General features: G+C 38.0%; 3 protein-coding genes across 15 annotated transcripts; 1 reads left to right on the top strand and 2 right to left on the bottom strand.

The window, feature by feature from the left end:
- Nucleotides 1–6,236: 6,236 nt before the first annotated feature.
- On the bottom strand, nt 6,237–37,502 carry hdx (highly divergent homeobox). 10 transcript variants are annotated; one of them, XR_008909255.1, is made up of 13 exons: nt 37,268–37,501; nt 36,171–36,454; nt 35,867–36,013; nt 23,920–24,963; nt 12,365–12,418; nt 12,140–12,286; nt 10,554–10,746; nt 10,355–10,434; nt 10,179–10,262; nt 9,746–9,832; nt 9,120–9,536; nt 6,766–6,888; nt 6,674–6,689 (listed from the first exon to the last, which is right to left on the bottom strand). XR_008909255.1 is itself a non-coding variant. In XM_056769664.1 (11 exons), the coding sequence occupies exons 3-11, from the start codon at nt 29,627–29,629 to the stop codon at nt 6,549–6,551; spliced, it is 1,917 nt and encodes a 638-aa protein (XP_056625642.1). In that variant the 5' UTR covers nt 29,630–29,657; nt 36,171–36,454; nt 37,268–37,497; the 3' UTR covers nt 6,237–6,548. The 10 variants fall into 10 exon arrangements, 5 of the variants coding, with proteins under 5 accessions (XP_056625642.1, XP_056625641.1, XP_056625640.1 ...); XR_008909253.1 differs by lacking the exon at nt 9,746–9,832 and having other exon boundaries at nt 10,179–10,259; nt 37,268–37,502; XR_008909256.1 differs by having other exon boundaries at nt 9,120–9,832; nt 10,179–10,259; nt 37,268–37,502.
- Nucleotides 37,503–40,192: 2,690 nt separating this feature from the next.
- rps6kal (ribosomal protein S6 kinase a, like) lies at nt 40,193–95,634 on the bottom strand. Of its 3 annotated transcripts, XM_056769177.1 has the most exons (22): nt 95,400–95,634; nt 89,758–89,814; nt 73,543–73,659; nt 67,179–67,260; nt 67,014–67,094; nt 66,732–66,811; nt 65,100–65,206; nt 63,289–63,326; nt 61,788–61,930; nt 57,198–57,268; nt 55,214–55,302; nt 55,018–55,082; nt 53,052–53,154; nt 52,815–52,939; nt 52,566–52,688; nt 52,309–52,398; nt 50,764–50,922; nt 44,972–45,133; nt 44,794–44,870; nt 44,578–44,695; nt 41,613–41,753; nt 40,193–41,536 (listed from the first exon to the last, which is right to left on the bottom strand). In XM_056769177.1, the coding sequence occupies exons 1-22, from the start codon at nt 95,424–95,426 to the stop codon at nt 41,408–41,410; spliced, it is 2,184 nt and encodes a 727-aa protein (XP_056625155.1). In that variant the 5' UTR covers nt 95,427–95,634; the 3' UTR covers nt 40,193–41,407. The 3 variants fall into 3 exon arrangements, with proteins under 3 accessions (XP_056625155.1, XP_056625157.1, XP_056625158.1); XM_056769179.1 differs by lacking the exon at nt 73,543–73,659; XM_056769180.1 differs by lacking the exon at nt 52,566–52,688.
- Nucleotides 95,635–104,183: 8,549 nt separating this feature from the next.
- On the top strand, nt 104,184–110,631 carry asb12b (ankyrin repeat and SOCS box-containing 12b). 2 transcript variants are annotated; one of them, XM_056770095.1, is made up of 3 exons: nt 104,184–104,241; nt 108,075–108,905; nt 110,444–110,631. In XM_056770095.1, exons 2-3 carry the CDS (start codon nt 108,095–108,097, stop codon nt 110,575–110,577), a joined length of 945 nt encoding a protein of 314 aa, XP_056626073.1. In that variant the 5' UTR covers nt 104,184–104,241; nt 108,075–108,094; the 3' UTR covers nt 110,578–110,631. The 2 variants fall into 2 exon arrangements, with proteins under 2 accessions (XP_056626073.1, XP_056626074.1); XM_056770096.1 differs by having other exon boundaries at nt 108,080–108,905.
- Nucleotides 110,632–124,031: the final 13,400 nt, after the last annotated feature.

Here is a 124,031-nt window from a genome sequence, read left to right on the forward strand (position 1 = left end):
ACCAGAGATTTCAAGGTCAGAAACGGCAGTTTCTCCCTTCACAAGTCCAGTGGTTCAATTGTTTTAATTTTGTTTATTAGTTTATATTTATGCGGTTATTAGCCTATTTGCAAGAACTGCTTATGGTCACAGTTATTAGAAAAAACCTCTATATTACCTATTTTTATTCAGAGTTGTCTGTAGAAGAAAACACTATTTTCATAAAGTTGTTTATGTTGTAAAGGTATAGAAAATGTAACAACAACAGCTAATGTGGTGTTAAAAGATTATATCGGTTTCAGGCAGACTACCAATAACACAGTTACAGTAGACCAAGAGCAAAAATAATATTACCGACAGACATTCTTTAAAAACTATGAAAATATTACTTCTGCATTTCAAGCAGTAGCTGTAATGTTGACTCAGTACATGTACCTCTCAATGGAAGGATCTGTCGTCTCCGGGGCCGCATAAAGACTGTAAGGGGCCCCTGGGCTTTACCTTTTGAGGGGCCCTTCATCCACAGCCCATTGTTTTGCAGAAATAAATGGCATTAATAAAAAAATATCTAAACCTATAAGTCATGTTAAATATACATAAATATCAATGCATTAACTGTAAACATAGCCCTTTAATAATAAATAATTTGATTCACTTGTGTTTATTTAGAAGTTAAGTAAATTATCTGATTGTCAGATTTTTTTAATAGTTTTAAAATACTTATTACTCATATTATAGTGTTTTTTGGAAGCATGATTTAAAAAAAAGCAAAGAAAATATTAAAGATCTTAACCATTTAACTTCAGGTTCCATAATTAGTTATTGGCAGCGGCTATTTACACATTTTTTACACAGCATTTCTTAGCGATGTTGGGCTGAGATAAGCGAAGTCTGAAGCAAGAGAGAGAGAGAGATGGACGGAAGCGTTTAGGGTGAAGTGCAAATAACACACATGTCTCGATGCAGTGAGTGGCTTCGGGAGCCCGGAGAAAACCAGCCAAAAAGCGCAAATTCTGAGCCTCATGTGCGTATGCTGAACATTGTGAGAGAGCTACAACCGACTGTCTTTATTTTATGTTTGTGGAAGCGCAGTAACATGCGCAGGTTTTGTTTTGAACTTTGTTGGACAGTAAATAAACGTACAAGCCCCAGAAAATCAGAACCTGTCTTCCTTATTTGATATGCTTTACACTAAACAAAATAACTGTGTTTTCTTTGCATTAGTGTAAAAGTAGTTAGATGCTTTTCTGTTACAGTAATTGTCAAGAGTAAATGTTTAGCGTGTAGTTTGTCTCCCCCTAAAGGTTATTTTTGAGAATGCATAAGTGTTGAAATTATCGTGTGATTGATCAGATGACCAATAAGGAAATAAGTGCTTTTCTTTAATGAGCCATGAAATAGTTAATCAGCTCTGTGTAGCTTCGTCTGTTTGTGTATTGTTATTGTTCAGATGACCTTTAGCTGTGTTTGAGTATTTGTCTTTTTGTATTTGAATGAATCACAGCTATAGTATTTTGTCACTGGATCTTAACATGTCATTTGATTAATATAGTTGAAGCTATTGTACAGTTATTGTAAAAGTCCTTATTGTATGTACACACTGTAAAAGTGAAATCTCAATGTTTCCTTACCTTTTATTTCATAGTTTTACTCAACGTTGATTAAAGTATGGCAAAGGACGTATGCACAGGACATATACGGATATAGAGGAGTATACTGAGAACAGTATAGTCAAACAACAGCTCTGTCAGGCATGACATCACATTTGAAGACAATTCTGCACATAATCAAACAAATTAACCAAATAGCCCAAGTTCATTTTTAACCACTAAACTCATCAGTACTACACCCAGATTGCAATGCTTTTTCAGGGTTTGCAGACTACAGTCAGCCAAGGCAGATGGAGATCTGCCTGGACTTGCGGTACTTGAAACTGCTCATGGCGTGAATCCTTTAGTTGATAATCTTTTTTATAGCTTACAGGATAGGTGGGCATCGGTGGGTTCTGATTACAAACTGAAACACAATGCCCAATTTCCTCCCTTCTATGTGTTCGTTCAGTTCTTTAGTCAACAAGCAAGGATCCGAAATGACCCAAGTTTCAGTTTTACTTCTCAAGCAGATGCTCATACTAAGCTAACATCATGGAAACAGGTTAAACAGAAGGAGATTTCAGTCCACAAAACAGATGTGACACACACTGCCTCTTATAACAAAGATGCCTTCTAACAATGACTGTGACAAGTTATGTCAAATACACAAAAAGGCACATCTTCTTCATAAGTGTCGCGTCTTTTGAGATAAGTCTTTTGAAGAGCATAAAGCATTCCTAAACGAAAAAACCGGTCAAACAATAAAACCGGTCAATAAAACTTCCATATTTGATTGAGTATAATGAGATTCCTAATAACCAGTCAGAAATCCCCACACCTTCTGCAGCGCTTCACAATCCCCATCTCAAGTCAGTGGCTTAAATTCTTCTTGAACTTGATCCACAGGCACCTATCATACTTCTCCTTGGACGAGCTATACTCAGGGAACACAAGGTGCGTAAAACAGTCAATGGACCACATGACTTACCCGCGGGCCGGGTCAGGCCAATATTTCCAACCACTATCGGGCCTCGGGCCAAGCACTTGTCAAACTATTTGTATATTTTCTTTTATTTATTACTTTATTTGCCTATTATATATATTTTTTTAGCAAAGTCGGCAAAGTTACACAATGCAAAATGTGTCATGAACAGCAGCTGCGTCCCCTCCACTGGCACGCATTACACTGCGCCGGGCCTGCTTTGCTGTATTGTGTAGCCTAGTGAAAGTGCAACATGGAGCTTGAAGATCTACAGAAACAACTAAAAACAGGAGAATTAACTTTGAGCAAGTTTGGAGGAAAGTCGGAGGTATGGAATCATTTCAAACTAGTCGTGGGCAGTGACAACATTTGTGTTGGCTTTGTCGAATGCATTAAGTGCGGCACGCTGCTCGCCTATGACCGCAAACAAATGGGGACTTCGACGATGAACAGACACATGAAGAAGGCTTGCCATGGCAGAATGGAATCGGATGATAGTCAGCCTTCAATGTCGTCGTTTGTTACTTCTCCATGCATACCCCTGAGGGCAAGTCAAGCCCTCAAGAAGAAATGTGTTGAGTTTTGTTGACTGCAGGGACATAAGGCCGTTTTACATTGTAAGTGGCCAGGGCTTCCTGTGGTTAGCTCAAGAATTGGTCAATGTTGGTGCTACATATGGTCGTGTATCGGCCCAGTCCATCCTGATTCACCATGACACCAGTTCCAAGCTTGCCTAGAAAAGGCCAATGAGAGTAGGGCTAAGTTACATTAATGTGCCATTATATCACCGCTGACTATACATCATTTGGTAAAACTCTCACCACAGCCATCTTTCCCGTGGAGGATGCAAAAACGGGGAAAAGTATCAGATGCGAGATGTGCGCTGCTGTTCAACAAATTTGGCCTCGACCCTAGCTCCCTCAGCCGAATAATGTGGGCAACAGATAAAGGCAGCAACATAATCAAAGCCCTGGAACCATATAGGAGGCTTTCTTGTCACAATTACCTTATTAACACTGTCCTTCGGAATGGTCTGCATGCCGACACACTGGCCGACAATACGCCGGATAAAGGAGAGACCATATCTGCTGTTAACGGATTTGTGAGATATCTGAAAAAATCTGGCCTGGGTTGCGCAATTTTCGAAGACAGTGCTACAGATGTGGGAGACACGCTTTGGCACAGTTTACCTTACACTCAGGTCAGTGCAGGACATAAACCCAGAGCTATGGGAGAAGATGTAGACCCGCGGTGAACTTGAGTGCATCGAAAATATTGCACCTGACTAACTTTTTGGTCACCTTTTTGGAGCCATTCTATAATGCCCAAAGAGAGTTGGAGGGCGACAAATATGCAATCATAAACCTGGATGCCATAGATTATGACAGGGACCTACTGAAATGGTGGAAAGTCAGCGGATTGGTCTACCCGAAACTAGCCAGGCTGGCATAAGGAACGCTCTGAAACCTGCAACTGTGGGCGCAATCTTGTTCTTGAATCACAACATGTAGAACCATGTAAGTATGCTATTATGTTATGGTTACGTTTATGTAGCAGACAGCATATAGCCTTGGCCTAATCGACTCCCCACACTTCAACTACAGGCTCATACACAAGCAGGAGGCTCAGAATTGACGGGCCTGTCAAGTCAACCTGTAGTATTTGAACCTGCTCAGTTTAATAAGACATTTTCATTAATCTAATCCAACGCTACTTTGTTAATTTTGCATGTAAATTTTTTTTAGAATTGTAGTGTAAAATCATAAACCCATCCCCTTAATCCCTTGATGTGAATCCTAAAAAATTGGCTCGGACACAACTTGCATGGGGTTAGGGTTGGGTCGGGCTTGATTTTTTTTTTGGGCCCAAATCGAAGCTCAGCCCGTGGACCATAGTTTGCCCACCTCTGCTCTAGAGGATGACCATCAGGTGAAAGACAGATACAGTTGTTCTCATAGTCCATAGTGCAACAAAAAACACACTCACCACTTAGACCATTTGGGTGATACAGTGTTTCAATGTACAAAAGATGATGATAATGGAGCTCTGTCCATTCAAGATGACAACATTTTGGATATTATGGAACAAGGTTTTCAAAGGGTTGAAAACAACGGTTGAATAACACCGCTGCCATTTAAAAAACCCACTGACAATAAAACACAAGCGATGAAACGCCTCTCATTACTCTTGCGCATCTTTGAAGAACACTTTGTTCCCTTCATGGAAAGAATTTTTGAAAACGGAAATGCAGAGTTGGCCCCGCCTCTCAAGGGTGAAGAAGAGCGGTGGCATTTCCCCGTCTTTAGTGTATACCACCCAAAGAAACCTGGACAAATCCGTGTGGTATTCAATTCTAGTGCCCACTGTAATGGTGTCTCTCTCAATGAGGTGATGTTATCATGTGCCTGTTCTCAATAATTCACTCGTCGGTGTGCTTAATCGATTCCACAAAGAAGCAGTAACAATAACGGCAGACATAGAACAGATGTTTTACCTCTTTCTTGTTGAGAATAAGACAGGAACTTTCTGAGATTTCTATGGGTCCAAGATAAAGACCTCAGCAAAGACATTGTGGAGTATTGTATGAAGGTACACAGCCGGCACGTACACACATAACACTGCGCTGAAAATTTTTGCTTGTTAAGGCGCTCAGTGTTTACTGCATCAATGAATAAAATCATCTCATGAAGTCCTGAAACAAAGTTATTATTGTCAGATTAGAGCAGTGGATGGAGAGAGGTGAGTGAGGCCGTGAAGGTGCAGTTTGAAGCTGTGAACAGCGCTGCAGGAGACTGATGCACATTTACATTGATGTATTATTGTATGATCAACTTTATATAAACATGTTAATCTTCAAGTATCTCTGTTAAAAATGTATATTACAAATCAATCTGTTATTTTGAGTAATGATGCTGTTAAAAATATTTTTGTAGACATTTCAAATTTAGTTTTTCGATATTTTCTAATGGTCTGTTATTGTTGAAGGCCTCATGTTTTAGGTAAATTATTACACTGCATAAATAAATGTGTGTGATGAGGAAATATAATAAGCTGGATTTAGTAATAATGCTGTAGTTATTTCTATAGTCTTTATTTCTTTTGTGTAAAATTTCAACAAAATGTTTGAATTGAGGTTTGGACTTTTTTTCACTGAAATAATTCTTTTTTTATCACACAGACTGAAGTACCGAAAAAATGTGTAGTTTGGTACCAACCCTATACCCTATACTGTTTGTCCCTCAGTATCGTTGTGTATTAAGCATTATGCAAGAATAACAGAGTGTAAATAATTACATTGATTACAATTATTAAAATGATGCCCCACACCTACCCTTAACTTTATACAAAATTTGATGATCAAGCCACAGAGCCACTCCCCATTCACGCGAACGCGTTCCTGCGGTCCAGGAGATTCAAAGATTCAAAAACAACTGAAATAAGGGAGTTTTACAGGAGAAATAAGAAAACAGGAGTGGGTGATGGTTGTGAAAAACAGGAGACTCCCGGCAAAAACGGGAGGGTCGACAGGTATGGCTTGGTGAGTCTAAACATAGTTTTCTGCTGGCCGTGTCTTCTATTTGAGCACCTGAGGATTAAATTCATGTGTGTTTAATTTAAAGTATATTGTCCTTTTGTCTATGTAATGTGGTACATGCGTGACCAAAAGATGCAAAAAACATGTATTCTGGGAAAGAATCGCTTTAATTTAATGTGCCGCAATCCGCCACTGGAAAATAAATGCATCTTTTTGCAGTTTTTTGACCTTGGATGCATTTCACCATGTTGTTGGGGACTCCAGTACAATATATTATGACACTTATAAATATGCCCCATCACCTGCTCTTTAATTTACTGGACTAAACCAGAGTAATGGAGGAGTTGACATGTTTTCTCTCATGGAAATAAACCATGCTTTGAAACAAAAAAACATTGTTACTACACTTTTACCACAAAAAACATGGTTAATTTCCGTAAAACAAAGAGCAGCACTGCGCTCATAGTCTCACTGGCCCAGTGTTGTATTCCTCTGACATAGAAGAGTCCTTCTGGGTAGAAGTCGCCTCTATGCCGAACTCTATGTGGTTATCCATGCACAGGCCCAGCTCCTCTTTATGACGCAGACTGGCAAACAGGTCCTGTCATAGAAACATTAGAATGATTAACATTTATTATCATAATGTTTGTCTGCATATTTTTGTTCTGTTCCCTCACCTCCTGTTTCTTTTGGTCATTATTTTTCACAGCTATCAGCAGGGTTCTAGTAAAGCTCTGAAGCTTTGAGAACTTCCGCTTTTGGTTGTGCAGCTCCTCCTCAAGAAACTGTACTTCTTCATTCTGTAAGGGAACAATCACATTATTTTACACAATCCACATATGGACCTAAAAACCAGTATGTGGCCCCTATAAAAAATCTAAATATAGGGTTCTCTTCTACTATATTCAAAAGAAATTATAAATTTTTTAAGTGGCAGAGACATGACATGCAAATTTTAGTGTCCTTGGGAATCATTTCCTTTTATATAACACAATTCATTTATTAATCTTTATTCTGCAACTTAAATAATAAATACTTATTTTTGTTTTGGTATTTCAAACCCCTCATATGACTCGACCGACTGGGACACTAGTTAAAAAAAAAAGTAGTCTCTTTTTTCAATCAAATGTAATATGGCATTATTTCATGTTCTCAACATTTTTTAAACGGATTGTGTCAAAGCTGGGCCTTTTAATAAAAGGTAAAGGAGGTTATAACACCAAGCATGATATTACATCATCCAGAGGACCTCACATTTGTAAAAATACAGCCATAGTAACAACATAGGAAAAATATTTTAAGTAATAAGTAAGCTGGTACATGTTCCTCAGTAGGATAGCTAAGGTGATGGATGCACCTGACATTCGACGAGGAGATACAGCAGCCTTCGACAGGTTTGCACTGCAAATTAGTAGTAATCGTGGCAATATTAGTGCATTTCCATAATAGTACTACTAGCAATAGTAAATAAGAAGAGACCTCAGCTGCTTGATTATTGTGATGGTCAATCGTGTATATGACTGTTTATAAGAAGTAACTTAATAGTTATTTATGTAGAATCTGAATTAGTAGATAAATAATAGTAGTTCTTAAACAGGAATGAGAGAATTTAATTAATTGTTACATAACACAATTATAAAATGCTACTCCATAATAATTTGTTAACAAATCTTCCTTAGATATCAGTATTAATGAGGAATTAGATATTAGTTCTGCAGAAATTCCTTCTTAGTTAGACATTAAGTAAGATACATTATTCTAAAGTGTTACTGACAATTATCTTATCCTCTGCTGCCACTAAACTCGGAATCCATGGTACTTCGGATATTTTTACTCTGCGGACTATCCGCCAGGATTTGCAGACTGTCACTGGAGCCTTAGTTTCTTTCCAAATCTCCCCAGTGACTCAGCCAAAGGTCTTCAGAATCTCAGTTGCTTTCACTGCTGAACTTCTTGGCCTAGCTTAGCAATCCTACTCTTCGACTATTCTGGAGGAGTACACGCACCTCAAGGACCTCCCCTTGCAGCCCTTTGAGGAAGTGATTCCATTTCTGCTAATTGGAGCCAAAACATTGGCTCCAATTTGGGACCTGTTAATCTTCAGAAAGAACAGTTACCACAACTAAATTGTTTCTTTTTGTCCCTTAACCCGCCACAGTTAGAGTTGAAGAGGGATGTAGAGAGGTTTTGGCAGATTGATGTAATGCCTTATCGATGTGAGAAGCAAGTTACAAGGTCCAAGAAGGATCAGGAGGCCATCAGCCTCTTGTAGGCAAAGACTTCCCGTGTTGAGGTTGAAGAGATCCTACGTTATGCAACACCCTTTTTGGGCAGGAGGAATTTTCCTGCTCTCTGTGCAACAAAGGAGACTGTAATGCAGAGTCTCAGAGGAATGGAGCTTAGACTCGCAAGGACACCAGAGAAGGCAGAGGTGTACAAGTCTGAGGCGAAGAAGCTGGTATTAACTAGTGCGGCCATCACAATCATAGAATGAGGGACATACAACTACAGGGAAGAGCTGGTATGTTCCACACCCTCTGGTTTCTCACAATGGGAAATGTCGTCTAGTGTTTATTTTATTTTATAATTCTCTCTACTCTTTAAAAAAAAAATGAATGAATGAATGAATGGTTCTGTATACTGTGTTAGGTTACATGAGACCAGTCTTTTTTTTTGATTGCACTTATGCTTTTGTTGTACTTATGCTGTCCCAATTGCTTCCATTGCCTACCCCACCTGTAAGTCGCTTTGGATAAAAGCGTCTGCTAAATGACTAAATGTAAATGTAAAATGTTTAACTGTTCTTAAGTAGGGGTGTAACCTGGGCCTCTTTGAATCTGGAATGTGATTATACATAACTTTACTACTAAAATAAAAAGATAATTGTGCAATGTATGAAAGATGAATAATAGAGAGTATATTATTCATTGTTTATACATTACTACCATCTAATGTGTTAATCTTGTGAACTTAATGGCTCTGAAACCCACATATACTGTACAAACGACGAAGATAATTCAAACAGTCTTACAGGAACAGAAGGATGGCAGGAAGTTCAGAAGGCAGGCTAACGACCAGGAAGAGGAAAACCAACTAAATCCAGGGTGGTGTGGAGGAGTCAGAGAGAAACCTGGAGCAGAAGTACCGGAAGGAGAGGCAGGCCTCAGCCTTAGTGCATTCCTGTAGCTCAGTGGCTAGAGCATGGTGATAGCAATGCCAAGGTCATGAGTTCGATCCCAGGGATTGCACATACACAGAAACAAATATATAGTATAATGCAATGTAAGTCGCTTTGGATAAAATTGTCTGGCAAATGTATAAATGTAAATGTAAAGGATGAATCTACAGGACCTGGTGGTGCTGGCAACATGATCCGTGAAGTATGGCTGATCATCAATTACCACTCCCAGGTTTCTGGCCGTTCTAGAAGGTGTAATGGCTGATGAGCCTAGTTGAATGGAGAGGTTGTGATGAATCTTTGGGTCGGCCAAGATTACAAGCAGTTATGTTTTGCAAGGTTCAGCTGCATGTGATAGGAAAAGCCATGTTTCTGAATGACAGAAGCTAGGGATGTCATGTATATGGAAAAGAGCAGCGGTCCAAGCACTGAGCCCTGAGGCACCCCAGTATTGAAATGTTGGGACTCAGAGACCTCACCTCTCCAGGATACGCGATTCAATCTCGTAGTGGTTTTAGATCGAGCAGTACTTCCTACTGATCAAAGAGTCGTAGTTCACAGATGAGCTGTGCATAAAACACAGAATAAAAGCCTTTGCGATTTCAGAATCGACCTAGACAGGTATAATTAGTGGGGAAACTCGATATATATTGTTACAGCCCTACTGCGTGTACAGTATGTACACACTATTCTGATGATGAAATTTACATCACACAGACTGTGCATTAACCATCGGAGTGGCCTTGTCAAAGTCCTGTCCTGAACCAAATTAATTATTGTTCTACTTGAGAAAAAAATTCCCCTACATCTCGGATGCCCTGTGGGAGTGTAAATAAACAGCAAATAGGAGTTTTTGGCTGAACCATCCCTTTAAAAAAAAAGCACAGGGCAATTTCGATTTGTTTTTTTTACCTTGAACTCCAAGAATGTTTGCAGCTGTTCCATCTCTGCATTCAATATGTCACCATTGTCCTCTTCATCTGTGATTTCAATCTTCTAGTTAAAAGTTTCATGCATGTTCAGGTTAGACAGTTAACATTAAACCATGCACTGTATTCTCTTGAAAGTAAATAAACATGGACCCGTACCACATTTCCTCCAGCGCTGGACCTATCTGATTCATCATTTACATAATCATTTATTGTTTCATAGCAATCACTAGCTCCATCTTAAAAAAAAAGAAAATTTAAAATGAATACAGAAAATGTAAATGCATTAAATTATTAATAATATTTCAAGCTCACTACAAATCATATAATTTGCCAATAACATAAAAAATTCTCCCACCATCAGACAAACAGAGTGACACAATGCCATTGTCTTCACAGCCCTCAGCTAGTTTAGGAATTTCATCTTCATCTTCAAGGTTTTGAGGAGAATAGGCTTCAGTTTGATTGGAGAACATAGCTGGTCCACCCTTAGGTGGTGGAATTTCAATGCCCATCAAACGGTACTTTCTTCTGCGGTTACCAATCCATGTCTGTTAAATGTTAATGTTAGAAATAAAATAGAATTAAGCCTTGAATGCACAATGCTGTTTTACAACCACTGTTTTAAAAAACATATTACTATATTTTAGGAAAAAAGACGATGATGATTTCCTTTCTCTTACACCGTGTCCTAACCAAGCGTGATGCCACCCCACACGATAAAAGCTATCTATTCCATGTTAATTCGAAGTTTTGTCCTAATCATCCGCGACAACATTGCACAACAAGCGACAACCGTTTCTAATTTAGATTTTTTTTTAATGCAAAATCGCAACTGACAGGTCCAACCACACAGCGATCTCATTTTATCTAAGTTCTGCACCTCAAACATGTTTATCATCAAACATAGTTGATAACAGACTGATTATATCAGTTTGAAATCCAAAATATACCATAGCGTCCTGCCAGGCATCCGGGTTTCCATCAAAAGTTGCGAATTTAGCTTAAGCACAAAATTGGAATATCGCATAAAACATTTGCGAATAGCACCGTTTCCATCCAACTAGTCAACAGTCACTTCCTAATGAACTGCCATTAAATATCAGTAAGAATAGTTAAAGAACCGACTGAATATAATAATTTACATATATTAATACTTGGGCAAACACAATTAATGCTGTGCTTTTGTGGATGACTGCTGTTTTGGAAACACAGTCGTGGCAGTTCTAAGAGGCAATTTCAGAAAAACTTTGACGACTTTGCTCAGGCATTAAAGAATGACCATAACAACATTTCAGATGCTGTGTAATGAGTACTCTGGCTAGTCAGGTTGCGTAACTTCTTGGAGGAATTTATTCGGCAAATGCGTTTCGATCTTCCATTTTTCGCATTAAAGCGAGAGTAGAGTACTTTCCCAAAATTTTTTTTATGATAATTTACTCACCCCCATGTCACCCAAGATGTTTATATATTTGTTTCTTTAGTTGAAAAGAAATTATATATATATACTGCTTTCCTGCAGCTCAGTGGTAAGAGCATTGCTTTAACAACGCAAGGTTGTGGGTTTTGCACATACTTAGAAACAAATGTATAGGACAATGCAATGTAAGTCGCTGCCAAATGCGTTAATGTAAAATAATATTAAATATTAATATGATTAATAACTAAATGTGATAAATTATCACGTGGTTTATTTCACATATATGATTAAAAACGAATAGATATTTGTGTACCATTTCTTAATCATTTTAAAGACAAAATATTGTATGCCTTTTACTTTTGTTTTGTAGTTATAAATAATAAACAAAGTAAAAATCTACAAATATTTTAAGCATTATTCATTGTTGTAACTTACCCACTTTGCAACTTTGTGTACCTGTTTAGACCTACAATAATGAAAGTGGTGCAGAGAAAACTGAAGTGACTTATGTGCTCATTACAGACCTTGATGATTTCACTGTCCACATTGAGTTTATTTGCGGCAGCTGATATCTTTTCTTTGCACACAAGGCCCAGGCTGGTCATGCCGTTGTCCCAGTACCTCTTCAGTGCGTACACATCTTTGTCGCTAAACTGGGTCCTGTCTTGTAGCTGCGTCATTAAGTAAATATCCATTATCAAAAACTGACAGAACATCTATCATGTGTCACTGAATATTTGGGCACTCACCGTTCTTTTTCGGGAGTTGGTATGAAGCCATGGAGCTGATATATTTCTTGTTACCTGATGAGAAATAGACAAGCTCTTGTTGAAAAGCATTAGGGGCCTTGCACAATATTCACCATAAAACATCTCTGCCCAATTGTCGGCACTGACTAGTGGAAAATTATGCCGTTCAGATGTTGCCATCGTAATTCCATCCACCATACTATTTTTGCCTTGTAGGGGTAATATGGCGCGAATACGTGTTTTTCTGTGTCTTTGGTGTGTTATAAGTTGCCCATACATCTATTAGACACGTTAAATTGCAAAAATTAAAGTGTTAAAACAAAAGATGCATTCTATCTAAAAGCGAATGCTCACCCAGACCTGCCCGAAACGACTCGTGAAATCACAACCCCACAAATCTACGTCAGTTCCTGGTATGATTTGACTAAGACCGCCCAAATGTATACGCAAGTAAGGTGGGCGTACATGTCAGAACAATTGCTATGGAACCTGATGTTCCGAATATGCTAAGAGACGTTACATTTCCGTCACACGCTTGCAGTATTTGACCAATCACTATACGCTGGTTGACTGGCCAATCAGGGCACACCTCGCTTTTCAGAGCGATGAGCTTTGTTAAAAATCTGCACTTTTCAGAGAGGCGGGGCAAAGAGGAGATACAAACATGCACGGTATGTGGAAAATACAGCGTTTTTGAAACTTAAATTGTGTATACACATTGCATTATTAAAGTATTATTAAAGCAGTATTAAACAAACGTTACTATTCTTTTGAGACTTGTCAATTGACCCCTTTTTTATTTATAACCTGATATCAAAAGAAGTCGTACATATTTTAGGATGTGGCTAACCACCACCTTAATTCACCCAAACCCTAAAATCACAGCCGTGAGTTAAACAAGGTGGCAAAAAACGATAAATGGCTCCCCTAACCCCACAACATCACAGTTTTAGTCTCATTAAGGTGAAGAAAGGGACATCTAGCCCTTGACATCCGCTAAACGGGCAATCAGAGTATCCACACCATTATTATTAAATCCCAAGGACAGTTGAATCTTTAATAGCAAATACTATAGTACACTACACTACACTACACTACATTGGCACTGTTCAGTTTAACAGGCCTTTTATTTTGACGAGTTTTCGGGAAGACACTTGAGTTTTTGTGTTTTTGCAGATAGGTTCACCCAAAAAGTAAAACGCTCAGAATAAAAACTCTCAGAGTGACTCATGTGTTCATATCCTCATACAGTGCAGACACAGCTAAATCCCTGTTCCCCGCGATCCCATTTTTCAAGCTTAAGTTAGTGTGTAATGTTGCTGTTAGAGCATAAATAATACCTTCCTTAGAGGTCTTCCTTAGAGAAGAGGAAGAGACGTTTGAGAAGTGTTCGGTTATCAGAAATGGTAAACATTTGACTGAGCTAAGCACTAAATTACTTTCACTTTCATCACAGTCCTACAGCTGGTAATAAGAATTCAGCTGTTCTGTGTAATACACTGATATTGTGTGTGCGCTTACCTCTTTAACACTTCTATGAAATGTCCATTTGAGACCTGCTTGCAAATGTCTCCTGGCCAATATGCTTGTTTTATTATCCAATTTGGGTCCAATAAAAAAAAAACGAAACTGTTTTTCGGTCCGGTGTCATTTCCCGCGTTATAGCAGGGAAAAAAAACGCTATCTCTAACAAAGATTGACGTTTGCACATGCACTAATAGACCTCCGTTACACTTCGATCGATCTGCATGTTTTTAACTTATAAAGTGAAGTTGATGCCATTGTTACTGTTTATTGCTTAAAGCTTATGAATACACGTGAGCGGGGCACCGACCCTTCACAACAGCCTGAGAAGTGGAAGCCAATCACGATAGACCTGGTAAGCTTTACCAATAAGAGGGTTTCGGAAGTTGGGACTTTATATAGACCGGAAGAAATCCTGTCGTTTTTTCAGAACTGGGAAAGCGATGAACAATAGACTTGAAATATGTGAAATATTTATATATTTTTAAATTAGAAACGTGAACATCCATTGTTAAACACCCAAAAAACATAATCAAAGCCTCTGAAAACAGCCAAAGTTTGGGTCCTTTAAACTGTGTACATAACTCATGCAGAACAGCCAGATGAAATTTAAATAACAGGACTCCGCATTCCCATTTAGTTAAGGTACATGGACTCGGTGCGGTGCGCTATCGATTATTGTCACACACACACAAACAAGCACAACCACGACAAACGCACTTCACACAAACACGCAGCTCTGTCTAATGCACATATTCATATCACTCTACATTTATTACGCACTGTTGTTATGTTTTTCAAGTTACTTGTCCGGTCAGGCAAGTAAAATTCTCTCTTACTTGCCCATACAAACAATTCACTTGTCCCAGACAAGCGTTAATGTCGAGCCCTGGTTTATGGATGATGAAGAGCAATACAATTGTTTGATTTCATTATAATAAAATAGATGTCATTCATAAAATGTATTCATTATTATTCAGTCATATGCTCAGCAAATTGAGAAAAAGAGGCTTGGGAACAATACACATTGTGAAAAGCGCTATGTAAATACAATTTTATTGAATTGAGCTGAGTTTCTATGGCAGTAGAAGGGAAAACCAAGGGTGACGCCAAAGACTGTGTTATTGGAGAGAGGCAAGGTCTGGAGAAAGCATAACGGCTTGCAGAATCATGTGAGGCACCTCAGCCAATCATATAACAGCCTCTATTCTGCTTTCCGCAATTTTTGGCTAAAGGTTGCAGCCTTACCATCATTGTCTTTGACATAAAAGAGAGATTTGAAACTGGCCTATATTAGTCAGTACTGTCAGACCTAACGTAGGCTTTTTAAGAAGTGTCCGGACAATCCCATGCTTTATATCATCTGGAACTGTTGTCATTTCAAGGCAACTATTCATAATCTTAAAAACAGGAAAAAATTTCACATGAAAAATGTGTTTAAAAAAAACGTGGGAGAAGAATGTCATAGTGTGAACCAAAAGGTTTGAGCTGGCTCACAATGATTTCTAAATCACATATTCATCATGGTTGATGTTTAGGATTTTAAATCGGGGTGATGACGTTAGGTCATTCAGAATAGCAGATGAAAGACAAGACTGCAAGAGATAGTATATAGATACTAGTATATATATAGCAGAGATATGCTTGTTGAACTGTGACAAAAGAACATACCTCTATAATGCTTCCTTCAAGTTGTCACTTCGCAATGTCCACTGTATTCTGTATTTTACAAGGACATGAACACATGCTACTTCTTCACAACTTTGTTACAGAAACAAAACATCCCTGCATGACCACCAAATTGATACAAGGTCACAATACAGTACCACTAGATTTACTTATGTCTCATTAATAAAACAATATGATTACAACATTATGACGTTGTTTACATCAACTTACCGGTCCGATCACTAGAGAACCCTTGAGGGCTCACACTGGGATCTCCATAGAGCTGCCGCACAAGCTTGTTAAGTTTCCTTATATTTCACAACATAAATTTTTAGATCAACAGAAGAAAAACCTCACCAGTGTAACAAAGTTTATTTGGCCTGTTGTGTAAGATTTTTCTTTTACGGGTGCCTTGGACGTCTGGCCAACAAAAGGATCTTGGTCTCGACTCACCAAACTTATTAGTCCCTAAACACGCTAATGCATGTATATGGTCTCTTTCCTTTTTGTGTTGTGACACTACTGATCGACAAGGGTATGCTTCAGGTATGGTAAGATAACAGTGGCTTTCTGAAGTTAAATTGCATATATGAGACTCAGTCTAATAAGATCCTCCCTCACCGGATCTATTAAAGTAAGAAAGACTCCCCTACTCCCAGCAGCTTTCAACAAAAGATACACTGCAGGTTACAGCTAAATAAATTAAACAATATAATTATTCTTTTACATTCTTGTTTTATGACTTAACTCTTTTTGAAGAATCAATAGAATGAGAGTAGAAAAAAATCATTTACTGGGTTTGTGTTGTCTTTTAGATTCACACAGTTAACTTTACCTTCATTGCAAAAATTGAAAAAGTTCACTTACAATACAAAAAATCCCTTAGGAAACTTGAAAAAAATTGCATAGGGCATGTTACCGTGGTGTAGAATCTCCTCTTCTTTTCAAAACAGTTTGAAGTTGTCTGGGCATAGAGGTTGTGTTTTCCAGCGTCCGTCAATTCCAACAAGAATGAAAATTTAAACTCGTCTGACCATAGAACACCTTTTTACTTTGAACAGGCCATTTTAAATAAGCCTTGACCCAGAGGACACGAAGGCACTTATCACATATCTGCAGATGGCACGGCGGATTGTGTTTACTGACTGCTGTGTTTCTGAAAGCATTCCTAGTAATGTCAATTGCAGAATCATGCCGATGATCCAACAAAGATCCAAATTCTCAATATAAGATAATAAATATATATATATATATATATATATATATATAACTCTTTCTGTACAAAGCTTTTCTGTATTAATGCGCTGTATTTCCATGTTTTCCAAACAGATAAATGCATCTTGCAGTTTATGGTGAAGTCGGTTTGCAAATTACATAATTTAATGTTAAATTAATGTTAAAACAACAGATTAATCCAGACAGGAAAGAGTTCTAAAGCAGGCAGCTAGGGAGAGTAACTAAATCCAGGCAAGGTCACACACAGGCAAATAATTCAGAATTTAACAATAGAAATGCACAGAATTGCAGACAGGGCTAACAAGACTTTCCAAAGAAAGTCTGTGATAAGAGGGATTGTTACAACCCCCTGGCTCAAGATCAGGTAACATTACAAAGGGGAGGCCACACATGAGATTAAGTTTTAACAAATAAACATTTAATCAAGAAGAACACAAAATAACAATACATTTTTTTAAATAAAAATATAAAGAAGGAAAAATATAACAGCTCACTATCTAAGAAGCCTCTCTTTCTGAACCTAGCTTCTATGAATTATTTAAGGTTATTGGCTGCATATTTAGAAAATGGTATGAATGCAAGATGCAAGATGTTGCTCATGAGAATGGTTATGCCATATATATCTCAGCTCATTTAGATGAGTACATCAGGTGACTTTCTCTCATGATAGTGCATTAAGTTATGAGAAAAGCTGAAAATAACAAGATGGATGCTTGCAGTTCATTGGCATGAAGTTTAACTATGGGGGAAATATTTCATAATAAGAGACAGAGATACTTTTACTAATGTGTGGAAGGACCATTTTATCTGGACAAACCTTTCATGGGACATGGAGGTATGATTGCTTTGATTTAAAAAAGCACAACCGCTACCTACTGTATCTCTTATATGGTGCCCTTTATCAGGTGTTCACCATTTAATAGTGGTGTCTGAAACCTGAGGGAACTACTTCATTTCCCATGATACAACGTGAATCAACCACCTTATTAGAAACAGCTGGAGGAGACTGACTGTTAATGTTAAGAACGTATGAGCACAGAAATACTACGTAATACGCCCAACTCGTTTTTTGACAAGTTGACCATGTTAAGCATGAGAAGACAACACGTTTAACATTGTAAAAAAAACGTTGCACAGCTACTGTAAAGGGTGCTTCAATGGTGGCTGCGTCAGAAATCGTATACTCACTGAGTAGGTACTTAATTTCAGTCAGTACTTACTTAATGAGGGCTATTAAAAAATTAATACTTAATTATTATTATGTCTGTACTATTCTGCCTTTTGATGCATGTCTCTTATGTAGATACACCATGTTGCACTAATATGCATTCTATTGTATTATTAAAAAAAAAATCTTTGTTTGATTTGTATCTGCCAAGTCTACTTCACTCAACGCTCCCTCAGGTCTCCTCACCTGTTCTTTTCTTTCCTTGTTCATGAAACCACACAATATTTACATGTTTCATCATTTTTCCTGCAGATAAATAAACAATTTAATATTAGTGATGAAATGGTTTATGACTTATTATTTTTTTGTAATTATTTGTTTATGGAAAGTGAAGTATTAGAAAGTTGAATTGCACAAAAGTGTCTGTTTAAACCACCTGATTAAAATGAACTTTTGAATATTCCCCCTTTCATGTCTCATTTATCGGTCATTCTGCAAGTTTATGCAATATTTTATATAATATTATAAAGGGCAAATAAACATATAAAACAAAAATGTAAATAAACTGCTGAAAATCACTATGCACAATGTTAGTGTTACATTAGCTCTACAATAATAAATAACATGTTTAATTGTAAATGAAAGTCGGCTGTGACTGTTTTCCGCCTTTGTACAGTAATTCTGTCCTGTGGGCTCATAAGATAGAGAAGTACTCCAAGTATCTGTTGCTGAGTGCTTCTAAATATGGGCGTAACCGGCAGGCCATACAGGAATTTCTCGCCTACTCTTTTATAAATACTGACGATTCAGACATACTGCTCTGTTCACATACTGTATTCTCCTACTACATAGCAGGTGAGTAGATGTATTCTGACGCTACATTAGTTTACGCAAGTCAAAATCTCGCGAGAAATGGTCCACCACCCGGATATTTCTCACCTTTTTATGAATTCTGACAATTCAGACATACTATTTGTTCGCCTATTGCCTTCTGCCTTATATATAGTAAGGACATATAAACGAGTGAACGAATTCAGACACAGCTTCAGTAACAATATAATTATGTGCCTTTGATTCCCAGGGATTTTTTCAGCTGATGAATGTCCATTTTCACATGTACGCCATGAGTGATAACATCATTTGGAATGATGTCAACTCCCCTCTTTGACTGATAACTGAAGGAGAAGGTGTTCATCCAGAACTAGTGGACCAATGGTGATGCTAAAGCCCCCCCTAATGGTCTTTGTGCATAAGCGTAGTTAAGAACTTCCGATGTTGTCAGAGGTCAGGATAACATTTTAACCAGCTTAATTTCTGAAACAATTAACATTGATAATGTTAGTTCATGTCAATACAGTTATTCATGTAAGTTCACGATGCATTAACTAATGTTAAAAGTGACAACGTTTGATTTTAGCTTTCCTGTAGCTCAGTGGTAAGAGCATTGCGTTAACAACGCAAGGTTGTGGGTTCGATCCCAGGGGATTGTAAATACCTATGTAAAATGTATAGGATAAAGCAATGTAAGTCGCTTTGGATAAAAGTGTCTGCCAAATGTCTAAATGTAAATGTAATAATGTATTAGTAAATGCTAAAATTAACATTAATTAATATTAATGAATGCTGTAGAAGGATTGTTCATTGTTAGTTTATGTTAGCTAATGCATAAACTAATTGTTAACAAATATCACCTTATTTTAAAGTGTTTCCAATATTTTTTATCTCTAATACCAAACATCACCATGATCTCAGAAAAGTTTTATGTGTTCAGTTTGCACTGCCTTGAGCTGAGCCGTTTCCTCATAATGGACTTCTATGGAGGAGAAAACGTGAAACGGGAGATTATTCATCTAATCAGTGGATTAACAGCTCGTTTCTTACAACTAGTGTTTATTGCAAGTAAAATGTGACAGTAGTGTGAGTTTCTCCAGTCGTTGTTTAGGTACAGTATATTAAGTTGATTTAGAAATTAAACCGGAAGTTGATATCCTGCCCTCTGACAACATTGGCGATTCGTCCCTAGACTTGTGCACTTACATTAAGTTTCATGTCTATTTACATAAAACTCGAACTGCAACATTCGGAAAAGCAAGCACAGAACATTGAAAAACAAGCGTGGAGGACAAAAGCGTATGCTTACAAATAAATACACCGAAAATATCAAAGAGCACAAATGTTTTTAAAACAACCTCGGAAAACATTATTATGTGTGTGATTTGGATGACTTTGTATTTATGTTATAATTTTGTGCAATATAATTTAAAATTCTGTGGGTGTACCGTTTTAATCTTCCCTGCTGAAAAAATAGAACCCCTCCCAAAACACAACAGAAAATGTAATGGATTTAAGGTTTACAATGGGAATTGTATTGGTTTTAATGTAAACTAGTGGTGTCCACTGGAATATGATGGATTCTATTGGTGGGATGTAATCTGGCAGACACTTTAAAAAGGAATTTTGTAATGGTTTTAATGTGATGTTTTCTTTACGAGGTTAACAATACCCAAACTGTTCTGCACACTATTGAAAAAATTAAGCTGAAGCTTGACTTTGCAAAATGTAATCGCAAATAAAATCGTAATCGCAATATCTGTAAAAAAATAAAATTGCAATTAGATATTTTTTCTAAAATCGCACAGGCTTTGCAATTTACTTTGTAAAACAAAATGTATTACACTTCTGTCATCATTTACTAACCCTGTTGTCATTTTAAACCTATATAACTTTTTTCCCTGTGGAACACAACAGAAGATATTTTGAAGAAAGTTGGAAACCAAACAGCGGCGGCAAGCTTTCACTTCCATTGAATGGACACAAGACCAATGCAAGTGAATGAGTGCCAGTTGGCAACATTCTTGTGCCCACACTACCAAACACTTGAGGTGACGTGTGACCAAAACGCACAATTCCTTTAGTGTCCTGTGTGTAGCATGTTACACAATAGGTGCCCCTTGTAAAACTGACTACATCAGAATAATAACATCTCGGTTTTTAATGCTCATCAAACAACTGAGGAAAAAACACTCCAGTTTCCATTACCCTTCAAAATGCGCAAATTGAAAAAGCGCATTGAAAATACGCCCAATGGAAAGACGTAAATTTCTCAAAAACTTCCATGTATCACAAAAGAGTTCTCAGTTTTTTCAGGCAAGAGAATAAAGGCGTATTTTGCAAAACTGCAATGGATTTTGTCGTATTTACAAGTCACAAGGCGTACTAAAAAGTCACATGACCTTTCGTGGTATGGTATGTTTTGGCAGAACATTTGGAAAGAAAGGATGTAAGGAATTCACATTGAGTAATATCTTTTATGATGGCCCAAAAGCAGGAAAACAAGTGAGTGCAGTATGGAGATTTATTAGGAACAGTACGGTAGTATGAAAATACATAAGGAATTATAAACATTTCTCTTCACTCTTTCATCACAGTAGGTATCACTATACACTTAAGTTTGTTTGCAAGCTGTCATTCCCGCGATATTGTTTTAATCAAAATTTAGAAAACATCACGTAAATTTTGCGCAAATCTGTAATGTAAACCTGGCTACTGTTGTTTCATTAAAGCAGGTAAGACACTCCACATTCACTCTTCTTATGAGACCTACTTTCACGAGAATTCGGAGGACACATGAGGTGTATCATTTCGTTGCTAGAGATAACACACAATTCTTTGCGTTGGCCAACGTCTGATATTTGAACAAATGGCAGCAGCCGCACATTCAATCAAATTGTTTAAATGTTAAAAGTTTGCAATGTGTGTCACATTTATTTTAATCTAAGCAGGCATATGTAGTAAATGGTTTTAGGTGTTAAGTTATTTTTAAATGTTTTAAAACAGTGAGGCAAAAAATGGCACATGTGTTTAACTCTTTTGGGAAAAGTAATGAACTTCTTACCTCTTAAAGTCACAGTGAAATATAAAAATGAGCATTCTTATTTTTTCATTAAATATTTCAGTGTTTATAATAGATAGATAATAGATAAGCATAATTGAAGCCAAATATGTGGCACATGTAAACACCTTAATCGAATCCTGTTCCGCTCTTTCCAAAGTGTGTATGTTCTTGTAACATACACAGATGGCGTGTTACACAGTTGCATCAGAGCTTAATGCTAAGAAATTTGTTTCTTCTTAACTGGGTCAGCGATTCAAATTTTTACTTGCCCTTCCAAATTCCCACCACAAGAAAGTATTAAATAAATTATATCGTCTAGTTATTTGTTTTTAGTTTTTTTACCAATATAATCCAAATAAAAAAGTTATGATATCATAAAACTATTAGCTTTGCAGAAATGTCAAATATTGTCAAAAATAACTATTCACTCAGTGATAAAAAAGGACAAATTATCAAATCCAAGCAATGATAACGAGTAGGTTGGTAGTTAAGTAGCAGTTAAGGTTGGTAACAGTAGTTATCAAGTACAGAAATTAAATAAAGTATAATAATTACATTATTTATAGAAGGTAACATTAGATCATGAAAATCACATTTTATGCAGTGTGTTATGTTGCAGTGTTTGAAAGTAAGCAGTTTGCCAAGTTGTAAGTCTGAAGGTGAATGAATAACAAAGTTATTTGCTTGTAAAAAAGTGAGTCGACTTTGAATCACGCAAACAAAGGTGACCTAGTGCGAGTCTCTAACCGCCGCATATCTACGTCACTAGAAATAGTCCCTGCCTACGTATTTCTGGGACTGTTGCGAACTGCCGCGGACTTAACTCTCCTCCCCCAAACACAGTTGCTCGTTCGTGATGCATGTGTATCATGTCTAGAACCCTACATTGTGAAACTAAGTAAGGAAGAACTACCAAAGGAAGAACTTCTGAGGAAACAATGGTTACAATTTATTTTTCAAACGACACCAAAGGAGTATAACCCCAGGATTGTAGTGTGAGCGCGTCATTTCACTGAAGAATGCTTAAATAATCTTGGCATGTTCACTGCAGGATATGTTAAATGACTATCCTTGAAAGTGGGGGCAATATAAACGTTATTTGGACCTGTTAGTTCCACCAAATCACAACCTTTAAGTGTGACTATTCATTTTTGTCTGAACTTCAAGAAATATTTGTGTACTTTATGTCTGAGGTTAGCTAATGCATTTAATGCTAATGTTAACATGTGCCGTTATTTCTGGGGTATTACAGTTTGTTCATCTGGCTATGAACTCGGCTAATTTCAGTGTTCAATCTATTGTCGTCTATCTATTAACTTCTATCGTCTTCAGATGTTTCCTCGTCAGACTCGGGCTCAAACTGGTTAGGTAAATTCCCTGCCATCTCTATCTATACACTGTATATAATATCCGACCACCTGTAAACGGTAATCCAGTAATAATGGTAGGTGTTCCATTTGCGACACATGATGTACGCGTTTGACCAATCACAACAGATTACACCATCTGACCAATCACATGACACTAGGATAGCGGTTAGGAGGGGATTATACAGATGAATCGTGGAATGAATCATTTGAGAGTCAGACAAGAAGTATGGTAAGAATAACTGCCTATTATTGCAAGATTATAGTGTTTTTACACCTTGTATGTCCATAAACCAAAGTAGGACCTTAAAAATCCAATGTGACTTACTCTTTAAACTAAAGTATTACATCATGCTGATGTTTAATCGCAATATTTGCCTTAGTTGTTATTATAACCACATTAAGAGGGTGCATGTAAACAAAGCTTTAAATCCGCATTTAAATTATTTTGTTCTCCAAAGTTTAGCCACATGTTTCCAAATAAACATAATAGGGAGTCAGTTGTAGTTTTAATTCTGTCTCTAGAAGCCACTATTTTACTCCATAATGAGAGCAGAGCCTTCCCTGCTGCTTCTGCAATGATCGCAACCAAGAAGTACTTACAGTGTGATTTACAGCAGATTACTAATATACTAATATATGTGTGAGTGCTAGATATAGACTCTGTCTGTGCTGTAATCAAAAATAAGCAGCATACCTTGAAACTGGGTGTTCCAGAAGATGTCTGCGAGCGTGGTCTTAAAGAAAAGCTGCTGTGGGAGGATGTATCAGTCAAAGAGCTGTTGGTGTGATATCCTTTGTCCTCAAAGAGAGAATTGTCTGATTCATTAACAATGGTGGTTGATTGGGTCAACACACCGGAGCTACGCACACCATCTGCCTGGCAGACGCTGCCACTGTTGGCTTTACTCAACTGTATTTGCGGGCCCATATTTGCCAATTCCTCTTCTCTTAAGTACTCATCATCAGCATCGCCCGTTTCCATCGCAATAGAAAATATTGCTGACATGTCAGGCATCTGTTTTTTTATTGTTTCTTTGTCTTGACTGGTCTTTGAGAAAGGCAGGTGTGACGCCGCCCCTGATCCCGCCAGGGTGAAAACTTTCTGAATCGGAGTGCTGTTGTCTGTGGTAGACTGTGGAGGACTGCAACGTAACGCTACAGTTTGTCTAGGCAGCGATTGAGGCCATGTTTGTGACTCCAGTGTCTTGTGTTGCTTGGCCCTGTTTGGTGAAATTCCGTCTGTAGTTGTGATTTGTTTAAATAATCGGATACACTTTGGAGTGCTGGTGCTGACGGGGACTTTTCTTTGCATTCTTGCACTGATTGCATGATGCACAGCAGAGTCTGTGTGCAAAGCTGTGCAACCTTGGGCAGGCCGATCGATTGTGGTGTGCAAAGGCAACGTTTGTTTCCCAGTCCTGCTGAGAGTGGGAGCATCAAAGCGGTTAGTGCTTCGAGTCAAGGAGTAAATACCTGTCAAGATGATGTCACTGTTGGGTCCACTTCCAGTGCTGAGCGGGGAGGAAGACAATGGAGAAGAGGAGGATGAGGAGCATGAGGCCTGTGGAGGAAGCAGGTGGGTCACTGGTGGATTGCTCTCTGTGCCCACTATCTCTCCTGCTAACACGGGTGCCCAGGCATCTGCAGGCAGAGCATGATTTTTGGAAAGACTTTGACGGGCGACTCCATTTTGATCTGTTTTGGAAGCCAGCTTCCGTCTCTTGTTTCCTACCCAAGTCTGAAAAGACAAAACAAGATAATTACAAGAGTAATTGGCTGGGTTTGAGCAAAATTTCTCTAAAAACAAGTCCCCAAATAATATTTGCTCAGAGTCAGTGGGAACACTATTAATGCAAAAATGAAAGTGTTGAGACAAAAGATGCATTCTATATAAAAGCGTCTTTCGTTGCGAAAAGAAAGCCTCTATGTCTGACCTTCCAGTTTTGAAAATTTTAAAGAGCGAAAAAAAAGTTTATGAGAGGGAAAAAAGAGTTTCAAGGAGAGAAAAAAAAAAGACAGAAGGAGAGAGAAAGTCTCAGCAAAGTTTCATTTCTTCAGTGTTGTGACATGAAAAGATATAATAAAACATTTACTAAAATGGGAGGGGTGTACTCACTTCTGTGAGATACTGTACCCTGTCAAAAGTCATGTTATAGATGTGTCTACCAGCCTCCTGTGACTTCAACATCCACTCAGACTACTCACAGTCTGCCAGTTTCCATGATTTGCTCTCTTCTTTCGATCTCAAGCGAATTCCCACCCAAGTCAGTTAACCAGCTCAATCTTATTTACACACGCCTTTGCTCACCTCATCACACTCAGATAAGTTCTTTGGAAACCTCAGATCATTTCCTTATCACCCTCAACCTCACTATAGCTTCCTAACCACATCACATAATCCACCATGGGTAACATTTTGCCGTAATCCACTGCATGAAAAGACAGATTTTCGACCCTGTGGATGACTGAGGACACCTGTAATCACCAGCAATTATCAGCAGTTCACAGCCTGGGAAGTTTCCGTTCGTGGGAGACAGAAACAGTCGAAATCATACCATGGGAGTGTATGTGGGGTGTGTATCACACCTCCCTATTCCGACTGTTTCTATAAGTGCAAATGACTCTAATTAGCATATTAAAATTAAAGCATCTTGAATTTGCCTCAGTACCTATCGGATGAAACCAAAACTTTAAAAATAGTCAAAGCAGTTGTGATATACGAATATTAGATATTAGGGCTATTAGATTTGTTATTATTGCTCAGTCTGGGTAATTATAATGCCATTTAAAGTAAAACCCTCCCTTATTATTTAAAGATGTGATAAGACACACAGTTTCCGCCAATCTCATATTAATCTTGTTAATATTAATATTAATCATATTAATATTAATCTATAAAGTTGCTTGCATACGTCCATTATGTTTTAGCACTGGGACCAAATCCAGCATTACATCCCCCGTTTATATAACATCCATCACTGAAATGCCATGAACAAACAAACACACCTCAACCTCTCTCACTACCGCAAGAGTAACGAGCTACAGCTGCAGTCCCAATACACAGCCAATCTTTGTCGTCGGTTGGTGAGTGGGCGGACTATTTCTTTAGTCTTGCCGTGGGGTTGCATTTCCAGGAAAATTGCCCAATAAAAGGAATAAGATCCTTTTTTAGAAACAGGTAACCAAAAACTTTCGGAAACAAGTTAGAGATCTGGGGAAATGTATCAAGCACAGAAATACTAAGTCATACGTCCAACTTATTTTCTAACAAGTTGACATACATAAAACAACATAAAAAATAAACATAGAACCAGCTAGCCAGAGGCTAAGTTACAATCTTTTACGGCTATTGCATTTGGCTTCAGATGCATTTTAGCTGCCTCTGGGTCATAGTTTTGTGGTGCCATTCGGTCAGAGAGTGATCCACACTGCAGACGTCTGTTGTGTAGTGGTGTATACCTTTTACTGGTTTGAAGTCTCGCCTGCAGAGTGGGACACATGTTGCTAAGCTTCTGACTGCGAAATGACAGAGGTCTTACAATCCGTGTGCCATGGAGCATGCACCAGACCTGTCATCCATTCAGGTTCTTTCCCAACGAGATGCATGCACAATCATTTGATGACCTCGGACAGGTTGAATTAGAAATACATCTAATAAGCAGCAGTTCACACAATGGGAGGCACTACAGTTTATAACTCAGTTTATTATTAATATTTTAGTCTAATCGTGTTTGTTTCTCTGTGATCAACTTACTGCAAGCATTCTCCAAATGTTACCCTAATATTTTGTATGTATTGTTATCAGAGGTGATACTAACGAGTTACATTTACTTACGTTACTGTATTGAGTAGGTTTTTTGTGAAATTGTACTTTTTTAAGTAGCTTTTAAAATCTGCAATTTTACTTGTACTTAAGTATGATTTGTGTGATGTATGGTACTTCATTATATTTAAAATCACATCCATTACGGAGTAAAAAATTAAACGTTCCCGAATCGTAACCCGAAATTACTACAGTAAATGATGGGCGACAGACTTTTTATGTCAATACAAGAAGAGCGATGGAGACGGAGAAGTTAGACTTCAGTAGTGCACCTGTCCTAAAGGTGAAACCCCATTGAACTCTGATTGCTGAAGACAATGAAGTAAACCCCTATTTAAGCAACCGTTTCAGCTTCAAGACAGGAATATGGACGATGTGCAAACTAGCATCTTATTAAAATCCTTATGTGCAAGAATGTAATGGTAATGGTAAAGATAAATAATATTTGTATAAATATAATTATTGTACCGTTGTTGCATTGGAAACTACACTGTCCAAAAATATAAACGCAACCCTTTTGTTTTTTTCGCAACCCATTTTTCATGAGCTGAACTCAAAGATCTTAGACTTTTTCTAATTACACAAAAGCCCTTTTTCTCTCAAATATTGTTCACAAATCTGTCTAAATCTGTGTTAGGGAGCACTTCTCCTTTGCAGAGATAATCCATCCACCTCACAGGTGTGGCATATCAAGATGGTGATTAGACAGCATGATTATTGCACAGGTGTGACTTCGGCTGGCCACAATAAATGGCCACTCTAAAATGTGCAATAATGTGTGTATTTTGGGTCGGAAAACCGGTCAGTATCTGGTGTGACCACCATTTGCCTCACGCAGTGTAACACATCTCCTTTGCATGGAGTTGATCAGGTTGTTGATTGTGGCCTGTGGAATATTGGTCCAATCTTCTTCAATGTCTGTGCGAAGTTGCTGGATATTGGCAGTAACTGGAACATGCTGTCTTATATACCGATCCAGAGCATCCCAAACATGCTCAATGGGTGACATGTCTGGCGAGTATGCTGGCCGTGCAAGAACTGGGATGTTATCAGCTTCCAGGAATTGTGTGAAGATCCTTGCAACATGCGGCCGTGCATTATCATGCTGCAACATGAGGTGATGGTTGTGGATTAATGCCACAACAATGGGCCCTCAAGATCTCGTCACTATATCTCTTTTATACAATATTGTTCATATTTCTGCTATATGATTCTGTGATATTTCTGGAAAACAAGACACAAAATTCTTTATTTATTACAGTGCATTTGTAACCTGTTTTAATAAATAAAATTAGACACTATAATGACTATTGTTGGTGTGGCACAAAAAAGGAGCGGTCTCCCTGCGTTTAAAAAGTAACTTTTACTTTGACTAAATTAATTAATTTTTGAATTAATTGAGTACATTTTTTGATTGGTAATATTAGTAGTAGTACTTGTATTGGAGTATAATTTTTTTACTTTTTCCACAACTCATTTTTATATGTTGTATAGTTGAGGACGATGAAAGCATTTCTCTTTTACTTGATTCCAGTGATTCAGATGAAGAAGCGCATACATTTCTGGTAAGCATACAGTACAATAGAAATAGAGATATCCTCCTTAAACAGCGATTGCATGGGCAAAAGTATATCCACGTTACCATGCTCCTTTCCGTCGGTAAGCTGGTCCCCTTTATAGTTCAAAAACAGGGGTAGCTTCCAGCAACGGAAAAACGGGAAAGTCTCAAGAGAGCGAGAAACAGGTCAAACACATCATGAGGCAATCACAGATCATATGGGGACAATAAAAAGGAATCCCAATTAGTTAGCGTTTGTAACATACAGCAATTTATAAATGTCTTCCCATGTGTGGCCACGCCACAAGCTAAAATGACTTGTCAAGCAAAAATTTAAAGCAACATATTTCAATATATTATAGCCCTTTGAGTTTGTGGCTGAAGCAGAAGTACTTCCAGAGAAGCACAGTATGGCCTATCTGAACATGCCAGATGAAGAGGAAAATGGTATTGACCAGTCTGCAGAAAAGCCAGAAGCCTTGATGATGAAAATTTTGGCCATGATGATGTTGTTGTGGCAAGCTAGTTTCAAGATTTCAAACAATGCCATCAGATCACTTCTTTTGTGCATTAGACAGTTCATGTGGACAGCTGAAAATGCTCTTTGTGTTGCTTTCCTCATTGCCTTTGCAAGCAATATACCAAAGACTTTAATCTCTCTGCGGAAATGGACAGGAATTGTCTGTGATAATTTTGGACAATATGTGGTTTGTCCAAAATGTATGGTAATATACATGCAATCAGAAACCTATGAGGTCAAAAAAGATTTACAAAAGGTGTTTAAACCTTGTAGTACATCCAATTCTCCAGACACCCAGAGAACAACTCGAAATGTGAAGTTTTCAAGCGGGAAAGAGTTTGTCTATCCAATTTGGCCTTAGTGTTACAACAGTGTCAGGCAGTCTTTGCAAGAGCTTGTTTAAAGACCTGGACGTCCAGAAAAATGTGAACAATGGCAACTGCGGTAAATACCTGAGGTTGTGTTAGATGTATATGATGGACAAGCTGGAGAGTCACTTCCATCAAAGGGCTGGAAGTAGCAGACGGATACCTGCAGAGATTTTTAAAATGTGTTGACTTTCTGCACCCCCAACATGCAATTACATCTTCATTTGATTGATTCATGTTGGTTCAACATGTTCATTTGAGAATTTTCATGGAATACTGGGAAAGTTTAATAACAACAACAACAGGACAATTGAAGTTCAGATAATGAGGAAGTTTCAGCAGAGTCTGCAAACTTTGTCTGCCATGGACATATAAATATGGTGGTAAAATTGCCAATATCCTAGAAGGTAAATTGGTTGGGACCTAAATCCCAATTAATTAGCGTTTGTAAAATACAGCAATTTATAAATGTCTTCCCATGTGTTGGGAAGACATTTGGCTGTGTTACATCACTCTCCACCTCCAGTTTGATTTTTCTTTATTATGAAAAAACAGTAGCCATAAGGAGATACGTCAGTTTTCACCATGTGTCCTCTTATCACTTCCAACTGGCAAAATTCGTTTGTGCTCGATTTTTGCGGTTTAATACCTGAAAGAAACAACTGATTCCCATCTTCAGACATTAGCTTGCCTATTCTGGACTTCATGAAGCGTTGCACAGATAAATCGGTCAGGGCTGCATCGCAAATTAGTCCAACAAGTCTATATGTGTTTGGGTGGTGCTGGTTGTGCCGTACTTTTATCTTTTTGTTAAGAAATTTGGTGTCCAATACACATTGGAATAAAAATTTGAAATAGTTTTCTGTCCCCTTAAAAAGTTTATTTATTACTTTTTAAAATAAATATTTCAAAATCAAATAATGTACATAATCTGACAATTAACATGCTTATAATTAGAATTGGCTTTCTCGGCCATAACAGAACTGACGACATCTCTAAATATTTCTTTTAAGTTAGAACATTGTTTTTTTCTGAAATTACCTTTACCTACTGATTAGCCTAATAATGCTGAAAGTAGATACAAAAATAGTTGTGGAACTAGTTGTAAGGTTGTGCTTTATTTGTATGCTAGTTCCGACCCTTTATGATATTTACACGTGGATCTTACTTACCTGTGAATGTACCTGTGGATGTTATAGTTTTTACTCACCTGTGGATGTACCTGTGGATTATTACCTGTAGTTTGTTCATCTGTTCACCTCCATTAAACCATCAGTTCACTTCAGTTCCTTGTGTGGCATCGAACATCGTACAGACTGGTGAATTGGAGCGACCTCAAAATTGACCATTTATTTATGTCTGGACTGGATGATGAGCTACTCCCTGGCGGACTTTATTAACCGATTCCTTCAGGCGGTGGGCTGTGAATTCTGTGTCTGGGAAAGAGCGAGTACAGTAGTCATCCGGTCCCAGCCGAAAATTGCCGGGTTGTTACGGCACTATATGCAAAAAGTGAAAAACAACATTACTTTACTGTAGCGCCGGCCAGATGGCAACAGTGCAAAGAGGGAGTGAGCTGGGTGAGTGGTGTCCAAAATGATTTTCTTAGCCCTCTTTCTAGGGATGTAAAGATCTTGGAGGTTGGGCAGGGGGACACCAATAATCCCTCTATATGTCTCGTAATGTCTCATTTAGTAGCTGAACTAAACTAGACAGTTAAGCATGAGCACAGGACAGACTCGATGATGGCCGAGTAGAACTGTGTGAGCAGCTCCTGTGGCCTGTTGAATTTCCTCTCCTGGCGAAGGAAATACATCCTTTGCAGGGCTTTTTTAGCTATGTGAGTGCTATGTGAGTCTATGTGAGTGCCCAACTTCAGGTTCTGAGAGATGGTAGTGCCCAGGAACCTGAATGACTCTACTGCAGGTGACTGGAGGAAGTGCAGGGGGTTGTTCTCCTAAAGTCCACGATCATCTCCACTGTTTTCAGCTTGTTGAGCTCCAGGTTGTTGTGATCGCACCAGACAGCCAACTCTGCAACATCCTGTCTGAAAGCAGACTCGTCTCCATTGTGGATGAGGCCGATGATGGAATTGTAATCTGCAAATTTCAGGAGCTTGACAGAAGTGTCTTTTGCAGTGCAATTGTTTTTATACAGAAAGAAGAGCAGTGGGGATCCCTGAGGGCCACCAGTGCTGATTGTGAGTCCCGGATGTGAGTTTACCCAGCTTCACTAGTTGCTGCCTGTCTGTTAGGAAATTAGATTAGACAGATTGGGGTGGGCACAGAGCTGGGTCAGTTTGTCTGAGAGAAGGCCAGGCATGATGGTATTAAAGGCCAAACTGGTGTCCACAAATAAGATCCTTGCTTAGTTCCCAGGTCTATCAAGGTGTTGTAGAACATAATGCAGCCCCATGTTGATTGCTTCATCAACAGACCTGTTTGCTCTGTAGGCAAACTGAAGAGGATCCAGCAAGGGTCCAGTTCAGGTAGGCTAGGACCAATCTCTCAAACAACTTCATAACCACAGATGTGAGAGCGATAGGTCTGTGGTCGTTAAATCCAGGGATTTGGGATTTTTGCGGGACTGGAATGATAGTGGAGTGTTTGAAGCAGAGGGGAACTTCGCACAGCTCCAGAGATCTGTTGAAGATCTGTGTGAAGATGGGGGCCAGTTGGTTAACGCAGACTTTTAAACAGGCAGGTGAAATACTGTCTGGGCATGGAGCATTCTTGGTCTTCTGCTTCTTGAAGACCCAATTCACATCCTCTACACCAGCGGTTCATACAAAATATGCAGCGCCGGGTCCGCGAGGACCAGGATTGAGAACCGCTGCTCTACACATACCTCAAGTTCAGGTAAAATGGTAGGAGGCAGGAGGGGGGTGGCACATGTGGTAGTTGGCATGCCCTGCCCTAAATTTTCTCGAAAGGTCAACCAAAACACAAAATCAATTACTAACATGCGTGCCGAGAGTACATTATGTATCAGATTTTATTAAGTATTCCACTTGTAGGTCCATACAAAGTAAAGACACAGAACCCAAAATGCTTATGATCCAAAAAAATTATAAGGAATTTCATCAGTATTTGACAATAAAAAAAACATAGGCAAACATTAAATGCAGGGTTTTTCCTGAACTGAAGAAATGTGTTGCAATGCATGACAATTTCCATATTACTTTAAAGGTTTATCAGATTTTTTTTTGTGTGTGTGTGTGTGTGTTCAACTTTGGTTTATCCTGGTTTTCAGGTACAGCTGCTTTGTAATTTAATGTTATAGCGCATTTACAATTTGAATCATTGAATTGAATGACAGTGAGTTAATAAGACATAAAACATTAGATCGTGCAGGGTTCATGTTTGTGACCGATCCTATTTTAGACCACTAACATCTACAAGACAGCGATGCCATAGCACCAGAAATAGAAGAAATCACTACATTAACATATTTAGCAACTGGAAAAATGCAGCTACACAGCAGAGATGATTTGGTTTGGTCCAAAACTTCTAAAAATCTCACAAACAATTACAGCACTTAAAGAATTATAAAAATATATATAATAAATAATAATAATAATGTATGTGTGTGTGCGTACGTGCGTGAGTACGGTAAAACAGAAAACAATGACATGTGCAATTTCAACCTAATGACCCTATACTTAAAAACATTCAAACATATTTTTTCCTTCTTGGCCAACCAACCAATCACAGTCTTCAAAAGACACAGCAACGGGGTCAGCCCCGCCTCCTCACTTAGATAAAAGTTTTGTCTTTTCCTTGCAAAGTGTTGCTCTCAGATGGATTCTGAATCACTTTTAAGCTAGGACTCCTACATAAAAGTTTTTTTAGCTAAATTAAGAGCTTTCTTAGAGGAAGCTTTAAGAATGTGGGCCCAGATTTATAAACGCGATATCATCTGACAAAATCACCATAAAGTTACATTGAATAGCAGATATACACTCAACTAAAGGATTATTAGGAACACCATACTAATACTGTGTTTGACCCCCTTTCACCTTCAGAACTGCCTTAATTCTACGTGGCATTGATTCAACAAGGTGCTGAAAGCATTCTTTAGAAATGTTGGCCCATATTGATTGGATAGCATCTCGCAGTTGATGGAAATTTGTGGGATGCACGAAGCTCCCGTTCCACCACATCCCAAAGATGCTCTATTGGGTTGAGATCTGGTGACTGTGGGGGCCATTTTAGTACAGTGAACTCATTGTCATGTTCAAGAAACCAATTTGAAATGATTCGAGCTTTGTGAAGTAGCCATCAGAGGATGGGTACATGGTGGTCATAAAGGGATGGACATGGTCAGAAACAATGCTCAGTTAGGCCGTGGCATTTAGATGATGCCCAATTGGCACTAAGGGGCCTAAAGTGTGCCAAGAAAACATCCCCCACACCATTACACCACCACCATAATTGCATTAATGAGAAATTTAACAGGTGTTCCTAATAATCCTTTAGGTGAGTGTATGAGGTGATTTCAAGTAGTGATCGCTGGGAGGAGAAAACGTCACAAATTGCGAGTGGGAGGAGCTTAGGCCACAAGTATGCTGGGTTTACACGCAGTGATTGAGGATGACAGGAGCTAGAGACAGTACCCTAAAAAATGTATCGTAGTTTAAAGTTTTGTTTTATCACAATTTGTCAAAATGCATCAAATGAACATACAATAAAACGAAATCCAAAGTTTTTTTATGAGCAAAGCACAGTTTAGTCCACAGGAAGTTCAATGCAACATGATGTTACGGCCAGCATGGCATAATATAGGTTTCAACAAATAAACACTCAGCAACGTAAATGTCATAACATTGATATAAAAAATATAAGTACGCCCTTTCTTGTATTTTAATTGCAGAAACCATAATTTCTCTAAATCACTGTGAGCACTGCAGTTTCTATTGATGTTACCAATTATTAAAAATCACTGCCATTCACTGCTGTTCTGACATTTTGTGCTACCATCAGATTGTGCTACCCTCTCATGAGAGTTAGGTTCTGGGTTGGGGGAGGTGCTAGTTTTTTTTTATACAAAATTCAAAAACACAAAACATAATGGTTCATATTTAAATTAAATGAATTAAAATGATGCACAATATACAACACGCTAAATTTAAGAACAAAGCAAGGTCAGTGGTAATATTACATTAGCTTTCCAATAATTAAAGTCAAACATTCCAAACATTAAAGTCGGCGGAGACAGTTTTGCGGGCTGTGTGTGGTATTCTGTCCCATTGGCTCATGGGATATAGAAGTGTCTTAAGTATCCATCGCTGAGTGCTTCAGAATCTGGGTGTAACCAGTAATTTCTCGCCTACTCTTTTATGAACACTGAGGATTTGAACATACTATAGTGTTTTCTCTTACTACATAGTAGGTAAGTAGGCGTATTCGGATGCAACAATAGTATACGCAGGTCCAAATCTCACAAGAAATAGTCCTCCACCCTAGTATTTCTCACCTTCTGCTTTTTGCCTACTATATAGTAAGGAAGTATGCCATATCGGTTTCAGCCATTGAGATTTGTCCAGCAGGAGGCAGTAACGCATTGTGTATGGGGCATTGTATAGACTGGGAAGAAGCGCAGTGTATGCTTTTGTGTGCATGTACATTTAGCCATTTCTTCCCTGACGAGGATTCCACAAATGCAGCACACATAAAGAAAATAGTCCTATCCAGTGAACTTATCTTTTGTGATGTCCTAACAGCTAATGTCCAATTCGAAACATAATGACTCATTTGAACAGATTCATTGTGTGTTGAAACAACTTATATGACAAAACACTGAACTCACAAGACTCACTGTCTGAATCCATCAAATCAGTCACACAAAACACCTCAGAAAGTGTGCTGAGATCTTTGAACAAGAGTAATTAGTAAGATTTTGTATTTATATGTTTGTTATTTGACTGTATGGTAAAAATTGCATATATAATCGTTCGTTTAGAGTTGCGGTTAGCAAGCTAATTTAATTTAATTGTATGTGGGGAAAATAAAGATTGCTATTTTGTATGCCATATACAGATTATATATCAAAATAATTATCAGGTCTAAACAATGAAAATAAGTGGATAAAAGCTTTTTGCAAAGAGGGTAATAAATATAGCGTGTTCCTCTTTTGTGTCAGATCATTTCACAGCCAATCATAACTTGAAAGAGGTTATAAAACTAAATAACAATTGAAAAAAAAAATCTTTGCATTTAATTTGTATTCATTGGGCTCACAGTTCACGGGTTCTTTTAAGTGTGGATGACTTGTCAACACCCACCACCAAAGACCATTTTTGAGGCAGGAAAAACCCTGAAATAAATCAAAAGGTCTGAAAAGAAATATTGTACTGAATAAAAACAGGCTTACCCTAACCACACTAAAGTCAAGTTTGGTGTCTTGGGCACACTGCAGAATGAGCTGAAAGCAGTTCTTGCTCTGATTGGTCATGCCATTCTCGTAATAACGCTCCAGGATCCGCTGCTGCTCAGCAGTAAACACTGACCGCAAATTCATCTGTTATGTAATATATTGTATCAGCAGTTAATATTGGAAATAACTTGAAAGAACCCATTTTCTCACACAAGTGAACACATCAATACTTGAAAGAACTCTACTTTGTTTATTTCCAATGCAAGTCAAACTGAACTATAGCCTACTTCTTCATACTCACAGTGTGCATGCTCCTGTTCTCCTGCCATCTTTCCATCCCTCTGGTAGATGTGGTGAGACCCCCAAAATCACAAAAGGTCTGGCTACTGATTAGCTTTCAGCAAAAAGCAGATGAGCACTGTAGTGTCTAAAACAATTGACATTAATGATAAATATTTGACTGCTCTCATCTTCAGTCTTATATATATATATATATATATATATATATATATATATATATATATATAGGGTTTTGCTGGTTTATTAAGGATGTCTCTTAAGTAGTCACACTGACAGCTCCCAGATCTGAAACACAAAAACAGTTCAATATCATTGTCAGCTTCTGTCATTTGCAAGACCATTTGACAAAAGGTTCTAGTTAAACACTGCTCTCAAAACTATGGTGACTATGGTTAATGTCTGTAAATATGTCATAGTGTAGGCAGGATTACAAAACAAATGTTACTGCAAAGCTTTGTTTGATTTTTTGAAGAGACACGTGCAAAAGTACTGTACGAAGTGAACGAGTTAAGAAAATTGGATGTTATGTGTCAAATCTAAATTGCTCCAAAATCACAGTTCTTGTATATACAGTTGCACAGTTAAAATCGTGTTTACATGTAAACAAATAGTGTGACTGTGTCTATAGCTGTGTTTATGTTAACGGTGCTGGTTTAGCTGCAGTGTTGCAAACACGTTCAGTCTCAATCCAGCGCTAATATTATAACATATTTACAAACACTGCTGGTGGAGATAAACAGCGAGTTTATTTATCATAACTCCACATTACAATGTTTTAACATTTAATCAAGTAAAAGACCATTGAGTTGAAAACAACAACATCTACAATACAGTCCGCCCTCCGCTGCCCATCACAGCATCAAACTTGTCGAATGACTCAATTTAAACCAAGTAAAACGCACGTAAATGCGCGAGACAGGCCGAGGAGGCCACGCGCGCGAACCGAACCCACCTCGCGAAACTTTTGATTTTGCATCATTGGTGAAGCAACGATCTGATTTTATGTGATCTGATCATAATCAGAGAACTGCTGCTGCCGCCGCTGCTACTATTCTGTACACTACTGTCTACTGTACTACATGCAAACCGGATAGTTACCTTTGTGTGGAGAAATCAATACACCTCGGATTTCGATGATATCTAGGCTAGACAATGATATCAAAACGATCATCAAATCTGATCATCATCGTGATGTCAGCGGTGACAGGAGCCAACAGAGGAGCAGCGTCGTCGCTACGACACGGGCAGCCCCGCCCTCCAGTGGCCGTTGTTTTCATAGATATAAATAACTAGATGCCGCATCACCAAGACCTCGTCACATAAACAGAGCTTGGGAATCTCTGGCTGTGTCTCATTTCGTAAGGCTGCGTCCTCCAGAGGTCTCATTCGAAGGGTGCTACGTCATCGAGGCTGTCTCGTTTCATAAAATCAGGGAGGACCTTCTTTGACAGGAATTTGCAGTCTTCGTTGCTAGAGATAACCCACAATTCTTTGCGTCGGCCAACGTCCGTTATTTAAATAAACGGCAGCAGCTGCACAGTCAATCATATATGTGGTGTTTAAATGTGAACAATTTACAATTTGTGTCACTTTTTTATCTTAGCAGGCATATGTAGTAAATAGATTTTCAAGTGTTTAGTGTTTTTTTAACGTTTTAAGTAAGGCAAAAGGTGTGTATTTGTTGAACTCTTTTGGCATTGTTTCGGGTAGAAAGTAACCAACTTTTTACATCTTAAATCATGTAGAATTCATTTTACTTAATTTGACAGGTGTGCGAGTTAGTGCTGTAGTTCTCGAGTACGGTCTCGAGGCGTTTTTTTATGGTCTCCGACTTGATTTGGACTTGTTCATTGGTCTCGATTAATATCTAATAAATAATAAAATAAATAAATGCAGTCACCCGGTGAGCATGCCAACACTGCCCTGCTGTGGCAAGGAACCCAAACTCCAATGATTGATTAATGGAGAAAAAAACCTTAGGAGAAACCAGACGCAGCCGGGAGGGCCAGATCCCCTCTGACGCGTCAAAGCTGCACTAAGTGACCCCGACCAAAAGCCACGAGCAAACATCCACGAAGAAGAAGGAGAATCCACCACCTGCTATCCAGGAAGTCCCACTCGCCGAAACCCTGCAGGTCCAACCCGATCCCACTCTGTGATCGCCCCCCCCCCACTCCCCACAAACATCCACCCAGCAACCTCCAATCAGGGCCACTGGTCAGGCTAACATGTTGCATCCTTGCTTTGATCTTTAGCATGTCATTCAATCTTTTAATGTACATTACGACTTACTTTATCTTTTCTTTTGGCTGAACTGTTACTTTATGTTTCATTTTACATTATGCAGCAGCTCGCATTTGCAGATAAGTCGCGCGTGTACATAATAATGCTGACTTTGTGTGTTTGGAGATGAATTGTTGTGACAATTGCTGCAGAACATAATGGATTGGGAATGAATAAAAAATTGTGGTATATGCTGTCAATTGGGGTAGTAAAGGAAGAATGTGAATGAAAGGTTCTACCAAACATGACTTGTGTTTTTACCAGTCTCATGAGTCACGAGTCCAAGTAAAATCTAGAGTTTCCATCTCTGGTCCTGGTAGTAAGGAGGATACATCCGACTTCCCTGATGGAGAATAAAACATAGGCCAGCAACTGATCCCAGTTTTTTCCATCCTCTTCAATCATTTTGCCTCTGATTAAACCTCTCAACCAACCCATCTGTTTGTGGAAGGTAAACAGAAGTATGAATCTGACTCACCTTTAACAGCTCTTTCAGGACTTTGGACATGAAGCAGGTGTCCTGGTCTGTTAAAAGGTCCTCTAAAATGCCAACTGCTTTTGCTGCTCGTATGGGTATGGCCTCCATATATAGGTTTAGGCACCAGAAGCTTGATAGGTCATTTCACAAAGCCCCTCCAGTAATTGGTCATCAACCATTTTGATGCTTTTCCAGGCCTATTCAAGGTTGGGGTGTGCCAAAATACCCTAGATGGTGATGTTCCCCCATTTCTGATTGAGGGAACTCTGAGAAGACTTAGTGGAGGGATTCTCTTTAACATCTTCAGGACGGCCATTTATGTCTGCTGGCATAAGTGCCCTTATCATGTGATGATTCCACATCATCCTCTGGAGTCAGTTTAGTGAGAACCCTCCCTGGGTCTAGGGTATATCTGGTTATGGACATGAATTGACGCATGGTTGTAAGTGCCTCCCTAGGCGCTCAATTTTGGATTTTCACAGTGTGCACAGCAGAACTGCCTCTGACAGGACATTCCATCGTTTCTCAAAAGTACACAAACATGTTTAGAAACATTCAAATGATCAACAAAGTGTTTTCCAGGCACTTTATATAACAGTTATATAAAGCATAACATATATTGCGCATGATTTAAGACAGTTACAAAATAATAACAGAATCATACATTTGAATAAAAACACTTCTGATATACGATATTTTTACTTGTGTATTGTGATTGTTGTGATATGTTCAGGTTGCCGTGTTTACTCTTAAGTGCCACCAGTGCTGTGTTTAATACCTTAAAAATAATCATATTAAATGAAATAAAACTTGTAAGATATTCCAACTCCAAGTCTGTCATTCATGTGTCATTAAGAAAAATCTCAAAAATAGTTATTGGCAAATAAGAACAAGTTAAATGACTTGTACTGCATGTCCAACCAAAGAACTAACTGGTTATCAACACAAAACGTGTATCCACTACGTTGTCATGAAGTGTAAAGTGCAGGGAAATACACTGCAACGTATGTTTAGTCATTAGTTTACACTGACTTTACGTTACAGTAAGGAATTATGGCTAGCCGGGACAGTCGGTATGTTAAAAATGTCTAGACATTGTACACAGAGTTTGAGGCAATTCTTGCATGTTTGTGTTTGTGTAAAAAATCCTGTCTGACAAATTCAGAAGAATTGCAATCGCACATGAAATTCTATTGCTGCAATAACTTGGATACTTGATGGATACTTGACAAAAAGCACACAGAGAAAAAATCATGTCAATAATGTTCTTTAATGTCAGTAATATGTACATAACTAGAAAGAAAAATATTTTTAAAACAAATGAAATAAATACAATATAATACAATTTCCACAATGTCTTTAAATATTTTTATGGAATATTTCCCCATTTCTGGAGGAAAAAGATCTTCCCCGTCTAGCCCTATTTATGGTTTCAATCTTATGTACATTCATTCATCTCTTCAGAATATATAAATATAACTTTATTTCTTTACCTTTTACTCATGTACTTTCTACTCAACAAAAGTCAGAAAATGGTTTCAAGACAAGAGAATGAGACAGAGAAAGAGGAAACGTTTCACAGAAGCAACGACCTCAGTGCAAATGTGCTAATTGATCCACACAAACACAATAGAGGATTTATTTACATAAAGCTATAGAAACATGTACTGTAACACCAAGTACTTTTCTGAGTGACATGTTAGACATAAACCAGGTAACACTAGCATGACTCCTCTGACAGGACACTCACTGACTTGAACCAATAATGGGTGAATCTCCTGAAAACGATTATGAAATGTCCGGGTCACATCTTCCCCAAAATCAAAACTGGCACCATTACGATTTCTTGCATTGCAACATTAGTTTATTGACAGCTAGATGTCTTTCTTTTTCTTAGCAGTAGCCCACTGTAATACAACACAGTTGCATCGTCAAAATCAAATCAATGTAAAAAAAAAAAACATGTTCATAAAATACATCTACAACAATGCAACAAAGCATTCTCATTATTGTAATGCAACAACGTCATTTTTCACAGATATTTAGAAAATTTCAATTCAAGCTCAAATTTCAATAAATCCAACTCTATCTGACTTGTCAATACTGTAATACAATAATGAGTACAATACAGTAATACCATATGATAAGATAAAAAAAGTAATGAGAATGAGGGGGTGAATATACTTAACTGTACCTTGTTTAACATTTCTCTTTAACCAAGGCTAAAATATGACAAACACCTTGTAAGATTCACCCAAACATTCACACAGTTTTATTTAGTGAAGAGGGAAGAACATTCCAACATGCAAAACACTTTAGAGGGACAGAGCTGGTGCGTTTTTACTTTACCAGAGAGACAACAACAAATGTTTGAATTGTTTCCTTACTCCCTGAAGCATTGTGTATAAGGATTCGAGGAATATGGTGATAAATTAAGATGGATGAAGGGGGACACAGTGAGCTGGAAATAATTTTGTTCACGTCATATCTGTAGATGTCAGCTTTTTCATGTTTCTGCGCTGAGCAAGACTTGATGCGGCTACAGGTTCGAGAACTGGCTTACAGGATTTGTAATTCAGTGCAGAGTAAGTGGCCGCCATCGCTCCCTATAGAAGACAATCACACAATGATTATTCCTGTCAACTCAAAAATAAATCACGTGTGCTGTTATGTGTGATGTACCTTAACTAAATGAGGTGCTTCATGGCGTGTGAGCTGGAAGTGTGGGTTTTGTTCCCGGCAGGCAATCCACATGTGCTTTAGTACTTGTTCTGCTGAGTATCGCTGATGAGGGTCCACATGCAACATATGAGACAACAGATCCTGCAAACAAACCACATAGAGTTTTGTACAGTAGAAAGATGCTGAGCGCTCTGATAGAAAGCTACACCGAACAAGTGTATATGCAACTCGCTCTACAATGCGTATGTTTCAACAAGGTGTCATTTGCAGGCAAATGTGTACTTGGGGCCTGCTCACACGTCGTAATCGAACCGTGCCTGGGCTTTTGACACCTAAAGCCTGATTCAGTTGACTAGTGTGAACGCTCCCAACCCCGCCCTGGCCCAAAACGCAATGCGAGATCCAGTCTGGTGTACAGTCCTGGGCTAGAATCTGTCAGACAGCACACCCATATTAAGTTCTCTTTCGTGCATAAATAAAACCACACAAGAGACTGTTTAAGTGTTTGAGAACTTCAATTCAATTTCTGTAATCATCCTATCTGTCAGATTTTTCTTGTGTACTCGCACTTATACGAAACAAGTTTTTTGTGTTTTTTGTGACTGGAAGCACCGGCTCACACAGCCATGCGCTTTCTGCTAGAAAGGGGGAGAAGACCAGCAGCTCATTTGCATTTAAGGAGACACATACCGAAACAGCCCAAGTAACACAAAGTGATACTTGACTTTTGTGCGTTTATTTTCATCGCCCAGCTTTAAATCTGTTGTTCTCAAAATTCTGTATCTGAAAATCATAGCGATCAGCCGACTTCAAATAACCATCACCTTTGGAAAGGGCTTGAACCCAGTTATCATATGGTCTCAAAATCTGTAATGTGTTAAATTTCACCACATGTTGGGTTTTCCCAGATCACATCACATATTTTAAGTTACACCTGTAAGATCAGACTCTCTGTCGCCATCTCAGTTTGAAACATAAGTTAAATGCAGTAATTTTCTTTACATGGGTTATGCTCTGGCACTGCTTCTCTGTGTGGATGAATCCGAGCTCAGTATTCACAGCCGAAGAGCGTATCTGTACATCAACATGACTCAGTAACATATGACTGTTACCATACCAGACGTCACACTAAACGCAAAAACACACAAAAAACATTACTTATAATTAAATGTAGCTTTTTGGGTATCTTGTCACGCCTGGTGTAGCCAAAGATTGCTACATTCTACAAGTCATATAAAATGTCCCTTGAACACATTACTCCATCTGGCGCTTTTGTTCACTTTTGACTAAGGTCGCTTTCACATTTGAAGTGTAGTTCGGAAGGGGCGCGGTTCGCATGAAAGCTGTCATGTGAATCCAGGTGTCACCTGGCTACAGAACCCGAGACTACCTGAAGGAGGCGTTCTGAGTTCGGTGGCTCTCGAACTGTGGCGGGGTCTCATGAATACGAAAGCAACACGGACCCGGTTGCGCACTGGATGAGGAAGTAACGTGACCTGCGCATGCGTTTACGCCAATTACCATGTTTTTCCTTCAATAAAACACAGAGTGCAGACTGCATTGTATTTCAGCGTTGCGAGTGGAATCAGAGCGGCAGGTCAATCGTAATTCACGGTTTCCTCAAAATAGTCTGTTTGCAAGCAGCAGAAAGCCGTCTTCATGCAACGCCAAACAGTTAACCCAAATGTCATTTACTCTGCTGCGCATAAAAGCACCAATTTATAAAAACACAATATATTGATCTGTTTTCTTTCATGAGCAGTGCACATTTTTGATGATGTAATACGAACCGTCCACCGAAGCCCCAGGGCCACCGCAAGGCACCGCGAAGGAGAGTACTCCGGCTGGTTGAGGAACGAGCGGCAGCATGTCGGGGAACCGGACTTTAATTTTTTTTTCCTCGCTCCCCTCTCTCTTTCCGGTCGCTCCGAGGGCTCCCGTCTCCGTTGTCTCGTCTCGTCGCTGCATACCCCCCACCCCCCCGAAGGAGGGGGAGGGAGCTTGCACAGTCGCGGGGGTACCCCCTGGCCTGTGAGGGGTGATGGGGGTATGTAGTAGAGTAGGCAGGGCGAGACCGTGGTTCGAGTCCGGTGAGTAATTATGAATTAGCGCCAGCTGTGCGCACACCGGCCTCGAGTCACGTAGGAGATGGGAGCATATAAAAGGAACGAGCGACCGGACCGTCGAAGAGAGAGGACCGGGCCCGAACTTGTGTTATGTTTGTATTTATATTATGTTTTGTTCGCCGGCGGTCGTCCGTGAGGGGCCGCCGGCTGTTATATTACTTTATTAAATGTTTAAATGTTTGCCGGTTCCCGCCTCCTTCCTTCCCTTTTATGGAGAATTGTTACAAGAATCAAGTGGAGTCTGAAACTAAAACAACGCTGCGGGGGGCGCCGGGTACAATCGCACTTAAGCTCGGACCGCAGCAAACAAGACCAATCTGAAAACGCCCTAAATGTAAGGAAGACTTGTTGAGTGATGAAGTCTTATAAGAAAGTTGGTATCAAATGGACCTTTTAGATACCCCTGGAGAGATGTTGGTCAAAAACCTTTGGAGAAGTGCAAGGTAATAGACTCTAATGGAGCCAGCTCTTTGTGATCTGGTCTACCCCACAGAAGTTTGGAAATGGTAAAAGGCGATGTTTTAAAGCAAACATCAACATTTTATGAATTTGGTGCTATTTATTAATTTAGCTTTCCTGTAGCTCAGGTAGGTGGTGGGTTCGATCCCAGGGGATTTCACATACTTAGAAACAAATGTATAGGAAAATGCAATAAATAAAAGCGTCTGCCAAATGCATAAATGTAAATGTACACTACAACTAGGTCTGCCATCAGAAACAGAAACACCTATATACATATGATACATAAACCGTTCTGTGCAAGATTTTTGAGATGTCATCTTGAAATTACTTTATGACCAACAAGATCATGACGTAGCATAGCTCGGAGGTTCTGTTACCTTTGAGGAGTCTGAAACGGAATCCCAGTTTCCTCCAGCAAGGGAGAATTTTCCACTGCCTATGCGTAATAGGATCTCTTCCGGGGTGTCATTGGGTCCATTGGCAAAAGGGGTGTAACTATACGCAAGTTGAGTTAAGCAAAACATTTTTTACTCTCATTCAATCAACCAATCAACCAACCAATAAGCCTTAATTAGCATCAAGGTTACACTAACCCTGCCAGCATGGTGTACAGCAGAACCCCAAGACTCCAGATATCACAGGCAGCATCATACCCCTGACGCATCAGTACCTACAAAACAGCATAGACAACAAAGAATAGACAGTGAGTTCAACACTAATTAATTACATTCATATATGATGGGGTACAAATTAGGACAGTCGATTCCTTACCTCAGGAGCAACAAAGTTGGCAGTGTAACAGGGTGTCAGCAGCAGCCCATTGTCTCCTCTCAGCTGCTTGGCAAAGCCAAAGTCACAGATGCGTATAGAATCCGGATTGCCCGAATCGTCCATGTAGAGAATGTTGCTGGGCTTTAGATCTCTGTGCACCACCTGTATCAGGTCAGGTGTATCATTAAGGATCAATCAACACCCCAGCAATGCCCACCAAGACATCAACATATCGTGAACGACGACAGGGATGACGTTCGTGTTGCCTGCATCTGCTTTTTGAACTCTCAAAGAAATGGCACTTGAGGACATGCATTTATAAATCATCAAGGACCATGGTCTCAAATATTTTCTTTACCGTTCTACATTTTGGATGGCCTGAGAGTTAGTAAACTAATAGCAAATGTCATTCTTTAATGAGCTTACCCTTTAAACACTGCCATGTCCTGTTGTTCTTTTAAGTAAACTGTTCATTCATTGGACCAGAAAGATATTTGTAAATAGAAGCAATATTGCAATAAATCTTACATCAACTTATTATTCCTGACTTGGGTCATTTCAGCCAAGCACAACATTATAAAGAGGCAGTTTACACCTGTTTTCTCAGATCGGATAGCTAAATAGACCAGGTGTAAATGGCCTCCGAAACGCATTCGATACGGATTTAAATCCGATCGCTCAAACCACTTCAGGAGGTGGTCTGGGATGCATACCTGTCAAAACTCAACAAGTCTAAATGCATTTTGTTGTTGAAAACCACATAAGTCAACCCTTTACTCCTCCCAAACGGATGTACGTCACTCGCTTTACCTGGCGTGTTATACCCGCTACCGGTAGTGTGATACCACAGAGCCCCAGTGATGCACTTATCGACAGGTATAGGCTGACGCAGATGAGTTTGCCGCCTCGTTCATTTGTTTTGCAGGCTCACACACACAAAATCGAAGGTCGGTGCCCCACTTTGTAAACTGGATAGCCAGTCTTGTTCCGTAAAGGAAGCCAGCACTATATTTTCCCACCAGTGTCGACTACAAGCTTTCATCCAGGTCTCTCTCTGCGTTTTGAAATGTAGCACTGGCGACAATGAAAATGGGGCACAAATGAAATGCTGCTTTTTGTTGCGTAGGCATTGCAGCAAGCTTCTTATTTTTTTGGACTGCATTCGCAAACCAAGATAGAGAAGAATACCAGTGGCTGCCATTTCAGTTCAGCGGATGTGTGTTTGCATTTTGCGCCAGAACATAAGATGGGATTCATATCCGTTCAGCTCAAACGCATTCATGTTGCCATGTGTAAATAGATAAGTTGTAACAAATCGGATAGCTATCAGATCAGAGAAAACACATGAAGTGACCAGGTGTAAATAGCCTCAGTGATGGCTTTTGAGATGCTAGTGCGATGCTTTACCAATGAACTACACGCAGATAAGGAGAACATTACTGATTCACCCCCCAAACACTTACTTTGTATAAAAAATGCTTTGTAAAAGGTATACCGATATATTAGATCTTCAGTTATATCATATACTGCAGGTGACTGGTATCACACACTATGCATAATAACTGACAATCCTAAAGCCGACAAATGAATGTGTACTTTAGACTTCAGAAACATGATCTGTACACACAATTCTCTTGCGATCTTGTTAGCTTAAGCAGTCTGTGGCCAAAACAGAGAGCCTCAAGAAGAGCTTTTCCCCCTAAGCCATTAGACTCTTTAAAATGAAAACATCCGGCACTTTAAGGACTCTGACAGTTTAATGTCATTCATCAGATCATTGCACTTGCACTTTGCCACTATACTCATATAACTGTAACACACTTTTGCACAATTCTGCTTCCTTTGCAGTGCTGGGAGTAACGCATTACCAAAGTAACGATATCACAGTAATATATTTGTTTTTTCTGTGAATCAGTAATATAACGCATTACTAATAAAATGTTGGTAATATTACACTCCTTACAATCTCAGTAACACATGTTACAACAACGCATTTTTACCCGATCTCTTTTATTATTATTTACCAACACCAGTTTGCAAGACATTCAATCACCGGAGAAAAAAACCTGTGAATAAAACGCTTTGTCTATTTCCTGTTGCTGGAAACCGATGGTTGAGATGATGGCAACAGATTCTACAAAAGGATAGAAACGAAACTAAAGTAATGAGGTTGCGTTTTACAATGTCATTGGCTATATGTTACATTATAGTGGGCTTTATCTCTATCATAATTAACCAGACCTTGATCGTTTGTCTACTTTTGCAATTCTGACAGTATTCTGATTATTACTTATAATGCACCATGAGCCTTCACGGAGGAACAGAAAGGTGTTCTATGTGCTTATGGAGCCAACCACGACTTACTCTCCACGTTTACCGGGAGCCAATGAAGATAAGAGTAAAATATGATTGCTACTCGCCCCATGTGAAGAGCTCACGCAACAAATCAGCTCATCAACTGCGTCGGCTGCAGATGTTATACCATCTAACAGAGCTTTAACTCTCTTGAGAAGACTGTGGAGACTGACCATGGTGTATAAACTTCAGAAAACATGTTGTTGGAAGCCGTCCAGAAAAGAGTCTGTATACCCTTGCTGCAATCCTCGATCCAAGGTGAGAAAACAAAACTAACAAACTAACAAAAATGTTTGTATGCGTGTGACTGTGTTGCTGTCAGAGCGATTTTAAAGAGCAGGCAAATGAGGACGTTCTAAAACATTCAGAATGGATATACTCTAAATTGGAACGTGTATATCTTTGTCTATTCTAGTAGGCTTCTCAAATTGCAAGAATATGTGTCTTTTCTCTAAACCAGTGGTTCTCAAATGGGGGTATGCGTACTCCAAGGGGTACTTTGGGTTACTGCAGGGGGTACGTGAGAGAAACTCAAATTTAGGAATAAATAATGAAAATCAATAAATTATGATAATAGTATTTATAAATGAAATAAGGACTATACAAAGATGCGTAAAAATAAATTAATACATTTAGATATAATAAAGGTTGACTCTCATTTCACTGTATTTTAAAGTAAAATGTTGTTGTCCGTTCAAGGGGTACTAAGCTTGAAAAAATCATAAAAAGGGTCCTTATCTGAAAAAAGTTTAAGAGCCACTGCTCTAAACATTTGAAAAGGAGCTATTACTGAAACGGACAAAGTGTTGTAGTGTTATTCCTTTGTGTTGGCTGGTATTTGCTTAAAATTCGGTTTGTTTGCTTTAAAAAGAAGCAGTTGGGAGAGTTAACAATAAGACTACAGGAAAAAGCACATTATTTTGAAGTATGCAAGGCTGACTACTCGAAACAAGAGCAAAGCATAACCTTCAAAATGAATTAAATAACAGAAAGTTTCTTATTCTATATTTTCTTTTTTCTTTCTCTTATCATTTTTCTGTTCTGTTACTTATTTTCGTCTCTAAAATGGAGCAAATATAAACCAATAACCAAAGTATTTCTGATTCTGACTTTTGGTATATTGACAGTCAATTCAAATAAATAAATTCATGTTGTTTTTCTTGTTAATAAAAGGTACAAAGACCCTTGAGACACACTCAAGCCCCACCAAGCGAGTCCGAACCCCCAGAGAAATTACCACGAATTGGCTCCTGGCATGCTATGCATGAAGAGTTGTTGGATGGAGACTGGGACATGGTGGCAGTAACCTCAGAAGCTCAGCATCATTGCAGTGACCTCTACCTATTAGATCCAGTTATCCCAAAGAGGGACAGCACTAATAAAGAGTGATGCAAAACATTTCAAAATGTTTTTTAATCTCAGTAAATTACTGTGGTAAGTAGACATTTTGTCAATCTAGGAAAATACTGTACTGTAGTGGACATTAGGCTGTTTAATTCATAATACATAATATGTGCTGAAAACAGTATCAAAACCTCCCACAAATATACTTAAAGATCCACATTCACACACTGTAATTCACAAATGCACTAAAGCGATCCAGACTCACGAACTGTAATTCACAAGTCCACGCTAGATATCCACACTCATGGACAACAATCCACAAATGCTGGCAGAAAAACCATCCGCACACTACAATCCACAAATGCACACCAGAGATCCACACGCGCTCCATTTAGAAATGCACTCATCCTAAAGCATACATGTACAATTCACAAATATACTTTGTACTGTAACTGTAATTTCATGGGCAAAAATCACATGCCCTTTGTATTCTGATTTATGAACATGTGTGACGCTTTTGTAGCAGTGGATTCTTTTAAGATAAGTTTTACAGCAGCTCTGATTCACAAATGGACAGAGGCAGATCTGTGTCCTCAAGGGTGACATCACCTTTGATATAGCATCCTTCTCCTCAAGAGGGCACTCTCACATTAGTATTGTCGCTGCTCATGTCAATGAGTTAACAAATATTGACACTTAATGGATCAATTAATATAACTTCAATATGTTTAATATATTATTAATAACACTTCACATTATTTTATTTACAAGCTGTTTCAAACTAAAGAACATGTTTTTTTTTTATACTGCCAAACAGGATTTTTTTTAACGCTTCATGCATGATGGGGAGCAGTGAAGAATATGAATAGAGGAACTGAGATCAGAGGTTTCACTGGGTCTGTCGGGTAGGCATCCTCGGTTTTGTTTTGGGGGATATTTAATTATAGAAATACATCGCATATTTCACTCATGTTTGTCCAGCTGTGCACACTTTATTTATTTTAAACACACTCTTGTACAGCTAGTACAGACACTCTGTGGTGTAACTTCCGTGTATAATTAGCGACAAACAGCTCTACCAATAAACATAATGGCTACACAAGTAGTAAAGTAGTGACTTTAACTTTACACCGTGCCTTACGCAGTAAATTAAGCAATAATTTAAGAAACCTAAATTCGGAAATAGGCTATGCGAGAATGCGCTTTTATACTGAACTCACGTAGATAGAAAGAGGGAAAGAGATTGCATTTAAAAATGTCTTTCACCTGTTTTGAATCAACGTTGCAGTTACTTCGTAAGAATCAGAGTCCACTGGCCCACAATTTATTTTGTAACAGTAAACAGGCTTTCTTCTACTTTTTAGTATGTTTGATACGTTGAGATTTACATTCTCACCTTCATAACTCTGGAGAAGTGCTGCTCCACTGCAGTTATAATGTTGCTCCTGCCTGAGGATACACGCTGTGATCAGGCTGCTCAAATGCCGATCTGACTACTGGCAGACATGCGTCTCTATCAGAATATTAGCCTGATGCGATTTTGAGCAGAAGTGACACCCTCAGTAAACCTAATCAAAACATTTTTGTACATTACATTAGTACCCAAATTGTGACTGTAAGGTCAGCTTTGGAGTGGCAACAGGGGTGGCAACTTTAAGGGGGCAGCTGCCACCCGGTGCCACCTTGGGGGTCACGCCACTGCCCTCCATTCGTACATTTATAAATTATTGTATTGTATTGGTCAGTCTTTAGATGACACTATGTGGCTTGTTCTAATAATGTCCCACTTTGACAAGCGTTCGTGCCAGAACGTTAATTTCGTCACATCTATATTCACGTACAGGAGCATATTTCGCAAAAGAAAAGTTTATACCTCAGCCTCCACTGCTTATCATTATGCTTTCAAACTGTCAAATGAAACTTTAGGAAGCTTAATGGTCAAGCCCATTAAAGTCCTCACGTGAATGATACATTTAAATGCCAACAAGAGATCATAAAACAATGAACCGTTAACGTTTTTTACATGGTGTGGTTTCAGATGTATGTGTGATACATATTTTGGACACAATTATGTAAATGTGGCATAGTCTCACCCCCTGGCAGTGCAGGTAGTCCACAGTTTTGGTGATGGTGTACAGCACAGCACTGGCTTCTCGCTCCGAAAAGAATTTCTGCCTGAGAATCTTATCCAGCAGTTCACCACCCTTCATTAGCTCCGTCACCAGATACACAAATCGGCCTTCGTCATACACCTGAGTGACACACACAGACAGGTTTGTTTTACTTTAGTACGGACATCTCATATACTTTCACAGCAGGCTAATGGCATTTATCATTATTTTACCCTCCACCCCAGACCTAACCCTCATACAGATCTGACTTCTCTTCATATGTGGCGTACAGGTTGAAATGCCCTTGCGGATGCTTTTATACAGTGAGGACAAGACGTAAATTAAAGATTAAACCGCAAGTCATTGAGAAACTGAGAGCATAAGAATCGCACAATATATTGTCCACCCCTAAATGATTTTCAGCATCCGGGTTACCATGCGCTATTATTTTTAGTTAAAATGTTAAATTTAAAATTTCTTAAAGACATTAGTAGTAGTACTGACATCAGTGATACAGGTTTTCAATCATAAGATAATGGCATTAAAATATAAAAAAAACTGTCTTTACGTTGTTTCTACATTACTATGGAGATTAAATGTGAAATTATTAGCATCTAAAAAGTATATCTTAAAACATTAATGTAATGGGGAATTTATGAGGATTCATTTCCAAAAAATGTATGATTAAATAATAAAAAACTATGTTGATTGACAGCACTATTAGGTATATATAATATATTCATTTCATTCTAAGAATTTATTGTATTCTATATGACTATTCTTAAAGGAGTAGTTCACTTCAAAATGTGCCCACGTTGAATTTCCATAGACTGAATAAAAATGACTGTGGAAAGCGCATGGGGCAAATTTTGAAGTGAACTACTCATTTAATCTTATGTTGGATGCTGTATTTGTATTGTCTTCACAAGTAGATACGAGTTTCCATTGGTCTCATTCTCAAGGTTTTAAATAACGGCACAAGACAATGTTGTGAAGCAGTAATTTTCCACTATCTTTGCATGGTATAGCACATGGCCGTCGGAGGCACAAAGAATGGGAGTGGGTCCTCCCCCAAAAATGAGAGTGCCAAAAATGACGCCACTTTGCCAGCAGCTTCGGTGGTGTGGCGAGTGAGACGCGTGACAAGCAGTCTCGACACTATCAATGCAACTTCATTTTCAAATCACATATCAGTCATACAGGCATTTCCTTTCAACAAAATGAGAAAATATTAGCAAAATGGCTAACAGGTGTTTAATAACACACACACACAGACATATATACAGTATATATATCTTGTCAACTTTCCAGGAAAAAAAACTGAGGATTCGGAGATAAATGTCAGAGCATTATAAGACTAAATACGTTCCAGACAGGACAGTTCTTGAATACATAAAAATACAAGAGACCAATTGTTACAATATTTTATATGTAAAAATAATAAATATATAATATTTTATATTACAACCCAGTATGTCGAAGTCAAAGTTTTAATCTGCAATGCTGCAAGAGGGCATTTTCACTTACATCTTTTAGCGTGATGATGTTGGGATGTTGTCCATACCGCATCAGGATCTCAATCTCCTCTGATGGGTCTCGTTTACTTTTGTCAATTATCTACTTAACACAGACACAATGAAACTGTTATCCCAAACAGGCTAAACTTCAAGCCTGAGCATTTGTTGAGCTGTCCAAGCTCATGGGAATACTGAATAAAATGCATAGTAATACAAGTCAGGCCGTATTCTCAAAAGAATTGACTGCTGCAAGATGGTGGGCCTCACCTTCACAGCAAACTCCATGGCAGTGACTCTGTGTATGCAGCGCTTGCAAATAGAGTAAGAACCCACACCAATATCTTCCTTTAGCTCATACATGTCCGAGAACTGAGCGGAGTTACTGTGCATCTAACACAGCAAACGGAGCAATGATTTCACTACATCTCACTGACAATGTAGTGCAAAACTTTTGAAAGGCATTTTATTTAGTAGTAAAATAAAATGTTAACAAATTGGAAACGGTTAGTGGTTCACCTGCACTATTGGGAGGATGTTGACAAGGGGAACACTTCTGCTTTCCTCCAATGAGACAGGAGCTACAAAACTGAAGCCTTTGAATAGCTGGTGAGCATTCGCGCTGGGAGGAATACCAGGGGAGTCTGTCCACACAAAATACAGTCAGTGAGAAAACTAATTTATGGACACGTATGATCAGATATTTTCTTCAGTCTGAAGGGATAAGTCACAAATAACATCTGTAACCCACACTACCTTTGGGAGTTTTGGCTGTGAATTCTGGGTCAAAGCAGAACGTGTCGTCTGGTTTTCCTGCAGCAGGTCTGAATGGTGGATTAAGTTCTCCTCGGTACAATTTCTGAACAAAAAAGCCACAATTAACCCAAGCCTCTCAAATAAAAGTGTATCAAGGGTTAAGTGACACAGTTGAATAGTAGGTGGTGTTTTATAGGGTGCAAACCTCATTTTAATAGAACAAAAATATATGCTGGTGAGAATAGTATGAGCAATAGCTCACTAGCGCTTGATCTATACATATAAGTAGAGAAAACATTTACTATAAGTCTATGTCAAATGTGAACGTTTAGGTGGGACATGAATATGTGCTTAATGGGCTTGAAAATATCATGGATTTGGTAATTGTAATTCTTAAGCCAGAGATGAATTTAAAATCGATTACTGGTCGTGTCTTGGCTGTAAACAGGCAGGACAAAGAATACGGTCAAAAGATCAGATCTGTGAATTAAGCCCTGCAGTCTTTGTAACAACATGTTGTGAAAATTTGTGTAAAGAGTACAAGGGAGAGGACTATCCTAATAAAAGCAATGTGAATTTGCAGAAGTTAATCTAATTCTAGCAGACTCCCAGTGAGCAAGTCAACACAGCAATGGTGGCAAGGAAACAAAACACCAAAGATGTATAAATGGGAGAAAGAAAAAAAAAACAGTCACAGCCAGGATTGCTGCAGTCAGTGACTTCTGAAGAATAGTAACCGAGTAAAGGTTTTTGCACATACAGTCAGAAATGTTTGTATGCATTTATTTGTATTTGGCACTCGATTGTACGGTGTCTCTGAATTGTCAAAACACATCTCAAAATGCTTGCTACGGATGCGAAAGACGCAGAAAATCAAACCCAATCTGAATCTTTTTATGATGGACGAAAATATGGGAGGGTGTGTGTAAATGTGATTGTCACAACGTGAGGTCGTATTTATTTTTTAAGGTGCGGAAATTTCGGAAACAAATTTCGGACTCAATGTGCAATAGCCTTAAATGTTAATGTGTATCGGAGTAAATAAAGTACATTTTCATGATTAACATGGAGAGTTTATTAGTGGTGATTTATTCAATTTGTTTTAAACAGTAAGGTATGATTTGGTTGAATGTCATTTTGTGACCAATATCAGACAACGGAGGATGTTTTGCAGGGAGAATTTTAGAGGCATACTGTGCAGCTACAACTTCAAATTAAAAAAAAGAAATATATACTGAGTATTCTACTACTGTTTAGCCTTAAAGTAATGACAAGTAGTAAATCTTTGCTCCTGGTTAGTGATGGTGGGAATGTCCAGAGCAGGGGCAGGGATGATCAGTCAGTCCATGGGCTCTCACAGACGGGGACACGAGGTGGTCAAATTTGAATTGGGAAATTCCAGGATGTTTGCAACCTTGTTACCGCTTGCACAAATGTACATTACATCCATAAAAATGTTTTGCTACAAAATAGTTTTTCTGTGAGTACTATATGTTTAATTTTGACGTTTTTTGTCTGTCATTTTTTTTCATCTTACTTTTTAGTTGTATTGTTATGTGTCTGCTGTTGTACAGGGATGTCTGCACTGGAAGCTTGAAGTGCAGATAATAAATGTCTGTGAACGCCTTTTCTTATGATGATAAAACCAAGAATGTCTGTTTAAGTCCAAGGGTACTATTTTGAATTCAGGGTCATTTCAAAGAAAATCTGTAATCGTGGCAGAGTGAACTAAAGGCTCTCTCTGCAGAACGGGGTTCTTTCCCCATCAATGGGATGCTGCTGGCTTTTGAGATGCTTCTGCTGCGGTCATAAGACAAATACAGCTTGAGTCGGCATATTGCCTGGCCACTTGCCACAAACATAAATTCAGGTGACAGAAAATGAGGCATGGGTACTTGGCTAAGTGCATTTTTGCATATGTAATAATAGGAATAATAATGTTAATGGGAATGTTATTGATTCTTACATTCCAGTCTATGGTGGAAAAAAAGGCATGACGTTTAATCTCTTCCACTCGATCAGGACCTGCCCCTGTGACAAAGCAAGACAGCAAAGCCTTTTATTAACAGGGGTTAATCCACAACAACACTTTAGTTCTATTCACTTCTCAAAACTATAGCCTGGTGTTTTGATTTATGTGAAGACGAACACAGTTGACTTACCTAAACGATTCGTCGGATTTCTTTTGAAGAGCATTCGTAAAAGACTTTGTGCTTCCAAACTTAAAAACTGTGGCATTCCCAGCTTTGCTCTGTCGATGAACAGCCAAGAACAAAAATAAATGACTGTTATAATAATTTATTTGTTTAGACACCAAAATCCTTAACTCTTTTCCTGCCAGAGACTCCAACAATGAAAAACATTTAGTGTATGACTTTATGAACATACAATATATCAAAGACAAAATGGAGCCTCTGCCTGTAGCTTTATAAAAAAACATCTTAAAATATAGCTGCAGGCAGCGATACAGGGCCAAGCGCAGCGGCGAATCTAAGCAGTACAGAGCAGCGAGGGCAAAAAACTACAGAAACAGAACATATGAGAAAAACAGACAGGTTAAGAAGAATAGGTGAGATTGAAATCAAAACATAAAATTTATACATAAATGTTTCAAACACGCCACACGGGATTTGAAGAGTCTCGAGGTATCAACGGGTCCAAAAAAATGTTACCCGTACCCGAAGTGACCCGTGACTGTCTAATATTTGAAAGTTGTACCCGAACTCGTGCAGACATGAGAAATGCCATACCCGGACCCGATGCGGACCCGAACATTATTTTAAAGCTGGACCCGGACACAGCCGGAAAGGCACAGACACGACTGAATATTTGTAATTTTGAACCACAATAACGATTGCTTGATCAGTGCCATGGCCACATTTGCTATCATTTCTGTGCTCTCTGAGCGTAGTCTGACCAGAATGTTAGATAAAACAAGACAGTTCACTCATATTAATATTAACATGGGAGAAAGAGTACAGTTCGCACTATATCAAACTTCAACAACACGTCCATCTTGCACACTTAACCACGTTTACTTTTTTATTGTCTTTGTCAACATTTTGCATAAAGGAGGCCCACACAAAAGGTGGGTTAACCTCTTTATACACATTTTCTTGCATCTTTTTTGACATCACTCATAAAGGCATCAATGATCACTGACTGCTCTGCTGTCGCCAGTGTTTTTTCACGTTATTTCCAGGATAACACTTTACTCATCCTAATATGTCAAGGGTTTTACACAACACGCACAGTTGTGACTGACACCGATCATGGCGGGTGTTCTCAGATCAATTTGACCCGCGACCCGAAGTACTTGCATTGGTACGGGTCGGGTCTCGGGTCCTCAAATGCCTTGAGCTCATAATTAATAAGGTTGTGCCACTTAGTTGACATGTTTCACCCAGGCTGCTGAGGAGACCTTTTAGCGTTATAAGCTTTGATATGGGTCAATCCCTCAATCGGCATAAACTAGAGAATATAACGACAAATTATACAAATGTTATAAGCATTTTTGTAAAATGTATTACAACTTATGAACACTAGGTGATGCTATAATGAACGGTCACAGACAGCTGTCTTTCCTATTTATAGAGGGGTAGCGTAAAAACGGAAACAGCAGTTATACTTTTCAAACTGTCTGTTACTGTAATGGTGAGTTTTTATGTCATGGGACGTGATCAGCACAGATTAATTCGTTGGGTTCAGAAGTTATAACCATTTGAAAAGTGAATTTTTAAACTGGTGGTGGCACTATACAGTTAGTGCTAGAGACCCCCCAATTTGTTTTTTTGCTTTATATGACCGCCACTATGAGTGTGCCTATTTTGGTCATTTTCCTACATACATACATAGGGCTCACATTGGTTAAGAAAAGGTAGAGTTAACAGAAGAAATAGGTGCAACAGCATCTACAGAGCTTGGCCCCAAACACAAAGAGAAAATTGTATGAATAGCTTTTGTATCCACTGCTTTTGGTATGTACCTGCCATATAATAGCAAAAACAAGGACAAATTATCTTTGCTTGACTGGTAAAGCTAGTTTGTGTTTTTTCAGCTTACAAATCATTCGTCTTATAAACACTTACAGTCCTTACATAAGACTTGACCCATTAAACATCGAACATATATAACAGGCATACTCACTTGAGAATCATGTTCATAGTCTCATTCCTGTCTTTTCCTTGAAATGGTAATGTGCCAGTCAGCATTTCAAACTGAAAAAAAAAAACCTTTTAAACATTTGCATACAATCTGAGTGATGATTTGAGTATTTTTATTTCAGCCAATTTATTTTGTACAGTTAGGATACCACATTTCTGTGTTCAACTGAAGACACTAATATTGTCAAAATACCTTGTCTGGTAAAAGCTCAACCTATTTCCCATTTGCTTATCGATACTACACTCTATAATTTGATGCAAAAACACATGATGTGAAAAGATGTTAAACATTTTAAGTTTCTTTATTAGAGCTGAGCAATTGCTTCGGAGCAAACAGAAAATGCCACATAACAAAACGCGTGTGTGTTCCTTAGCATACCACTTACTAGTGTTGTCACGATACCAAATTTTGGTACCAGTCGGTACTAAATGTGACGATACTTGCATTTCCATCTATCATTTTGAGCGCTGTTGAACAGATTATGAAAGTCCTCAAATAGGCCATTGTATTTCCAAGCTCATCGGACATGTCTTTGAATGGCTCCTTACAGAGCGCTTGCGCAACCAAACCCGGAAGCGTCTGAAATTATCATGGCATCGCACTCTCTACTGAGCGCTTACACAGATACATCAAAGTCAAAATCAAACGCTTCCGTGGATGACTGTATGAGTCTAGAAACTTCCAGACAGGTGTATTGAGCCATGTTAAGGCTAAACTGCAGGACCTGTCTTGGAAACCCCAAGTTTAGAGCATGGCTCCGAGTGGCTTGTTAGATTTTGCGGTGATGTACCAGAGCCACTGCCAACTATTTGTTTTAAGAGAACATTGAATGGTGGGCAATATGCTTTTAGGCAAGTATATTTCAGGACTCATTCTTTTAAATTGCCACATATCCTGCAGCCAGCTGGCTGCGCCAATTAAAGATTGTAGTTAGAGAAATCTAAAACAACAGCGGACATGAAGACACGGGATGCAATTCGCTCTGTTGTGGAGAATCTTCCCCGCATTTGCCAACTGAAGCCTGAACAAGAAGAGTGTTTGGTTCACATTTTGAATGGAGGTGATGTTGTGGCCCTACTCCCGACAGGTTTGGGGAAAAGTTTAATGTATCAACTGTTACCGATCGTCAGATCGAACTGGCACCCTTTTGTCTCCTTTCTTTTCCAAGTCCATGAATATTGCCATGTCATGCTGTAATCTTGCAATTAAGTTGCAGCATTTCCGACAGATTTAAAATGAACGAGGAGCTGTGTTTAACAGAACTAATCCTAACTTTGACATTTGGCTACAAATATTTTCTAGTTTGTCTCCACTGTCAAATATTAGTTTAGATACACTGATTGTACCGTGGATGCGTAGATTTACTTAACATAATCTGATAAAGTCGTTAACAGCCATTTTCACTCCGGTATTTCGCTCAATGATTTTGTTTTCGCCGCATACCTGTGTTTACAGTGGAAGATCGAGGTGGCTGATACAGCACATAACATGCGTCATAACTAGGGATGGGTATCATTAAGGTTTTAACGGTACTACTACTTTTATCGATACCACTTAACAATCAGGTACTTTAACGGTACTCTTATCAGTACTTTTTGATGTGTTTTTTTTATGAAAGACAAAACTAAAGCTGGAGTTTTTTTCACTATTGAAAACATTCTTATTCTTTACATTCGTTGACCAAACATATCTTAATGCAGGTAAAAGATGACCGATACCCACCTATTATTCATAGAGAATGAAAATAAAATGCATGTGGTCCTAAATTTGTTTGTGTTTTTGTTGTTTTTGTTTAATAATAATAATAATAAAGAAAAGGTATTCCAATTATGTGTTGTGGCTGGAGATCTTCTCTTTTGTGATGATGTGTGTAGTGTAGCACATATTTCTTCATTTGTGTGTTTATGCATTTAATACTTATGATAAATAGGGAGATAATATGTATAAACACACAAACACAAAAAAGTTTATGTATCTCATCGCTACAAATTAATTTTTTAGGTAAGCTCTGCTTTATAATTTCTTAAGCATAATTTATTATTATTATATTATCATTACTGCATTTTAAATGCAGTAATGTGAAAGCATTTTTTATGTTTAAGATTTATTTAGGCTACTGCTGATTTATATGTAGGCTATTTTTTATGTTATGTGTGTTTATAAATTATTACATACTAATTTAAAGAAATCTTATGCAATGTTTATGTCTGTGTTATTTAGGAAGACTGCTAGGCTAGCATACGTACCTGAGGACATGGATGATGAACTATTAGCTAGCAGGCAGTCGGAAAATTTTCATTTATCAGTCTGTACATAATGCACTTTAGAGATATGTTTAGCCAGATTACTTGTGTTTCCACTCTTACAAGCAAAAGTCGTGTTGCACTTGTTGCAACGAGCATTGTCTGCATCCACTCGAGTAAAATATAACCAGACTTTAGAGCGTTTGGTTCTCTCCGCAATCGTCACTCTATTAAGCGCGAGCTTTCGTGTAGTGTGCGGGCGAGCTCTGTGTAGTGTGCGTGCGAGCTCTGTGTAGTGTGGTACAGACGGACATTTCGCGTGCGAGATTGCGAATAACAAAATTGCAGGTAAATGTCTTTTATATTATCGCAAATTAGAAATGGTTGGTCAGTAAAAATATGCTAGGTAACGTTCATTTACCAAAAAGAAATAGGAAATGTTTTTTCTAATTTCTCCAGTACCGACAGCAGAACCGTTAACGTCAGAGCTTATCGATACTTCGGTCTTTTATAATTTAGCCCCGAGACCGATAAAGTACAGAGTTTCGGTACCCATCCCTAGTCATAACCAAACGTTATTTGATTGGCTTACGGGTACAGCAATGATTTTAAACTTCAGACAAGTGCACGCCCACGAGAAAGAAAACACTTAACAATTAAGCCCTTCCAGACCGTCTACGAAGCAATGCGAAGTAGCAGAGTTTGGTATTACCGCTATATGGTATGCTTAAGTTACAACAACTTCCTATTTTGTGGTGAAACACAGAATTTTGGAAGGCTGCCATGGATACACCATTCATTGAGAAGTCAGGATCTTTTCAACTAAGCATTGCAAAGGCCTTTAGTCGCGACGAACCAAATAGGATGTTGATATGATTAGAACTCTAGGAGAAGTTCGTTAAAGTATGACATCTGGAAATGGAGAAAACTGCACAAAATTTTCTGGAAAAATTAAGATATCTGACTTTCTGTCTGGTTACTGTTGCCAGCTGGTGGCGCTGTGATTGTAAATTAATTCAGTCATTAATTTAGTCATGTAGGCCTAGTTTTCTTTAGGCCAGGACTCCTATCAAACCTGTGAAGTTTTTGGCAGACTGGTTGGTGCATGTTTAACTGAGAACAACTTCCTCTTTCACTGCATTAATAAAATACAGATGAAGTCAAAATTTTACAAACCCCTTTGCAGAATCTGGAAAATGCTGAAAATTTGGGAAAATAAGATGAATTTTGAAAATCTGAATTTTGAAGATTATCAATTATTTTTAATTTACTCCTGCCCTGAACAAGTTATTTTATGAAAGAAATGTTAACATAAAGTTGGTTTATTACACAAACAAAAAAGTATAAGCATATTAGCCCTGTTCTATCAACATTGGACAGGTTACCCATTAAGCAAGGCATTAACTTTAAAATCGAACTGATAACCTATAAAGCCCTACATGTTTTAGCTCCTCATACCTGAGTGAGCTTCTCTTGTATTACAGTACTTCACGTTCACTACACTCTCAGGGCTCCGGCCAAGTGCAGGCTGTGGATCCTTTTCCTATCTTGCGCCTAAACTTTGGAAAAGTCTTCCTTGTACTGTCCGGGAGGCAGACACACTCTGTCAGTTTAAATCTAGATTAAAGAAACATATTTTCAACCTTGCATACTCCATAATACAAATCCTCTAAAGGATTAGGCTTCATTAGTTAGATCAACCAAAACCAGGATCACTTTACATTATAACTGATGTACTTGTTGCATCAAGTACATGAAAACTAGAAAACTACTCTACTATCAGACGTCGTTTCTCATTGTTCCGAGGTTACCACAGCGAGCAGGATGCACTCAATGCCCAGACCAAATGGTAGAGTTGAGAGAGGGAAGCGGCGACCTGACAAGAGCTGAGATGGCAGAGCTGAGAGAGGGAAGTCTTCACTACAAATGAATATATTAATGATAATATTCAACTATTATCTACCTTTTTCCTGTGTTTATTTTCTTTTTATTAAGCCTAGTTGTGCAAGCACTGTCGAGCTTGTAGAGGTGCTGCAGTTTTTACCAGTGGTGAACTGGTTCCCCTGGTAGGGACTGGGTTCTCACAAGTTTTTTTTCTCCATTGGAATGTGGTTTGTAGGAACCTGTAAGTGCGTGTCTGTATTCTGTGTTTGTTCACTTTAAAGTTATACAAGTAAAAACAATGTTTTTCTTATAGTCAATATGTTTCATGAACGGCCACTTTGTAACAACGAAAATTGTTAAAAATGCTACATAAATTAAGTTGAGAAAATGATTAAGACACTCGCAACTGAGGAAAAGAAAGGGACAATATGTGACAGGCTCCTACCATCAGGACTCCGAGAGACCACCAGTCAGCACTCTGGGTGTGACCTCTCCTGTTGACCACCTCAGGGGCCATATATTCCACAGTGCCACAAAAAGAGTACGCTTTTCGGTCCTGATCAACAGATTCCTTACTGAGCCCAAAGTCTGTCGAAGACAGCCACAAAGTGATGTTGACAAAGTGACAAAATTCTTAACAGCTCTGTGCAGGGAAAATACAACATACAGTATGTCACAGAAATGAGTACACCCCTTACTTTTTGTTACAACACTGAATAAATGACACTTTGCTACAATGTGAAGTAGTGAGTGTACAGCTTGTATAACAGTATACATTTTCTGTCCCCTCAAAATAACTCCACACATAGCCATTAATGTCTAAGCTGCTAGGAAAACCAAAAGTGAGAACATCCCTAAGTGAAAATGTCCAAATTAGGCCCAAATTGTCAATATTTTGTGTGGGCACAGTTATTTGCCAGCACTGTCTTAACCTTCTTGAGCATGGAGTTCACCAGAGCTTCACAGTTGCCACTGGACTCCCCTTCCTACACTCCATGACGTTATCACCGAGCTGGTGGATGTTAGAGACCTTGTGCTCCTCCACCTTCTGTTTGAGGATGCGCCCCCGATGCTCAATAGGGTTTAGGTCTTCACCTCTACCTTCTTCAGCAAGGCAGTGGTCATCTTTGGGGTAGTTATCATGTTGGAATTCCTGTCCTGCGACCCAGTATCCAAAGGGAGAGGATAATGATCTTCTACACGTTTGCATTCATGGTTCCCTCAACGAACTGTAGCTCGTGCACTCAACTTCTTTGGAAGCCATGGCAAGGTCTGTTCTGGATGGAACCTATCCTATCCTGTGCCCACTGTTTGGTCTCGGCCACCGTGCTGCAGCTCAGTTTCAGGTCCTTAGCAATCTTCTTATAGCCTAGGCCATCTTTATGTAGAGCAACAATTATTTTTTTCGGATCCTCAGAGAGGTCTTTGCCATGAGGTGCCATGTTGAACTTCTATTGACCAGTATGAGTGAGTTAGAGCGATAACACCAAATTTAACACACCTGCTCCCCATTGACACCTGAGACCTTATAACACTAACAAATCAGATGGCAGCATGGAGGGAATATGGCTAATTGGGCCCAATTTGGACATTTTCACTTAGGGCTGTACTCACACAGCGGTTTAGACATTAATGGCTGTGTGTTGTGTTGCAAATTTAAACTATTATACAAGCTGTACACTCACTACTTTACATTGTAGCAAAGTGCAATTTCTTTAGTTTTGTCACATGAAAAGATACAATAAAATATTTACAAAAATGTTAGGGGTGTACTTACTTCTGTGAGATACTGTACATGAGTGTATATAATTTATTGATTTTATTTTTTATGATTTTAGAACATTCAGAGTGCCGATAAGTGATTTAATACACACCAATGATCTCTGATAAACACATACAAACATTCAAGAAGCAGCAAATTGATGTAATTTGAAAAATGTATGTACCTGTTAACTTGATATGTCCAGCTTCATCAAGCAAAATGCTGAAAATTAAGACCACATTTCTCCAATACAGATACATAAAAACATGAACTAAACAATAGTAACAAATTGAAGTATTTCAAACCTCACAATTATATTTAGGGCTGTCACTATTGTTTTTTTAAATTCAGGTTCAATTACTAAGAAAATTAACCATGTCGAGTACTGGTTCAAATGGCTGACACCCGGTTCACTACAACGTAAGAACAAGAATGTCAACTCTGTGTACATATTTTTCTACAGAAGCAGACAAGTGCATCAGTGGTGCCACATTCTCGCATATTTCTGAACTTGGACAGCTGTGTAAAGCTGTTAACAGTTACAAGTTAAAGTGCTAATTTGACAAGCACATTATGTCACATAAAGCCTGCACTATATGTGAGCTGTGATATACACTTATTATTCAAATTCAATATATGATATACTGTATGTTTTGCAAAGGAATGCTACACAAATACAATTTTGTCTCAAGTAAAGGTGTTTCACAGTTTTATTGCACATCGTTTGGTGCTCCATTTCCAAATATATTGATAAGGACAGTCCCAATTATAATTTTGAACATCATATATCTTTTTTCATAAAGAATATAAACAAAGATGTTTCTGTGTAAAAGATCAACATTAAAGAGAAAGAGAAAAATAATAAAGAGTAGGGGTGTGACGAGATCTCGTGGCACTTGAGAGATCCGATGTGTCTCGAGATGTGATATCCTCACGTAATTGGCCTGATGGAGTGCTGGGCTTGAAATTGCAACCATTTTAGTCGCATATGCTCCCTAAATTTAACCTGTGCGACCTAAAAATATATTTGGGGCAATATATTTGTGAGTGCACATTTTTTTTTTGATGCGACCTGTTTTCATTACTGTACAGAACACGCTAATAACTGCACAAAGTATGTGCCTGCTTAGAGCTCCAGTGACCGGCCTGGCCATTCATAAAGACAACGTGATTTAAGCGCTACTTTTCCACCACTTCTCTATGTAAACACGCGCTAGATGGATGGTTTCAACATTCGCGTGCATCTTTTGCGTTTGCAGCGCATTGCGCATAGCGCTAGTGCTAACGGCGGTTCGCGCTGTCAGTAGCGGACTGTACGACAAGAACGGTATAGTACAGTTTAGCAATTGAAGTTCGCATTACGTTATTTAAAATACATTCAAGGGCAAACCTCTACTAAAATGGATCATCTGTCTCTCACATATGTGCAATGTTAACATAAAACATGATGCGTTTATATAGTTTTAACTGTTTCTCTGAAGGCTATGAGGGTACAGTCAGTGTAGGGAGGAGGATTGAGTGTGATATGATTGCCATCTCTGCTAACACAAGCACTATGCAAAAAGAATATAAAGAAAACACCACAGCTCTTTAATAAATCTGCACCTGTTAAGAAAACAAAGCATACTTTTTGTGCAATTACTGCCGGTGAGTTTGTGACAGCACATTTTGCAGTGTTTACATATGGTTTGTTACTGCATAATATAATGAATTAAAATAGAAGTGTAATTTGATTCATAAAGTTGATTTTATAATGCCAATTTTTTTTGCATTTTGTGTTTTTAAAATGAAGAGACTATTTTCCCCTATATATTCATCGTTGAGGATTTCTTATAAAAAAAAAATATCTTGTCTCGTTCTCGTAGGATAAGTGTCTCGTCACACCCCTATTAAAGAGTAATCCTACTGTGCTTTACTCAATTAGATTTTATTTTTCTAAACCTAAATCAACACTAAAGTGACAGAGAGAGAGACATGCTGTGAGTGATACTTTACTTCTCAGGTTTCAGGTCTCTGTAAACGATGCCTAGGTTGTGTAGATGATCCAATGCAAGGGCCAACTCTGCAAGGTAGAATTTCACGTCCTCCTCTGTAAACATAACCTAGTAAGAACTAAACAAATTTACTCTCATATCAAAGATCACACGAAGCAATACAACACACATCATTAAAACATAAACAAGACAGACCTATATGAGCTTGTGAATTAGTGAATTATTAATCACATCATTTAAAACCAGCACAGAAATAAGCTTTTAAAGGGAAGTCTGGCTCTTAAATGCATCTGGAGATATGTTACAATTTGTATAATTTACAACCAGTGTTTATGGTTGTTATTTTTTGGAAGTAACATGTTAAAGTCTTGCTTGAAACTCAACTCATGATGTAAACTATAGTGTCCATAATATTACATATAGTATACATGCGCAAGCACACACACACACATATATATCAAACCGACATGGAATCAATAGAGAATCAGAGTCTCATGGCAGCAACATCATTTTGATCATCGGGGTAATGATGAATGTGAGACAAGCCGTTCAAAACTAACAGAAAATCTGTGCTATTGGTATGCTTGCCTATTTTTACAAAGATACTGATTTAAGTATATTTGGAAGAATGTCAGTAACCAAACCGATCTCATCCCCCATTTACTGCTATAGTATGGAATATAAATATAAAGGGAGTCAATTGCAGATGAGATCTGATTGGTAAATGATATTCTTACAGATACATTCCTTTGTATTTACCAGAACATAACAACTATACAGGTTTGGAAAAATCCTAGGGTGAGTAAATGATGACAGAATTTTCCAGAACTATCCCCTTTCAACCAAACAGAAGTATTCAGAGTATTTTGATAGACCTTGGTATTACAGTATTAAAGCGATAACAAGCAAATTTTGGACCTAAAATGAATGTCTCTAAAATTATATTAGTGCCAGGATAACCTTTAACTGGACGAATTTTACTGCCGTTGCTTCCTAAGCAGCCTCCTATCGGCTGAAATTGCACTTGTAACTTTGGTGTTCGGGACGGTACAAGGCCCCGCCTACCCCCTGCTTTACGGCATACATAACGTTTTAGTTGTAGCCTGGGAGAAGTTAGCCAACAGCTTTGATTTAATTAATGACCAATACTGACCTTATCTGTAATGAAGAAATGTCATTGATGAAGTGTCAGTTTGCTATATGGGTTGCTATTATTAACTATCTATTGAGCTCACATTTGCTAACCAAATGAAAACGTTAACCCAGAAGGTTTCATTTGACAGTTTTATATAATCAAACGGAATAACCTATAGGCTTTTTCTGTATTAATGCTAGGGCTGAAAGATTGATTGTATTTGTGATAATGTGATAAAGAAGATTTTCTTTACCATGAAATATAAATATGTAAATATTTACATTAACGATAGTAGAAAATATTAAAATGGTAGTCAAAGGTGCCCCAGAACGGTTTGCTCCGTAGCTATTTTCAGTTAAGAAAGCTCTAACATTTATTTAGTCTGATCTAGTGTTAAGCCCTGCATGGGAAACCACTTCAAATTGTTAAATTTGGATCTGGGGATCTAAATTAGGCAGGGAATTTAGGTTAAAAGCATAACACATGAGAGATGCTTACCTCTTTGGATAAACGAGTAAATACATCCCCACCCCTGAGAAAATCCAAAATTAAATAGAGCTTCCCTTCTGTCTGAAAGGCTGTAAACAAGAAGAAACAACATCAAAAACACAAAGAGAAGTCACTCTCTAGATGTCACTTTGAGACTAAACAAACCTGTCAAATTTTGTGCATTTAGTAAACAAACCAACAAGATATACTGAATACTCAGAACACATGGAGCAATATGAAAGTTTATTTTGTGTGAAATATGAACGAGATCAGTCTTGTATAAAGTCCTACCATAGTGCAATTTCACAATGAAAGGATGATTGACTTCCACCAGAATGTCTCTTTCCATCTTTGTGCGAACTCTGTCCCTCACTGCAATACAACACACACATATGATCAATAAACAAAAACATAAGAGCAATGTGTTGGCATACTACTATAAATAAAGAAACTCACCTTTTAAAGAGGCCTTTTTGAGCACTTTCATCGCATACAGCTGGCCAGCATCTGGACCCAATAACTTCCGCACAAGAAACACCTGAAAATCAGGACAGTTCAAAGGTCATCTCACAGTTTCCACAGACAAGAAACTACCTTTATAGAAATCAATCTTGATAACATAACAGTAAAAAACTGAGCTCAGGGCATGAGTTATGAATAAATCTCACAAAATGCTGTCAAAACGTCACCATTACTGTATTGTGAAAAATAGGTAAAAAGTAGGCATTTATCATTTGTTGTCTTTAAAGTCACCCTCTGGTGAAAAAGTTTTTAATGTTGTTTATATGTCAGTGTGGTGCCATAAATGTTTAAAGGAGTAGTTCACTTTAAAATAAGCCCCCATTGACGGCCTCCTTTGAGGACGGCGCATAGACTCCGCACTGAAACTAGTGGTGGGAGAAAAGCTCGATGCATCGATGCATCGCGATTCGTTATCTAACGATCCAGAATCGATTCTCAAAAATTCAGAATCGATTCTGTGTTCAATTCACATGCGAGCGCTGTCAAGACTCACGTGACCAAACAAAAAAGACGTGATGGACGACCGTTCATATACTGGTGAATTAGCTTCGTTTAAGATAAAATGGACAAACTACGACCTGCACCACCTCATTTAAAATCGGATGTGTGGCAACATTTTGGTTTTTATGAAGACACCGAAGGTGTCGTTGATAAAAGCCATACTGTGTGCAAAGTCTGTAGCGCCAAATTCAAATATTTCGGCAACACGACTAACATGAAGAAACATATTACGCGGTTCCACTCAGAGCTGGAGAAACAGCATTCTCTTCAATCACAAACACTCCCGGTTACATTCAAAGGACCCTGGATCAAGTAGCAAAGCTTCCACCGAATTCTGAAAAGGCAAAACGAATTACCCGATCAGTGGCGGGTTTTATTGCCAAAGATCTGTGCCCGTACTCCGTTGTGGAAAACCAAGGATTTTGCACGATGTTACAGGTACTTGAGCCACGATACACTTTGCCCTCGCGTCGTTATTTTAGTGAGACGGCTGTCCCCGCACTCTACAGTGAGTGTAAAGATCACATCTTAGAATCCCTAAGTAATACGGACGGAGTGGCAATAACATGCGATGTATGGACATCAATTACAACAGAATCGTATGTATATAATAAATAAAAGTATTGAAAAAGAAATATTCATAATCATTTTTAATTTGGCAATACTGTCAAACAGATATTCTAACTATATACAAAAAGCATAGTAACTGCAATTTTTGTTAAAATAAAAAGTTTAGAGTATTTTTTGCACAGCAGGATAATTAATTAAGAATCGTTTTGGGAATCGGATCGTTCCTCCCAAAATCGGAATCGGATCGAATCGTTAAGTGCCTTAAGATTCCCACCTCTAACTGAAACGATCACTGTTTCAGCTCTCATTTTCACTTTCAGTGTTAGCAGCGCCCAGAACTGCAGAGTAAAGAAAGGTAAAGTAAGTAAAACGCTGAGGCGATTGAGTGGAGCTGGAGTCAATTTGCATAGTCATTAATTGACGTAAAGGTGCAGAGTTACATTCAAGTCATTTGTGCCAAATGTCACAGCACTGCCCACTGGGCCCTTAGCTCCGACAAAAATCATGTTCATGGTTGACAAAGTTGTACAACCACTACGTTATAAAGCTAGCCAACAGAGTTGCTTGATAGAAACAACAACAGACTGCCGTGCTAGATGCCATCACTACTATTTTACAGTTTTCCTTGAGATTCACTGTTTTGCCATCTGGTGTATAGGACTGTTTTTTATCTTCGTCATTGTTCTGCGTGTGTTTTATAAATCCTTCAGTGACAGAAGACCCGGCCCAAAAGTCAATAAGTTGTGATATGAGGTGGATATCTAAATGTTTTACTTCAACAGTGAAATGGAAACTGGGAATCAATAGGAATCGAAATCGATAAGCAAAATCGGAATCGCAGAAATTTAAATGATCATAGTAGAAAATGCTGCTCAGTTGATTAGCATGAAATGTAGCCAAACACAGTGCATAATGTAACTACTGGCACATAATGAACATGTAGGCACATTTTATGACTCGTAGTCGCACCAGTGTGCCTAAACATCTTTCCATGGTCGCAAAAAGACTTATTTCCAGTCCCAAATGCGACTGAAATGGTCACTGTAGAACCCTTAAGTAAGAACGCAAACAAATGACTCATTTAAACCGATTCTAGTATACAGTGGAAACTATTCAGTAACTAAGAGATCAATGAATCATTCAAAGCTAAGTGAACCACAAGAGAATGCAGGATACGAATAAGCTTTGCTCATTTAATAAGGCTAATTCAGATCGCTATTGTTGGCTGAAAACTTAGTTAAAATAAACTTTTCTGTTTGGTTGAATTAATTAATGTTTCATAAAAAAGTTTGTTTTTTGAGGGTGAGCAACAGCTGGCCTTTGGTATGTTTGGCTGGATCAATGAGGATGATTGCTGCTGTCTAGGGTCCACACTGGTCCCACCCAGCACTCCTTCATCTTAGCTGGACCCGCCCAGCACTACTTTGTCACCGCTTGTCTCGCCCAGCTCTCATTCTACCACCAGCACCTCATCTCCAGCCTCTAGAAGGGTCCAGCCCAGCCTCCCAAGCCCTCCTCCTCTGGCTTCACCCGTCAGTCCATTAGCCTTATGTCCACAAGCCGCTGGAGACATCTCAGCTCACCCTCAGCAAGCCACTACTGCTGGGTCGGATGAGCTCTGGGGTCTTCAGGTGCCAGCCAACTTGTGGTTAAAGGATCACACGTCTCCGCCTTCAAGACCCGGACTCCACGACATCCCTTCGACACATTGTCTCTATCTTGGCTCCTGGATCCCTCTTCTCCACTGGGCTTTGTCACCCCACCAGCTCCGCCGGGCTCCCTCGTCGCTCTGGCTCCGCCTTAGTCAGTTGTCCACATGACTCTAACTTCACTCCAACAACTTCACGTTGTCCCTCCGTCCTTCTGGCTCCATTGGCTTCCTCCCTCTGGCTCCACCTTGGTGGTCTGTTGTTCAGGCCCAACCGCAGTCTTCCGGATCTCCGCACTGGTTATCTGCACCGTCCAGAACCCCCGTTTCACCCTGGCTCTCTGTCTGTCTCTACCCTGGGCTACACCAGGGTGTTTTCACATATTGTTAGTTTTTTAAGAACCAAACCCAGTTCCCTTTAAAGTAATGGGCCTATAAAAAAAAAGGATATTTTAACAGCACCATTTTTGAAAGTGTCACAACATATAAATATATTCTACAAATTTTCACTCTAACTCAGTCTAGTTTATTGAATTTCAACAAAATCAAACCTCAAGAGTCAAGTCATCTAACAGTAATGTGAAAAACTGACAGCATGACAAGACACATGAAAACTGTGATCACAATCCAGGTTATCACACAAAAATATTTTTTTTTATTTTCCTAAATACATATTACTGTTACTTATAAAATATTACTGTTGTATTGCTTAAAAGTTCTTTGGCATCTAATCGTGGCTGCATCTCGTTACTTGTGCTATTAGATCTTAGTGCCACTTTTGTCACCATTGAGCACAGCATACTTTTAAATAGATTTAAAAATGATGTTCGCTTTGGTGGAATAGCATTAAAATGGTTTGGTTCATACCTATCTAACAGTGTTCAGTTTGTGGCAATAAACAATGAGGTGTCACGCAAATCACTAGTCCAGTACGGCACTAGTCTAGGAGGTATAATTAAGAGACACAGAGTAATTTTTCACTGCTATGTTGATGATACTTAACACTACATTTCCTCGAGGCCTCATGAAACACAGCAGCTCACCAGAATAATGGAATGCATAGTCGATATAAAAAACTGGATGAGTTGCAACTTTATATTATTGAACAAAACAAAAGTGTTACTAATTTGACCGAAAACCACTGTGATGGGGTAAGAGACACGACACACACAAAATGACGGCGCAAGCAACCCCAGTGGGGAATTTATTATACAACTTAAGATAACGTGTCCAACTGGTGACACCCGGGGTGCTCGTGGGTTGTGATCCGCCAGTCCGTGCTCGTGTAGTTGGGTCTTTCTCTGTGTCTCCCTCGCTGTCCCCTCACTCTCTCTCGCTGGGGGTCAAACAGGCACAGCAGTGGGTGCGAACAGAAACATGACCCAGAGTGCTGGGAGCACGCAATCAGCGTTAGCTGCCGGGCCGTTTCCCAGGCGACAATGATCCCAGATCTGCGCCTCGCCCCCCCCCCCAACATAAGTAAAAGTAAAAGTAAATTCACGCATTCATGACGTCAAGACTAGATTATTGTTATGCACTGTTAGGCGGTTGCACTGTAAGTTTATTACAAAAACTAAAACACAGCAGCTAGAGTTCTTACAAAAACAAAAAAGTATGAGTTGCCTTTTTAGCAACCTATTAAGTTTAAAATCTTACTGAATACCTATAAGGCCCTTGGCTCCGCGAGTGAGTTTTTTCTACTATACGATCCCTCACATTCACTACGCTCTTTGGGCTCTGGGCAGTTGGTAATACCTAGAGTATCAAAATCAAGTACAGGTGGTAGATTCTTATCCTACCTAGCCCCCAAACTCTGGAACAGTCTTCCGAATAGTGTTTGCGGAAGGCAGACACACTCAGTCAATTTAAATCTAGAGTAAAGAGGCATCTCTTCAACCTTGCATACACAACACTTCTATAGTACAAATCCTCTAAGGGATTATTAGGCTGCATTGCTTAGATCAACCAGGAACACTTCCTATAACAACTGATTCACTTGTTAAGTGATATTCTGCTCTCTCTATTCTCATTGTTCCGAAGTCCATAACTAGTCCATATGGTGGAGCTCCACTACACAACAAAATCGCAACCGCAATTAGAATATTAAGATAGTATTAAATCTATCATCTACCTCTTTCATTTTTATTTAGCCTATTTGTGAAAACACTGTCGAGCTTGTAGAGATGCAGCAGTAGTGCCAGACGAGAATTGTTTCCTCTGTTTGGGTCTGGGTTCTCCAGAGTTTTTTTTCTCCGCTGGAATTTTTGTTTTGCACACTGGCTGCACTGTTTTTGCTCGCCGGGAGGCTGCTGACATAAGCTTTAGACATTTGTAATGTTAATATAAATTTTTTCTCTTCTGTTTCTGTATCTGTGTGTGTACGTGAGCATGTATGTGTGTCAGTGTTTTCTATGTTATTTAATGTATAAAATACAGTTTTAATGTACTGCTCCGAGACATGGGAGAAGATCTAAGTTCAGCTTTAATATCAAAAACAGTACAGACAATGGTCAGTACAATAAAGGTTCACACGACAAAATACATTCCAATCAAACAGTGTAATCCAACAAGAAGAAATGCTCAGAAGTGCAGTACAAAACCTTGCAACAAATGAGTAAAAGACCCAGGTATAAATAGACAGACCATTACAGGATAATGAGATACAGGTGAAAACAATAATGGCTGATGAGTCCGGACAATGGTTGATGGGAAATGTAGTAAAATCTGCGAGTTCAGGTAATGTCTGTAGTGCCCTCATGTCATAACATGTTTTCATGTATAGGTGCTTTGTAACAACCGCTTTGTTTACCGCTGAGCGGCAGTCTATTCACAGATATTCATTAAGCGCTAGTTGACGCTGTATTCCCCCCATGTAGGAGTCAAAGCCCCCCGTTCAAATGTTCTGGCACCAAGGCTGTTGAAAATAAATGAGAATACACACCTTATAAATTGTGATTTTAAAGGAACAATCCACGTTTTTGGGAAATAGGCTCATTCTCATTCATTAACTGCCCCAGAGTTAATAAATTGAGTTTAACCATTTTGGAATTAAGTGGAGTGTTCCGTTAAACAGTATTTTTTTAATTTAAACAAACGAAAAATTATAACATGAAAAACAAACTAGGTTTGGTTAAATAAGCCCTTGTACACATTTGATTTGCATATTGTTCTGAAAAAGTAGTTTTCCTTTCCTGACATTTTCCTCAACTCATAACATTTTTAAACAAATAATAAAACACTACACTAGAACAGCGTTTCTCATACAATGCATTTATTTGGGCGGTCCGGGCAGGTATATTAATGGCCGCCCAAGTACATTTGGCCTCACATTTTGTAATTTAGATCCATCTGTAATAATGACAGTAGCTAATAATGATAATTAATGATAATAGCTGATAAACAGCGCTTCCGCATCTCTCTTTCTTGACTTGTTCGGTGTGAGTGGCGCGTGGTAGCCTACGATAAAACCCAGAATACAACCCCACCTAAACATATGTGAGTGGGAGCTGCCACTGAAACTGTGTGTACATTTATCACATGAAAATAAAGGTGAATAATATAGGTGAAAAAATAAGAGACCTTCCCAAAAGATCCTTGTCCCAAAACCTTGAGCAGCTCAAACTGACTGGGGTCGGCCTTCTCACAGCCCTCCTTCACGTGATGAGTGATGGGAATCTCTTTATAAGTCCCCTCATCCTGCACACACAAACATACAAACACACAACTGAACAAACACATGTTGGGAATGTCCTGCCACCTCAATCAAAAGCATGACATGGGGCATTTGCTTTAGTAGAACTAATAGAAAATTATTACAATTATAATTGTACGCCTTCAAGTTATGGCCTGTAAATAAATTTCTAGTTTGAACGGATCTTTTTTTTCCGTTTTTGTTTTAAAACATGCTGTTACCTCAGTTGATTTTATTTATTGATACAATGCAGAACTAAATAGTACAGACACTGACAATGAAACGACAAAGAGAACAACATTTATATACGGTGGTGATCAGTAGAAATAGTAAATATCTTCCTCAGATGACGGTCACATAATAAACAGATAAACAAGCAAACAAGGCTTTATGTAGGATCTTAACACAAACAGTTGGCATAGATATATCAAGCCCCTTTTTATTTTGTTTCTTATCAACACATAAATGATAAAAACAGATATTCTTGTCCGGCTATTGTTACCAGGGAAACAAAGAGCAATGAGTCTTCTCCGCTGTCGGCATTAACATTAACAAGAACATGTAAACAAAATAAACAAGATAACCCTATACCACAGACTGTCAATATACATTTGCTTTTTTGTACATTCTGTTTTATGCATTTGCTCCACATGGGTTTAAAGGCAGTTTATGCCGTTTCAAAATTTTCCATTTTCTTTTTGCAATGTTGCTAATTTTTTTCCACTTAAAAAACACATATACATGATATAATGATAGTGTGTAATGAAAATTGTATTAAAATTGCAAGCCTGATGGGAATTTGTGACTAAATAAAGACTTTCGAAAAATGATGTCATTATTAACTAAAACTAAATAAACAAATATTTGAATATTTGTTTTTTATGAGCTTGAATATTTGAGCATGCTTTCAATGAAAAATGCCCATCCCTATTCAAATTGACAGACACTCTACATTAATTGACAAATTTTTTGACAATAGTGGGTTCGCATCGGATTATTAGAACCATTTCAGTAAGAGGACAATAGCTGCACTAAGTGTACAAAACATAAAGGGCCCTATCTTGCACCCAGCGCAATTGACTTTGTACACTGACGCATGTGTCATTCCTATTTTGCACCAGCGCAAAGCGCGCTTTTCCCTCCACAGAAGCACGTCGCTAAACTAGTGAATGAACTTGCGCTCCCTGGGTGGTTCAGCGCAAAAAAGGAGGCGTGTTCCGGCGCAAACAATCCCTGGTGCTATTTTGCTGTTCCATTAAACAATTGCGCCACTGACCAGAAAAAACCTAGTCTAAAGTCAGTGGCGCGTTGTTCATTATGCTATTTTATGGGCGCATGCTTGACCATAATGTATAGCGTTTACAACGCGCATACACTTTGCTCATGTTATCTACACAGATGCAACAGTTATTTTTGCAAATCATAAATTGTTACACTAAAAAAATATTAACACATGAGATGACGGAAATCATTGTGGTGTGCCACGAAGATGTGAAAAAATAGGCATAAATCTAGCTTATAAATTATTCAGGCTAATTGTAGTAATTAAGGATCAGACCTGTTTGCCCAATAGTGGCAAGACATATATGTATATAAGGACATCTGACAAATTGGTTTGTCCGTCAAGAACCAGGAAAAAAAATCGACTAAAAAACTGAAAGACTGAAAAAAAAGACTGTGAAATCACCTTTAGCATAATGTAAGTACATTAAAAACCTTAGTCTTCAACTTACCAGTTAAGTTGAGCGTGCTCATATTTTTGCGCCTGGTAAATACGCCATAATAATAGCAATCCATAATGGAACTTGCGCACCTGCTTTTAAAGGGAATGTTGGATGACGCTCTGATTGGTTTATTTCACGTTACGCCCAAACCACACCTATGAATAATGAAGCTACTTCAGACCAACCCATTTTAGATTTGCGCCGGGCGCAAGAGCCATTTATCCCGCCGGGAAAATAGCAACAGCGCCGAGACCCGCCCACAAAGTTACTTGCGCTTCGCGCTTAGACACTTGCGTTTCAGATCGTTAAAATAGGGCCCAAAATGTGGAATACACGTCTTATTATTCACCAGCGCTCTAAGACTCACTTTTCCTACTGGTCTCACCAACTTACAATTTGGTCGCACCCTTTTTTTATAGTAATCTTAAAGACCATGCATAATGACCTCAGTTGATCAATTGTTCTGTTAATGTGTCACTCTGTCTTTTAAAATAGACAGCTATAGACCACTTCATATTTGCGCTTTAACTTGGGAGCTCAATAAATCAAAAATAAATGCAAAGAAACTTTGTATTTGTTATTTTATACAGTTGTTATTTTTTAGTTTAATATTCAAGTTATATAACGGCCAAGAAATAATCTGAGACAAATATATCCTGTCATTCTTCACAATCCTCTTGTATTGCCCTCTTTGCAAATAGCTGTAATTTTCCCACTGACATTCTTTATTTTGACCACATAAAATTAAAGGGATAGTTCAGCCAAAAACTCAAATCTGCCTTTTATTTGTTCACCCTCAGGCCATCAGAGATCAAGGTGACATTTTTTCTTGAGTAGAACCATACAGAAGATTGTTTGGTAAATCCGAAAGCACATAATTCCAAAAAACGGCTCCTAGCGACATGTTGACGTTTCGTGAAGTGACGATATTATCATTTTTTATGATTTTTTCATAAATTTGAACATCAAATTTTATGAAAATATCAAACGATTCGCTTCACAAAAAACGTCAACATGTCGCCAGGAGCAGCTATTTGGAATTATGTGCATTAGGAATTCTTAGACAGATGGACCCCATAGACTCCTATTTTATGAAGCAGAGATGGCTGCGGATTTACCAAACAATCTTCTTTATGGTAAAAATGTCACCTACATCTCGGATGGCCTGAGGGTGAGTAAATAAACAGCAAATAGGAGTTTTGGGCTGAACTATCCCTTTAAATCAAATTTGCCAGCTCAAAACTCAAAAGCAAATCTGAACTAAGTTATTATACATGTACTTTACTACATATTGTCATAAATAAACTTTTAATACTAAATCTTACTAACCACTCTCGTTAAATAGTCTAAGCACGTTTGTGTTCTGATGTGTTTTGAGTGACTGATTTGATGGGTTCAGTCAGTGAGACTCGTAAGTTTAGTGTTTGATTTATAAGTTCTTTCAACAAAATAAATCGGTTCAAATGAGTAATTACGTGGCGAATCGGACATTAGCGGACATTAATGAGCAGTTTGTATTTCACAGCTGTTAGGACATCGCAAAAGATGGAAGTTAACAAGGAAAACACTTCACTGGATAGGATTTTTCCTTTATGTCATCTGCCTGTGCGGAACACTTGTCAGGGAAGAACAGGCAATATGTTTTTGAGCACATTCAAACCCAGCTACAATTTAGGTACAGTTCATTCTCTGAATGCACCACATGAAACATGGATTCTGTCTTCTGACCTTGCTGTGAGGGAGAGAGACAGTTCAGAAACAGACGTGTTCGACTTCATTTAACGCTGGGCAGAACGATCGGAATCTGACATCAATGTTCCGTGAGAGTGTTTTAAAGGAACAGTCCACTTTTTTGGGAAATAGGCTCATTCTCCAACTCCCCAAGAGCTAATAGGTTGAGTTTTACCATTTTGGAATCTATTCAGCTTATCTCAGGGTCAGCCGATTGCACTTTAAGCAAAGCTTAGCATAGATCGTTGAATCCAGTTAGACCAGTAGAATCGCATTCATAAAAGACCAAAGAGTTTTGATATTTATCCTATTTAAAACTTGACTCTTCTGTACTTATATTTTGTGCTAAAACTGGCGGAGAGTGAATAGTCATGATTTTCTTGGACGATATTATTAGGAATTATACTCCCATGCCGGAGTAATGATCAAGGAAGTTTGCTGCCGTAACATGGCCGCAGCAGGCGCAGTGATATCACGCTCCTTGGGCAAGCAGTTGGTCACGTTGGCTATGATGACGGAAGTTAGCCTATTTCCAAATGCACGGAATGATTTCACTCATCCTGCTGTGCAGTGATTATGCCCCAGAATGGGAGTATAGTTGCTTATCATATCGGCCATGAAAATCTCAACTATTCATTTTCCTTTTCAAACCCTCAAAATGTGTTCTATGCACTCGCACCAATGTGACCCTGTGATATTTTACCTTACACATTATGAAAATACAATTGCATTTGCAAGCATTTTGGTCGCAGTCTAGAGCCCTAATCACATCTACAGGTTGTGATTCAACAATGGTTACCTGTCAAAATACAGTCTTTCATGGATAAGCGTTTACATTGACATTTATGTTTAGTCATTTAGCAGACGCTTTTATCCAAAGCAACTTACATAGAGTTCAGGGAGCAATAAGCGATATGTCATACAGGAGCAATAAATTGTTAAAAAAAAGAAAAAAAGTTACTTGTTTAAAAATAAGCTAGACCATCAACTGTTGCAAGTTTTTTCTTTGTCTGTCAAGTATTCAAAAAAGAGATGGGCTTTAAGTTGTTTTCTGAATGCTGTGAGAGATGTGGTTGACCGTATGGAGTTAGGAAGAATGTTCCACCAGGAAGGAGTTGTAAAGAATAATGAGCGGGAAAGCGATTTACTTCCCTTTTGAGAAGGCAATATAAGACGCTGCTGGTTTGTTGAATGCAGGGTTTTTTGGTGGGGTGTAGGAGGGTGTGAAAGTATGCCGGTGCAGATCCAGTGATAGTTCTATAGCATTAGTGACTTGAATCTGATACGGGCTTCAACCGGTAGCCAGTGGATAAAGTTGAAAAGGGGTGTCACATGAGCCCTTTTGGGCTATTGGAAGACGAGTCATGCTGCTGTGTTCTGAACCAGCTTGAATGGTTTGAAAGCCTTTGCAGGAAGACCAGCAAAGAGATGTGATCATGGAATGACAGCTGTTCATCGAATATGACTCCGAGGTTCCTTGCTGTTTTTTGGAAGGAGTGATTGTGGTATTGCCAAGTTGGATGGTGAGATCGTGTTGCACCGTGGGGTGTGCCGGAAACACGAGTTGTTCTGTCTTGACAGGGTTCAGCTGGAGGTAATACCAAGCGGAGATGTCTTCTAGGCCGGCTGTAATGCGAGCTGCTACAGTGATATCGTCTGGATGAAACGAGATGTAGATCTGAGAGTTGTCAGCATAACAGTGATACGAGAAGGCATGTGCCCATATGATGGGTCCCAGGGATGTTGTGTAGATGGAAAAAAGCATTGATGGAGGTCCAAGCACGGACCCCAAAATGTTGACAAGACTAAGATTTATATAATTTCTGTTTAATTTATAACATGAAAGTAAGATTATTAATATAACTTCGAGAACAACATTTTCAGTTTTACTCAAATAAGGGTGATGCAAAAATGAGTACACCCCACTAAAAGTCTCTGGAGCAAAGCTAAATTTTAGACTACAAATGTCTAATTTAACAAGAATTCAACCACAGGTGACTACTTATTCATTACACAGGTGACAGTTGACTATAAAAGGGTGTTACTTAAAGAAAACCCTTTCCCATTTCATGCTGTCAGCAAAGGCACCACATGGAAGAGAAATGTCACAAGACCTGAGAAAGAAAATAATTTCTTTACACAAGAAAGGTGAAGGCTACAAGAAGATCAGCAAAGCTTCACTTTTAAACATTTAAAAAAGATGGAACTGCAACCATCTCACAGAGACGTCCAGGTCGTCCACGGAAGTTTACACCTCGACAGGAGCGTCTTCTGATGAGAAGGGTTGAAGAAAATCGACATGCAAGTTCACTGCAGTTATCTAAAGAAGTAGAAAGCCAAACTGGGGTGACTATTTCCCGTGACACAATACGGCGTACACTGCAGAGGAATGGCATGCATGGGTGCCGTCCACGAAAGAAGCCTCTCCAAGCCCAGGCACAAAAAAGCCCACCTAGAGTTTGCCAGGGCCCATGCTAACAAAGATGAAGACTACTGGGACTCTATACTCCCAGTATGAGACCAAGATAAATGTTTTTGGAGCTGATGGCTTTAAAACTGTATGGCGTCGCAAAGGTGAGGAATACAAAGAAAAATGGTGGTGGCACTGTCCTTATGTGGGGCTGCATGAGTGCTGCTGGTGTCGGGGAGCTGCATTTCATTGATGGCATCATGAATTCACAAATGTACTACTCTATACTGAAAGAGAAGATGCTATCATCACTTCGTGCCCTTGGTTGTCGTGCACTTTTCCAACATGACAATGATCCGAAACACACATCTAACGCCACTGTTGGATTTCTGAAGAAGAACAGGGTGAAAGTGATTCAGTGGCAAAATATGTCTCCTGATATGAACACCTATGGGGAATTCTGGAGAGAAAAGGTGAGCATCACTCTCCATCCAGCATTCAATCTCTAAAAGAGGTCATTCCTGAAGAATGGAAATAGATAGATCTGGCAAAATGTCGCCAACTTGTTCATTCCATGCCTAGTAGACTTGGTGCTGTCATTAAAAATCATGGAGGCCATACAAAATAGTAGATTTAGAAGTTTTTGTTGTGGGGTGTACTCATTTTTTTCACGACCCTAATTTGAGTAAAACTGAAAAATGTGTAATCTAGGTTACATTATTAACCTTACTTTCATGTTTTTAACTAAACAGATGTTATATTAAACTTAGTCTTGTCAACATTTTTGAAATGTTTTTTGAGTTCATTGAGATATTGTTTAAAATTTTACTTAGACAAGCCAATGGCATCGCAGCTAATGTAGCTGCTCTTCTGGCTGCAATTTTTGAACGTCTGTTGTACTGGATCTGAGATTAACAGTGGACTGGACTGTGATCAATTTTCACAAATAATACATTTCCATAACGATACAGCACAGGCCCGATGAGGCAAGTGTCCTGAGGATCTCCCATGCTGGCCCTGGGCCATCGGGCAGTCCTTTATGTTGAGCCCTGCTGCTTACTTCATAATAAAGAGATTATCTTTAAACTTTTGCATATTATAACCTGGAAAATGGACGTTTGGCAGTCGTGCCTAATGGTTAGAGACTCGGACTTGTAACTCAAACGTTGCTGGTTCGAGCCTCAGTACCAGCTGGGATTGTGGGGGGGAGTGAACGATCAGCACTCTCCTCCAACTTCAATACCATGGCTGAGGTGAGACCCTTGAGCAAGGCACCTTTCCCCCAAACTGCTCCCCGGTCATCTCGGCAAAGGCTACTCACTGCTCTGGGTGTGTGTTCACGGTTTGTGTTACTCACTGCTGTGTGTGTGTGTGCTCTTGGACGGGTTAAATGGAGAGCACAAATTCGGTGTATGGAAACATCACTTTCACATAATTACAATTAAATAAAAAATTTGTTTTTCAAAACAGAGCAGATGCTACAGAACATAGTGAGCTCAACAGCTGCATGATAACGTATGCTACACCAATATATTACTTCACAGTAGGGGTGGGCGATCTAGAAAAAAATTCAAATCACGATTTTTTCCAGATAGATCACGATTTACGATTTTATCGCGGTTCTTCTTCAAGTTGGTCTTAAGACTATTTTGCAAATTAAAGGGGCTTCAATACAGCCAAACTAAGTCCCCATATAAAAATATACTCTTTACCATTTATATTTTGAAGAATATTTTAATCAAGTTAATATTTAATGCAAGTGCAAGACCATAAATCAGCTGTTAGCAAAAAACTTTACATTTTGAATTTTGTTTTTCATCTTGTTGCGGCACTCGGAGTAAAGCTGTGGAATGGGCGTGGAGGATAAATATTTTTGGCTGGGTATTTCGTAACGTGGATCTACGACTTTGAGCAGTTTTTTAAAGCCCTCATTTTCCACAGTCTTTATGGGAATCATGTCTTTGGCCAGGTAAAATGCGACCGTGTCAGTGACATCTTTCCAGCGCTTGTTCATTCTGTCATACGGATACGGAGTTCCTTTCTCAAATGGTTCTTTCGCTAAAGTCGTTGTTTAAGCCTTTTAGTTTCCGTATGCTTGGTTGTACCTGATTTACTCGCGTGGGATCCCTTTATAATTTTACTGTCGGCATACTCTTTCAGTCCCTTTATTTTGAGGTGGTTAAAAAGGTTCGTTGTGTTGCCTTACGACGCTCGAATCTTATCATTGCCACATTTGCAAATAACTGTTGTTTGGGCCGTGTCAGTTGGGGTAAACCCAAACCATTTCATTATTACTGATGGAGAACTTTTTTTAGGGACCAAGTCCTCCGTGTTTCCCTCCATCTTCACTGACCGCGTCACTTAATCTTACTGAATTCACAAGCAACGTATACGAGCTTGTTAACATGGCGCAATCTATCGCAAGTATGTTGATGAATTCTATAGAACACTACTATATAGGACGATTTAACGATTTTCCCGAAAAAGTGGATCGTGCAGTCATTTTAATCGTTCACGATCTAATATCGTCATATCGCACACCCTTACTTCACAGGCGTTAGTGGATTGTGCTTAAGAATTCAGAATATAAAAAATGTACAGTTTATTGATGGTGTGTGGTTTTACCTTGCTTTAATTTTTAAAGATTTCATATTATTTTAAGGTGAGCTCAAAGGGTACAGTACTATAAAAAAAAATCACAGATCTTCAGTGTGATGTCACAGCGTTTCCCATTCAATGCACTTACTTGAGAGGTCCGCTAGTAGTGTTATAATGTATTAACTGTAATCATTATTTATAAGTAGGGATGCACCGAAAGGAAAATTCTTGGCCGAAACCGAAAAAGAGGAAACCAAGGCCGAAAACCGAAACACCGAAAGAAATTATGCCAATTATTAGTACCCTTGCATTTATGGCTATGACTGTGTACTAACTTTACTAAAATCAAGGCATTGCAATTGCATAAATATTAAAGTTTCAAAGAATAAATCAATTACAAAGTATGCAAATATTTATTTAACACATTGCAAGAATGCACAGTATAAAATAAAATTCAACTAAGATGTTTAACTTGACCTCACTCATGTGTATATTAAATAATAATGTACAGGTCTACTGGCCTGCTGAAAAGTTGTACAAATAAATGTTCTCTCATGAAAACAAAGTGCATTTAGGTCAAGTGCATTTAAAAAAAAAAAAACTCTGTAGGACTACTACAAGAAAGTGCATTCGGAACAAGTGCAACTGCTTAAAGATACAACAATATTTTCTCTGTAGGCCTTTAACATAATAGTGTATCAAAACAAAGACTCCCATAGCCCATATGTTAACTGTAGAACTTTAACAACAACAAATGCACCAAGAATTGCAGATGTCTAAAGTTGATAATAAGTAGCCTAAGAATAGAATAACCAACTTATTCTGTCGTCTGAAGCGCTATGATGTTCAGGAAGGGAATTTGGAGAAAAACGTGTTTAAAGTTAAGTTATGAAACTAACAGTCCAGTATCACAATTAAAAAACACTTTACAGTGGTAAGAGACTTACTCTAATAAAAATTTTGTAAAAAAAACATTTCCTAGTGTTGATGTCTATAAAATTACTGTACAAAACCGTTGGAATAAAACGAAAGTAAGGAAAATGTGCAGCGCACGTTTAAAGAACGAGAGCTCTGCCATTATCACTACACGAGGAAACATTAGGGACAACAACTAATAAGCAGTGAAGCAAGTTTTACGCTGTCTATCATGTGCATAGTGTCTGGACTTTTGATCATCTCTTGTATGTTTTGCGATCGCGGTCCGGCTCGCGTGAGCAGTGGAGCGGGCATAACTCCTCTGTCACCTCGCGAAAACATTGTATAAAACAACTTTACATGCCATAGTTTACACAGGACTGGCGGAAAATGTGCATTAATACTTCTTCATTCTTCATGTTATATGGTTTACTTTGATAGGTGAACTGTCTTTCCCGCGTCCCAGCGCGACACCCGACGGGTTTTCCCAAATCGCATCACATGTCTAGTCAGTACAAATGACAACGACACGCAGATCGCTTCGCGAGCATATCCCGCTGAAGGGAAACGGGTGTTTACAAATTGCCCTCATTGTAATCTGCCAGAATGACGGGCGGCCATCAGATTTTTCCGTCACTGGTAAAAAAAAATCTGTCAATGACAAAGAATCTTTCGGATTACGCGACCTCTGGTTCACACACGTAAAGGAATATTGGTCGCACTCTAGAGCCCTGAGGGTGCATGCAATTTAGGAGACGCTTTAGTGCTGCTATTAAAGGAATAACGTCCGCTACAGATGCATCAAAGGAGCGGTATCTGTTTGTGTCATCACAACATTTCGGCCGTATTGTTTCGGTGATAGAAGTCTTATGGCCGAAAACCTGGCAACTTTTCGGCCACTTTTCGGTGGCCGAATATTCGGTGCATCCCTATTTATAATTTGTGATTTATAAGACATCACAATGCATTAAAATGTGCATTACAATGCTTTAAAACTACTTTAATAATGCATTAAACATACATGCTTCAAGGAAAGTGTTACCACAAATTTTCATGAATGAGCTACCTCCTTCCACTCACAATCACGTTCAGTCCATTCACAATCACGTTCTAATGACACGAAATGATAAATAGTGGAATTAAAAACCGCCTTTATTGTAGTCCGTCAAAATGACAGATTGCCTTCAGATTTTTCCATCACTGGTAGAAAAAAAAAGTAAATAGTAAATGGCTCCATAACATTTCTATGATAAAACCTAGATTTTTTCCATTATACATTTTCCTTTCCCATTCTTATCAAGACCTGGAAATTAAATACTAAGGATGCACCGAAAGGAAAATTCTTGGCCGAAACCGAAAACCGAAAAAGAGGAAACCAAGGCCGAAAGCCGAAAACCGAAACACCGAAAGAAATTTGGCCAATTATTAGTACCCTTGCATTTATGGCTATTACTGTGTACTAACTTTACTAAAATCAAAGCATTGCAATTGCATAAATATTAAAGTTTCAAAGAATAAATCAATTACAAATTATGCAAATATTTATTTAGCACATTGCAACAATGCACAGTATAAAATAAAATTCAACTAAGATGTTTAACTTGACCCCACTCATGTGTATATTAAATAATAATGTACAGGGTACTGGCCTGCTGAAAAGTTGTACAATTAAATGTTCTCTCATGAAAACAAAGTGCATTTAGGTCAAGTGCATTTTACATTTTTCTCTGTAGGACTACTACAAGAAAGTCTATTCAGAACAAGTGCAACTGCTTAAGATACAACAATATTTTCTCTGTAGGCCTTCAACATAATAGTGTATCCAAACAAAGACTCCCACAGCCCATATGTTAACTGTAGAACTTTAACAACAACAGATGCACCAAGAATTGCAGATGTGTAAAGTTGATAATAAGTAGCCTAAGAATAGAATAACCAACTTATTCTGTCGTCTGAAGCGCTATGATGTTCAGGAACGGAATTTGGAGAAAAACGTGTTTAAAGTTAAGTTATGAAAATAAAAGCCCAACAGTCCAATATCACAAGTAAAAAACACTTTACAGTGGTAAGAGACTTACTCTAATAACAATTTAGTAAAAAAACATTTCCTAGCGTTGAAGTCTATAAAATTACTGTAAAAAACCGTTGGAATAAAACGAAAGTAATGAAAATGGTGCAGCGCACATTTAAAGAACGAGAGCTCTGCCATTATCACAACACGAGGAAACATTACGGACAACAACTAATAAGCAGTGAAGCAAGTTTTACGCTGTTTATCATGCGCATAGTGTCTGGACTTTTGATCATCTCTTGTATAGTTTGCGATCGCGGTCCGGCTCGCTTGAGCAGTGGAGCGGGCATTACTCCTGGGGCTGTAGACGCGGAGCTCTGTCATCTCACGAAAACATTGTATAAAACAACTTTGCATGCCATAGTTTACACAGGACTGGCGGGAAATGTGCATTAATACTTCTTCATTCTTCATGTTATGTGGTTTACTTTGATAGGTGAACTGTCTTTACCGCGTCCCAGCGCGACACCCGACGGGTTTTCCCAAATCGCATCACATGTCTAGTCAGTCGAAGACAACGACACGTAGGTCGCTTCACGAGCATATAACGCTGAAGGGAAACGGGTGTTTACATTTGCCCTCATTGTAATCTGCCAGAATGACGGCGTCACTGGTAAAAAAATCTGTCAATGATAAAGAATCTTTGGGATTACGCGACCTCTGGTTCACACACGTAAAAGAATATTGGTCGCACTCTAGAGCCCCGAGGGTCTAAAAGGAATAACGTCCGCTAGAGATGCATCAAAGGAGCGGTATCTGTTTGTGTCATCACAACATTTCGGCCGTATTGTTTCGGTGATAAAAGTCTTTCACTTGTGGGCCATTTTCGGCCGAAAATTTTCGGTGGCCGAATATTCGGTGCATCCCTATTAAATACAGATCCATACTTTTCCAAATCGCGTAGAAAACCTGTTTAAATCACTTTTCAGGTTAATGTTAGTTGTGTTGCTGTCTTCGTTACCTCCGTATATTTAAAACGTAGACCGTCTTGTTCACTTTGTTTTTATATCAGAGTAGGAGGTTTGCGGCTTTGAAACCAGTCATCTACTATTCCGAACTGGCTTTATTCATCAGGAAAACACAATATAACTCTGAGTCTTTTACCTGATAGAGACAGCGCATCGGATAACATTTTTATATCATTCATTTGTCACTAAACACGTTAACGCATGCAATCAATTTTTTCAGATTAACGTGTTAAAATTATTGAATGTCATCCACACAAAATCCGTTTTTTCTATCAATGTCTAGAATTACATTATATAATCACGCTCTTAAGGCCTTTAAACTATTTAGGTGGTTGTATTGACACGTCCAGTTTCGATTGACAGCTTCTGGCTGTGGAACATGGCTCAATGCAACGTGACAGCAGTCACTGGTGTACACATGGGCTAAAGGCTGCGTCATAATCTGTCAAACTGATCATCAGTATTAACTTCTCTTTCTTGCTTGCATGAACAAAAACTCACAAGATTATGCCAGAAAGCAAGTATTTTTGCAAGCAAAATCTTCAAAAAGTTAAATAAAGTCTTAGGAAGCACATTAGACCTGTCTAGAGAGTAGGGATGCTCCGATCCACCTTTTTTGCTTCCGATACCGATTTCGATACCTGAGATTCAGTATTGGCCGATACTTAGTACCGATCCGATACTAAGGTAACATTTTTAAATTGCACAATTACTTAATAAACTGTGTGCATTGCTGTGCAAGACATCAAGCTCGACTTAACATTCATTTCCTGACCCGTAAAACAAAATATCAAACAAATGATTCACAAATTTAGTGAATTATTTATTAAACCAGCAAAATAAAACAAAATGTTCACTATCTTAAACTTGAAATTCAAAATTAAAGTGGAAATTAAGCAGCTGAATAAAACAACTGCTTCACTAGCTTGATAAACAGGTATAAATTAATGGAAACAAAATCTCTGAATAACTGTTATGTGCAAATATAATTTAAAAATCAATGCATAATAAACAATAAAGCAGCTGAAATTGAGCAAAAAAATAGCTTTACTGCTTTAGATATTCAAACAGGAATCTGCTCTTTTTAATGCTTTAGTCATTAAAGCAAAGTCCACTAAACTAAGCTAAAGTTTAGTGGAAATCAAATTTAACATCCAACACCGAAAGATAAATAAAACACTAGCTTCCCTAGCTTGGTAAAACTGCACATGTAAAAATAAACGGAAAAAGATATAATAGTTTAGTCGGTACAAATAGAAATTCAAAATCAAATTATCCCCAAAACTCACTGCATTGACATCTTTATTTTTGTTCGTATACGTGTTTGCAGACTTTTTGGTACAGTTCAGGTCTCAGATAAATATTTACGCTCCACCATGTCGTACCGCGGCTCCAGGTGGTCTAAAGCCATTGTTCGCTATGAAGGACAGCGGTTGCAAATCCATAACAATGAAATTCAGTATGCTTTCAGTGATTTTCGCTGCTTTCACACTACCAGATGGAAATTTCTGAATTCTTTCCGCTGTCTCCTCCAAAGTTAGCTGCTTCGTACCGTCTCGTTTTAGTTTCTTCAGCTTATTGAACTCGGCGTGCTTAAATTAGTAGTATTATAATGAACAGCTTTATCACTACCCTTCGGAACATTTTCTTCGCATGTATTGCAAACAGCGGTGTAACTTGTTGGCGTAGCTGTTCTAAAGTAAATCTAAATGGCAGATATTTTGGCTCGCTCCGTGCTATTCGCTGCTCAATGTAAGCTATGTTCGCTTGTTCACGTGCACTACGTACAGAGCACGTTGCTAGCGTATGATGTCACACGCTTCGCAAAGCACAGCCACGAGAGAGTTTAAGCGCCGGTGTCTCCAGGAACTTTTACATCGCCTAGCAGAAATTTTATGTCAGCTAGATCGGGTATCGGTGCAATTTGTCACCGATACCCGATCTAGAATTTTATTCAGTATCGACGCCGATTTCCGATACAAATATCGGATCGGAGCATCCCTACTAGAGAGGCAGCTCTTAAAAGGGAATCGTTCTTAAACTTGCTGCTGTGACAAATGTCACTAATGTTAATCAAAGAACAAAAGAAATCAATGTGACTTTGTAGCTTTATTGAGGATTCTTCAATAATTCATGCATACAGTCAAGACTGTAAAGTTTTTGAGAACTTTATTTTCTGTATATTTCCTACCTGTCTAACTGGCAGAAAGGGCACTCTTATTATATTGGGTTTGATTAATTAAAAAAAAATATATATATATATATTTAATTAAAACAGAAATAAGGAACTTCAATTTAAGACATTTTAAGACCATTTTAATGCCACTTTATATGAAATTTTAGACAAAACAAGCGATGGACATTCTAATACATATATATTTCCGTTACACCTTAAAAAATGAATTAAGAGATCACTCAAATTAGTTTCAATTTCTCTGCATACTGTTTTTTCTGTGAACTAGTGACAGAATTTAACATAAATATTGTTTACATTTGCATTTATTTTCACAAAATTAAATATATGTGACTATGTCTGTGAAAGCCAGGCTAAAGTCTCTGAATCTAATTATGAGATAAAGAGCATCGAATTTGATTTCTAGCATTAATTTGACTATGATTACAATCTTTGACATTATCTTCTTGATGTCTTAAAATAAGTAAGGCCAAGATATCAAGGTAATATTTTTAAAGAATCTTCTTTACTTTAAATGAGATTGTTTTATGTTTCGTCCTGATGACGAAAATTGCCTCATGCTGGTGGCGTCCAACAGCGCATGCGCAGAAAATGTTTTGAATCGGCCCTTAATTGTTGTTAGTTTGATATGTTGTTTTGTGATTGTGTTGGTTTATTGTTGTGTAAATTAGTGCTTGTAACTGATTGTATTGCTGCACTTCTTGGCAAGGACACTCCTGCGAAAGAGAAGTTTAATCTCTGAGAGTTTTTCTGGTTAAATAAAGGTTAATAATAAATAAAGTTGATTTATTTCCTGTAGCTTGGTGAAGCAATGGGTCATGGGTTTGATCCCAGGTATTGTACATACTCGGATACAAATTTATAGTATAATGCAATGTGAGTCCTTTGGATAAAAGCGTCTGCCAAATGCATAAATGTAAATGTCAAGTTTTCATCCCCTTTTCTGGGGCACTTTAAATTTAGCTCAGTAGCATTTCAGTTGTGCTTATTGATGTTACTACACTTCAAGTGGAGTTAACCAGTGAGAAAATGAATTAAGAGGCCATTTACACAAGACTATACGGAAAACTGACAATGGTGTTTTGGGGGACTGAAAACGGGTCTCAAAGTTTTGAAAACGACAGCGTTATGTTATCGTCTTGACCGTTATGTTAGCGAAAGAAAATTCTTTTCTTTCGTGAAGGAAAAAAGGCATGTAAGCCTTCCATGCGTTTTTATTGCACCTCAGTGCTCTTCGTTGTTAGGCATTTACCAATAAATTTAAAGAAGTATTTAATTTGTTTCAAAACACATTTATTATTTAAAAAAACAATATATGCTACATAATAATAGCCCAACAACATAGATTATGTTTATTTGCAACCATAATAAGTTTGAAGGCGGCATTATGGCACACCGCACTATAGAGCCACACAAAATCACTGCACAGGAAATTCCATTACTGGCACCACAAAGGCTAGAACCACCACTGCATATACACCAAGTTACTCACAAAATTTGTGTAGGACTCCTCCTCCATTGGTTCCTCAATGAACTGATGCCCATTAACCTGAATGAAAAAAATGAGTCAGTGTTAGTCACATGTTCGCCATCTTAACATTTCACTGTGAAACAGAAAGAAAATAAACGCATACATGGATCAAAGACGAGATGTTGAATTGAAATTCACAAAAGTAAATTTCTAATTTCTTTATTGTAAAATGTATTATATATTATGGTAAACGAACTACTGAATTTTATAATTTATATTGATCTTGCTGCTTAATATATTTTTTATTACAGTTTATACAAACTGACCATGCCTTTCCTTTGGTGTTCTGCTTAATTTAAAGCATGCTGAACAAGCAGTTTGAAAACAATTTCTGTAAATAAAAAAGACTGAAGCATACACAGTGTTCCCTTTTGTGGATTTTACTCTGTTTTGGAGAGGTGTTTTTCACACGTAGAAAAATAATTTATTATACTTTAAAGGACCCATGTGTAATTTTCAACGCATTCTTGTGTTAAACCCAGAATCGGTATGTTGATTTTTAACCAAATTCTGGGCCAAAAAACAACCCAGCAGCTGGGTGAACTTGACATGTCAACTTGCGCTAAGTGAAGATCTAGACTGCCACTCAGATGTTATCAATTGCTAACACATTTTAAAGAAATGTCGTCTTGGGCATGGATTTTTCTGGTTGAGTACCATCTGTAAGTTGTGGTATTTCAGTCTCTTTAGACCAGTGGTTCCCAAACTTTTTGAAAGAAAGGCACCCCTTTGTAGGGTACCCCAACCCTGATTTAACTTACATGTGTACATATATATATAAAATTCAATCCAGATTGTCAAACAACAAATTAAGTATAAACTGCTGCATGAATTTATTAGAAATGCATTACAACATAATTATATTATATTATACATCTGTCATTTACAACTCGATGACACACGTAAAACAATCGTATAGATTGATATGAACCATTTGCTGTATGTGGAAATCGTTGGAACAAAACACAATTGAATAAAGATTGATACCTAATTTTTTCAATAATAATAAACAATTCACATTACATTTTCCTGTAGGTTCTTCTTTGCTATATTCAAACCTGCCATTTCAACCGAAAAAGGAAACTAACATACCCTGTGCATGTAAGTGTTACAGGTATTTTAATGTGCCTGCTTTTGGTAGCACAGCCACTTGGTATGGGCGTAGATTGAGGATGGTGAAACTCGTACATAGTGCTCCACTGACAGGCGGTGCCTTTAGTTTTTGTAAAACATGTTCGCTTGTGTGTGTGTTTCACTCACTTTTCTGACAAGCATGATTGGTTGGCTCCAAGCAGAGCTGTATATCTCATTTCTGTTCGCCTTCAGCGTTCTTTAGAGCATTTACAGTACATTCATAGACGAAAATGCCATCATGCACTGAAGCTTTGGAAAACAAAACTAGGTATCAAAAACATAAATGTTTCAAAAGTGAAGCGCGCAATGTAATGCCATTTGCCGCCTTCTCCTGCATCGTCGTTTCAAGCGACAGGGTAAACTACTCGCGATTCAGACCCCCCAAAAATAATTGAATTAAGTCAAGCGGGAGCAATCGAACTAACTGAAACTAACCTGAGATAGGGTACTCATGACCCACATGAGCACGCATCAGTACAGTGGCGAAGCCCACAGTTTCACTCCTGGGAATCGTCCAAGTGCGGTAAAAATTCTATTTAAACTTTACATATGTATAAAATATATCAGTCTTTTCGCGTATTCATTTTCATATGGACATGCACCTATGTGGGAGTTTTGATCAAATTGAAAATATATGATGTAAAATATTATTAAATGATACTGGAAAAAACCTGAGATTCGGCGGCACCCTTAGCCAGTTGTCGCAGCACCCACTTTGGGAACCACTGCTTTAGCTTGTATCACTGTTCTTTCCACAAATAAATATTAAAATGTAACTGGGGATCATACAGTCATGATTATGTCAATAATAAAGTAGGGCTGCAACAACTAATCGATAAAATCAATAATTATCGATAAGGAAAAAAGTTGTCAACGAATTTCATTATCGATTAGTTGGTCTGTGATGTCACTTACAAGCTGTGCAGTTATAAATCAAGTGCGTCTTCTTCCCTTCTAAAATTACCGTTTTAGATGTGTCCCTTCCTTGCAGCATGAACTGCGCAGTTTTATAGTCAGACGCATCTCTCCGTGTACAGGGCTCTTTTTCCCACTGGTCGCACAGGTGCAACCCACTTTCTCAGTTGGTCGAAAAAAACGCTTCCACGCCAAAGACGAGTTATTACGGCAATCAGTGTTTGTACTGTTGTACAGCAGGTGGCGCTATTACACACCACTGGGAAAAAGTACAGAGCTCCAGAACCTAGAACGCAAATGTTTTAGCGGTTTTAAATGATTGTTCTGAGTGGAATCTGGGCGGAATCTTTGACAAAAAACATTAACTATCTCAGCTGTTTAATCAAAATTGTGCATTTCTGAAGAAACCTACCCACATCTGCAGAGTGATAAAAAACGAACAAATGAAGATAGAAGAATACGGTTTCTTTTGTTTAATATCTGAGACTCTGTTCTTTAATTTGACATATTGTTTGTCCATATATTCTTTACAGAAAATTTACTGTGAGCCATTAAATTTGGGTGAAAATGTTAAAAAACGCTGGCGTAGGCTGGCAACTTTTTTTTTTTAAAAGGCTGGCGTCGAATGAGTTAATTTGTCACTCTGTCTTAGTAAATATTCAGCTATAGACCACTTTATATTTGCGCTTTAACACTTACGAGCCCAATTAATCCAAAATAAATGCAAAGAAAAGTATTTTTATTTTATAGAGTTGTTATTATTTAGTTTTGTATTCAAGTTATATTTTGGCTATGAAATGATCTGACACAAATATAACCTGTCACTTCAATCCTTTACAATACTCTTTTATTGCCCTCTTTGCCTCTGGCCTTCTTTATTTTGACCAAATAAATTAACTTAGCTAGATAAAAACTCAATTATTATAAATGTACTTTACCACACGTTGTCATAAATAATCTTTAAATACGAAATCTTACTAACCATTCTCGTTAAATGGTCTAAGCATGCTTGTGTTCTTGAGTGACTGATTTGATAGGTTCAGACAGTGAGTCTCGTGAGTTCAGTGTTTGACATACGAGTTGTTTAACCAAAATGAATCAATTCAAATGAGTCATTACGTCACGAATCGGACATTGACGCGCTGTTTGTTTTTCACAGCTGTTAGGACATCGCAAAACATAGAAGTTAACAAGGAAAACACTTCAAAGGATACGATTTTTCCTTTATGTCAGTTGGATTTTAATCTGCCTCGAAAACTTTTCGAAGGGCATTTTAACGCATCGGCACACTCTGTGAGTTAACAGACGTATACACTTTTTTTTTCCACCATACATAAAACTAAAAACATGCATGATTTAATAATTATTAAAAACATATAAAATTATTATTAAAAACGTTATATTATTTAACTTTAAAAAATAAACATACGTTTTCAATCATTTAACTGCTAGTAGTAAATCGGTCAAATTTTTACTGTCGGTTAACGGTTAAACGGTCAATATGAACATCCCCATTTCAAATAGTTTATCTAATAAAATGATTATACAAAAAATAATAATTAGGGATGTCCAGAGCCGATCACAATGATCGGTGGCCGATAAAGGCATTTTTAACCTGATCGGGATCGGCTATATTTTGCCCGATCATTTCCTATCACCTCTGACATTGCGCAAGTTTCGTAAACGAGAGCGCGAGCTGTGACAGCGGTGACTGCAGTGTGGAAATGTGCAGTGGAACAGCGTAATGTCTGCTGCGCCAGCATTCCGCAAGGCATTAGCAACAGAGTTCATTAATAATAACAATTTAAAACCAAACCGTCAAAAAAGTGGACAGATTACAGCAAGTTCACTCTCAAGTCTGTGACGCTGTGATTGAAAACACAGGTTAGCACCGGATCTTTAAAACAAACTTAATAACACAAGATGAGAAGCATTAGAGGCTGTCCACTAACACCACAGAGATGCAGTTTTCCCTTTATTACAAAGTGAAAGTTCAGAGATATACACTCCTGAACAAAATCTTAAGACTGGGGGAAACATTACAAGTATTCGTATTTCTCCCTGGTGGATTGAAACCAGGTAGTAAGTACTGCTTCAAAATGCCAAAACAATAAAAACTGGAGCAAGAGACAAAAAACACAGTAGACAATTTATTGAAAACTTAATTTAAACTCAAACAGGCAGTTCATCAGCTGATGATGTGGGGCGACCTGTTTTCATTACTGTACAGAACACGCTTATAACTGCACAAACTATGTGCGTGCTGCCCGGCCATTTATAGACAACATGAATCAAATATAGACAGGTGAATTAAATACTTTTTCCCCTATATATTACATCAGTGAGGATTTCTTTAAAAAAAGTCTAAATATGTCATCTCGTCTCGTTTTCGAGAACTCAGTCTCTGGTCTCATGGAGATGTGTCTCATCACACCCCTAGTGACCTCCCATCCCGCATTGGGTAGTACCTCACGGCATTTACACCCTTTGTCCCGCATGTTGCATGTTGAGAAATGTACCGCATTTTTAGCCTATTGGATTTTTTGCTGTCACATTAAAAAACACGCACTTTAACCTGAAACGCACATGAGACACTTGTTTGCAACATTGTTTATTAAACAGCAATGTGGCAAAAGCAGCAGTCCAGTGCACACAAGTGTCCAATGAGCTTATACAAATGCAAGTATTTTAAAGCCTGACTTTTATCCAATGTATAAGAAGACGGCAGTGATTTCAGTCATAAAGAGGCTGCGACGTCAGTCAGTGAACTGTAGATTGGGTGCCGATCCTCAACTTGCCAGATAAAAAGTCACCAAAACATCGTAAACTGTGTGGCTTTGAAACGGTGTTTTGCCTGTAGGTTGTCATATTAAAATATATATATATACATCTTTTTGCAAATAATGTAATGCATTATTTAACAATCATATATTTTAAAAGAGAAACTCTTTTTCATTATGTGTTTGTTCTTTAATCCTTTAGGTTTTCTTTTTGAAAAGATCTCCAAAGTGTAGGACCTCAGTATGATAACTGTGGTCAAAATTGAAAGAGACAGTTAACCTTAAATTGAAATGGCCATTAAAATTGTTATAGGCCTAAAACATTTTATCTATGCATTAATTATATAATAATTGGAAAGGACTTAATACATTATTTTTACGGTTCAAAAAGGTAGAAAAAATGCATACAAATGTTTGCATTCCGTTATTACATTACAGTTTTACGCCACCTTTCAGTGGTGTCCCACACAACCTGCCCCACATTTGGTTTGTTGAGTGGTGGTCACTCTAACCCTTGATGCTTGAGAATTCACCTGCTCTTAACATCTGACAACAATAGGGCAGTTTTGATAAACATTAATAACTGAGGACAGATCAGACTCTGTATCGCCATGTGTCATCATCTCTTACTGAACGCACAAGCGTGACGTGTTTTACACAGAAACACGCTAACAATGCGTGAGGTAAAGGACTTATCATAAGCACTACACATGGTAAGGGAAAGATAACGTTATGCTAGTCACATACAGTATATGTTTATGGAGAGAGACATACCTCGCTGCTGACGTTAGGAACCTCCATTTTGAGAGGAATTTACACTGGAGATAGAGATGGCATCCGGTTAACCTACAGCAATATTCCGCCAAGCATTTGTACAACACGCGTGACCCTCTAATGCTCGTGGTAATCATGTATCGCGATTGAGACCACCATATAAACCGAAGTGCTCCGCTCACTATTCACACAAACGTGGCTGTCTGTATCAGCACGAGCTTACGCTGACGTCACAGTGACGCGGGTCGGCGGAGGATTTCCTCAGCAAAGCGCCAGAATGGATCCTTCTATGGCGTTTTTCGCTTACAAAATGAAAATGAAAATGCTGGAATGAAAAGTCAAACGCTCGAATAAGAATGAAAATGTTAAAATTAAAATAAAACCAAGAATGAAATGGCAAAATGAAAAATAAAATGGCTCAATTAAAAAAGGTCATTTTAAATCGTAAATGCTCCTAAAAAACAAATAACATGTAAAACGCTTTAAATGAAAAAGCAAATGTGTCAGACTGTGGGTTCCCCCAGGGGTTTCAAATCCAAATAAGGGGTCAAATGGCGCCAGTGCGTGTTTTTCTGTGTCTTTGGTGTGTTAAGTTGTCTATGCATGTATTAGACACGTGAATTGCAAAAATTAAAGTGTCAACTCTGAACAAAAGATTCCCTGGTAGCACACATACATCTGTCGGACGTCTATTTGACCTCTCCATTTACATCTGCAAGACATCTAAAATACATAGTTTGCTCATCTGCAATATGTCTTGGAGATGTCTGCTGTCAGACGTCATATAGACATCTAAATGTCTGTAAGATGTTTATGATTGAAAATGGATGTAAACCTGCTCTTTCTAAGATGTTTAGAGGATGTTTTTACGAATCGCAGATCTCCAGATCTTTAGCAGACTTATTACAGATACTCAGACGTTTCCGAGATGTATTGCAGATGAGCAAACTATGTATTGCAGATGTAAATGGAGAGGTCAAATAGACGTTCGACGGATGGATTGTGCTATGTGGGTTCATTCTATCTAAAAGTGAATGCTCACCCAGACCTGCCTGAAACGTGTTTCAGAGAGGCGGGGCAAAGAGGAGATACAAACATACACTGTGTGTGTGGAAATACAGTGTTTTTGACCCTTGAATCGTGTATACACATTGCATTACATCTAAAACAAACTAACAAAGCATTACTAACTTCATAAAACTCACTGTAATTATAATAGCAAAGTTTTAACTTCATTTTTCGAGATACTTCATAACTTTTTTTATTAAATTAACAGGGAAGATGGACCGCCAATGACTGCCCCAGAATTAGCTACAGAGCTAAATATGACCCTGGATCACAAAACCAGTCTCAAGATTTTTTTTGGTTAAAGACAAAAATACATTTAATGGGTCAAAATTTCTTTAATGCCAAAAATCATAAGGATATTAAGTAAAGGTCCTGTTCCATGAAGATATTTTGTAAATTTCCTACCTTAAATATATAAAAACTTTATTTTTGTGAATGGATGGTCTGCCTGAGTGCCTCTGATTAACAAGCATTTCAATCTCGAAAAATTGACCCATAAGACTTGTTTTGTTGTCTAGGGTCACACATTTCATCTGTTCACATGCAACACATTTTTGTCACATATGCGGTTTTATTTCTCAAAACACAACAAGAAATAAAGTATTTGACAAGCAAAACTGATTTATAAAGTAAAATATCAACAAGTTGTCTGATATTGTTTTATTTCACTTTCAACTTGAACTTGAAATTACACATTCATGAACTTTTAATGTCAAATCTAAACAAATTAGACATAGTGCTTTTAACTCTTACCAGGAACATTTTCTCAGAAATGATCTTGTCTATTCAGGGTTAATGTCCTTTGCCATGGCTACCTTGAATACAGAGACTTTGCTTGTCTGGAGGCGGGATCTGTGGGATGTTTTAGTCAGCTTCATATCGGAGAACATCTGTTCGCATGAGTAGGTGGTTCCGAAACATAGATATCAAATTTATTTATAAAGCACTAATTAAAAACAACCTCAGGTTGACCAATCTGCTGTACAATACAATTTGACAATATGTAAAACAACAAGAGACAAAAACAACATATAACAAAAACATCAGATAGCATAAATTAAAGTAAAAAGATGTGTTTTTAACTTTGATTAAAACGTATGAACTGTTTATGCTGTTCTGATGAGTGGGAAGACTGTTCCAGAGATACGATGCGTCCAGCGTGAAGTTTGAATTCAAATTGAATGGTATCAGGCTTTTAGATGAGAATTACATTGCAATTCAATGAGTTCCAATGAACTACTTGCACGTATATATAATCTTCAAAAGATCTGAGAAAGTGGTGAACGATAGCGTTTCGCTTTTTCTCCTCACACACAGCTCTGTTGCAGACATTTAACCACCGAACGTATATCACAAAAGGCTGAAGGAGACTGACAGGAAAGCAGCACTGTTTGGATTAAACAACTAAAGACTTTTAATACTGCAGTGTTTCATGCGTGATAGAGCATGTACCTGACAAACACACGCAACACGTTTTTATTTTTATTTTCCTATCACTCCTATGTGGATGAGAGAAAACTCCGCTTGTCATTCCTGCCTAACAATCTGACTGTTTCTGTGCGTATCTCAGCATGCCTGAGTGAGATGTCGCTCTGGATGAAGCATCATCACCTGCAGCTGAACCTTGCAAAAACAGAAGTGCTTGTGATCCTGGCTTACCCAAAGATTCATCACAACCACTTCATTCAACTGGACTCATCGACCATTGCACCTTCCAGAACTGCCAGAAACCTGGGAGTGGTCACTGATGATCAGCAAAAATTCATGGATCATGTCGCCAGCACCACCCAGTCCTGTAGATTCATCCTCTACAACATTAGGAATTAGACCTTTCCTGTCCTACCATGCTACATGCAAGTAGCCCAAAAAGGGATAAAAACATTCACACGTACCTTCTCATGATCTGTTCCACATTTGTCAGCAGATTGTGTACCCATCTTTAAGAATCAGCTGAAAGCTCCTCTTCCATCAACACCTGACCGATACTAACTTCTTTTCTACTCTTTCTATCAAAAAAAATCAAAAACGTATCTTTCTATACTGTGCTGGGCTATATGAGACGAGTTTTTACTGCATTTTGTTGTGCTTATGTTGTTCCAATTCCTTCTATTTTTTACCTCATTTATAAGTCGCATTGGATAATAGCGTATGCTAAATGTAAATGTAAGTTACTCAATTCTACCACATTAATAACAGAGTTGTCCTAGACGGGACGTTCCACGTCCTGTGTGCCACCCCCTTAACCCTCTGGCAGTCTGGTTTTAAAGTTTACAGGAATAAAAGGGTTATACAATAACATTAAAAGTATGAAACACACAAACACAGGTAGAGTTAGATCAGTCGGAGACTGTTTACCAGTAAGTTGAGCCAGAAGATTCAATAAAATCTTTTTTTTACAGTGAACAAAAGTAGATTAGTTTGATATATTCCAAATATATATCCAAAAGTAATGCCTAATAAGAGTAGGTAGCTATATTTACAATCAAAATAAAAACTTGCATAATAATTATGTACACAGTATAGGTAATATATAATCAAATTATGGAAATGGAAGTGTAAATGTTTAATAATGATAACTGTATTCTTATGTTATGTTTTGTATTGTTATTTAACCCATTGATTAGGTAGAATTGTACAGATGGAATACAGTATTTTTTTTTTGACATTGCTTAATTAGGTGCCCTTTTAACATATATATGGAAGTAAAATTGCGACAAATGTATGTGAAGCAAAATGGGGGCTAAAAAGCACTAACTGAAAAAATGCATTATATTAACAGTGCTTGCATTTTAAGGTTCTGCAATTCAACATGGTTGCATATTAAAGTTGCAAGTTTTTCAAATGGAAACAAAAATTGCATTTTTAAACATTTCCGTGTTAAATATTCACTTTTTTTAAAATACGACTTTCACTATTTTGCTGTTAAATATTTCAGTATTAAATATTCAGATATATAAATATTCAATATTTGAAATTACAATTTAATATAATCAGAATATTTAATATTGAAATTTGCCACAACGTCTTTCACTCAGTCCCTGCTTACAATGAACTCTACCTCCATCGAGAGTCCCCTCTGTGTAAATCCCAGAAAAATACACCCCCTTCACAGCTTCTTCTGCCCCAAACAAGCCTTCTAGCTTCTACATTACCGACCGTGGGGACTGTGCCATCGACCTCCTCCCTGATGAACCAGTGCCCAGGGGTAAAATCTACTCTCTTTTCATTCCTAAGCAGAAGGCCATGAAGAATATGTTAAAGAGGCTCTCCAAAAAGGCTCCATCCGGCTGTCAACTTCTCCTGCTGCTTCGAGTTTCTTCTTAGGGGCCAAAAAAAGACGGAGGCTTACAGCCCTGCATCGACTTCAGAGCTCTCAATAAAATCACAGTCCAGTATCACTACCCACCTCCTCTCGTCCCTTCAGCACTTGAGCAGCTTCGCGTAAGTCAGAAGTGCTTACAAGTGCTTAGAAGCTCTGCATTGATAATCCATGGCATTATTGTTTACTTTTACTGTCAGATTTCTTTCCACCAGAGCTTTGCATCCTTTCATTTCAACTGCCAGCCGTGTCCAATAAGTAACTGTTTAATTATTCTGCATTATAAACTAATTTAAAGTTGGATTTAAATACATTTTCGCAAACATTCAACAAACCAAATGCAGATTTTGTTCTTAATATTCTTCTATAACACATTTAAAGCTATCGATAGTTTATGTCATGCTGTACTAACATCTGTTTTAATTAGAATACCTTGTCTTGCTTTAATTAACAGTTCTTGATTGTACAGTTGTTGTGTATTGTTTTTCTTAATCAGCTTAATGTAAGTATATTTGTATCTGTGTTTTATTGTGTCAACGTTAAAAGTGTTGTCTATATATTTGGAAATTGTTTTGTTTGAATATAAATGCATGTCAGAGCAAAAACTTACGAAGAGATTGTTATTTTCAGGGCTTAAAATTATTATTTTGTGGTTTTCCAAAGTTACTAGCCAATCAGCATTTTCACTGGCCAAAATTTTGTTGTTGAGAATTTAACGTAGCATTTTATATGATTAAAGTTGACACTGAATAACTTGATTAGAGGAAAAATACTTGATTTAAAGAAAACCCTTTCATATGCATATTCATATGCACCCAAATATAACAGCTGGTATGTACCACCATTGTCAAGGTTCCATCTGCCCCTGCGTTGTCCCCACAGGACTACACAACACATCAGGCATTGCACCCCGTCAGCCATTTTGTGTTAACCTGTTTCTCATTATCATAATCATTACCCAGACACTATATAAACACACCTCTGTCCTTTACCTCGTTGTCAGTTCTAGTTGTCATTTGCATGTCATTGGTTCAGACCTCACTCCATCCAGGGTGTATCCTGCCTTGATGCCCAAAGACTCCTGAGATAGGCGCAGGCTCCCCGTGACCCGAGGTAGTTCGGATAAGCGGTAGAAAATGGATGGATGGATGGTTCAGACCTGTTTATTGCCAGTTAACAAACGGATGTTCTTGCTTATTTACCCACTAACCTGTGGATGTATTTGCTAGTAGTGGAGGGCAGAGCGCGCCCCATGCTTCATTTAGCTGTAGTCACGTGACATGACTTGAATCGCAATTTTGAGCAGGGTTTTAGAAACATCTACGCCTCGGGATCTCGACACGGTGTCGAAACGCAGGTTTCCCTTGCTAGTTGTCTGTGAAGTGTGTCAACCATACAATAGCAGCTGCATCCTCCGGTGGTCGTGTTTGTCAACCTCATACGTCTTTGAGGTGTCTCATCTCATTTAAAAACACGATCAAATTGAAAATCAAGACGTAATCATTGCAGTTTCATTCTTACATTGAAATGTAACGTTTGCCTTTCTGAAATAAACTACGATGACGTACGTGTCCGCACGTCAAATACGACCTCCGGATGATGCAGCCTTTGAACCTAGTACATTCATCCTCTCGAGCTCAGCAGACTTCATGAGGACAAATGACTTCACAGCCACACTATCTTATGGCGAAGCTGTATTAACCCGTTTAGTCGGCATGCTGGAATTATAACCACTGGACTTTTCCGTTCATTTCACTTATTCACTGGGACTTGTGTCGGTTTTATGCATTCCATTGACCTTAACACTGGGTGCAGGGAGTGGTCATGGGAGTTGTAGTTTTGTAGTGTTGCATTGCCCATTGTTAATTATTTTGCTTTACTTTTAAGAAAACCACAATTAAAATTGAATATTAAACCTGCCAAATTGACAAGTGGGTGCTGAAATGTACCCACATTTGGCAGGTGTTATTGTCATGCCCTGGTTATATTTACTGATAATGGGGCAGTTTCTAGAACGGGGTTTAAGACTAGTCCTTGACTTTAATAAATATTAGAACTGTCCAAACTAGAAACCCCTTGCACTGCTTATGTAATATAACTGCAATATGTTACATTACATCAGTGTCATTGTTTTGTTTTAAAATGCACACAATTCATGTTTTTAAGACATGTTTGTAAAAACTACTTAAATGTCCTTATTTAACAAAATCCTGGTTTAAAATAATCCCTGTCTGGAAAACCACCCCAAAATATGATGTGATGTTTTGTGTGGAATTAAATTAGATTTACTCACAATTTCAGATTAAATTTACAAAAAAAAAACTAGATTGTTAGATTAGTATTTGCTGTCAAATTTTCCTAATACAACTGTGTGCAAAAACTTGTGATAAATTAAATAACTAAATTCAGCTAGTTGTTTTTTCTGTGTAATCATATGTAACCCTGGACCACAAAACCAGTCATAAATCACATGGGAACATGGGAATATTTGTATCAATAGCCAACCATCCGTTACATGGGTCAAAATTAATGATTTTTCTTTTATGGCAAAAGCATAAGGATATTAAGTAAACATCTCCACAATGTCATTTCAGCAGTAAGCCAACAGAGAGTGTTAAAACAAACCTGTTTCTTCTTAGCAATGGCATGATGGTCAACTTTAAAAGCCATTTTCTTTAAAGGCCATTATTTAGCACCCTCAGATTCCATTTTTTCAAATAGTTGTATCTCGGCCAAATATTATCCTATCATAACAAACAATACATCACCATACAGTGTCCTTTTGGAGAATAACAAGATAGTATAATCTATCAGATCTATCATGGTGGACAGTGAGAAGGCGTAGCAAGTTTGCGATCTACTGGACTCCAGAAGCTGGGGAAGACTCTTCCAATATCTGATGGATTGGGAGGGGTACGGACTGGAGAAGCATTCCCTGTTTATTGCAGAGGACATCCCTGAACCAGATCCTCCCACTATGTTAACTGTTCACCACAACCTCAGTACACGATAGCATTGCACTGACTGAAATTGTAGTCCTGCATTCAATTTCTGTTGATCTTCAATTCTTTTACTTATTAAAACTCTACAATGCTGCATTTATTTCCATTAAGTGCAAATAGTAGTTAGAGGCTTACAATATCATAGATAGTGGCAGATATTATTTGCATTTCAGTATTGTTGTGCATTAAACAGTATGCAATAACACTGTGTGATTAATCTTATTATTATTATTTAAGAGGTGTCAAAATGCATTTGCGTATTGAAAATAAATGTCTATTTTAATCTGATATGTAATGGGAAAATGAAGAGCGAGTTCGGCGAAAGGGTCAAAGCTTTCATTCTTTCAATATCACTGCTGGCGCTGCTTGAATAGTGTTGTTTTTATATTTTCTTTATTCTATCATACTGTTGGGCGAAGTCAGTGTGAACAGCTTCTGATATTCATATTTATGGTGGGCTGTTTGCTCTCGGTTTAAATAAACACTTTGACAAAGGCTCTGTTTACATCTTTATTTATGTTATGTATATTTGATCAACTTTCATTGTATAGTCACCCTTTGTTTATACTGTTCATTGGGTAATGCTTGAAGTGTACTCTCTGCCTTTTATCAAGCATCTTGTTGAGGTCTCAGTCTGAGATGTTCTTTGTTCCAATCTATTCAGTGCTCTTTTGAATATAATAATTGTAATTTACCAAACGAATATGTCTACGCCATTATATTTGTCTACAAAACTCATTTGGGACATTTAGGCATAAATTTATGGATTAAAAGATTTGTCAACTCAAGAAAAAATTCACTCAGATGACCCTGAATGTTTCAACTGTAGTGTATATTCTGTACATTAACCCCTGTTATTTTGTGTATGTTGACCTACAATTTCTTCTTGCTGTGAAAGGACTTTGGAAACATTTCAAGGAGACGCTAACTGCAGGAGAACAAGAGAAAGCATTTGTCTCTCAGGCCTGTAGCAGCTGATGACACCTCAACAGCTGCAGCACAGTACACAAGCATGTACATTACTGAGTTGACTTCCTTAAATTCTTCATTTAAACCCTTCAGAAAAACAAGAAATCGGATTATGCCTAAAATAAAATTATACACAATGACAGTAAACGTGTAGAAGATTATAACTTTTTTTTCATTTTCATAATTTCAGCACAGCATTGTTGCTTTGCAAATAGTTAATAAATGAATGAAAATTGAGTATATTGCCCTCAATGGCTATTAATGATCAAATACTGATAAATGCAACACATGCAACTAATTTTGTCTGTGACAGATCGCCTTTCTAATTATAACCTTATCCTCTGACTCTCCAAGAATGGAAGTTTGGACGATCCATCTGTGGCCTATAATTAGAGTCTGTGGCTGCTCAGGTCTGTTTGTGGCACACTGACCTGCAGTGTTATAGCTTGCATGTGTTTCTCTCTGGATACTATACGCTTTAAAGGTATGTTGTAATTATACAATTATTTGTTTATGCTTGTAAACATCAGCACAACCTGTATTATTGTGTATAAAGCTCACAAACTTGTGTTAATGGATAACTGGTAATATTGTTACTTTACTCATGCCAGATACTTATTTTGTGAATCAGTCACAGCAACAGTCTTATTTAACTGAATAGATGTACTTTCTTAATATACACGTCTCTGTTAATGTCTGCATTAAATACATGTCGACTGAATTGTGATCTGTATGGAAGCCAGGATCCAAGTCATTCTTTTTTTATTGTTTGTTTTTACAAATACAATAGAGTATAACAAATACAATTGTTTATTCATGATGGCTAACTGTACATTATCTAATTTTGGGTTCTGATTTTAAAAAGTTTTAAATTCACACAAACAAAAATTCATAAATGCTAACTAGTTAACTAATGTTAACAGAAACAACATATTGCAAAGTTTTAGCAAACTAACTGATCATGCTTGTAACACAGAAAAAGACACAACATCTATTAATAAAAGGCCTGACCTCCAACTAAGATGGTCATGAGCTGGGAACAGTAAGCGATTACTAGTTACCACAAACCAGTAACTATTAAACCACAGATTTACAGACAAGGGTTTAATTCTCATTCACAATCTGCCGAGTTATGAGTTAATCTAAAGTAATGGAGCAGCACAAAAGATTTGAAAGTTTCATAAAAGATTAAACTGATGGTTGTGATTTAACCCTCATTTTAATAATGATAATAAGGTTTAATATTTTGTGCAATAGAATTATTAAGTACATATTGATTTAATTGAGATTTAAGATGAATCCTTTTTGGTACATCCCACTTTAAAATCAAATCAAATAAGAAATAGGAAACGGAAAAATGAATAGATTACAATAATAAATGAAAAAGAAATAATGACAATTAAAACATGTGATGACTTGCCTTAATAAAATATGAAAATATATTTATAACCCTATATTATATATGTATTATTATATAGGTTATACAGTTTAAGTTGGGATGACAGAATTTAAGAATTTTGTAAGCATTCAAAGATAAAATAACACTTATGACCTTTATAGTAAAACACATATAGGTTTTTTGTTCGGTGACCTCTTCATCCTTAAACATAAAAAATAATTTCACCATAACACCTAGCGTCTTCAATCCCCTGTCCAGCAAAGTTTAGTACCAACCTTCCCTATAATACAACTGTCTGTTCAACTGAAATTTGAATAACATGAAAAGCAGACCTGTAGTGTATGTAGATATAAATAACTAATATAAATAACTAATAAAACATCACGCTTCATAAGTAAGGTAAGGTCTTGACACACCTATGAAGACAAAGTTATGTGTATTATATTGCATTTCTGTCAATAGATCCATCAAAAAATTACACAAAGCACCTTTAAGTTGTGCTAATAACTTTAGATTAAACCTAATATTCAGAATCCCCAGCACTGATGTAAACCTTTTTAAATGCAAGGACTAGTCTATTATTTAAAGTTATGCTCTTACAAGCAGTGTTTAAAAACTTCAATAAAAGTGGATTCCATAGGAAACTTAATTCTTAAAGGACGACTTTACTGTTTATATGATAGTAAAATTTTCTAAGATGCAAATTTTAGACAGCTGTAATTATTAATGGAAACATTATTTTAACGGCTGTCTGAACATTTTGTTTTCTGATGTCCACCTAGTTAATTCTGGGATGCAAATAAAGTTGCATTTAAATCGGACATCGTCAAATATCTGGTATACAGCTACAAAAATTTGTTACATAGCATAAATACATAAGAGACTAATAGGCTCTATGCAGGACAATAATTTAATAAATTAACGTGTCCACATAAAGCTTTTTTTCATCTGAAATAATGTCTGGTGCTCTTCTTGAAACGGCCATCTTTTGGCGCTTGAGAGCGCTTTGGAGGCATTGCGTTTTGGAATATCCATGGGAACATGTTAAGAGTATCTTATTTTGAAGAATAAAAACGAATATAATAATGCAGTAACCAGCAATTTTATCTTACATGTCTGAAGGATTTTGTATGATTCTGAGAATTTTTCAAGCCTTATATTGTACTATTAACACAACCAGCAAAACACAGGAAACCTGTATTAATTAGCATTAATGATACTTAATTATAGGTATAGTGAAATGGGTAATAGATATCCGTTTGGATTGTATGGAAATACTAAATTGGATGCAGGTATGGCAGAATAATATTGTCCATTACAAGATTTAATTCCTTGTTCACTGAAAGAATGAAGAATTTACCTTATTTTAATAAGCTTTCCTGTAGCTCAGCGGTATGGGTTCGAACCCAGGGGATTGAGAATACCTATGTATAAATGTATAGGAAAATCCAATGTAAGTTGCTTTGGATAAAAGCATCTGCCAGGTGCATAAATGTGAATGTAAATGGATAAAAGCGTCTGCCAAATGTGTAAATGTAATTTGTGTTAAGTGTATGATAAAATGGTTAATATAAGGTGAAGTGTATGATAAAATAGGTTAAGAAAGGGAGTTGCTCCCTTGTTTACCAGTATATGGCGGCAGGGCCCTAGCGGTCAAGTACTCTTGCAAGATCTCACCTGAAGTAATGAGAGAGACCTTCTGTGAGTGGTTGGTTCAGTGAACCACGCGACTTCCGTCATTGATGTTATACTAATTTGTTTTGTAGATTAAAATCAACTTTAAAAATGCAATCCCTTTTTAAAGTCATCACTGCATGCTGGAGTGTTATACATGCATTCTTTTGACAAGGAAAGTGCAATGGGCTACATTCCATGTAGTTTAAGAAGACTGATTCTGTTTCAACACAAAATGCTGAATTCTGACCTTCATATCTGAAATATGAAGAGTTTTGTTCCAGAATGAGATAACTCTGTTTGTTCTTTTACTGTACATTCCAATTAATATCAATCAAACTGCAGTTGGTTTGTTTTGATTTAAGCCATAAAAACTACACAAATACAGCTAACTAACACAATAAACATGATAAAACCAAGATTTTTGAATTTTTATCTCATTTAGGAACCAAACTCTTCATTTATCTTTTTTGCTTTCTGGTGCTTTTAAGTTTGTGAACTATAACTGACATTAAACAATATCCAGTTTAGGATAAATTCCATTTGACTTATTTAGCGATTTTCAATTTTTTTTGTAGCTGTGACTTTTTACAGAAGTAAGAGCCTTGAAAGTTAACTGGTAAGAGATTTTTCTGGGAATAGAAAAGATATACAGTATGTCCCATATTATAAATATGATATCGTTCATTCAGGGAGTCACATGATAATAGTTAATTAGTGAGTTGATGTTATACAAGTGATTTCTAAATGAATGACATTATTCTATGGAAAATGTGATTTTCTACTCCCCCTAAAGAAGGTTCTTTTGTATTCTTTGACCTTATTTAAAAGAAGCCACAAGACCATAAAGACTTCTTAATCATGCAGTGATTTGCTAATATACTAGGATGAACTCTTGATCATACAGGACCTTTTCCTCACCCAGTATAAACTCTTCTCTCTTGTTAAATAATGATTTTATATCGGTGGGCAGTTATCTGACATGTGGCACGGTTGTGCGTCGGGCGACAGGGGTTCGACCCCAGTCTCGTGGTCCTTTCCTGAACCCACCCGCTTCTCTCTCTCCCAGTTCGCTTTCTAGCCCTTCTCTCAATTAACTGTACAAATAAAGCAAAAATAAATCTTTTTTTTTTAAATATATTAAAAAATATTTTTTGTACAAGTTCACTGGATTATTGTTTTTGTGTAAGAACTTGCATTATAGTGACTTCAATTTCTCCCTTTTGTCTTTACCCTGTATCAAGTGAAGCGCTGAGATTAAAGAATGGTTTTGAATAAGTCCAACAGCAATAGCTTAATGGACATTTCCAAGATCTTCTCTCTTCTCCAACCCAAAGAGGAAGAAGATAGCAACTACTGTCAGCAGCTGAATCAAGCCGCCTTTACTGATGATGTAAAGCGCCTCACCGAGCTTCTGTCTCAGGATCAGTACAAGAGATGCATTAATCAGCGAAGCGGCTGGGGCATCCCTGTTACTCCACTGCGTACAGCCGCAGCACAGGGACACCTCCACTGTCTCCAGGTCCTCTTAGCTAACGGGGCTGAGGTGGACAGCCTGGACGTCAAAGCCCAGACTCCACTTTTTATGGCGGTCAGTGCTAAACACTTAGACTGTGTTGCTGCATTATTAAAAGCTGGGGCTGACCCCAATGGCAGCCCCCATAACAACTGCTCCCCTGTGCTGACTGCGGCCAGAGAAGGTGATGTAGCTATTTTGAGGGAACTCTTGTCTCATGGGGCTGAAGTAGATGTAAAACCCAAGATACCGGACTGGGCCTCAAATGCCACAGCCTGCCGAGGACCACTCTACATTTCAGCAGTTTATGGCCACATGGATTGTTCCAGACTGTTGCTGCAGCACGGAGCGAATCCAGACTACAACTGCACTGAGGAAAAGATGCTTAGCCAAATTAAACAACCTAAAACTGTGATGGAGATGTGCCTCAGAAATGACTCTGGGCCGGAATACATTCAACTGCTTATAGACTTTGGAGCAAATGTATACCTACCTTCTATAATAATGGATAATACTACCAGACAGAAGGAATCGGTGATGCTTCTACTTAAAGAAAGAGGTAAGTCTGCAATGACATTTACAGTTTATGATGTAACAGATACATTATTCCCTGCAAACACATTTACGTTGTAGCAACGTTGGTCCCCTGTTATATTTTTCCTCCGCAATGTTGCTCTCTATGTGTCAGCAACATTGTGACAACAACAAAATTTAAGATGCTAGAGGACTGTTGCAACATTCTTCTGCAACATTCAACCACTGTGAGACGATGTTCAGACCACTTTCGTTAATCTTTGATTCCATGGCAACAAATATCTGTCTACAATCAATATTTTTTGTTACTACTAAATTTATACATTATATGGCCAGAAAATAGTCTGATACCACTCCCTAAAACACTCCTTTCCTATTCCCTGTATAGCGAATGGCATTTGAGTCCACTGTTTGGGCAAGAAGTGAATGAAAATTAGTCATTTCGGACACTGACGTATACAGCCACCTCTAGTCATCCCTCTCAAGCGCTTCTTTATGGTGAAAATAAAAGAAATATAAAATTTACACATAAAATTTGCAGGGGAAAAGTCATATCATAACAAAACATACAAATAAATTTGTAGGAAATAGGAATTGACACGAATGTGCCACAATTTAAAATAGGTATGAATTCCCATCAGATTACGTTGATATATATTTATTTGTTATTATGTATTCATGTATATATTTATGATATATACATATGAAAGATATCGTGTATTAAAGTACTTTTGATGAAAAGTTGTGCTGGGTGATACGCAAAAAGGGGGAAATTCATGTTGATGAACATAAATTAATAGATTATGGTTCCTGACAATTTCACGAATTCCTGTGAGATTGTGTTGGTAAATAGCAAATCACCATGGTGGTTAAAATAGGACCCTTCGTTACGACATGATTAAAAGGTTGGCTATGTTGTGACAATGTTTGTGTTTGCTGGGTTATTTCTTTTTGTAAAGGGGTTCTTTACTGACCAATATGACATTTTAAATGCGTTATAAAACATTGCGTATAGGCAGTTACAGAAATAAATACATTTATGGAATACTTGCTAAACAGAAAGCCATTTTAATACACATTTAGATGCTTCTGCCAGATCATGTGTTGCCTTTAAGATCATGTTAACAGGTTGCCCAGATAGCACAGCTATGTCTGTAAGATGTCTGCTAAAGATCTGGACATCTGGAAAACATCTGCTGAGTAAAAACATCTGATAAACGTCTTTTTTACATTCTAAATCATAAACATTTTACAGACATATTTCAGATAAGCAAAAATAAATTAAAAACGTCTTGCAGACATCAAATAGACATCTCACAGATATATGTATGCTATCAGGGTTAGACTTTATTGTTGGCATGTAGCAAATGGAATATGTAAAATAAAACTAACAAAAAAAATATATTTGTGAGTGTGAATCATTCTTGTATTTATTATGGGATGTAGCAAATATAATTAACTTTATAAAATCATTGTGTCTGTAGGTCATAACTAACATGTTTCCTGGTTTTATGCAGTCATGTCTGTATCATTTATAACATGGATTCCTCTTTATACACACAGTTTGTCCCAAAACATTGATGTCTCAAGCAAGGATTTCAATACGAAGGTTTCTTCCTATGGCAAACAAAATGTGCTCCATAGAAAGTCTGAATATTCCTCAAATACTTAAGAACTATTTAAATCACATATCCTGATTTTTCTTTTCCTGATGTAAACAACATCACCTAATGATTTGCTAAATATTACTATCTTTTATCAATTTATTCTGGATTAATATGACTAAACAATGAAAAATGCAATGTAGAAATGCAAATGCTGAGATTTATTTGTGCTTGGATTATTCTAATATTTTGTCTGTAATTGAAAATAAATAGTGATGTGAAAATGTAATAGTTAAAGTGATGTAACCTATTTGTCAGATATGGTGACCTCTGCATTTAACTCATCCAGTGAGTACTGAACACACGCATAGGAAGTCATGAACACACATACACTCGGAGCAGTGGGCAGCTATCACTGCAGCGCCAGGGGAGCAAGTGGGGGTGTGTTGCCTTTTCTCAAGGCCACCTCAGTTATTACCCTACGGCCCTGAGAATCGAACCGGAAACCTTTTGGTCACAAGTGCGACTCTCTAACCATTAGGCCAGTATGTCAAACCTGAGAAAGCTGGGTAACTCAAGCCGGTTTCTAAAAGAGAGGTTACTTATACTCAGAGTCAGTAACCACAATAACTTACTAAGTGAACCTAACCAGGGGCCCGTTTCAATAAGGAAGTTCAACCAACACCGAGTTTAAATCTGAACTCTGAGATGATTTACTCAGAATATCGCTACTTTGAGTTTTCAGTTTCAGACCAGCTGATTTGAGTTAGTTCAATCCACTCCGAGTACTTTAATTCACCCTAGATTACGCGTGTGCACCAAGGCTATAAAAAGCCATCATCCACTGTGAAGATAGCATGATTCACGCAATGGCATGTGACAAAAAGCGCTCCGTTTATTTCTCGCCGATCGAATTGGATGTACTGTTACAATTGTACGGTGAATATGAGCAGATATTTAGAAAAAGAGCAACGCAGCAGCAAGAGAAAGAGAGTTGGCGTGGGTGAAAATTGCTTCACGTGTTAATGCGCAAGTTTATATGTCAATCACCTTTTATTTATTTTGTTGAAACTGTGAAAATGGGAACTATATTTAACTCTCTCTCTCGCACTCTCTTGCTCTCTCTACTTCAAGTTGATGTAATCCTTCTGCAATAAAAAGATCTTGGCAGCAGCTGAATATGAAATACAGTAACATCATTCATTCAGGAAAGTTTAAAGAAATAAAATGCTCTTTCTAGTAGGATGCCTGATTGGTAAATGTTAAATATACTTCTTAAATCGGCCTTAAAAGTTAAGATAAAACGTCCAAACGGGGCCTCACAATTCTCTATCGACATAAATGTAACTCTCTGTGAATTAATGCAGCTTCCTCATCTACGGGTTCCTGAATAAACGGACATTTTAAGGTCTGTGTGATTAAATGTCAAGGTTTTTCAAGACGAGAACCCAAGTGCAGGCAGACTCGATGATAACGGGTTGAACAAGGAATTTATTGACAAAAACACTACAAGAGGCAAAGCAAAACCCACGAGTGGGAAAACACAAGACAAGATGACTACAAAGAAATCAAAGACACGGACTGACTGACTAGAAAATAAACACTTTGAATAACTAAGACTAAACTTACAAGACAGGGTTTAACAAGAGCAAGGTAACAGTTTTCAGGGATACGGGGTACAGGGTACAAGAACAAGAGACGGCTTCACGGAAGTAGAAAGCACAGGGACAAGGTACACCATACAACTTCAAACAATCCAAGAGCACAAGACAAAGAACATGAGGGTGTTTTATAGTGGAACAAACACAGGATAATTGGCAAGGGAACAGGTGTGGGTAATGAAACACTAAGGGAAAGCTAACGAGACGGAAAGGGGAGAACAGACGAGACTCGGGGAGAGTATGGGAAGCCACTAGGCCAAAAACGTCTCTCCCCACATAAAACCGGGAATTATGTTTTGGTTCTGCCTCAAGACCAAGAATTAGCCAACAATGATAGGCAGAACCGTGACAGAACCCCCGCCTTAATGAGCGACATCCTGACGCTCCTCAAGGAGACTCACAGGACAAGACAGACTGGGACATAGACAAGACTAAATAAAATATGGAGAACAAAATCAAAGGCTGGCAGTACAGAATTACACATGGATTGGGGTGAGACAGTAAAAACAACAAACATGGGAGGGGGGGTGGAACAAAAGGGTTGGGACGGGGCGGTACAGTCTTAGTCCGGGGTGGCGCTCGAGGGCGCGGAACCCCGGAGGGCTCGACAGGAGTTTCGAAGAAAGCCTTAGTCCTTGGCTGGACTGCCGGAACGGACCCTGGCTGGACTGCCGGAACGGACCTCGGCTGGACTGCCGGACCTGACAAGGGCTGGACGGCCGGCTGGACCGCCGGACCTGACAAGGGCTGGACAGGGCTTGGTGCCGGCCGCTGGACCGGGCTTGGTGCCGGCCGCTGGACCGGGCTTGGTGCCGGCTGCTGGACCGGGCTTGGTGCTGGCTGCTGGACCGGGCTTGGGCACCAAGCCCGGTTCAGGGGGGCCTGGGGCAGAGCAGGCCGCTTGGGCCGTCCCGTCCCCACGGCGCCCCCCCAAAAAATATTTGGGGCTTGATACCGCAGGAACTGGGACTGTAGGTAGCTGAACGGGCCTGGACTGCACTCCCCTCTTGGATTTCTTCTTCTCACGTGCCTGCTGGGTTCATTTGTGGCTCTTGGATTCTGTCACGGTTTGGCATTGAAGACATGGCAGGTGAACCGAAATGCAGACAGAGACAGACGGTAGGGGTAACTAGGGCATTTATTTATACAGAACAGACACTATAAAATGACAAAACAAAACCCACAATGGGGAAAACAGGACTTGATAAACTAACAATAAAACAAGGACACTGACTAACTAAAACTAAGAAAACAAAAACTAGAACATCACAAGACTACACTTACTAAACAGGGAATAAAATACACACACAAATCTCAGCTGGGACACAGTTCCAGATTTTCAGAGAAACCAACAGTTATGATATAGTAAGGGCAGACCTGACACAAATAAAATAGTGCCGTTTCTGTAATTCCATTTGATGTTAATGTTTTTATGACATTGTGATATGACTAAATGTTCCTGTTGTCAGTGTTTAGATAGACACAGTGTATTGTGTTAGTGTATTTTTAAAATTAGTTTTGGAGTTAAGTTTACAATGTGTGATTTTGTGCATGAAATGAACAGTTTAGCCGATTCTGTGTTTTAGGTGTGTTGCTGTGTTAAGAGTTTAGGAAAATTGTCAGCAATTGTAAAAAACTGAAACCTTTTGGAGGCCCCTGGGGCTTCCTGGACCCCAGTTTGAAAACCCCGGTCATAAACCACAGGCTGTCATACAGAGAGGATGATGGATAAATACAGCCAAATCTCCACAGGGACACAATCCATTGTCCAGATTTTTCAAGAAACCAACAGGTATGATATTGTATAAGACCTGATACATACTGTATGAAATAATGACGTTTCTGTAATTTCATCAGATTTTAGTGTTTTTTATGACATTGTGATATGATTTACTAAAAGTACCTGTTAGTAGAGAATAGGGGTGGGACAATATATCGATATGGCGATGTATCATCGTCCCTTTCCGTGCGATACGAGAATCGATACGCTGCGCCAACTATCAATATTTTAATTCATTAATAAAACAAGACGCTCTTAATATACACTCACCTAAAGGATTATTAGGAACACCTGTTAAATTTCTCATTAATGCAATTATGGTGGTGGTGTAATGGAGTGGGGGATGTTTTCTTGGCACACTTTAGGCCCCTTAGTGCCAATTGGGCATCGTTTAAATGCCACGGCCTCCCTGAGCATTGTTTCTGACCATGTCCATCCCTTTATGACCACCATGTACCCATCCTCTGATGGCTACTTCACAAAGCTCGAATCATTTCAAATTGGTTTCTTGAACATGACAATGAGTTCACTGTACTAAAATGGCCCCCACAGTCACCAGATCTCAACTCAATAGAGCATCTTTGGGATGTGGTGGAACGGGAGCTTCGTGCATCCCACAAATCTCCATCAACTGCAAGATGCTATCCTATCAAAATGGGCCAACATTTCTAAAGAATGCTTTCAGCACCTTGTTGAATCAATGCCACGTAGAATTAAGGCAGTTCTGAAGGTGAAAGGGGGTCAAACACAGTATTAGTATGGTGTTCCTAATAATCCTTTAGTTGAGTGTATTTCCAAGCGATATTACATCATGGCTCCACTGGGAGGCGCTTGACACGCAAACGAGGGAAACGTGAACAAACTAGTCTGAGAAAGAGTTTAGGATTGCGTGTAAAATAAATTATGATCCATAAATATTTGTAAATGAACGTTATGTGCTTAGATTTAATGCAAGTTGCTGCACTCAAATGTTTTTTTAGGATTCTTTTATTTATGCTGGTTAACACTGACATGTTCCCAGGTTTAAATAAGTGGCTGTTAAATTTAGAGATGTGCCAGTATTTAAATGTACTAAATGTGTCAGTTTACAAAAATAAGCTTTTAATTTAAGCATAAGTTGTTTAATTTACTTGAAATATTACTCATGTTAGTAATATATTAATTTACCTGAAAAAGTGTTGTGGACTTGAATAAAGAGAAAAATGTTGCCCTTAATCTTTTCATTGGCATTTTGTTATCATAAACAGATACCGTGATGTACTGTCATATAATTGCCGAACAATTAATCGATTACCATGTTATCTCCTTGACTCCTTGATAGTGCCGGTATCTTAAGCCATGTATCGCGATCCGTATCGTATCGTATCGTGTGGTACCCTGTGATTCCCACCCCTAGTAGAGAATATGTGTTAGTGTTTTGGTGATTCAGTCTATTGTGTTACACTGATTGTATTTTGAAAATGAGTGTTGAAGTTTATTTTAAAATGTTTGACTTTGACCATGAAATTAACAGTTTTGCCAATTTTTGTGTTTAAGGTGTGTTGCTGTGATAAGAGTATAGGGAAATTATTAGAAGAATTGAAAAAACTGTAATAGCAATTGTAAACTGTAAAATTTAACGTAATTACTACATCCGCTTGAGTTTGCCTCCTCCGCATCATGGATCAGTGGAACAATTCGTTAGTTATGCATCTAGGTAAGCAGCTCACTGGCAAGAGTTAGAGAAAGTACCGGCAGAGACGGTAAGAACTTAGGCCTGAAGAGCAATAGAAGTATATAATGACACGCATATACCTCAGCGGAGCTCTTCTTGTTTCACACAAACTCCACCGATAGCTTACACGGGACTCACTCCCGGCAGACACAAAGGTGTGTTTTGCCCCGTCCCCGGAGAATGTCAATGAGCCGGTGAAGCCCAAGATCAGCATGCAAACAGCACACATACAGACAGTTTTGTTGAGTGACAATCCTGCTTTCTGTCCAAAACATTTATCAGATAAAGAGCGCCGTGAGCTTCCGTGAGGAGAGGGCAGTGGTGTAGTCTAGTCTTTTGTAGTGATCTGATCCCTCAGCCTACTTTTCCGTCCCAGAATGACAACCTCTGAGCACACTCACAAATTCATAAAGCAGTGGTTGACAACAGGCGATATCAAAGCAATTATATCTGGCCAGCGCCAGCAGCATTATTTTGATTATTTGGCCCGCAGCTGGCTCTGAAATAGATCTGTCACCATCATGTCTTTTGTGAATTTTCCTTCAAAATAATAGTACCAGAACGTTTATGCAGCAATGTTTTATTTTTAAATGAATTGAGAGCTTCTAATTTGCAAAGTTCTGAAAGATATTCTAAGGAGTTTGTTGATCGCTAGACACACTAAAATAGCCGTCATGAAATACGGGGTATGAAAATGTCATGGTCCTGCCTCTTCTTGTCATGATTTTTAAGTCTTGTGGCAGGATCATAAGGGTAAAGGTATGGCATTGTTTTGTTTCTTTAATGCCATGCTCTCTCTCTGTTGTTGTGTCTTTTAGCCCCGCACCCTCAGCTCCCCACTAATGTTCATCCCTCTCACCTGTCCCATCAGCTTCCCGCCAGTCCCCATTATGTTTTATACTTGTCACCTGACCGTCATCCTCCCATTGTCATTTTCCATTGTTAGTGTTTCCTTTATAATGTCTTAGTTCCTTTTGTCCATCGTTGTTGCATTGTTCTTGGTCTATGTTCATGTCAATGTGTATGCCGTTCTTGTTACCTGTGTTGAGTCACACTGTGGATTACCTTGTTCCTGTCTTACTGTACTTATTGTTTTTGATCCATGAATATTGTTTGCTTTGTCCCCTTCTTGGGAAGTTTTGGGTTTTGCTTTCTTGTTTTTTAATTCATGTTTTCCCCATTGTGGGTTTTTACTTTATTAATAAAGGTTATTTATCTGTTACCCTTCATCTGCCTGGGTTCTGCCTTACCAGTTCCTGACAGTAAAAAACTAACAGTGAAGCATTGAAGCGTTTGCTTATAACGTGGGCCTCAGCACCAACACATGAACAATAACAAAGCATCTTCCCTCTTTTTGAAGGTGCCATGCTTCGACTCGTGGTGCTATCTTATATCACATTCTTTGCAAACAGCGACAACTTCGTTGCAGGTCAGACACACCGGCTTTACATTCACAAACTGGTAGGATGAATGCATAGTTGTCTTTCAATTCCTCTTTGTATGCCCAATTCTCGCTGTCAACTTCCCTCTTTAGATTCTTTGATAGTGCCATTTTCTCCCACCATCTAGCTAGCTTAAATGTTAACATCACTCTGAACACGACGTAATAGCGTATCCCAGCAGGCAAAAAAATGCAGTTTAGTAATTACATTTACATTTACATTTAGACATTTGGCAGACGCTTTTATCCAAAGCGACTTACATTGCTTTATCCTATACATTTTACATAGGTATTTGCAATCCCCTGGGATCGAACCCACAACCTTGCGTAATTAAGGAGTGTATAAAAATAGGCTATGTTAAATAATTAAATAACTGTTATGTAATTATATATATTTGTTTAATGACTATATTAAAAGTAGGCTATTGTAGTTGCCTTTTTCATCAATTAATTTTCTAAATTATACATTTACATTTACGTATTTGGCATATGCATTTATCCAAAGCGACTTCCATTGCATTATCCTATAAATTTGTTTCTAAGTATGTGCAATCCTCTGGGATCAAACCCACGCTCTTACCACTGAGCTACAGGAAAGCTTTGATTTATACTTTGACTTATGTTCTGGCGCACCATCTAGCGGCAAATTTGTTTTTTGGCCAAATGCCAAACTTACTTGCCGGCCTCTGAATAGTGTATGCCTCATATGTAATCAAAAGCATTCTGAAAGATTTATTGCAAGATTTCAATAGTCAATGACAGCTGGGTGGACTTGCCGGTTATGTTAATCACTGTCTAAATCAGTAAGTAATAGAAACTTTTAGCCTGATGTATACAATCCCTAAAGCACAGTTTTTTTCAGCTGGCAATTTTCAATGCACATTTGAGATCTATGTGAAAACAAAGCAATTTGTGATATACTATCTTAACATAAACCCACCCTGCTAAAAAAAATAGTGTTACATCAACTCTACTGTTCTACTTTTTTCTATTAAAAATAAAAAAAACTGTCTTTGGCATTAATGGGTGTTCTATTGATTCCCATCTGAATCTATTGTGTTTTGGGCAGGGTTCTGTTATCAATAGGACAACCAACATAATATAAAGAACATCCTTTTAAAATAATCTTTAGATTTTGATAAAGTTTTGACTGACTAAGGCTGTGTCAAAGACTTACAGTAAATAATATTGAAATAATTGGTTAAAATCTAACTGCGATGCTTGTCTCTTATCAATTGATTTTAAGCCTAGTTTTCACACACTGGGTCACACTTTTGACCGCAAGTTACGCTTATTATTGACATTGATCGTCGCTATAATAATAACAATGAACATTTGTGCAGTTTAATCAAGTACCCGTTCCACTTATAAGGCATTTTCCAAACGGAAGTGAGCATTCCTATGGCCTACTCCCTTCAAAGGGCATATCCCTTTAAATTAACTCTTTAAAGGATGAAAGCCATTACTGTCTCTCATGTATGCGTTTGGAACTCCCTTCACAAATGGAATGATTGGCCAAATGTAACCTGACAATGCCACACGTGCACTCTGAAACAACGTTCGTTTGTTGAAAATAAACAACATTTTTAATACTTCTTGTTAAATTTTGTGCTATTATGTGCTATTTTACTTAGTTTTTTCACTCCATTTGGTATTAATAAGGGAATATAAGATAAAGGAAACCTATTAACAAGTAGCTATTTTTAACATATCAAACATACCTTCCAAGATCACGTGATCACAAACAGAACTCAATTCCTTGAAGAGACCATGGCATGTGCCCTTTGCTGTGGGGTATTCCATACAAATGGCGTCCCTTCAAGGGCGCACAAATGCTGTTTGGAAAATGCCCATAGATTGCTGGCAGTGTCTCTAGCCTGACTTTCACAAGGCTGGCCAGTAGTTCTCATCTCTTACCATCTAAAACAAGTATGAACATTCTAGTATAAGTTATCTCGTCCTTTCTCCATCATGTATTGATTCACCACACAAACTAACTTTTGTGAAGTTGGCTAGTTAGATACAACTGAATATGCCAACAATCCATTACAGTTATGTTAATGATAACAAATATACTTGTTTTATTAAAGAATACACAGTGGTTTTAAAGGTGTTGGGGGTCATCAGAAGAAAGTATAATCCACCGGCGAAAAGAGTGCGCGATTGCGACCCCGGGACACTACCGCGATGGAGGGGGGCCAGTAGCTTCAGGGCCAGCTAACGAAAACATTGAAATTTGTTATTTAAATGCTTGCCTTTCATGATCTCCTTTCGTTTCATATCTCCCGGTTGCATCAATGGTCCAAAAGTCAGTGCGTTGCACTTTCCTGATGCAAAACAATGTTGTTACGTATCCTCGCACTTTTTTAAGTGTGTATACAGAAATTCTTGATCTTTTCTTACCTGCGTATCACTTAGACTACACCACTGGGAGAGGGCCAGTTCAAGTCAAAGATTTGATGATCCCAGTTAACCGAGATGAACGCCGATTCACATGCAGCAACTACTTCACTAATAAGAAAAACTATGAAAAGATTAGCTGATTGTTGATAGTATACAGTGTAAAAAATGATGGGTATAATAACTGTAGAATTTTGCTCAATTAAAAATGCATGAAAGTGTAAACAGATGTTATAAATAGTTAGTTTGTGAATTTAGTTTTTGAAGATGTGACATAAAGTTAATTATAAAACTGTAGAGAAAAAAGTCTTGAGAATGAGATGGGAAAATAAGGGTTATTGTCACGGTTTGTGTTTTCCCCTGTCTGATGTGGACTTTAAGTTCAAGTTATTTCGTCACTTCCTGTTTCCTGTGTAGTCCATTGAAGTTCTTTTGTTCATTTAAACTGGTGTGATAAAACACAATCAGAGACTTATCTGGGAGGGTATCTGGAACAAGATCTAAGAAGTCCTGGGTGTGAACCTCAAGGGAGCTGGTGCTCTTGTAAAATGCCGCCATATAGCCAATCTTCCATGGTGCAAGCGCAACTGGCTTTTATAGGGAATCGGAGATATACTGTAACTCTATTTGGGTTTACTGCACGTTACGGTCCAAACACACGCATGACTCATTAAGAGAATAGATACAACCCTTTTTGACCATGTGCCTGGTGCACCCACCTTTTTTTTGTCCTTAAACTAGCATAAGGCGATTTGGAAAGGCCCTAACTGCACCTGTGCTTCAGAACATGGGTTTATGGGCCAGATTTACTAACAGCTTGCGGCAGTACAAACGCCTGTGGGTATTTACTTAAGATACGCTGTGAAAATTACCGCTGAAAATGCGCTTATGCATTTGTATGACTTTCCTCTTTAGATTCACTCTTCATTGGAGTAGGCATTAAAGGTATTAAAATGAATCACACAACCTAAATTACTAAGGTTTGCACTCGTCATTGTACTGGTATTTACAGATTTATTTAACGCCTACGTTGGTCATTATGGGAATTAAATATTGTGGCTTTTTTTTTGTGCCCCTTGTTTGTAAATCACCCGCAGAAATGTCCACTCTCATTTGTGTTTTTTTTGTGTATTTACTCATGAAAAGAACTATAAACTATAAACTATAAACGTATTTTAGAATAAGCCAAAACACAAAGTATTTATTGAATGACTGATGACATCGATTCAAAATATGGGTCCCAACCTTTCTGACTTCAAACTTTCAACTTTTTCTCCCCCCACAAGTTCCTCATCCCAATTTGGATTGTAAATGATGTGTTTTAAAGTAAGAATCATGTAAATTTGTCCGTTAGGTTATAAATTAATGTTTTCTTTGTTTTGGATTATTTGGAAACATTTGTTATGTTAATTAGCTTATTCAGGGTGTTCAAGAATCAAAGTTTTTATGATTCATCTTTTTTTACTTAAATAATATTTTACTCAATGTTTAATATTTTTACATTTCTTCTGTTTTTTATATTATATTAAGTATCTACGGTAATAAACAATACAAAATCCTGTAAAAGAAGATTACCATTTAAACTAAGCAGCCCGCTGCACTTGATCTGCAAATTTCAGTCCTGGTAAACCAATATTACTGTAAATATGTGTTATGAGTGTGTCACAACATAAAACATTTGTTATAAGCCAAATCAACCTAATTCGAATTACAAAAGACCTGCCAAGTAAATAAAATAAGTGATCAACATCTGTGAAGCCACGACCACTTGCCTTTCTCAACCCAAGTCCCAAGTACAGAAGTGGAAAGTAACAAGTAACATTTACTCCCATAACTGTACCTAGTAAGTTTTTGGTGTACTTCTACTTTAAGTAGCTTTTAAACTCTGTAATTTTACTTTTAAGCAAGTATTATTTGTGTAATGTTTTGACTTTTTTATATTCAAAAATTGCATCCATTATTGAGTAAAAAATATGAAAACATTTCTAGGAAGATAACAACAAAAATTTCTCCAATGAATAATGGGCTCGATTTTGACTTTGCGCCAATACCAGAAGAGTGATGGACACGGAGAAGTTAGACTTCGAAAGAGCATCTTTATGTTTTGGTAAAAATAGCCAAAACATGTGCATAATTGTAATGAGCGAGACACTACGGAGACTTGAGAATCCAAGTGCAGGTTGTTCAATATAAAACCAATCGGCAAACAATTCAAAGACAGCAGACAAATCTAGTCAAGGGCAGGCAGGTGCCTGTAAATCCAAAAACCATGAGGCAGTCCAACCAAACGATGAAACAAGAGGGTAATCCAAAAGAGTAATCCAGTAAACAAGGCACAATGGTCATAACAAGAAACATGGACATGAACTATGACAAGAACAGTGAGACACTCAGTACGCAGTAAACCTGAAAATACTTTGCTATGGATAAATGGAAAAGGCATGGCTTAAATACAAACAAACAGGAAGTGTGTCAAGAGTTAGAGAATGCGATCAGTCAATGAGGTGGAAGGGGTGCCATTTAGTGGTATAGATGTATAGACAAAATGCCCATTCCTTATAATAACGCTACATATTTTAAGTTTTATGCCGTTTTATTCACATGTCTACACTGCATTCACGTAGTGTGTATGGAACCAAACAACTTCTACTTTGATGACATATTTAAATTTGCATCATATGTCTCTCTCTTCTGTAAGCACGGGGCAAGAAATCACATGAAAATGTACTTGCTATTTCATGGGTTTTGAAAAGCCTCGCAAGCCCTGCCGTAAAAATGACTGTGTTGCCAGATCATATGGTTGAAAAGAACAGCAAGCAATGACAATGTCACTAAACGCTTCGAGACTTGAAGGGGTTGAGGATCTAAATGCATAGACGAGGTCACAGGCGATGGTCGGGGCAGGCAGCAGAGGTTCACAAAACGATAAGCAAATCCAAAAATCAAAATGAAAGTTATCCAAAAGAAGACTGCACAGAAATGCAGTTCCGCAAAGAAGACTTCGCGATGACAGAAAGATACTTTTTGCTTTTACCTGAGTAGATATTTTGACTGGTAATTTTACTTGTACTCAAGTACAATTTCATGAAAGTAGTAGTACTTGTATTTGAGTATAATATCTTTGTACTTTTACCACCTCTGCCTGAGTAAATGGTAAGAATTCAAACATGATTTTCATCAATAGATAATCAGTGATCCCCCTCCTTCGGTTCACTGTTATTCCCTTTTGTCCGTTTGCGTCTGAGTTACCGTTTGCTTGTTATTTGGCCTAAGATTTGTTTGACTAGACAGAGTGAGAGCGTGAGAGAGCCTGATAGTATGTGCAGGAGAGTTGGCAACCCTGAGCTTGTGATTGAGCAGACATTTATATTTACATTTAGTCATTTAGCAGACGCTTTTATCCAAAGCGACTTACAAGTGGGGTAGATAATGGAAGGCAATTAGGACAGCATAAGTACAACAAAAGCATAAGTGCAATCAAAAAGAAGACTAGTCTCATATAGCCTAAAACAGTATACGGAACCATTCATTCATACTTTTTTTTTTTTAAGAGTAGAGAAGAAAAGAGTAGAAAAGAAAAGACCACTCATGCTAAGGCACTCTGGAGTTAGGGGAGGGGTCATGCATTCTCAGACGCTTCAATGCATCATCGAGCACCATTTAAGTCCCACCCAAAAAAATCCTAAACGCAGAATTGGTCAAATCTTTTTAACAGTTTAACTCCATAATTCAGTGCTTCAATACTTTTTAATGTGTTTCAGCCATACATTTCTATCATTTATAATGTGTTTAGAAACAATTCTCAGAATTCTCTTTTCCCAAACTTTCACAGTTAATGGAAATGTGCAATTTAAATTCATGAAATAGAGCATTGACAAAACAATTTGAAAAATAATTTATCCTGGTAGCATACATGAAATAAAATACCAGACAAATATCTAAAAACAAAATATAATAACAATTGATTTGATGTGTATCTCTTCTTTGCATTGCGGCCATATTACCACATTGGGTGTGTTTTATTTTACAATTGAACAGCCTGTTGTCAGTAACATATTAAACTGTCTTTCAAGATATTTCCTGTACGACATGAACATGGACAGCATGAATGTAAAAATGTGCTAATGCTCGATGTGAGAAGAAAGAGGGATTTGATAGACTTCTACTGTCTACTGAATAAATGTTTGTGTTATAGCCCAGAATCAAACTGTGGATCAGGAAACTGAGGAATAATAAAATAAAAATAAACAAAATAAAAAGCATCAGTGGTGTCTTTTAAATAGCCTTTTAAAAAGAGATCATTGAAAAACTTAATATTTTAATATTTTATTTATTTTATTAACATCTTTATATATTATATTTACTGTTGTTTACTCGTTTAAAACTCTTATTTACTCATTTGTTAAGAGTCCAAATCTGTATAAAGAGGACCTTTTTGCATCGTTTGCAAAGTTTTTCTATTTTCATCCACTTTTCTTTATTTATGTGCACAAGATTTTTGCTTCTTTCGTACTGACATAAGACTTGAGTCTTGTCTTCGATTTTATACAA

Source organism: Triplophysa dalaica, chromosome 16, assembly GCF_015846415.1.
Source record: "Triplophysa dalaica isolate WHDGS20190420 chromosome 16, ASM1584641v1, whole genome shotgun sequence".
Classification (NCBI taxonomy): Eukaryota; Metazoa; Chordata; class Actinopteri; order Cypriniformes; family Nemacheilidae; genus Triplophysa; species Triplophysa dalaica.

Coding starts and splice junctions, on each gene's coding strand:
- asb12b (XM_056770095.1), top strand. CDS start 108,095: ATGGTTTTGAATAAGTCCAACAGCAATAGCTTAATGGACATTTCCAAG. Junction 108,906..110,443: donor GCTTCTACTTAAAGAAAGAG/GTAAGTCTGCAA, acceptor TTATACACACAG/TTTGTCCCAAAACATTGATG.
- hdx (XM_056769662.1), bottom strand. CDS start 36,206: ATGGAAAGATGGCAGGAGAACAGGAGCATGCACACT. Junction 10,435..10,553: donor GTCACTCTGTTTGTCTGATG/GTGGGAGAATTT, acceptor TTTTTTTTTAAG/ATGGAGCTAGTGATTGCTAT. Junction 10,263..10,354: donor CCAGCGCTGGAGGAAATGTG/GTACGGGTCCAT, acceptor ACTTTTAACTAG/AAGATTGAAATCACAGATGA.
- rps6kal (XM_056769177.1), bottom strand. CDS start 95,426: ATGGAGGTTCCTAACGTCAGCAGCGAG. Junction 66,812..67,013: donor CATTGTGAAATTGCACTATG/GTAGGACTTTAT, acceptor TCTTGTTTACAG/CCTTTCAGACAGAAGGGAAG. Junction 63,327..65,099: donor AGAGACCTGAAACCTGAGAA/GTAAAGTATCAC, acceptor CTTAATTTTCAG/CATTTTGCTTGATGAAGCTG.